General features: G+C 44.9%; 1 protein-coding gene across 4 annotated transcripts; it reads left to right on the plus strand.

Moving 5' to 3' along the window:
• The first annotated feature begins 17812 nt into the window (after positions 1–17812).
• PRRG1 (proline rich and Gla domain 1) lies at positions 17813–89246 on the plus strand. 4 transcript variants are annotated; one of them, XM_029603110.1, is made up of 5 exons: positions 17844–17936; positions 32667–32950; positions 37960–38011; positions 47780–47940; positions 83855–89246. In XM_029603110.1, the coding sequence occupies exons 3-5, from the start codon at positions 38002–38004 to the stop codon at positions 84389–84391; spliced, it is 708 nt and encodes a 235-aa protein (XP_029458970.1). In that variant the 5' UTR covers positions 17844–17936; positions 32667–32950; positions 37960–38001; the 3' UTR covers positions 84392–89246. The 4 variants fall into 4 exon arrangements, with proteins under 4 accessions (XP_029458969.1, XP_029458970.1, XP_029458971.1 ...); XM_029603111.1 differs by lacking the exon at positions 32667–32950 and adding an exon at positions 28554–28689 and having other exon boundaries at positions 17864–17936; XM_029603109.1 differs by lacking the exon at positions 32667–32950 and having other exon boundaries at positions 17813–17936.
• The last annotated feature ends 29993 nt before the right edge of the window (positions 89247–119239 follow it).

Raw genomic sequence — 119239 nt, forward strand, 5'->3', positions numbered from 1 at the left:
AGATGACATGCTGACTGGTCGGGGTCATAGGTGTTGGAACAGAGTAAACCGAAGGGGCTATCAAGTTAAATCAAAGTACCTTCGGGCTGCCCACAGCAACTCTTCCCCACTTCCCTACTCCCTACCTGAGTGAAAGGTTCTGATCGTCCCCTTTCTGTGCAGGTTGCTTAAAGACATAACTTCCACCAGGAGCAAGCTTTAAAAGGATCGGGAGAACATGTAAGGCCCTCTTTGCTACAACTCCGCTGTATCAGCCAGGACCGCTACCGCTGCTGGGACCTATACTACCGACCTGCCTTCCCAGCCTCCACTATTAGGGATCTTCCGGGTGCTTGTGACCTAGACTGGCCACTGTCAGAGACAGGATGCTGGACTTGATGGACCTTGATCTGAACCAGCGTGTTATGTTTTTATGGACCTGCTTACATTGGTGCGGTGTTGTCCACCACTGCAGCCCTGCTTGATCATCCCTTCCTGCCTCCATAGGCCTTCTTTTGCCACTGCTGTTGACCCCCCCAGAGCTGCCTTCTGTGCTGATGCTAGATTGCCTCTGCTCTGGACTGCTGCTGCTTAGCTAATTTTTTCCAAGAAGAGGTAATGGTGCCTGGGAGAACAGGGGAGCAAGAGATGGAGGCTGGAGGAAGGCAAGAGTGGGAGAAGTAGGAAGAAAAGAGCAAGCTGGTGAGAGAGCAGGGCTCATGGAAGGGAGAAGAGGAAGAGGGAGGCTGAAGGGAAAGGAGAAGCTGAGAGCAGAGGGAAGGGGCCTGGGAGCAAGAAAAAATAGGAGGGGGCTTGGTAGGTGCTTTTGGGGGGGGGGTGTATTCCCTAGAGCTGCCCTCTTCTTTCTTTTTGCCCTCACCCCTGTCCTTTTTCTTTTTGCCTCCTGCCTCCTGCCCCCAGACCCAGTCTCTTTCTTCTGGTCTCACCCCTACCCCCACAGAAAAAATGATGAAGGTTCAGCAGCCCAATTATGATACCACATTATACCAAGCCCTTCATTATTTCTCTTGTTGAAGGAGGGGGTTATGTTGGGGCCACTGAACCACTGGTATAGTAATAATCAATTATATTTCATATGTTTTTTGCAAAGAATGAAATGTAAGAGAATGATATTGATTACAATAGTTGGGGGTGGAGTTGAAAACAATTTGCATGTCCCCAACCACAACGAAGTTTTGTTGTCCCTGGTCAGGGTCCCTTGGGCCGAGGTGGGGTTGATGCAACTCGTAGGTAAGGGACCTACGGGTCCCCACTGTCGGCAGGCGGAGTGGGCTGATAGACAGAGGCCACTGGAGCCTCACCTATACCAGCCCTCATTCCCCGCAGGTTGAGCCTTTGGGTGCCGGGACCAGCAGGACTTAGGTGGGCCTCGAAAGAGGAGTTGGTTCAGCCCAAAGACAGCAGGTGAGAGATGGTAGTCTTACTCTGGACGAGGTATTGTCCTGGAAACCCGAGCACCAATAGAACAGAAGCAGACAGGGGGCGCTCGAGCAAGAGCAGGCCGAAGCCTGAATAAACCACATCCAGGGGGTAAGCTGAAGAGGCGTCAAAGAACAGGCTTGAGTCAGGGCTGGCGGCAATCCGAAGGCAGTGGCAAGCAAGGCTGAGGTCTGATCACGGAGATAGTCAATGACATAGTCAGGCGAAGAGAGGTCTGGGTCTGGAGATAGGCAAGAGCGTAGTCAGGCGGAGCAGAGGTCTAGGTCTGGGTCTGGAGATAGGCAAGAGCGTAGTCAGGCGAAGCAGAGGTCTGGGTCTGGAGGTAGGGCAATAATGTAGTCAGGTGAAGCGGGGGTCTGGGTCTGGAGATAATCAATAGCGAAGTCAGACAATGCAGAGGTCCGGGCTTTGGAGAGAGTCAATGGCAAAGTCAGGGCAAAGCAGAATCAAAAGTCCGTGTAGTCAATCTGAGGGATGAAGCAAGGGTAGAAGCAAGGAGATTGGAACCAGGAACAACGAGGAACAGGAACGCAGGAAGTGAGACAAATCTCTGAAGGCAATGAGTACTCGACCAGCAAGGAGACCTGTTGCAAAGGCGATGCTAGGGAGTGGAGCCTGAACTTGTATACTGTAAATAGTATTGACATCATCATCCAGGGCCGTGGCCAGGTTCCTGCCGCGGGTCCCTACTTAAACCTTAGTGGTGCGTGCGCCTAGGGAGGGGCACAGCGCGCGCGGCAGCATCTCTCCGCGGGCCACGCGGAGAGGCCTGACGAGCAAAGGCAGCAGGACCAGGAATGCCAGGAGTCGCGGCAGGGCTGGAGGCACCAGGGCAGGCCCGAGGATGGAGCCGGTAGCCCACTGCCGCCAACGTGGAGGTTACCAGAAGCTGGGTTTGCAGAAGAAAGGTGAGGGGGCCGTGCCGCGGGTCTGCTGCGGACAGCACGCGTAACACTTATATTATATCCAATTTGCTTGATCAGAAAAACTTCCAGCCCTCCCAGCCTACCAGATTTCTAAAAAATTGGTTCCATAACTTTAATGAAAGACAAAAAATGGAATCTATGCTACTCAAAATAGGAGATTTTTCCCCCTAGTTCCAATTTCAAAACTGTAAATTTTAAAGCCAGATTTTATACTATGTCAGCCCTTAATCAATACCAGGAAACTTTGCTATTTTTAAAATGTGGTTTGTAATTTTTCCAAAAATAGGGGTTTGAAATATTTGAGCCTGCACAGTTTAAAAAAAAAAAAAAGTAGCTTTTTTCCTCCTGGTCTATTACCTCACTCTTTGGGTACAAGATATTCTTGTGCTTATCGGAGGAAGTAACTCTAAAGAAAACAGAAATATCTGATTGGTTTATAATTACACCACTGGGGGTGGAGCAGGTTTATGCTCTTTTGTCCCATGGCCTTCATCTAGTTGCTGAGGTCCCACATAGCTGGCCTGATCCTCTGATCTGATTTTAATGACTCTGCTTTCATCTCTGCACACTGTCTTATCGATCGGTATTTGGTAAGGTTCCAGCCATCGTGCAAACACTTCTGTATTGTAATCATCCCACTTATCTATATGCTTTGACTTTCATAAGGCTGGCTTTTCTGGACTTGGGTTCTAGCAGTGATACCAGCAAAAAAAAAAAAAAAAAGACAAGTTTTAAATAACTCACCAAATCAATGAATTTACTCTTTCTCTTTGGTTATATGAGCTTGTCTCGTTCTTTGTTTGCTAATTATTCCCAGGAGGAATTTGACCCCTGGAGCATATTACAGGTCGGCGATAAGGGCTAAACAGGTGACTGGGTCTCTGCTTCTCATTATTTTGCTTTCTTGTTTGCTCATCTGTTTTGATTGGATGTACAGGATCCTAAATTACTGTGGATTTCTTAGTAAGGAAAAGGGAAACACGACGGAGTTACTGTTATAATGCTGCGTTTTGTTTATTTGTTGAGAATAAGCTTGCAGCTTGGACAGGCATTCTTATATAACTTCATGATATGCAGCTGTCTAACTATACATAGATTGAGATTTCTGGAGGGCGTGAGTACCCCTTCACTCACACCCCTCCCTCCTTTTCTCATTCTGAAAATAAAGAACTGATCCAAGTACCCTTAAGCAACACAGATCACTGAGGTATGAAGCATCAGATAGGGATGTGCAGTCATTTTAAAATAACAGGAGAGCATCAGCAATATATGCTATATTGTTTTGTGTCATTTCCCACCCACGCACTAGTAGTAAAGTAAGCGCATTGAAAAAATACGGTGCATGCTGAAATGAACAAATCTACATACTGCAAGCTGTCGAGCTCATGCAGTCCTTTGGCAGCAGACAAAGGAGTTCAGGTTTGGCACTACACTCAAGATCAGTGCCTAGGTGATATGCTCACTGCTTTACAATAGTTGTGTTTCATTCTCATGCAGCCAAGGGACCCATAGCAACTGAAGGTGTGTTGATCTCCAGAAAACAAACAGTAGCATGGATGACCGTCTTGTGAGTAAGGACTGTGAAAATATTTCCAGCTGTGCTGCAAAGCAGGAGTTGTAAAAATGTGCCACAGTAGTCCTCCTGCCCCTCCTGAGAGGGAAAAGAGGCTGAGCAGCTCCATGTCACTGGAGTAGTCATGGTTTCTCCTTGGGACCTCTTCAGTAACTATCTTACACAAATCCTTAAATTTCCTAAAGAAGCGGTCCTGGTGATTACAAAAATGTATTACCTGCCGTCATCCTTAAATGCAGCTTCTAGTGACCAGTTACAAGATGTTTCTTCAAATATTGCTGATATTCTAGAACTCTCTCATGAATCGGATATACAGACAAGAGGAACTTTCAGGCCGATACAGTACAGTGCGCTCCGCTGGAGCACACTGTTAACCCGCGATTGGACGTGCATTTTCGACGCGCTAGCGTTACCCCTTATTAAGTCGATATTAAGTCAGAGGTCCCGAAAGTTACAAAAAGTTTAAAAAAAAAAAATTTTGAAGTCGGCCCGCGGCTCGCGGGTTGAAAACCGGACGCTCAATTTTGCCGGCGTCCGGTTTCCGAACCCGTGGCTGTCAGCGGGTTTGAGAACCGATGCCGGCAAAATTGAGCGTCGGCTGTCAAACCCACTGACAGCCGCCGCTCCTGGCCAAAAAGAGGCGCTAGGGACGCGCTAGTATCCCTAGCGCCTCTTTTAACCTCTTTTTACTGCTGGGCCTAATTTAAATACTGAATCGCGCGCACAGGAGAGTGGCCCGTGCGCACGCCGGGAGAGCGGGCGTTTGCCCGCTCTCCCACGGACTTTACTGTATCGGCCCGTTTGTTAGTAACTTTTGCATTTCCATCAGAAAGAAATTCAGTACTAAGATTCTTCTTTCGAAATCAAGTACAGCTGTTCCATGTTCAGAAGATCTGGATGTATCCAGACATAACAAGAAATGCCCAAGAGTGACAAAAAAAGTTTCTTGCAATGAAAACAGAAGCTGTATCACTTGGTGCTAGATTCTGTTTGAAATATCCATGTAAATGCTTACTCAATTATCAAAACTCGAATTATTTGTTCTTTGAGCCATCTCAATTATGTATATTTTTGGACTCACACTCCTAACTTGCCTCCTGAGGGATGTCTGGCATAAAATATTTGTAGGGAATGTCTAGAAAGCAATTCTTTTAGTAAGATTTTCCTTGATTTTCGCTCTATATTTTTCCTTAGTCTCCCCCTTTTTCCTTAAAATATATGGAAACATTGTTATTGTTTCTACTTAATAATTTGGTATGTTTCTTGTGATATGTAAGTTTTGTAGTAACGGTATCTCATTTTCTGGTACAAGTTGATCCTTGTATTTAAAGGAATATTTAAAGGAAAATTCAAATAAAAATAAAATTAAAAAAAAACAAACATTTGTTACCCTCCCTTCCTATACAATGTGAACATACACAATCAAAGGAGAAGGAAAGAACAGGACAAAACATCATTCTTAGGAGAAGGGGAATAACATAAGTCTTCAGGAAGGGGGAGAAACAAATAAGCACTCAGGGAGTACATTCTTTAGAGATAGGGGCCAGAGGAGAGGGCAATATTCTGTTAAGTAGAACCATCCAAGGAGGGACATGTTGAGGGTAGTCCATTATCATTTAGTTTTGGGAGCACTTTCTTGAAAAGGAAAGTTTTTAGGGCTTTTTTAAAGAATGTTCTTTCTTTCTCAGAGATATCTTACTTCCTTAGGTAGGCTGTTCCATAGTTGTGATCCTGCAGAGAAGAGTGTACATTCTCTGGTTTCTTCAAAGTGGGTGAACTTTGGAGATGGGACATCTAGTAGCATTAGGTTAGATGATCTGAGTAGTTGGGAGGGGGCATGGATTTATATTGTACAGGAGAACCATGGGGAATGTAAATTGTGGATCTAGGAGTGTATGATCATGGCAAGCTTGTATGGTACTCGGTAGGATATAGGAAGCCAGTGTAAAGATTTGAGTACAGAAGAGATGTGATTGCGCAAGAGAGTGCTGGTAAGGAGTCTTGCTGCTGAGTTTTGTATGATCTCTAGTGGATGGGTCGTGTATAAAGGTATACCTGTCAGGAGGGAGTTGCAGTAGTCTATCCTGGAGAATAGTAGAGATTGAAAGACTGACCTGAAGTCAGAGAGTTCAAGAAGAGGCTTAAGGTGATGGAGCAAGTGTAGTTATAGTAGGAGGAGTTGGTAATAGATCTTATGTGATTGCTTATGGAGAGAGAGGGGTCGTTTGTGACTCCCCCATTTCATACCCTTTGGGAGATGGAGATGGAGATGAATCAAAAGAGAACTGGTTGGGAGTGTCAATGACAGGATGGTGTGATAAAATAATGATTTCCGTTTTAGATATGTTGAGAGCTAATTTATTGCTGTGAAGCCATTTTTGGTTGGTTGTAAGACAGTGAGTGAGGAAAGATTCTGTAAGGGCCCATAAGGATAAAGGACAAAATAATTGAATATTGTCTGCATAGATTTTATAGTGAACTCCAAGCTCATTAAGGGTGCGGCCTAATGGAGTTAGGTAGAGGTTAAATAACGCAGCAGACAGAGTAGAGCCTTGGGGCACTCCAGAGCTTAGAGGCATCAAGGAGGAAATAAACAAATCAATTTGGACTTGCTGGGTCCTGTTATTGAGGTTTAAGGAAAATCAGGCCAGCACAGAGCCAGTTATACCAATGGAGCGCAGTCTTGAGAGTAAGATGGAGTGACTGACCATGTCAAATACAGCAGAGATGTCAAGAAGACATAGAAGGAACGCTGACACTTGATCAAACCCCTGTCTCACTGTATCAAAACTGGAAAACAGCAGTAATTCATTGCTGTGGTGCTTCCTGAATGCAAATTGATATTGGTTGAGAATATTATTAGTATCTATGAAATTGCAGAGTTGGTGGAGAACTGCAGTTTCTAATTTTTGGTCATGAAAGATATGGTGGTGTTGCGGAGGTGGCCTGAGGTGGAGTTGCCACTACCTGTGGGGATGCCCCCACAGGTCTCCACCATCAGGAGGCGGAGCAGAACAGGAAGCGGAGGCCAACTGGAGCTATGCCAATACCAGCCCTCGTTCCCCGCAGGTTGAGCCCTTGGGTACCGGGGCCGGCTAGACTTAGGTGGGCCTCTGTGTGGTTGATCCCGTGAAGGATGTTCAAGGCAGGTAGCCAGGAAGAAACGGAGACACGGGGTCCAAAGGAGCTGAGCTCAAGACAGGGCCTGGATCCAAAAGCCCAGACAGGCAGAAGCAGGCTAGAGAACAGGAACAGATTAAGTCCGGGCTTGTAAGTAGGCAAAAGCCTAAGAAAAGCCAAGTCCAAGTAATCAACTGGAGGCAAAGTCAGGTTCAAGCTGGAGTTGGGGCAGGGGACTGGAGACAAGGTCAGGTGCAAGCTGAAGTCAGGGCAGGCGGCTGGAGACAAGGTCAGGTGCAATCTGAAATCAGGGCAGGCGGCTGGAGACAAGGTCAGGTGCAAGCTGAAGTCAGGGCAGGCAGCTGAAGACAAGGTCAGGTGCAAGTAAGGGTCAAAGCCAGGAATCCATCCAAAGCATGATCAGGAACAAGCGAAGGTCAGGAACAGGAAACTGGAACTCGGGAACTGGAACAGGAATGCAGGACTGGAACAGAACAAGCACAGGAGCAGGAACAGGAACACGAAGGAGTAGCAACTAAGCACACGACAGGAAGCGTGCAGACCTGTTGCCAAGGCAAAGACCAGATGGCAGGGCCTGCTTTAAGTAGCAGGGCTCGGTGACATCATCTGGGGCCATGGGAAGGTTTCCCGCCACGGCCCCTTTAAAGTCAGGGAAGGCGCACACGTGTGCGCCTAAGGCAGAGCGACTGGAGATACATGGTGGTGGCGTCTCCCCTCTGCGCACATGGGGAGACCCGACTGGGACCAGAGGAGGTCACAGAGCTGCCGGAGGTACCTGGGAACATGGTAGGCACACGAGTGTGTAGGCGACTGCCTACCGCTGCCAAAGAAGAAAGGCCAGGTCTGGGACCTGGGCATCAGGGGTGAGTAGGGCCGATCGTGGGCCTGCCATAGCCGGGACACATAACAGGTGGAGACTGGGCAGTAATTGGAGATGATGGTAGGATCAGCTGAAGGTTTTGCAATTAAGGGTCGGACTGAAGCTTGTTTTAGAAGGTTAGGGATGCCATATTGTAGTGATGAGTTAATGAACTTGGTGATAAACGGGGCAATATCCAGTTTGATCAGTTTAAGAAGTGAAGTGTGGCACTGGTTAAGGGGATTAGACGGTGGTTTCAGGTTATTGATAATCTTAGTGGTGTCAAATGCTGTAATGTCATCAAAGCGTTCCCAGGTTGGGCCTTCAGTGTTCAAATCATCATCAGATTCTTCAGTATAGGAATTATTAAATGTACTGTTGACAGATGCTGTCTTATTGATAAATGGGAAGCGAATGTCTCCGCAATGTTCATCCCCGGGAGGGTGGGAGGGAGAGTAGAGAGGGCTATGCTGGGGTTACTTAATTTCTTTACGGAGGCATATAATCCTCTGGGATTGTTTTGTGAGGCTGACAGTTTCTTGTAGATATAAGATTTCTTAGCAGAGTTGTTGGCCTCTTGATATGATGCCAGTTTATCATTATGTAGTGTTTTCTTTGTGTGGGTAGGGTCTTTCCGCCATTTTCTCTCATATTTCCTCAGCTTACATGTTTGGGTTTGGAGCGTGGTATTATTCCATTGTGCAGAGTTTGTTCTTTTGGTTGAGAATGGTTTCAAGGGGGCCAGTTTGTCGAGGGTTGATGTAAGGAAAGAGTTCCAATATTCTAAGAACTCTTAAGGTGAGTTCCAGGAATTATTATCCAGAATCCGGGTGAGGTTGGATACAAGTGTTACAGGGTCTAGATGACCTCGTTTCATGGCTGTCCTCATGTATTGAATCTAGTACTGGCAGATGCAGCAAGCACTGAGATCACAAGTGCCTCACTGTTAGATAATTAAATGACTTCGGAATATTTTTCCATGGGTCATAGCAAGACATGAATATATAGGAAAATGTCAGCCACTGTATTTACTTTAAAAGAAACATGACTTGATTAGAGATCTCACTGGTGATCTAAGGATGCAGAAAAAAAGTATTTGGATTGTTTTCAAATCCATATTTTCCTTTGTATGTTGATATTGTCACGCTGGAAAGGATCCAAAAGAATTTGGGTTTAAAACTTGAAGTGCATAAAAAGACAAAAGCATATAAAGAATTGCAGAAATATGAGACAGTTCTCATGGCTCAAGGTTTGTGCAGATTTGAATTGACATCACTATTGTCAAATTATATACAAACCAGGGCACTAGATATTGTGAAAACACATCAGATGCCGTCAGGAACACACAGGACCGTCCGATGGGGGGAGGGTGGATATTGGAGTGACTGTCCCAGGCCTTGCACTTTAAAGGGCCCCACATAGTCATGGTAGCTCTGCTCCTGACATACGCACGTCCTCTTCCTGAACGCTGGGGCAGAACTGGGACCAGCCTTTTCTGTGCCCGGGTCAGATACACAGAATTACACCTCCCTTCCACCCCTGCTTTCACTTACCAGTGTCTGCTCTGACACAGCGCCTTCTCCTTTTGTAGCAAAGGCACAGCTGTCCTTATAGTGATGGCAGCTTCAGCAAAGCACCCCTCTCTCTCCCCCCCCCCCCCCCCCCCCCCCCCCCCCCACTCCCTAACATTCCCCTCTTTCTCTACGGGAGGAATCGTAACAATAGAAGGTCCAGGGGGCACTCCATGAAGTTAACAAGTAGCTCATTTAAAACAAATCAAAGAAAATTATTTTTCACCCAGCACATAGTTAAGCTCTGGAATTCATTGCCAGAGGATTTGGTTACAGCAGTTAGTGTAACTGGGTTTAAAAAAGGTTTGGATAAGTTCCTAGAGGAAAAATCAATAAACTGCTATTACAGTAATTAATAAGCAATAGTAGCTTGTGATTTATCTATTGTTTAAGTACTTGCCAGGTACTTGTGACTTCGATTGGCCACTGTTGGAAACAGGATACTGGGCTTGATGGACCCTTGGTCTGATGCAGTATGGCATATCTTGTGTTCTTATATACCACCACAGTATTAACTCTCAGAGCTCAAACAGCAACAACCCTGCAAGAAAAGTCAACATTGCAAAAATTCCACATGACCCTAAAACGCCAATGCACCCTCTATTGGGAAAACAGAACAAGCTTGACTACTGCAGATCTCTACACAGAACCTACACGCTAGCAGAATACTTCAATTATGTCACACATATAAAACACAGCCAGACCCTCACGAAATACAGAATAAGGGATCACAAACTAGAAAAAGAAATATGAAGATAAAATTTGAATTCTTTGTTCTGCTATCCTCTCCAGTCCCCCCCGTCCCCCCCCCCCCACTTCTGATCCCTGCAAATAGGAGAAGAAGGGGCGGAATTAGGGAGGGTGCTCTGTCTACTCCAAGCTCACATCCACTCTCATCCAATTCCTTGCATGCTGCCTGGCAGGGGAGAGGTTGGAGTAGGAAGCAGAGAGCTGATCCCTGCTGCCTGAGATTTTGGGCACTGGCCAATAGAGTCGTCGGGGCAGAGCCTTGTGTGCTTATGCCCATAGGTAAAGCAGCCTTGCTGATGATAAGAACATAAGAACATGCCATACTGGGTCAGACCAAGGGTCCATCAAGCCCAGCATCCTGTTTCTAACAGTGGCCAATCCAGGCCATAAGAACCTGGCAAGTACCCAAAAACTAAGTCTATCCCATGCTACTGTTGCTAATTATAGCAGTGGCTATTTTCTAAGTCAACTTAATTAATAGCAGGTAAAGGACTTCTCCTCCAAGAAATTATCCAATCCTTTTTTAAACACAGCTACACTAACTGCACTAACCACATCCTCTGGCAACAAATTCCAGAGTTTAATTGTGCGTTGCATGAAAAAACATTTCTCTGATTAGTTTTAAATGTGCTACATGCTAACTTCAAGGAGTGCCCCCTAGTCTTTCTATTATCCGAAAGAGTAAATAACTGATTCACATTAAACATTTTAAACACCTCTATCATATCCCCCCTCAGCCATCTCTTCTCCAAGCTGAACAGACCTAACCTCTTTAGTCTTTCCTCATAGGGGAGATGTTTCATTCCTTTTATCATTTTGGTCGCCCTTCTCTGTACCTTCTCCATCGCAACTATATCTTTTTTGAGATGTGGTGACCAGAATTGTACACAGTATTTAAGGTGTGGTCTCACCATGGAGCGATACAGAGGCATTATGACATTTTCCGTTTTATTCACCATTCCCTTTCTAATAATTCCCAACATTCTGTTTGCTTTTTTGACTGCTGCAGCACACTGAACAGATGATTTCAATGTGTTATCCACTATGACACAGATCTCTTTCTTAGATGGTAGCTCCTAATATGGAACCTAACATTGTGTAATTTTTCCCTATATGCATCACCTTGCACTTATCCACATTAAATTTCATCTGCCATTTGGATGCCCAATTTTCCAGTCTCACAAGGTCTTCCTGCAATTTATCACAATCCCCTTGTGATTTAACTACTCTGAACAACTTTTTATCATCTGCAAATTTGATTACCTCACTTGTCGTATTTCTTTCCAGATCATTTATAAATATATTGAAAAATACGGGTCCCAATACAGATCCCTGAGGCACTCCACTGCCCACTCCCTTCCATTGAGAAAATTATCCATTTAATCCTACTCTCTGTTTCCTGTCTTTTAGCCAGTTTGTAATCCATGAAAAGACATCGCCACCTATCCCACCTGTCCCGTCTCTGCACTAGGGTTCAGGAATTGTGGTGGCCTGCCCAGATATTCTTCAGCTTCTGGAGGGAACACACCCCCACCCTGGCTCATCAACCTCTGGGAGCCACGCTCAGGCAGATTCATCCCAGGCCCCACACACCCCTAGGCTCGGCCCTGGGAACTCAGGGAAAATTGAAGAATTTGAAAAGAGATTTCAATATTGTGAAAAGAGCTGCAGATGTATCTGTGTAGCTGGCAAATAAGATGCGAGAACTGGAAGACTGTCAACTTGAATGTACAAACCCTTAGGATTCCACTAGCCATTTTGGCTCTAGCTAAGTTTAGGCTAGGATTATAGAGAGAGAAAGCAATTTGCAGACCATCCCTGCAGGCACTTCCACAAAGGCTTGTCTGGATTGGTCAGCAGTCTCCTATAAAAGCATGTAGTGCACATGTAAGATGTGGCGTTTTGAGTAGCAGGAGAGTTTTGCAGAGGGCTCCCCACTTGTTTGGGCCCCACAGTTGATATAGGGGAAGTGGCATTTTTGTTGGAGTTTTGAGCTGGGGAAGTTGTTGCAACGGTTCCCCATGCTGGGCCCCCAGCCTGGAACCAGGGGAAGAGCCGTATTCCTGGCACAGCACCCACTATCTGGCAGGAGGTGTCTCTGAGAATGGAAGAGCAGTTCTGAGAGGAACTGTTTGTTTTTTTTTTCTCTAAGAGTTTTATTTGTTTTTGGGAGCCTGCTGCTTCCTAAGGAGGAATTTCACCTCTGCCTTGGAAGGTGCCATGATTCCTTTTGTCCAGCAGAGACCTGACAGAGAAAAGAAAAGTCTTAATGCAGAGAGTTTTGTTCTTATGATTTCGGGGGGAGGAATTCTTTTGCCACCTGAGAAGGAGGAAAGATTTTGGATTCTGAACACTCTTTTTGGACTTTCTACCACTAGAAGCTGAGCTTTACCATCAGAGAAAGCGATAGGAGATCTAAGTTCCCACTAGGAGCCTACTCTCTAACAGTCGGGAGTGCTGGGTCTTTGCCTAGTGCTTGCCATCCTAAGGGACACTGACTCAGCTAGTAGAACTGAGGAAAGAGGTATTTTTGATCCATGTATATATAAGAAGATTAATTGAAGAATTTTTGTTGTGAATTGGACTTCAAGTATTTTTGGTTGCAGTACATTTTTGGTTGAACACTTCACCAGGATGTCTAGCGTCTTCACCCAGAGTCAGAGGTGCCCTAAAGCAAGGACATCAATGGAGTTCAGCTGAGAGAGCAACCAAGGATAGACTGAAAGACTGTGCTCATTAAAAGGGCTTCGCTAACTGCAAATTCTGATTTGACTGTAAGCTGTTCTAATGCCACTATTCATTTAAATTTATTGCACTCTGCCTCGAGACCAACTTTAGGAAAATGCTGGAATATCAGATGTTTGTAAATAAATAAATAAACAATAAATAAATAAATAATGAATAAATAGGAATATCAGATGTTTGTAAATAAATAATGAACCAGCAGCTACAAAACTGTGTCAGTTTTGTAGCTGCTGGTTCAAAATCACCCCAATGCTATAAGGCTCTTAACAGGAAATGCAAAATATGAACTTAATGCACTAGATGTATGAAACTTGAAAAGAAAATTACACTTTCTGTGTACTGCTTCTGAGCTGGTTCATTGTTCTCCCTCTCTCACCTTTTTAAATCCCACCTTTTTTAGGCTGCTTTTAAATCTTAAGTGTGATGGTCTGCCTTCAGCCTCATTAACTCATTTTAAGATTCTGTTGACCTGTATGTTTGTATCAATTAGATTGCAAGCTCTATTGAGCAGGCACTGTCTCTTGTATGTTGGTGTTTATACAACACTGTGTATATTGAGTAGAGCTATAGAAATGTTAAATAGTAGTAGCAGTTGTCCTGTATCAGTCTGAAAATGTAACTTCTACATTCCTGGTTCAGAAACTTTTTTTTGCAATGCCCAAGCACTTGGGAGCAGCCTTACTTGGGAGAATCACAGCTTACCTCATATAGAATGGCACCAGATTTATGCAGCATGCATGGTTATTTTTGACATCAGAACCAATTTGGGTCCGCTGGATCTAGCGTGTGCAGCGATTTATGAATTTCTATTAATTCAACTGATCACTAGGCTGAAGAGGCACTGCAGGGAAGCAGGATAAAGAAAAAAAAAACCAAAACAAAACAAAACAGTGTCTTGGGGATAAAACCTGTAATTAATACAAGGTGAATTCTGCTGTTTGCCTTGTACTTTTGACATAATAGCCACCACTTCCCTTGAAGAAAAGGCAAGGATGGAATGCACAGAGCACAGATGACTTCTTGTTTTTAAATGAGTCACTTGCATGCACCAAGGCTGATGATTTTGAGGGAAAAAATTCCCTGCTTAACCAGACATTTTCACGCCACATCCTGCTCAGCTAGTCAGCTTATGTGTATGCTTGCAGTCTGTAGTGAATCTGCTGGCCGTGAGCCTGGACTAGGATTTCTGCTTTGGGTAGATTTTAGTGACACCGCCAGAACTGGCCATTTACAGTCAATTGCTTGGGCATTTAGTTGCAGTGTTCAAGCCCTCAACATGCCCCTTTCTTAGCTTCTTCCTCCCTAAAATGGATTGACGCGTTTTGTCCTAGTTGTTCTGTCTTTTTGACCAAAGCCATCGGTGATGTCTAGCCCAAGCATGTGAACACTGCCTCTTTTTCCTTCCGTGCCTGGAGTATTAGGACTCTCTCTCTTTCGGTGCTCAGGATATGGCTCTCTTTCTCTTCCTCAATGCCTAGGATATCAGTGCGCTCTCTCTCTCTCTCTTCCTGGCTCAGGAGTACCCAGGGTATCAGGACTCTCCTTCCCTGTCTCAATAGCCAGAGTATCAGGAGTCTTTCCCTATTAGTGCCCAGGGCATCCAAGTTTGCTCTCCGTCTCAGTAGTACCTGGGGTATCAAGGCTGTCTTTATCCTCCCCCTCCCCTCTCCTTAGTGCTTGGGGTAAGAGTAGAACCAGGTGTATCAGGGCTCTCTCCTTCTCCCACTCTCAGTACCTGGAGTATCAGATGTCTCTCCCTCTCCCATTCCCTCTCTGTACTCAGAGTATCAGGACTGTCTCTCTCTGCCCCTACTAGCTCTTAATGCCCATGATATTATGGCTCTCTGTGTCTCTTCTCCCCCCCCCCCCCCCTTCCAATGCCCAGGGTATCAGAGCTCCCCCTGTCTCAGTATTGCCCAGAGTATAAGGTCCCTCTCTCCCCTTCCGGCTCTCGTTGTCCTGGGTATCAGGGCTTTCTCTCTCCCTTTGTTCCAGTGTCAGGGATATCAGGACTTTCCCCTCTCTCTCTCTCCTCTCAGTGCCAGGGGTATCAGGGTTCTCTCCCTCCTTTTCTCAGTGCACCAGGTATCAGGGCTTTCTCTTTCTCCCTGCCCCCTCAGTGCGAGAGGTATCAGGGCTCTCACTCTTTCTGTACTCAGGGTATCACAGTTCTTCCTCTCTCTGTACCCAGGGTATCAGAGCTCTCTCTCTCTTCCTTCCTTCCTTTCTCTGTATCTAGGGTATCAGAGCTCTTTTTTCCCCTGTACCTCCTCTCTACTCAGGGTATCAGGTCTTGTTCTCTCATTACCCAGGATATCCGGGTTCTCCCTCTCTTCCTTCCTCTCTGTTCCTCAGGTATCAGGGCTCTCTATCTTCCTTCCTCTCTCATCACCCAGTGCTTCAAGGCTCTCTCTTCCTTCCTCTCTCTGTACCCAGGGTATCAAGTCTTGCTCTCTTACTACCCAGGGTTCTCTTACTACCCAAGGGTTCTCTTTCTCTTTATTCCCTCCTCTCTATATACCTGGGATATCAGTTTTCTCTCCCTTCCTCTCTCTGTGCCCAGGGTATCAGGGCTCTATCTCTTTTCCTTTATCTTTACCCAAGGATTCAGAGCTGTCTCTCTCTCTCTTTCCCTTCCTAACTCTGTTCCCAGGGTATCAAGGCTTCCTTTCTCCCTATTTTCTCCTCACTCTGTACCAAGGTATCAAGGTTCTCACTCTCTTCCTTCCTCTCTTTATTCCCAGAGTATCAGGGCTCTCTTTATCTTCTCTCTATGTACCCAGACTATCAGGATTATCTCTGTCTTCCTTCCTCTCTATGTACCCTGGATATCAGGGCTCCTCTCCTTATTCCCTCTGCTCTCTGTGCCTGGGGTATCAGGTTTCTTCCCCTCTTCCTCTCACTGTTATTGGGGTAATATCGCTTTCTCTTTTTCTTCCTCTCTCATTACCCAAGGTATCCAATCTATCTTTCTCTCTTCTCTTTCTTCCATTGTCTGTACCCAGGGTATCATTGCTCTCTTCCTCAAAATACCAAGGGTTTCAGTGCTCTCTCTCTCTCCCCTCTGTATATCCGGGGAATCAGGGCTTTCTCTCTTCTTTCCTCTCTCTGTACCTAGGGTATCAGGTCTTGCCCTCTCATTATTCAGGGAATCAGGGTTCTCTCTCTGTTCCTCAGGTATCAGGACTCTCTCGCTTCCTTCCTCTTTCATTACCCAAGACTTCAGGGCTGTCTCTTTCTTCCTTTCTCTTTACCCAGAGTATCAGTGCTCTCACTCTCTCTGTATCCAGGTTATCAGAGTTCTGTTTCCCCCCCCATTTCTTCCTGTTTACCTGGGGTATAAGGGTTCTCTCTCTCTTCCTTTCTCTATGCTTGGGGTATCAGGGCTCTCTTTCTGCCTATTCCCTCTTCTCTCTGTGCCCGGTGTATCAGGATTCGGCCTCCCTTCCTCTCTCTGTTCTCAGGGTATCAAGGCTCTCTCTCTCAGTACCAAATTTCAGTGCTCTCTTTCTTCCATTGTCTGTATCTGGGGTATCAGGTCTCTTTCTCTCTCTCAAAATACCCCAGGTTTCAGCATTCTCTCTCTTTTTCTCACTCTATACCAGGGGTATCAGAGCTCGCTTTCTCCCTACTCCCTCCTCTTTGTTGCCAATGTATCAGGATTCTGCCTCCCCTCCTATTTCTGTTCCTGGAATATCAGGGCTCTCTCTTCCTTCCTCTCTCAATACTCATGGTTTTAACTCTCTTTTTTCCATTCTTTATACCGAGTATCAGTTCTCTCTCTCTCTTCCTCTCTCTGTTCCTGGGGTATCAGGGCTCTCTCTTCCTTCCCCTCAGTACCCAGGGTTTCAGCATTCCCTCTTCCTTCCTTTCTCTACCCAGGGTATCAGAGCTCTCTTTCTCCCTATATCTCCTCTCTCTCTACCCAGGATATCTGGGTTCTTTCCTCAGCTTCTGGGGTATCAGGGCGATGCATCTTCCTTCCTCTCTCATTACCCAAGGCTTCAGGACTCTCTCTCTTCCTTCCTCTTCAGGCCCTGGTGAGGTAAGCTCCACCACAGCCCCGCCGATCTTCCTGCTGTAGTTCCCTGCTTCCGCTGGCCCTGCTGCTATGTGGACCAGATGACACACCTTCACACTGCAGGCGACACACTAATGTGTCGCGACACACAGTTTGGAAAGCTCCGACTTAGGGAATAGCTACTACTATTAATTGCATCAGTAGCATGGGATCTTCTTAGTGTTTGGGTAATTGCCAGGTTCTTGTGGCCTGGTTTGGCCACTGTTGGAAACAGGATGCTGGGCTTGATGGACCCTTGGTCTGACCCGGTATGGCCTGTTCTTATGTTCTCTCTCTGTACCCAAAGTATCAGGTGTCACTCTCTCATTATCAAGATATCAGGATCCTCTCTCCCTTCCTCTCTCTCTCTGTTCCTGGGGTATTAGGGCTCTCTCTCTCTCTCTCTTCCTTCCTCTCTCTGTACCCAGGGTATCAAGTATCGCTTTCTCATTACCCAGGGTATTAGGGTTCTCTCTCTGTACCTAGAGTATCAGGACTCTCTTTCTCTCTATTCCCTCTTCTCTGTGTACCTGGAATATCAGAGTTATCTCTCTCTTCCTTCCTCCCTCTGTGCTTAGGGTATTAGGGCTTTCTCTGAACCCGGAGGGGTATCAGGACTGGCTTGCCTCCCTTCCGCTCTCTGACCCCGGGGTATCAGGGTTTCAGCACGTTCTTTCACCCGGGGTATCGGCACTCTCTCTGGTCTCTCTGTGCCCTGGGTAACGGAGCTCCGCCCTCCCCAAGCTCCGCCCCCTCAGTCGGCGAGGGGCGGCGCGCAGGCGCAGAGAGCCTCGGGGGGCAGGTGGAGTGAGGCTGTGGTGCCGCCGCTGTTCCCGGGTCGGAGGGTGGTAGCCGCAGAGCTGGCGTGAGGGTAAGTAGGAGCTGTGTAGTGGGGGGGGACCACCGTCCGGCTCTGGAGGCTCGAGCAGGCTTCCCCGGAAAGCTTTTCCGTGCCGGGGGACCTGGGGAAGGGTTTGAGTGCAGAATATCTCCCTCCCCCTGCTGCTGCATGCGAAGCTTTCTGTGAATGTAAGGCGGTCCGCGCCCTCTTTTTCCTGTCGAAACCGAGCCGAAAGTTGGACAATGCCTCTCTGGGTGTTTCCCGTTATGAGGAAGTCGGGAGGCGAGCGATCCCCGATCCCAGGGTGTGGGCCGCTGCGCTTTAATTCAGCGACGTGGAAAAGCCCTTTACAGGGACTGAACTGTTCGGTCGGTCCTGAAGTGGGAAACTTGGGAGCAGGCTTCAGCTGCTCTCGTGTGCAAGAAGTGGAGTTGAGCAAAACACAAATATACCGGGAGCCCCCGTCTTACTGCATTAACTTCATGCATTCTTTGCTTCTCGTCCTCTGGTCAGACTAGACGGGGCGAAAGATGACATTTCCAGGAAAAATAAGTGAACTATAAAAGGCATTCTGGCGATTGGGGACGGAAGGGTGGATTTTGATAATACCTTCAGAATTTAAAAAACGAAATTAACTCAAGCGCTGCCTATACCTCACATTTATTTCCTTCATGCTTGGGTCAGATCTGGCTGGGTATTCAGTTTGCAAACCCCCTAAGGGGTTTGTTTCCTTGGGGAAATTTAAATGTCAATAGGGGAACTGGTTTGTGGGTGCATGTGATTTGTCCAGGGAGGGAAGGGAGTAGGAGAGGAGCACATTTAAACAAACAAACAAACAAAAAAAGTAAGTTTCTGGGATGCTATTCTGGGAATTGAGGTTGAAATTACAAAATGTAGCAAGACTCCTGGATTGCTACTGATCCTGTCGTGATCCTCTGCTATAAATATTTCAAAGCATTTGTGAGGCACACAGGGGATCCAGTTTTTGGATCTGGATCTGTAAAGGAAGTATCCTTAGTAAATATGTGAAATGGAATTGCTCAGAAAAATGTGTGCAAACACTGACTGGACTCATGGAAATGGGTGAAGGAACAGTTTTGAATAGTTTGATACTCACGCTTTCATATGTTTTGAGGGTTTGTTTGTTTTTAGAAGTAAAACTTTCAGATGTTTTTGTAACTGTGGTGAAGACTTAATAGCTGGACCCTGACAAAACTGGCATGAAGTTGCACAAGTTTGAAGTTGTAAGCAGTAGCCAGTCTCCATTCCTACATCTTTTCCATGCATTCAGACTTCAGTCATCTTAAAAACATTTTTTTTCTTTCTACAGTGAAGAGCAAATCACATTTCCTGAGCTCATGCTTGGATCTGAAATGGCTGAACAGCATTCAGACAGTAACTCTTAAGGAGTTGCCATGGGAAATTGACATTTCAGTAGTGGAGAAGTTTGTAGGTGGAAACATAGGCGTCACAGTGGGGAAGGCCACCGGGCCATGACCCAATCATGTTTTGGTCGCCAGAATTGCTTGTGTGCAGCAGATTCCTCCAGGCTTCCTGCCTGCTCCACCACACACTTCTCTGCGTGTCTCGGGAGACCAGCGTTGGGCATGCAGAGAAGCATGGGATACAGCTGGCTTGGGGACTGGCTTCCTGAGAAAAAGGAGAGGCTGAGTGGTCCTGAGACTTGATAGGGAAAGAGGAAGATCCTGAGGAAAGGGAGGAGTCCTGAGCTAGTAGGTGGGGGGGTTCCTAAGGCTGTCTGGAGTGGGCTCATCTGAGAGACACTGAAGGCTGGGGAGGGAGTCTGGGAGTTGTTGAGACTGACTGGATATGGGAGGGAGTCAGGGCTGGAGGCAGACTAGCTGGTTGCTGTGCACAGGGGAAAGAGGCAGGTTTGGGGGAAGCAAATTACCATAAAGGGGTGTCTGAGGGGAGGATAGGGAGGTTTATGTTTGAAACACCAAGCTCCTGTGGTTGTGGGTGGTGGGGATGTTATGCAACAGACCCCTCCCCCCACGCACACACATACACCACTCTCCACAAGAATAATAACAAGAGCTCAGCATCTCCAGCATAGCATCCTCCACTCCTTACAGTGATGATGATGATGGGGCTTGGTTAAGTGTAGAAGGAAAAATATTTTTGTTCCTAGTTTTCAAGTTTTGTGCTGCATAGAGAGTCTTCATGAGGTTTCTATTTCAGTTTTTGTCTGTACATTTATAATTTTTGGTCACCTGTTCTGTATTTGGTGTTCTGCAGGTATGACTAAGCTGAGGTATTCTGCTAGCCTGTAGGATCTGTAGCAGTTGTCTTCAGTGGGTTTTCCCAGTAGCGGGCCTATACAGTACAGTGCCTTCCACGGAGCGCACTGTTAACCTTCTATTGGACGTGCGTTTTCCCTTACCCCTTATTCAGTAAGGGGCGGAAAATGCGCGTCCAAGCCCCCGAACCTAATAGCGCCTGCAACATGCAAATGCATGTTGATGGCCCTATTAGGTATTCCCGCACGATTCAGAAAACAAAATGTGCAGCCAAGCCGCACATTTTGCTTTCAGAAATTAGCGCCTACCCAAAGGTAGGCGCCCAAATTCTTCGGGCACCGGGAAAGTGCACAGAAAAGCAGTAAAAACTGCTTTTCTGTGCACCCTCCGACTTAATATCATGGTGATATTAAGTCGGAGGTCCCGAAAGTTTCGAAAAGTAAAAAAAAAAAAATAATTTGAAGTCTGCCCGCGGCTGTTGGGTCGAAAACTGGATGCTCAATTTTGCCGGCGTCCAGTTTCCAAGCCTGTGGCTGTCAGCGGGCTCGAAAACCGACGCTGGCAAAATTGAGCATCTGCTGTCAAACCCGCTGACAGCTGCCGCTTCAGTCCAAAAGGAGGCGCTAGGGACACATTAGTGTCCCTAGCGCCTCCTTTTGCCTGTTTTTACCGCTGAGCCTCATTTGAATAGAGAATCGCGCGCACAGGAGAGCGGGCGTTCGCCCGCTCTCCCGCGGACTTTACTGTATTGGTCCGTAGAAGAGGTGTATTGGTGATATAGGGCCTGGTGGAATATTTGCAGTGCAGCCTTTTCATAGGTAGGGTTGATATGGTAGATATGCTACAGGTGTGCTGAATGTCTGTTTTTTGTTTTTTTTTAACCAGGATTTTGTATTTCATAATGTGCCTGATAGAAAACACCAACTTCCTCAACTGTTTCTTAGATGATACTAGAATCTTTTAGTATGGTGAGGTGTAGGGGAAATATCCTGCTCTGTCCCCATTGTTAGAGAGGGGTGTGCGTATGGATGGCGGAGAGTTTTCTGGGGATACAGAGGATATATTTACAGAGCTGGAGGTGCAGGAGTTATAGTTGGTTTGCCTTGGACATACAATGATGAGATTAATCCTCACTCTTAAGCCAGTGTGCAGTATGTTGGGTGCATTCTCAGTCTCAGAAATTTACTACCAGGCTGCTCTCACAGGCCGATGCAGTACTGGCGTGTCTAAAATGGGCACTCGTTGAGCGCCACCTTTCCTGGGTGCGCGATTTAATATTAAAATGAGCCGCTGCTGTAAAAAGGAGGCGCTAGGGGAGATTGTGCGTCCCTAGTGCCTCCTCGGCATCGGGCGCCCGGGAGAGGTGGCTGTCAGTGCGGGTTAGGAAACGGACATTCAGTACAAGCGCCCGTTTTCTCCCGCTACCGGCACAGCATACATCTGCAATATACCCGGCCTTGACCGTATATATTGTGGGTGTATACTGGGCGCCCAGAAATTTTTTTTTTGTGATTTTTTTTTTTGTTTTGTTTTACATGATTCTGCTTTCTGTAGTTCCTCCTACTTAGTATCACGACAATATTAGTTCGAGGAATCTCAAAAAGCAGGAATTTTTGTTTTATCCAGTGAGCCCTTGAGCCCTGGGCTGGCATAAAATTTGTCAGGTTGCAATGGGTGCATTGGCCATGCGGGAAATTTCTGAATCGCGGGGATTAGCTAATAGCTTCGTCTACGTGTACTTTACGTGTGATGAGCACTATTAGCTACACGCTCGATTGAACGTGCATTTTGGACTTGCTAATCTCTGTATTGCATTGGGGGGTGTTAGGGTCGTGCATTCCAAACACAAGTTAAGCTGGGCGCTGGCCGCAGCGCATGGTATTGCATTGGCCTGTTAATGCTTGCCTTGTGCCAAAAAAAAGGGCTTTCTGAAGCTTGTACATTGTAATATATACTTTACCTGCAACATATGGAGGCGAGCTTGGGAGCTCTTGTTAGTGGGACTCTCTCTGTGTTTTTCTGCCACATTTTCTTGGTCTCTGATTGCGTCTCTTGGCACCTGATGATCTTTCTCTCTGCATACATAGTACAGAAGAGTTGCTCAGTACCAATGCTTCTATTAGTAATGCTTTTGTCATTTTCACCTTTAGCACCAAGCCTCTTATTAATTGGCCTGTGAATGAATAATTTGTATTCTGACTTACATGAAGAATGTACGTAAGAGAGAATAACATTAACTGTGAACACACAGAAATTGGCAGTGGGGTTAGGGGTGGAGCTTGATTGTCCCCGTTCCCCCCCCCCCCCCCCCCCCCCCCCCCCAACCATAAAGGAATTCTGCTGCCCCCTCAGAGGATATGATGGGTCCAGGGAAGGGGGCTCGGCAAGCAGCACTTTTTTTTTTTTTTTTCTTTTTAGAAGTTCAGCCATCGAAATCACTTGAGAGGAAATATTTATAAGATGACTGAATTGTGAAAGATGCACGAATGGAGACTGGCTGGCTACTGTTCACAAATTTTAGATTTGTGTGACTTCAACCCCTTTCTGCGTCTTCATATGGACTCTGGTCAGGATCCCGCCATAAACCTTTCGCCAGAGAAACAAAAACGTCCAAAGGTTTTACTTCTAAAACATAATCCATGAAAGGATGAGTGTACCAAACTATTCAAAACAGCTTTTTTTTTTTTCTTCAAACTCTTACCATGCATCCAGTGCATGCACGCCTCTCTTTCTGTGTAATTCCAGTTAGGTGGGTTTCACACACACACACACACTAAGGATAGTCTTAAACTGGGAGAAGGGAGAATGTGATCTCCCTGCTGAGCAGGGCAGTTCATATTTTCAGGTTGGTTGTCAGTGGGCGTTATCTGTTTTCCTGCTGCCTAGGGGGAAGAGCAAGGGCAAGGGACTAGCATGTTTCTTGTAAGAATGGCGTTGGCAGCCAATGCACGGATCAAAGCAGTGGGCTGTGATTTGGCCGCAGCATCTGTTTTTAAGTATTTTTTTAATATTTTGAATCTGGCTCTGTAATAATAGGACATTGGTTTTAAAGAGGGGGATGGCATTCGTTCATGTTTTCGGGTTGAGCACCGTGCAGGAAATGATAGGAGCTTGTGATTTCTGGGAAGAGCATCTGCTTTAAAGCTCAGTCCTCCCTTTTTAAATTGATTGATTTTCTATTTTATTTTATTTTTTTTTTTAACATGGCGCTTGTAATTGATTGTAGAAGCAGTGCAACAGTTGGACCCGGGCTTCTGATGTCGCCACCAGAACATAGATTTGTATATGGAAGTGCGATGTCATGGCAGGAAGACCCCCTCCTGTGATGATGTCACTGCAGGAATAAAGTCCATCTTTGAAAGCACTGTGAGGTCATGGCAGGAAGATGCCTCCTTAGATGGAAGCGCGGTGAGCTTGGCAGTGGCCTTGTAGAAATTAAAAGCAGAGTTTCCATTATTGCAGTAGTTCTTTACAAAGAGGATATAAAAAATGGCTAGGAGTGTGCCAAAATCAAAGCCTCGTATGTTAAAACACGAAAGGAACTCTGGACAGGAAGCATCTTTGCTATAACATCACTGCGGGATTTGGTGTTTGTGTAACATGGAAATACATCCACTTCTTACAGTGTGGATATCCTTCTGCTGGGCCGGGAAGTGAGAGATGGGAGCTGGCTGCATGGCATTATCTGGTGGTTTTGGGGGTGTTGTCTTGGCTGCTTTCTCTGTTAAGAGACAAAGGTTAGGAGTGTTTGTGGCAACATGTGACAGTGCTTCGCTGTGACTCCTGCGTGGAGGGCAGAGGAATAAAACAGCCCCCTCAGCTCTTTTTTTTTTTTTTCTGTTTCTCTCCCTTGTTTTGCTTCATTGTTATGCATGTTGTCTCGTGGAAGGCTTTGCGAGGAGAGGGGGTAGGGGCCTAGACGAGGCGTTGCGGCTGTTTTTCAGGATTGCGGCGTAAAGCCATTTGGCCTGCCAGCTCCTCGCTTGTGAATGGTCATAGTGCACGGCCTGGTCACCCAGGGCTAGAAATGTGTGTGTGAGAGAATTTCTGAACAAAACCAAAATCTAGGCTTTTAAATTTACTGGAGAAATTGCTGCTTCTCCAAATATTTCCATTCTAGGATTGAGCAGGAGCCAACTTTTCAAAATGATTTGGTGGTACTAAACTCAAGACAAATCGTCCTTTCCCTGGATATATAAGAAAGGAGTTTGCTGGTGCTCAAGCACCCACTGTGCCTACTTACAGAGCTGGCTGCTACGATAGGATTCAGCAGGAGCATTTTTGGATGAAATGAGCAAATAAACCCCACCAAAGTGTCATTTTCACCATTGCTGGCTGTTCACGCTATGTGTGGGGTCCATGCTGGCAGAAGTGGCTCAGATCAAACAGTGCCCCGATTTGAAAATTGTTGATGGTGGCCCTTTCCCTGCACCCAGTTCTCAGCATGGATTTGGGAGGGGGGAGCAGGGTGCATGCAAGTGAGCAACAGCTTGGTGGTTGTAGGAGTTCCATCTCCCCTGCTTCTTAGATTTTTCACTTTTTTTTGGATCAGTTGTTTTCTTTGATTCTTATTCTTGGCTCTCCTTTCCTTTTCAATTTCATATTTTAAGTCTTCTGGTTTCCCACAGTTTAGTGGCATCAGCATAAGTAGTTCCCTGATTTAATTAGAGCTGTAGTAATGGGGGAGTAATTAGCTTTCCAAAGCTTTAAACATGAGAACAGGATGGGACTCGGGCTGGGAAAGGGGATCGTAATGATTTTGCTTATTTGAGCTGCCGGGTGAATTCCCAGACAGTGTTCGCTCATGCCACTACATTACCGCTCCTCCCTTGACCCAGGGCCCTGGTGATTTTCAGGGCTCTTATAAAGTTAGTTTGCAGGTCGGTTGACTGCCTTCTTTGCGTGCTAAAAAATTGGCAATTACTGCTCTACGGCTTCTGTACTTGTAGCCACCCTGAGAGGAGACGTGCCCGGAGCCTGCTTGCCTACGCATGGGTGCCATTTACACGTCTTCCCTGCACCGAAAGCAGGTGCCAGTGACCGTGCTCACTCTGCACCCGAGGCATTGTTCAAAGCCTAAGTTCCTGCGTGTGCTTTTGCTTTGGAAATCGTCACAAAGCCCGTGCGTGAAAAGCAAGCGTGGACTCTCTCCCCGGGCAGGCAGCTTGCTTGTGGCGCCCTGCCTTTCTTCCTAATGACACAAGAGGAGAAAGCTCGGTGCATAAATCTTCCCGCACCGTTTGGGCACCCAGCATGGCATGGCTTTGCTTCGCTTCAAGGTTATCTCTCCCAAATGTCGTGCAATGCTTTGACTTTGTTATACAGCGAGAGCCCTGCCTCAAAGCTTGTGCTCTGTTAATCTATTACACAGTAACGCGGACATGATGGCAAGACCATAATAATGTACTCCCCTGCAAGGAGATAAACGTTGCCAGCCACAGAAGCTTAACTTCATCTTATCCGAGTCAGTTCTTGATTTTTCTCACTTTTGCTCCACCACCCCGAGTAGATGAGCATTAAGCGCATCTGCTTAATCCAGCAGTGTCTCCCCATGTCTTACATATGTGCTTTGTAAGACTCTTAAGCAGCTTTCATGACTAGTGAGACTATTGCCTGACCGTCCAGCCTGCTAGGTCCCTGTGGCCTTCTTGAGTAGGACCACCTTCACCAGCAACGTGCCAGTACCAAAACTTTATGCTTCTGGGAAGTTATAGTCAGCTGATGCTGCAGGCCGTGGGTGTAGCCAGGTTGGTGTCACTTGGTCATAAGAGCGGCCGTGCTGAGTCAGTCCAAGGTTCATGGAGCCCAGCGTCCTGTCTTCAACAGTGGCCAGTCTGAATCACGTGTACCCAGCAGATCCCATAAATCTAATTCCTGTTAATCACTCCGGGGGATAGCAGTGGCTTTCTTTAGTCTACCTGGCTAATAATCGGACCGATACAGAAAGAAGCGCGGGAGAGCCGGCGAGCGCCCGCTCTCCCGATGCGCGCACAGGCCAGTGTCCTGGGCGTGCGGTTCAGTATCGGCCCGCATGCAAATGAGGGCCCACGGTAAAAGGAGGCGCTAGGGACACTAGCGCGTCCCTAGCGCCTCCTTTTTGACAGAAGCAGCGGCTGTCAGCGGGTTTGACAGCCGACACTCAATTTTACCGGCGTCGGTTCTTGAACCCGCTGACAGTCACGGGTTCGGAAAACAGACGCCGGCAAAATTGAGCTTCCGTCTTCCAACCCACGGGCTGCAGGCAGATTTAAACATTTTTTTAAACATTTTTTTTATTTTTGGGGTCTCCAACTTAATATCGCTATGATATTTAGTCGGAGGGTGTACAGAAAAGCAGTTTTTTCTGCTTTTCTGTACACTTTCCTGGTGCCGACCGAAATTAAAATGTGTGGCTTCGCTGCACATTTTGCTTTCTGTATCGCGTGGGAATAACTAATAGGCCCATCAACATGCATTTGCATGTTGCGGGCGCTATTAGTTTCGGGGGGAGGGGGATGGCCGCGCATTTTCGACGCCTATTACCCCTTACTTGTATAAGGGGTAAAAATAGCGCGTCGAAAACGCGCGGGCAAACAGTGCGCTCCACCGGAGCGCATTTTACTGTATCGCCCGAATGTGTTCTGGACTTTTCCTCCATGAACTTATGCAAACTTTTAAACCCCGCTATGCTAGTCGCCTTGACCGTGTCCTCTAGCAACAGTTTCCACAGTTTGATAGTGCGCCGAGTGAAAAAAGTAGTTTTTGTGATTGATTTGGGAGCATCATCTTGTTTTATTATTGTTTGAAAGGGTAAATAATCCTCTGTGTCTGTTCTACCCCACTCATGATTTTATAAACCTCCATCCTATCTTTCCCTTAGATGATTCTTGTCCAGGCTGAATAGCCCTGGCTTGTTTAGCTTTTCTTCATGGGGGAGCTGCTCCATCCTCTTTATCATATTTGTTGCTCTCCTCCGTACCTTTTCTAGTTCCACCCTGTGTGTTAGGATGGGGCGAGCAGAACTGCATGCAGTACTGGAGGTGCCCTTGCAAACTCTGCGCGCAGTAAATAAGTGACTCCTTGTGGTACCCTCCACTAGATCAGCCCCCTCGTCTAACTGAAACGCATCGGTGAGTCCCTCTCTTTTTTTGTAGGGACAATTCTCTGGCATGCTTTAGCAGATAAACTGCAAGCAATCACAGATTGCGCTCCATTTTATGAACAATCCAAAGACATCATTTCAGGAGGTTTTTCCGTAGTAAGAAGGAGCATTTTTATTTCATCATGGAAACCTAACTGTGTATATGTTGTGTTTTATCATTGTATGTTTGTCTGTGGACTTTTGCATTCCATGTTTTAGTATAATCCGCCTAGCACAGTTGGATTTCTGTCCATGAAATATAAAAGTTTATAAATAAGGTGTCCCACCATGGCTCAATACAGAGGCAATAGGATACTTTTTGTTTTGTTCTCCATTCCTTTTTGGATTTGCAGAAGGCATTTGACAAAGACCCCATGAGCATGTCCCTCAGCATGGGTGTGGTGTCCACAGGCACCACCAGCTTAAAAAAGTGTGTACTCTGCACCAGCAACTAGAGAGGCCATCGCTGAGGTCAGGGCAGCTTCAAGTGCCTGGCTTCTGGCGCTCACACCACGGTAACCCAACACCAGCTTGGCCACCTGCCCGGTGCGACTTTCCCCCACCTCCAGTCTTGGGTGGTTTCCCCCTAGTTATGTTGACGCAGGGGCAGGACTCCCTGAAGCTGACATGGGAACCGCATGCAGCAGCCAGCCTGCCGCACTACAAGGGGGAAATGAGAACAGCCTGGTCCGCTGACCCTACTGCTGCTGCTGTAGTGGGAATCGGGGGGGGGGGGGGGGGGAATCTGTGTGACAGGGAGCCAGGAAAGACTGTGGATGGGTGCTGGCTACAGGGGGAGGGGGAAAGGCTGGGCAGGGCTTGGGAGGACCCACAGCGCGGAGTGGGGGGGGGGGGGGGGGAGAGCTGTTTTGGTTGGGTTGGGACCTGCCGTTGCCACTGGAGGGAGGGAGAGAGCAAGCAGTGCAGCAGGAGCTGCTACCGGTGGGAAATGGTTGCAAATTCTTCTCTTTGAGGTGGCTCTTATTTTTATTTTAAACATTGTGCATAGGGGAAGTCATTTTCAAACTGGCTTCTTTCAGCAAAAAAAAAAAAAAAGCTTTACCCACGGAAATTGTGTGACTAGTAACGCTGGTATGTGAGTCCTTTTACGTAAGGGAGGGGTGTTCCAGGGGCTGGAGTGTGTCTGGGACTTGAGCACGTTCTCTTTGATTTTAAAAAGCATGCTCATAAATTCTCTCACCAATATTACGCGCACCAAATGGTAGGCAAAACTGTGTGTGTGTGTGTGTGTGTGCTTTTTTTCAGTCAAATAGTGGCAGCTGATTTTCTGGTGCACCCCCAACATCAACAGTGTCCCTACAACCCTGCTCTTCAGAAAATTAAAAAGTCATGGGATATCTTATTGTAGACTGTTCATTGGTTTACAGACAGGAAGTAGAGGGTAAGTCTAAATGTTAATTTTTCCAAATGGAGAAAGGTCATTAGTGGAATACCCCAGGGATCAGTACTGGGACCTATGCTGTAAATGATCTGCTAGCAGGAACGAGTGAAGTGATCAGATTTGCAGATGACATGAAATTAATCAAAGTTCTTAACCCAGCAGTGGATTGCAAGGAACTACAGAAAGATTTTATGTGCCCAGGAGCCTGAGCATTTGAATGGCAGATGAAATTTAATGTAGAAAAGTGCAAAGTGATGCACATAGGGAAAAATAATCCCAACTACTGGTGCATGATGCTGGGTTCCCTAGTAGGAGTCGCCAGCCAGGAAAAGGACCTTGGAGTCCTTGTGAACATACGTCGAAATGCTCAGCTGAGTGTGTGGTAGCGATGATCAAAAAATGCAAATAAATGTCAGGAAAGATCTGAAAAAGAAATGGAGAATACAATGGAAAATAATCATATTGACTTGGTTGATCCATGGTGCGCTGGCACCTTGAGTAGTACTGTGTGTAGTTCTGGTTGCCCCATCTTAAAAAAGACACAGCAGACAGGTGTGAAAGGAGGGTGACACAAATGATAAAGGGGATAGAACAGCTCCCCTATGAGAGGCTATATAGGTTAAGGCTCTTCAGCTTGGAAAAGAGATGGCTGAGGAAGGGGGCCTCAGACATTTATAAAATCTGGTGTGGGATTGAACAGGTAAGGGTTCTTTACCTGTCTAATAATACTAACAACCAGCAGATTCAAAACGAATAGTATAAAACACTTTTTCACTCAACGTGGAATCTGCTGCCAGAGAACGTGATCATGCCTCATGCAAGCTTTTAATCTTGGCAACTGCTTTAAAAAATTTTTTTCTAACTAATTTCCTCATTCTGTCATAAATCTCCCTTTTTAAAGTTGTATGCTACTGCAGTAGTTTTATTTAATGTGCTCCCTTCAGTGGTTAAAGGCGAATTTGATTGCATTACGATCACCACTGCTTGGCAGCCCCACTACAGTAATCCGTTGTACCAGGTTTTGCGTTCCACTGAGGACTTAGATCTAAAGCATTTCGTTGGTTTTAGGATCAGCTGCTCCATGAAACTGTCCGTTTATGGTATTTAGAAACCTCTCTAACCTGTCCTGTTGAGACTTTGACCCAGTCAGTAGCAGGGAAATAGAACACTCCCATTATTATTGTATTGCCAGTTCCGATTTCTGCTAGCATTTCAACGTTTCTTCAGTTTGGCCAGGTGGACAATACTATGCCCCTGTTGCTATACCTTTACCCATCTGACATGGAATTTCTATCCATAAGGATTCCTCAGTGCATTCTGTTTCTTGCAGGACTTTTGTGTTGCTTGACTCTGTTATCCTTCACATATAGTGCCACCCCTCCACCAGTCTGCCCTGTCATGTTGATATTATTTGTACTCTGGTATCAGTGACCCATTGGTTATCCTTCCACCAGGTCTCTGAGATGCTTATAATGTCCATATCCTCTTATAATGCCTTACAGTCTAACTCACCAGCCTTACTATTCAGGATTCTGGCATTTGCATATAGATTTTAGAAATACAAATAAAGAAAATTTAAACTTGTACTCACAGCCTGCTTATTAGAAGATGATGCAGGCAGTTTGGAGTCATTCATAACTGTGTGCTCTTTGATTTAAATGAAGCTGGGCTCCTTCAGCCTTTACCACATCCTCTCTCTTCCCTGTTTTGCCAGAATCCTTGTAACACACCTCCCTCCAAATCATGCACTTCAGAGCGCCTGTCAACTTTCCCACAGATTCAAGTTTAAAAGCTGCTCTATGCCAGCAGCTTGCTTCCACCCTGGTTAAGATGGAGCCCATCCTGTCAGAATACATTTATTTAGTTAGTTTAAAAATCCATTCTTGACCGCATGCTCCACAGATCACTGCAGTTTACAATAAAACATATAATAAAATGTGAAACATACTTCACGACATTTATTTTATTTATTTATTTAAAATCTTTTCTATACCATCGCTAAGTTATATACCATCGCAATGGTTTACATGTAGGCGCATACGTTAATGTAGGTGAATGCGTACTATAGTACATTCTAACAGGTGCCACAAAAGGTTCAGTTACAATATATCGTTAAAGACAATCAATTGTTTAGTGGAGTGGGTCATGACCAGGTGTACCTGTAAGGTACTGTTCATGGGTAAAATTCATATTCATAGTGTTTCCAATTACGTTTGTTGTGATATAGAGTTCATAGATTATTATAATGCACATTCTTAGAATAGTGCTGTGCGCTGGTGCTCTTCTGCCTATTCCTGTATATTTTCTACTCTCCAGTCTCTATATAAAATGCTTGTTTAAAAAGCCATGTGTTTAAACTTTTCTTAAAGGTTTTGAGATCTCTTTGTAATCTGATCTCTAGGGACATTGTGTTCCAAAGTGTGGGGCCTGCTAAAGATAAGGCTCTTTCTCTCACTTGGGTTAGTCTTGCTCTTTTTACTGAAGGAATGGTTAAGAGTGCTTTATTTGCTGATCGAAGGTTTCTGCGTGGGACATGTACTCGTAATGCTGTGTTTAGCCACTCCGCTTTTTCATCATGTATTGGTTTATGTATGGTACATAGGGCTTTGTATTTTATTCTGTGTTCAATAGGTAGCCAATGTAATTCTGCCAGGGTTTCAGTTATATGGTCCCTCCTCCTTTTTCCGGTTAGTATTCTAGCTGCTGTGTTTTGAAGTATTTCAAGTGGCCTTAATGTTGAATTCAGGAGTCCTAGTAAAAGAGCATTACAGTAGTCAGTGTATGGACATAACTCCATACATAAACTAATATGCTAACGCTCCCCTTCCCCAGTCACTAAAAAATCTAAAGCCCCCCCTTCCGTCATCCACGCATTAGGCTCTGGAGCTCTGCCTGCCTCTGGAGTCCTGCGTGTGGAACAAGGAGCATTTCTGAGAACGCAACCCTGGAGGTCCTGGATTTCAATTTCCTATCTAAGAGCCTAAATTATGCATTTAAAATACGTGAGAAAGAACATTGTCTTCTGAGGTGAAAATATCACTTGCAACATGATTTATATTATATTTACATGCATTCCTGTGGTGCCAGCCCTGCAAAAAAAAAAAAGATTGAAACCTATATGGTATTATGCTTATGGTGATGTGGGCTTGGCTCTGAGAAAGCCATAAGTAAACTGAATTACAATTACAATATAGTAAACCTCTCGTACCAAAATGGCACTAATTGCCAGCATTCAAACAGTAACAAACTTACCTATGAAATGACAATACTGCAAATAGTATACCAGGTCCTAGAATGCCAATGTACCTTCTATAAAGAAAACAAGTTAAGCCAAACTGCTACAGATTCTACACTAGCAGAATTCCTCACCTCAGTCATAGGTGCAGAACTCAGACTCAAATACAGAATAAAAAGACCATAAAGTATAAATAGAAACATACAGACAAAAACTGAACTGGAAACCGCAACAAGTCAGACTCTGTATGAAGTGCACCAATAGAAAAACAGAAACATCACCATTCCTCATGAAACAAACAAAATCAAGAAATGTAATAGTAAAACCATTGTAATAAAAGAGAGATTTCAAAACAGCTGACAAACAGATCATCTAATAATTAAAAAGTCATAAAACTTTCCAAATGCCAATAAAATCTTTAAAAACAGTAGACATAAAAAAATTAAAATTAATAAGGATAAAAATAAATCCCCTGCTTTCCATACTTGGGACCTTTTTGATTTCCAGATGCCATGAGGTTGTTGTGGGTTAACGTGAGAAGAGTAGGGGTTGTTGTACACATGCTCACTCTCACTCACATGCACGCACTCGCTGTCTTTCGTGCTTAAACTCACATACACATACATGCACACTTGCACTCTGCCATGCTTATTCTCTCACACACGCGGCCTCTCTCTCTGCCATGCTCAGTCACACACAAACACAATGCTGTCTTTTTTACTTGTTTTGTCCCATCTCGAAGCACAAGAAGCAGCAGCGGCCGCCTCCTTCGGCCCCACAGCCTGCCAGACTCTTCCCCCTCCTCGCCTCTGGGTGCGCTGCTTCTGCTCTTGAAGGAAGGCCGATGCTGCATCTTCGGGCCAATGGCCTTTGCTGCTCCTGACTGCGGTAGAAAAGAAGATTCTTCTTGCGACCCTGCAGGCCACGCTGCTGTTTCTGCTCCTGAGTGTTGGGTGGAGGAAGGCTGATTCTGCTTCTGTGATCCCGCAGCTGGACAGGGTGGCCCAGTGCATCTTCTTCCCACTGGTGAGCTGTGCTTCCCGCTTCCGATGACTACTCTCACAGCCCCCTTGCCCCACCCCCCCACTGCTCCTGATGGCAGAGGGGAGGGGATCCTGCACAGGCCGCCTCCCTGAGCAGCAGGGTTGGTATTCTTGTTCTGATTTGTCTCCTCCTCCTCCTACAAAGATGGCCCAGAGAGGAGGAGGGGACACCAAGAGCAGGTACAAATCATCATCATCATCTCTCCCCGGCGGCAGAGCTCTTGAGGACCAAGGGCTATATCAGGAGGAAGAAATACAATGTGGCTGAAAATTGCCTGAGAAGAATGGTGGCGCTCCACGGTGGATGACGCCTCTGGCCATGGCCATAGGCTGACTACAGCTCTGTTTCTATGTCATTGGTACCCCCATATACCACAACAGCTGGCTCCTTCCCAGCAGTCGCTAAAATCCCACCTAGGTGATGTGTGGGGTCTGCTACAAAGCAATTCTCATGCCCACCAGCCACCCTGCTATCTGTGTTCCTAATGATTGAATCGCCAATGATAGGGGCCGTCCTAACCCTTCTCTCATGGTGTGAGAGGATAAGGCAGTTTTTCCCCTCCTTTTTTTTTTTTTTCAAGGCCAAGGCAAACCTGCATTATCAAAAATGATGTGTGGCACACCAGCCTCCACAGAGCAGGCACTGCAAACATGGGAAGGATTCATGGCCAAAAAAAAAAGAGCTAGGGAAACACAACTTCCAAGTTTTCAAACAAAGGGAGAGAGGGGGTGGAAACACACTTGACCCGGTCACAGTGGTCCAAGTCCCCCTCTGTACATCTGCAGGAGATGGGATAAGTCGGTGGAGAGCGGGCACCTGTCTCATTACCTTGGCTGCCACATGTGGCTGCCAGAGCTGCTTCACTGCTGCTGACAGTGAGTCACGTCTAGTGCTCAGTGCATAGTCTCCAGCCTGGTGATGAGACAGAGGCTTGAAAGGATTCCAAGGAGATGACTCAGGAGGAGGAAGATGAGGTGCTATGTGCCAAACAAAGCAGGGCTCAGCTATTCAGGTCCCGCATGCTCCCCATGAATTGCCACACTAGGAAGAAGAGGCATGCATGGTTACACGTTCTCAGAAAAGAGCCAGTGCTGGGGGTTTCTTCTAGCTGCAGGGTGCTGGCCTAGATCTGAGCATCACGCACCCGGTGATGTTTTCCAAGGCACACTGGTTAGGAAAGATTGGGGTAAGGCATCAACTGGGTGGGCAGGTTCTAGGTACGGGACTGCTCCCTGCCACACACTCACAGGTCATCTCCTATCTGGTGACTTTCTCCTCTAAAGCAGCAGAGGAGCTGCCAGACTGGAATTGGAACCACTTTACTATGTCCCTAAACATCTCCTCTGCACAGCTCTCTCCATCTACTTCCATTCTGCCAGGTCTGTCCTCCGGAGACTGCACCCGTTCTCTGAGAGCACACATACAGCATCGTTCTAACAGGTACCTGTGCAGAAGACTGGATAGCCGCCTCCTGTCTGCCTCTTAACGTGGAGATGTTTTAAAATTTTTAAAGCTGTTTAAATAGCAAAAATGCTTAATCAAACTAAAAAACTAATTTTAGGTGTTTTTTTATGTTAGTTTTGTCAACGACCTGCGATAGGACTAAATTTAGTCAATTACTAAAACAAGGTTAATGGTACTTTGTGTTAAATCCCTAATTGACTGTTTTGAAACTTTTCTTCCTAATTAGGGGTAACAGTCTATATATTCAAAATTATGATTGGGGAGGGTGGGCAGAAATCAGACACCAGAGATTACTTGTCCAGGAACCAGCTGTCACTGTTTGTTTCTCAGAGAAAGCAAATGAGTCGTACAGACTCAAAATTACTTTCCCAACACACAAATATACACTCAGAATTAAATGTTAGCCCTAAATTTAAATGCAAGATTATGTCAAACTCTCACTAAACATTCCTTTGTGAGATGTTAGCACACTTTACCAACCAGCAGGCATGGCTTGTGCTTACTGTAAGTCCTTTGTCCACTCTGGTTTTTTTTTTTTCTTATTGGTTTTTTTTTTTTTCTTATTGTCTCCCTGCCTCTGCCCTAAAGGGTGGGTTGTTTGCCGTATTGCAATTGTGCCACTCCAAGGCCTAGCATAAAAGCCAAGGTGCCCACTATGTGGCAACTCTGTTTGCACATTTCTGACTTGGGGCCTAACCGCTCATCCCTGCAAAGAATCAACAGAGGAGGAGGAAAATCCTCCATGTTCTGGGATGCAGCATTTTTACTTGGGTGTAGTTGCAGCAACGGAAACGATACTTGACACTTTAAGGAGAACGTTTAAAGAGAAACGCAGCTTGTATTTTTAAATTAATTTTTAAATTACTTATAATATTAAATCATGTATCTGAGGAATTTCAAGTCAAAAGCACTGATGGGGGTGCTTTACAAGCTGTTTTATGTTCTGGGTCACCCAAAAAAAAAAAAAAAAAGCCTTGTGAAATGGAGACGAGTGGAGCAAAGAAGGTGGTGAGCTAGAGGGGGCAGCATCACATGGAGATCATAGATCTCAGCCACAATATTAAACTGTGAAGCCCATGGAACTGTTTTCTGAGGACCTGTTATGCTGGAAACGCCCAAATCTTCTGGACTCTGACACTGCTCACTCACAGGCTGATACAGTACAGTGCACTCCGGTGGAGTGCATTGTTAGCCTGCGTTTGGCCGCGCGTTTTCGATGTGCTATTTTTACCCCTTATACAGTAAGGGGTAATAGCACGTCGAAAGCGTGCGGCCAACCCCCCCGAAACTAATAGCGCTCGCAACATGCAAATGCATGTTGATGGACCTATTAGTTATTCCCGCGCGATAACAGAAAGTAAAATGTGCAGCCAAGCTGCACATTTTACTTTCAGAAATGAATGCCTGCCGGCACCGGGAAAGTGTACAGAAAAGTAGAAAAAACTGCTTTTCTGTACACCCTCCGACTTAATATCATAGTCGGAGGCCCCAAAAATTTTTAAAAAAAATTTTAAATGTGCCTGCGACCCGCGGGTCGGAAGACGGATGCTCAATTATGCCGGCGTCAGTTTTCCGAACCCGTGGCTGTCAGCGGACTCGAGAATAGACGCCGGAAAATATGAGCGACAGCTGTCAATCCCGCTTACAGCCACCGCTCCTGTCAAAAAGGAGGCACTAGGGACGCGCTAGTGGCCCTAGCGCCTCTTTTTACCGCGGGCCCTCATTTAAATACTTGATCGCGCGCCCAGGAGAATGGCCTGAGTGGGTGCTTGCCTCGGAGCGCCGGCTCTCCCGTGGGATTTACTGTATCAGCCTGTCAGTAAGTGGAGGAAACGTGTCACAATTTGAAAATTGAATTTTTAATTAACTGGTCAGAATTCCCCTCTCTTGTAATTAGGACCTAAATATGCATGACCCTAGAGGGGGGGACATGATGGATATTCTGGTACCTCAAAGGTATAAACTGTGCACAGGCAGACACCAGTTTTCAGAGTGAAGGGTACTCTATGGTGTCACGGACCCCTTCTGGGAATCTGATGAAAGCTAAGTAACCCCCACCCCCTTCCAGGAAACCGTACATAAAACACACTCTCACTCACACTCTTTCTGTGCCTGGTTCACAGACCCCTCCCCACCAAAGCCCATCCATGGGTCCCAGTTTAAGAGCCTCCCACTGTACCACAAAGGGTCACAGTATGAAGTTCCAGGTGCTCAGACTCAGGAGCAGTATCGGAAAATATTTTTTCACACGCAGGGTGGTGGATGCATGGAACGGGCGCCCGGGGAAGAGGTGGAGGCAAAGAAAAGTCTTATGATGGGGTGGAGAGGAAGTGAAGGGGAGGCCAGGGATTAGCTGGGGCCTGTGGCATTCCTCCGAGAGCGAGGTGGAGTGAACAGGATGGGCCTAAGGGTCCTGGTCATATTCTATGACCGTGGTAGGAAAAGATTGACAAAGTCTTACCTTCTAGTCTTACAGTATAATAGCTTGAAAAGTGCTGTAACTTTATGCAAGTCCAGTGCTTCCACTTCATTGCTGCCCTTTCAGAAAAGCTTGGGGAAGGGGGGGAGTTTAGATGATATTTATGTAGTGCCTGGTCACTTCTGACCGCACCCCTTTCCCTCTGTCTCGCACTCCACATCTGCCCAGGTGTTTGCTACAGATATGCAGCATGCATAGTTTCTTTTGTGCATGCTTTTGTAAAGATCTTTCTGACATTTGTCTGGATGGCAGGAGCCTTCTGAGTTCTAACAGGATATTTTGGTTTCCTACACTTTGTCATGAGTTGGTGATATGAGATGGATGGTTGTCTACCATTATCGCACTGAGCCCCAGCTAATATCTGCTCACGGGTTCCAAGCCTCCACCGTCTTCCCCTCCCCCCATACCTTGTTTTCTAAAATGTAATAAATTCCGCCAACCTCCCTGCTTGTGTGCCCTTTCTTCCCGAGTTTTGCTGCTGGCATCGGTGATGGCGCAGTGGCTGATGGCTCACTTAGGTATAGCAGTGTTTCCCAGACCTCTCCAGCAGGCACACCTAACCAGTTAGGTTCTCAGCATATCCACAATGAATATGCATGAGATAGATTTACATATATCGGAGACTTCCAGACTATGCAAATCCATCTCATGCATATTCATTGTGGAAATCCTGAACACCAGACTGGCTAGGAGTGCCTCCAGGAGATGGCTGGGAAACCCTGCTAGATAGGATTTGGTTGGCTGTATGAACACGTGACACGTTCACTGCCCGTTGCCAGGCACATTCAGTAAGTGGTGCAGTGTCGCTATGAAAGCAGATTCCTGGCCTTGAGGGGTGGGTTACCCTTCCGGTCCGTGAGTCCCTACAGTTATGCCCTTCCACCCCACTCCACCCCTGCATATTTCACATTTTCTCCTCTGATGCCACTGCAGCAGACCTCAGTAAAGCTCCATAGCCCATAACTCTGTTGCATTCTTTCTTCAGTTCTTGGGTGATCTGTTTCTGTCTGCTGTATTGAAATGGGATCTTTCTTCTTTTGATTTCCAGGTTCATAATACTCCTGTGCTGTGTCTGGGACAGGAGAGAAGAATGGGCAGTGGTAAGTGCGATGCTGAGAAGATGCGTCCTATCTAGAAGTGCATGTTGTGCCCTACAAGTGACCTTTTCATAGCATTGGATTTGCTTCTGTAAGATCATTGCCTGTGTCTGTGTTTTCTCGCCTGCCTTGTGACCTATTTTATAAGTCAAGACATGCAGGAGATGGTGCCTTTTCATGTCTGAAAATCCCCCACATTGAATGCTTCCACCACCTTCCATTTTTAACACATCTAAAAGCCCATGCAAGAACAAGGAGACCCAGGAATTAGGCCTCCGGAGAAGAGGGCGGAGCCAAACAGCTGCGCTTTTGAGGACTGCAGGTGTATTGCTGCTGTCAGAAGCACCTGAGTAAAGTACCTGTCAAAACGTAATTGTGGCATCCAGTCAGTGTAATGGCTGGTGGTAGCAGCATGGTGACCTGGTGCCCCAGGCAGGCGCCTCTGATCCACCCTTTCCAATGGCCCTGTCCTTTCTGTAGACTAGACCGTGAATGACTGCAGCTCTGACATGCCCTCCCACACACCTGTCAAGCCCCGTCCAAATGCCAAATTTGCTGGACAAACTGTCAAAATTAGAATTGATACAGATTTCCTTTCTGACAGGAAGTACTGGACCCATGCCTTTAACCCGTCACTTAGCAGATCCTGTGTATTTCAGAGAGAAAAGCACTGAGAGCCAGGCTGAATTTAAATGTTACGTAACAAGCTATGGTGTGGAACCTTTACCTTTTAACTCGCTGAGGAGTTGTGAATATCCAAATAGAAAACATTGGACCTTTTTAATAACATATGCAGCGTTAGTTGCCCAAGAGCACGAATCCCTGTAGGTGATCGCTGGAGAAAGCAGCTTTCAAGATGCATGCAGGAGGGGGAAATTGCCGCTGCTACTTTTTTACCTGCAGATTTTACATCTGTTCACAAAGAGACAACCGCGTCAGAAAAAAGGACCCGCACAAGCCTGCACCTGCTGTTTTGTGGGGATATTCTTCCCTGTGAAATCGTATGTAAGTCTCCTCTCCCCAGGATCGTTCCCCCCCGTGTAAAACCACAAGTTTACTGGCACTGTGCGTGCAACTCTATGCACAGAGAGGATAAGCGTTACTAGCCCCAGCAGTCTGTGCTTTGCTGCCTCCTTCCTCTCTGCTGGTTTTATTCCCGGGTCGTCTCTTTTTTTTTTTTTTTGGTCCAGCAAGAGAAAGTGTTCCCAACACTTTTGACATATGGCCAAGCTTATTGTGACAGTTGGGCGAGGCATGGACAAAAGCTATAAAGCTTCATCAGGGCAGGGTGTGCAGATTGGGTGCTGTCAGAAATAACATCCAATTTTTATTGTTGAATCCCGTTCTCCATAGGTATCTACAGGTAATGCCCAGAATGCAGCATTTGCTAGTCCCATGTCACACCCCCTCGCTGCCACAGAGCAGAAGCTTTCTTACCAGTATGGGATGGTGTAGTCTGTGTTTTTGAGAGACTAGTATTTGCAATGAAAAGAAATCTGTTATTCGGCGGGTTCTCCTAGGACAAGCAGGATGGTGGTCCTCGCGCATGGTTGACATCATTGGATGGAGCCTGGCACGGAAAATGTATGTTAAAGTTTCTGGAACTTTGACTAGACTTACTGAGGATGCCTGGCATGCCCTATACCGCACGTCCACGCGAGGTCCCTCTTCAGTCTTTTGTTTCTGCAGAGCTTTCACCTCGCGGTTAAGTGAGTTCTTGGCTTTTCATTTTTCGCAGGATATTTTCTTTTTTTTTTTTTTTTTCCGCATTCTGTCGACGACAGATCCTCTCAGTTCCTCTCTCATGTCGACGGTGCGTAAGGGCCTGGAGTGCGGAAGATACAAGATTTGTACAACCTACGATGTTTTCGATAAGGCGTTGAGCGTCTCTGCAACGGGAGTCGGCGCCCGCAAATTGGCATGGCTGCAGGCTTCAAATCTCTGACCGGAGGTACAGGAAAGACTCGCTGGCCTGCCGTGTATGAGAGAGATAGGGTGAGGGATGCGGTAGCCCAGTTACGGGACCACCATGAAACCTTCCAACGATTCTCCGCCAGCACTTCTGACCCAACTTCGTCAGCCGGGGAGGTCAGTGAAACAAGATCAGAGGAAGTCTTTCTGCTGCCAGAGGAAGTGCTGCCCCCTCGCTCCTGTTCACAGTGGGTGAGCTCCCGCAGTTGTCCAGGCAGCAGAGAGCTCCCAAGCCCCAGCCAGCCCCGCAGTCAAATCCTGGGATGGAATTTTGACTGCATTGTAGGGGAGCTTAAGCCTGCCACCTGTACCCAAGACGCTGGATCCCCAGGATGGGGGCAGGCTGTGATTCTTTACAAATCAGTGGCCCAGTATTAATTTGGACCAGTGGGTTCTATATAGTCTTTCAAGGGTACCAACTAAACCTATTGGGTGTCCTGCTAAATTGCCTTCTGTGCCCATTTTGAGGGCCAATAGTGCATCAGGAGGGACTGATAAGGGAGCTCTCCATCCTCTTAATGGCCAGAGCGGTTGAATCTGTCCCACCAAGGCAAAGAGGGCAGAGATTCTACTCTCGGTTCTTCTGATTCCAAAGAGAACAGGAGGACTCCGTCCCATCCTAGTCCTGAGGGCCTTGAACAAGTTTATAAAAAGAGAAAAGTTCAAGATGGTTTCCCTGGGCACCTTGCTTCCCCTCTTACAAAAAGGGGACTGGCTATACTCCCTCAATTCGAAGGACACATACACTCACACTGAGGTCTTCCCAAGTCACAGGAAGTATCTCAGATTTGTGGTGGGGAAACAGCCCTTCCAGTACAGAGTGTTGCTGTTCGGGCTAAAGTCAGCCTCACGTGTCTTCACAAAATGTCTGGCCATGGTAGGGGCACATCTCTGCAGGCTGGGAGTGCATGTTGTACGTTTCAGGCAGGGCCTGCTTCAATTGAAGTCTACCCTAAGGCCTCCCCCTGTGTCTTAGGACCTCAACGTGGTGCTAGCTCAGCTTATGAAAGCCTCTTTTGAGCCACTGTGCACAGGAACAGCGAGCTCCAGGCTTTAGTGACTTATCCACCTTACACTAAATTTTTTATGACAGGGCGGTCTTGCATACTCACCCAAAATTCCTGCCTAAGGTGGTGATGGATTTCCATGTAAACCAGTCAATCATCCTGCCAACATTCTTTCCCAGGCCCCATTCGCACCAAGGTAAGCGAACACTGCACAGTTTGGACTTGCAAGCAAGCCGTAGCCTTTTATCTGGAGCAGAAAGAAGCCCATAATCAGTCCACCCAACTTTTTATTTCTTTCAATAGGAATAGGTTGGGGGTTCCCATTGCCAAACGGACACTATCCAGTTGGCTAGCAGATTGCATCTCTTTCTGTTATGCCCATGAGGGACTGCATCTTAGGGGTCATGTCAAGGCTCATTCTGTCGGAGCCATGGCAATGTTGGTGGCCTAATTGTGAGCGGTTCCCATGGAGGAGATCTGCAAGGCTGCAGCGAAGAGTTCGCTCCATACATTTGCATCCAATTACAGTCTGGCAAGGATGGCCGACGTAACAGTAGGTTTGGCCAATCTGTCCTTAGGAATCTCTTTGAGGTGTAGAACCCAGCTGTCCCTGCCTAAAACCCGTTGTTTGGGTTCAGGCTGTCTCCCCCTCTGTTACCAACAGCACTCGTGGTGTTGTGCCCGTTGGCACCTGGTTGGTGTCTGTTGGTCCCCTTTTGTGTTGGGGAAGCAGCCTGTAGCCATTGATTCACCCATATGTGAGGACCACTATCCTGCTTGTCCTAGGAGAAAGTAGAGTTGCTTATCTGTAACAGGTGTTCTCCGAGGTCAGCAGGATGTTAGTCCTCACAAAACCTGCCTGCCGCTCCATGGAGTTGGGTTTCTCCTTAGATTCTCATTTTTATATAATTCTATGTCATAAGACTGAAGAGGGACCCCGCGTGGATGCGTGGTATAGGGCATGCTGGGCATGCTCAGTGTGCCTAGTCAAAGTTCCAGAAACTGACATAAGTTTTCCGTGCCGAGCTCCATCCGATGTCACCCATGTGTGAGGACTGACATCCTGCTGTCCTAGGAGAACACCTGTTACAGGTAAGCAACTCTTCTTTATAAATTTTTGTAAATAAAAATATATGGATGCAGTTCTGTTTGTCATTAGAAACTTTGTAAAGCTCTTTGGAGTTGGGGGCGGGGATCATAGGGCTAGAAACTACTTTGAGAACATAGCCTGCACCTTTTCCTTTTAAATGCATTGTGGGATCGGAGAAATGCTTCAGAATATAACTTTATTTAATGCTTGCATCCAAAGTTAGTTAACTAGCAAGGCTTTGGAGTCTGACCTTGTGTCGTAATAACTTCTAATGCTTCCCAACGAACACTCAGCAAAGTTAAGAGCTAGCTGTACACTGTAGCTCTAGTGCTGCATATAATCCTACGCAGGCAGATAATATTCCTCCCCTCCACGCTACTGCAATACTAACAAACCAGACCCAAAACAAATCAAAATGTCTTACCCAATTAATCAGCAGAATGTGGGCTAATTAGGCCATTAAACAGTAGTAGACGTGTGTAATCAATAGGATCATGTCACTGTCATAAAAGATGCTTTTTTAATTTCCCCCTAATGAAAAGATTTAAAGCTTCAGAAATGAGTAGCTACTGCAGAACTGCTGATACCATGAAGCTGCCATTAGGAGATAAAACCGAAGTGGTTTGAGGATTCCAGTGCACGGCTTCAGTGGCAAGAGAGCAGAAAGCGAAGGCTTTAGTTTCCCCTCCCTCTCTCTTCACGTAGGTGCTCCGGCCAGCTCTGTCTACGGGATTCTCGCCCGCTGATGCAGTCTGTGGCCTGGGGTAAAGCCGGGGCATCCTAGCGCTGTGGGAGGAGTCTTAGAGGGTCAGGCTGTGGCAATGCTGCCTGCTGGGCTGTGAGATAGCGAGAAGGTGGCAGGGAATGTGCGTACCACATGTCAGTCAGGCAGCTGGGATGTAGGAATTGCAGGCTGGTACAGAGGACTCCTCGGATGAGATTCTCTCCCATTAAGAGCAAGGTAATAATACAATGTGTAACCAAGGAACAAACCTAGAAAACACCGCTGCTAAAGAAGGAGCCTTGGTAGTCCCGAAGGCTTGCATCTTTCCACATCTGATAGCCTTAGAAAGACATCCCCTCTATTGACCGCTTGTTGGGTTCTTCTAAAGCAGGGGTGGGCAATTCCTGTCCTCGAGGGTCACAAACCAGTTGGGTTTTCAGGATATCCCTAATGAATATGCATATGAGAGGTTTGCATGCACTCAGCCTCAGTTGTAAGCAAATCTATTGCATGCATATTCATTAGGAATATCCTGAAACCTCAACTGCTTTGTGGCCCTGAGGCACCAGAATTGCCCACCCCTCTGTTAAAGTACTCTTTTTGTCCTGGCCTGTTGGATTCAGCAGAATGGTAATTTTGTGCATTTCTAGAAATTATTTCACTTGGGAACAGCACACCTGAAACCTAAAATATAGAATACAAATATTTATGATTTGAGTCGCTGTTTGAGATCTCAGAAGCGCACACACAGCAGCATTCGATCAGCCACATGGGTGCTCGCGTCCTCAGGCCTGTATCAAGGGCTTTCCTTTTATGTGCTGTGTGATATACTAGCATCCAGCCAGTACAGAACGGGCAGAATCAATCGGACTGGTCACATGAACCCCAGCAACCTTTGCACTGCTGCTGACCCTGAGAGGGACAAGAAATGTGCCTGCCGAGAGAGGCATCGTTTAAAGCAAGGGGACCTCTAAACCAAAAGAGAGTCTCCAGTGCCTGTTGGACATGTAAGTCCTGATAACCACACAAGAACATGATGGTGATCCATCCTTATCCTGCTGCTGGTATTTTTTTTTTTTATTCAGCGGTGGGGGCACTGCTCTTCTGTTCAGTTAGGGACAAAAAAAAGTCTGTGCAGGGAAGGAATTCATAATCACAGTTCTGGATAAATTAAGGCACTGGTCTCACAGTGATGCTTCCTTGAGAAAAAAAAAAAAACCACGTAGTTAATCACAAAAAAGTGTACATGTTGAATATGAAATATTTCTATAACTATCAAACATGTATCAGCTGGCCTCTTACATTGGGAGACATTTTTAATGTGTGAATTTTAAGCATTTCTAAGGGTTTTTTTCTCCCCCCCAGAAAAGTTTTAGTTTGTGCTCTTTCCTTGAGTATCTCAATGTGAGACCAGAGGCTACACAGTGTTCCATTTTTTTTTTCCCTGATTTATTGTATTTCTTCCCTTTTGGGATTGTGACTCTAGATTTTCTCTACTTGGCTGACTCTCTAGTTTTGCCCAGGCATCTGTGTGCCTTTTTTTTTTTTGTGTTATTGTTTTTGGGTTGAACTTTTTCCTTTTGTGTAGACAGAACAGTGACTCATGCATCCTAAACCTATTCATAGAGTTATAGAGTGTGCGTGGGTGTCCGTTCCTACGCGGCGGTGGGTGGGCGAGTTGGGGGAGGGTGGTGCAGGCGTTTTCTTCCAGTAACACTCGCATCAGCCCAGCAGTGCTGGCCAGAATCCGCAGCCGGTCTTGGCGAGAATGAAGAAAATCTTTAAGGAGCCAGCCTGACGGAAGTGCTGTGCACTACTAGACAGGGCACTCTGGCTCATCTGATAATGTGTTAGAGCTTTCTAGCAACTGAAATGGATTAAAAAAAAAAAATAAAAAAATTCAGGAAATGTTTCATTCCATTTCCTTGAGGTGTTAGCAAAAACACTTTGAATTTGGTTCTCGCCAAAAAAATTATGGGGTAGATTTTAAAAGGGTGCGCGCGGGCGTACGTGTGCGCGTGCTACCTGGCATGCGCACGTGTACGCCCGATTTTATAACTTGTGCGCGCAAGGGGGTGCACAGTTGTGCACCTTGCATGCGCCGAGCCGCGCTGCCTTCCCCCCCCCCCCCCCCCCCCCCCCCCGTTCCCTACCTTCCCCGCCCTTTTTATGACTTCTTGGTTTTGTTTCAAAATTTACTTCAGCCCTGGGGCTGAAGTAGGTTGCGCGTGCCGTCCAACTGCCGGCGCGCGATCCCTGGCATAGCAGCAAATGGCCGCTGTGCCTGGAGCCTCTGACCCCCGCCCCTGCTCCGCCCCGGGTCTACGCGCGTCGCCAGGCCTTCTTATAGCTTCAAAAGAATACAAACTATAAGTCGTAAAGGATCTTATTTATCAACTATCCCATTTGGAAAACTAGGAGTTCATTGAGTCAAGAAACAGACAAGTTGAGGTTTTGGGGAATTCTGCATGCGGTATGCTTTTACCAATAGTGCCTCCAACTGCATGCCTTAAACCTGACCTTTGTATTAATATTTCCATTTGTCTCATTGGAATAGTACATTGACTGCACAAGCAGATTTGTTGCCCAGACCTGCATTCTTTTTGTCTGACTAGAAACACTAAGGCTGAACACTTTGCATGGTCTAACTCCTAAAACTGCTTCTGTGATGCAGAGACTGCTTAAAAGATTTGCTCCTTCCATTGTGGTCCTGGCTGGTATAAAGATGTCTGTGGGTAATGCTGGCTCTTGGGGTTCAAGAGAGCTGTGGAAAGGAGAAAATATACCCTCAAACTCTGCTGTGCAAGGTCAAATATTCAGGCCTAGATCCATCATTGGAGGCTTCATCTGTGTAGTTTCTTGGAACAGTTCCTAAATTGCTTATGATGAGCTGAGGGTAATGTGACTTCTTGCTTTACTGCTTTCATAGAGGTATCTTCGGGGTGTGCATTTTTTTTTTATGGTTACTTCGGGAGTTGGCCTTTCTTGAGTGAGTTGGACTTGAGAGTATATACATGTTCATTTTTGAAAAATATACAACCAGGGTTCCATATTTCCTGTTTATTCAGTGTTTGTTTTTAGTTAGTGGAACAACTGACTAAATCAGTAGGCAACAAGTTTTTTTGATATTTCTTTTTTTTTTTTTTTTTTTAAATGATGGTGCTGTAATTTTTACACTTTTTTTTTTTTTTTTTTTTTAATTCTTGTAACCTGTTTTGAATTACATATTGGAAAGGTGAGCTATAGCCCACACAGATAAAATACTGTTTTATTTTAAGAACAAAATATAACAACTTCATAAGTTCAGTTAGTTTTCAGTGCTCAGGTGTCTTGTAAACATAGGCTGTTCACTTTAGGTTTGAGTTTATTGGGCCTTATTCAGATCTTTATTCCGTTGGCTGTAGGAAAGCATTGCAAGGTGTTGGGAGATGGATAGAACTCCAGTAAAAACAGAGTAAAATGAACATATAATTAGGGACCTGTGTTTTTGGTTTTTATTTTATATTTCCTGGGAATTTCAATGTTACAACAAAAATTGGTGGAAAAAATGACTTGTTCTTTCATTGAAATTTCCAGGTTTTTAAACATTTTTCCTGGGAATGCAGGTCCCAATATCAGCAGCCAGATGTTTCTCCACCTTTTTTTTTTAAGCTTGGAAAAATTTCCCATTTCGAGAGTCTACAGCTTCACAAATTAAAAAATTGCAATTTCAAAAAAGAAAACCTGAAAGTAATCTGAGCTCAAGGCCCATAACCCACAGGAATTTAGGGTCTTGTTCCACGCCCTTCCTGAGCTCAGCTTCCCTTTCTGAAGTTGAGATCTGTGTCGGTGCTTAGAATGAACCAATCAAGGTGTTCCCCTTTCAGGTAACAGTTCAAGGTCTGTTATTGGTTTCCAGGTAACCTTGGTATAACATCTGGCAGCCTGCACGGTCCATGGTCTCAAGGTGATTTCTCTGCAGCTTTTCCCGGTAGTGGAGCCTCAGTCAGAGCAGATGATGGAACAGCAGTAACGGTGGTTAAGAGGTTGAGAAACCACCCTATAGAAAGGCATCAGGCACTAGAAATATTTTTTTTTTTTTTACTGCATTGGATCAGTTAACTGTTTTCCTAATGCATTAACATAATTAAAAAAAAAATAAATCCCTAATCCAGTACTTGGCTTTTGAAGTAATCTTGTAATCCTTTAAATACTCCATCTACAATTCCATTGCAGTTAATAAATCTTCACACTCCTTTTTTTTTCCCCTTCTGTTTTGAAATGTTTTACCTCTGTGGTTATAATTCATTTACAGAGTGTGAGAGATCAGTTCCTTGGTTCTCAGTCCTGCCCTGCAGGATGAGAGAGTCTGTGCACAGATAAGTTCTGGGGTGTTGATCACATCTTGAATAAAGGCCGTGGGACCCGCCAGGATGTGTTAGAGCAGAGCGGAGAGCAGTTTGAATGTGTAATCATGTTCTGCACGTAGCTATGCGTTAGGTTTCATCCAGAGAGCAGCACAGCTTTGGTAATTATGGACTCTGTAAGAGGAGTGAAGTATTACGTTTCCATTATTTTCGAATGTGTTTGGGTCCCTGTAGAACAGGTTTTAATCCTCTCGGGAGCTGGAACGCGTGCCGCATGGTCGGGGGGGGGGAATACAATAGGCAGCATGGATGTGTTTGTTCTGTGGTCGGATCATGGGGGGAGATAGCGTAGCTGGAGTGTCCGATGTCAGCAGTTCTCTTGCTTGCTGGAGTTCAGCCATTCTCTGCAGGACACACACACCGAGCTGTGATCCTGCTCCTGTGTCTGCCTCTCAACACTGTTGAACAACACTGCAAGTTTCTCTTGTGCATATTCAACCTTGCATAGAATAATCCAAAGTGCAAGGCAGTTCCCGAATTTTAACCCTAGCAGCTCATCCTCTCGAGCTAGGCTAAGGGCCGCAGTGTGGCATAAAAGCCATAACTTTCTCTTCCTCTTTGCTGCCGTTTCAGTGTTCCTGACGGAAGATGCGGCAAAAACGATTCTGAAACGCCACCCCAGGGCCAATAGTTTCCTGGAGGAGATCAAGCAAGGGAGCATCGAGCGGGAGTGCCGGGAAGAAATCTGCACCTACGAGGAAGCCAGAGAAGCCTTTGAGAACGATGAAAAGACGGTGAGTTCCACACACAAATGTTATGAGGTCCAGGAAACATGCTAATTAGTAGTATTATTGCAGTGGCTGGAAGTATACCCAGGCACATCAGCTAGTCGCATATGTTTGACCTCTTAGGTCTACTGTCCTAGGAGTAACAGGATGAAAGCAATGTTTGGGGATGCTATGGCATGGCAGATTATGGTTCAGATCCCTTGCCCATTGGGACCAGTTGGCATGCTGTAGTGGCAGTATGTTGTGGGGAGGGACGGAAGAAGGCTGCCATTACCATGGTGGCCCTTGCCAGCCCCCCCCCCCCCCCCCCCCAAAAAAAAGGTGCTGAGGGTGCACCTTGGACAAGACGGCCTTTGGGCCAGGAGGGGGGTTCCCTTGAGCCACTGGGCCATGTTTTCTGAGGAAGCCGGAAAAGGAGGAAAAAAGATGAAAAAAATTAAGCAATCTCTGAATTGTATTCTGGAGATAGTCATTTTTCTTTCTTTTAAATCTATTTCTCCATGATGAGCAAGTATGTCTTGGTACAGGTTTTAAGATAAATTCATTGTCTAGTTTGATTCCAGTTAAATATTTTGTGTTCAGCGTCACAACCAAAACAAGCTTCTTGGAGCCAGCCTTCACTTGTTCCCTTTCAGGTTTTTTCATGTACCTGGTGACCGGACTGGATGCTGACGTGAACGCCACCTGAAAAGAATCTGTTCTGAAATGTGCAGCTCACTCTGTGGGGCTCTGCTTTGGTGTCCCTGACATCAGCACTCTGGGTCACCTAGAAAACAAAAAAAATCTAGAACATCGAAATTAAATTATTTCTTAGTATTCAGATAGGTAGATCCATGACCAGTGGGTTATGCACCTCTACCAGCAGTTCGAGACTGAGCAAAGCTGACATCACGGCATATATACCCCTGACATCAGCCCGCCAGTATTCTCTGTCCCCAGCAGATGGTGGACATACATTTCCTTACTGGGAATTGCATTAAAAGTTTTTTATAGGAGAAAAGAAGAAAAGTTTTATTGCCCCGCTCTCCTGTGGTGATATCTTATGATCCCTCCCTCAGTCAAGTTTCTTGAGGTGATATCTTCAGGTCCTTCCCTCAGATGAGTGCCTTGGTCCCATAGCTGGTTTCTGCCAGCATGACCTTAGCTGATAAAAAAAAAAATATATATAGCTGAAAGGCAAGCAAGTATATGCCCTCTCCCCCTGCAGCTGGAGACAAACTCTGTACTCTGCTGTGACAGACTAAGCTCAAGTAAATAGTAATAAAAAAAAAAGAGGTAAGGGGTAGTTGATTTTAGGGATTTCTCTCCCCTCCGTGCTTGACATGCCGATCCAATATCCGTTCCTGCCTCCAGGGGAACTTGGGGGACTCTGGCAGCCTGGCTGGTCGAGCAGCCTTCTGGCCTAGGCCCCCCTCTCAGGCTTAGATTGCTTGCCACATGGTAGGCCGCAGTGGCGTTCGCGCTCTTTTTCTCCGCGCATAAGGCTGCCCTCTTCAGTTATGTCAGTTGTGCTTATATGTCTGGCTGTGTGTCTAGTTGTGCACCTAGCCTGGATGCTCAGTTGGATGCATAGGGGTGCCTAACTGGGTATTCAATTGTGCACGTAACAGCACCTAGGTGGACACGGTGCTACGTTTTAAGGGCACCTAGGTGGGTGCTCAAGTTCGTCTACCTGATTGGTATGTTAGATACCTAATTTTTGAGTGCCTGTGTTTTTGGGTGCTTAATTATTTTTTAAAAGCGCCTGTTGCTTGCACAGCTGGGTGCACAGTTCTCAAGACGCCTGTGTGGAGCGTACTGATGAATGACCATGGCGCCGATAGCAAAGAAGCCTAAGTGCCTTACCCTTTGTGCTGCTTGCCATATTCAGGCCTCTCAGCCTGGTGTCCCCTCTAACTTGTGTCAGCACTGTTTGGAGGCTCAGGGAGCCTTGTCTCTGTCTGATTTTGCTAAGCCTGGTCCTTCCCAGCATGATGCAGGAATGGAAAAATAGTTGCAGGTGGTTTCACCCGGAATTGGGGCTCCCCTAACTGGTTTGTCAGTGGGGGAAGGTAGGCCAGTGGGTACAAGACAGACACCACCTGGTTTTGGCATGGACCCTTCTGCCTTTTCATGGGTGAAATGTTTTCAAGGGCTGCAATCCTTTCTTCAGGCACAGTGGTTGGCCACGGCCAATCTTAACAGATCAGGATCGCAGGCTGTGGATTCCCGTGCACCTGGTCCTGTGGGTAAGCGTCTGAATATATCTAGACCTGCTGTGGGTCACACTGATAGACTGGGATGGCAAGGATGATGAAGCTGATCCTTACTGCCTGGAGGATGGGGAAATTCCTCCAGGGCTGGAGCTGTATGGAACTATGTTGCGTTCCTTTCATGTAGATAAGTTGCCGGCTCTCATTTCCCAGGCATTGAAGATGCTGGGGGTACCAGGGGCTGATTCCATGACTGAGCCAAAGAAAGATCCCATTTTGATTTATGTGTGTTAAAGCCTCATGTTTGTTCCCGATTATGGAGGCTATTCAAGAATAGATTGATCTTGCATGGGGCGCCCTGGAATCTAATTTTAAAGGGGGACGAACCTTGGAAGGGACTGTATCTCCTGGATCCAGCTGCGAGAGAGCAGTTGTGCTTTCCGAAAGTGGGTGTGCTTTGTGGATCGTCATCGAGTGGATGACTATTACCGTAGAAAGGGGGAGCGGCATTGTAGGTTGCTCAAGGTAGAAGATTTGAGGCCATCCTTAAGCAGGCCTTTGAAGCGATGGCAATGAATTTGCAGATAGCTTCTTGTTGCTCCCTGGGGGCTCGCTCTTGTTTACGTCTCTCTCAGGAAGTTGATGAATCTGGTGTGAATTCCAGGGCAGTGATGAAACCGGCAGCTGCTTTTTTGGCGGCTGCGGGCTGCGACTTGGTCTGCATTTCAGCCAGCAGAGTGGCTTTGGTAATAGCAGTTAGGCGTAAGCTATGGCTCAGGAATTGGTCGTCCAATACAATTTCGAGGTTTAATCTTACGAAATTACCCTTTAAAGGATCACTCTTGTTTGGGAGTGAGCTGGAAAAATGGCCAGTAAGTGAGGTGAGTCCTAGGTTCCTCAGTTGCCAGAGGTTAAGAAGCAGACACTGCACTCCTTCGGCACGAGAGGTCATGCTAGGGGTTTTCAGAGGCTTGCATCCCTATGGAGGAGCGGCTTCCCAGAGGACTTGGTCTTTCGGTAGGTCTCACACTTCATCCCAGGTGATCCAGAAGGGGCACAGGCTCGGGTAGTGGGGCCCCTCGAGCCTCTCAATGAAGGCTTGCCGACCAGTAACAGGAGATAGGTTGCCTCTTTTTTTATTGGAGGTGGGTTGAGATCACTTCAGACTAATGGGTTCTGGAGGTGATAAGAGATGGTTATGCTGTGGAGTTTCTCAGTGTCCCTCAGGATGTCTTCATGGTGTCTCCCTGCAACTCTCTGCAGAAGAGACAAGCAGTGGAGTGCATGTTGTCAAGACTACTCAGCCTGCCTGTAGTTCCAGTGCCCAGGTCTCAAAATATGGGCCGATATTCCACTTATTTCGTTGTGCCCAAGCAGGCGGGCTCTTTTCTTCCCATCCTAGATCTCAAGGGAGTCAACCGTCAATTGTGGGTGACTCATTTTTGCATGGAAACCTTATGCTCAGTGATAATGGCCCTACCGAAGGGGGGAGGGGGATGTGTGGATTAAGTATGGGATTTTGTATGCTTATCTACTCAGGATGTTAAAGAGCCAATGAGGAAAGAGTAAAATCCTTCAAATGGTCAAGATTAGATTTATTTTATTTTTTTTGAGCCAGCAGTTTCCTCCTGTTGCTTTTGGAGTTCCAGCTCGGTCCAAATCAGGACAGGGATATGCCATACTGGGTCCATCAAGCTCAGCATCCTGTTTCCAACAGTGGCCAATCCAAGTCACAAGTACCTGGCAAGAACCCAAATATTAAATAAATCTCAAGCTACTATTGCTTAATAATTAATAGCAGTGCCATAACCACATCCTCTGACAATGAATTCCAGAGCTTAACTATGCGCTGAGTGAGAGAGACTTTCTTCGATTTGTTTTAAATGTGCTACTTGCTAACTTCATGGAGTGCCCCCTAGTCCTTCTGTTATCTGAGAGAGTAAATAACCAATTTACATGAACCTGTTCAAGTCCTTTCATGATTTTGTAGACTTCTGTCATATCCCACCCCCCCCTCAGTAGTCTCCTCCAAACTGAACAGCCCTAACTTCTTTAGCCTTTCCTCATAGGGGAACATTCATTCGCAATCACCTGGAAATTTTTCTCATATTTATATCCAATTCCTTACATTAGTTCCTTTCAGTCATGGGTCCTAAATCCAGGCCACTAGGTGTCCCCGTTGTGCTGTGACTGCCTCCCTCCCTCTGCACCATCCCTATCCTTGGCTGACCCATGCCAGAAATTGAACCCCAAGCAGTGAAACTTTTATGACTGGCAGTTGGGATATAACCTTAGCAGTGTGGGGCAGGAGTAACTAGGCAGACTGCATGGGCCAATGGGTCTTTTTCTGCCATTAGTTACTTTACTAGCCTCTTTCAGCTCCTGCTGTGGCACTAGTTTGAGGCCACATGTTTTCAGCTGAAATGCAGATCTCTGGTAAATAACAGGGCTGACTGGAACATTATGGAAAAGGCTTTAAAGGTGGATGACTCGGGCTGACTGAAATTTAACTGGTGTTGAAATCATTGCAGGGGTGTTCTGTCACGGTCCTCAAGGGGGCCTGGTTTACATGATATCCCTAATGAATATGCTTGGACAGTGAAGCAGATACATCTCGTGCATATTGATTAGGGATATTCTGAAAATCTGCCTGCTTTAGCTCTTGAGGAGCAGAATTGGACACCCTGTGAGTCAGTTACGTTGCTACATTTCTCTGTGGATGTAGTCTATTAGATATTTGTTCTTCTATGGGAGCGCATAATTAAAAAAAAAACCACAACTCTTTATTCTGAGGTAGTTTGCAAGAGAAGCTCTCTTGTTTTCCATTGACAAGCACGTATGAATTAGCTATTGTGAATTGGGTGATGTCATCTGATGGTGCTGACATGGTCCCAGCTCTGAGCTCAGTAAAACTGATAACCAAGTGACCATGTTCTATATAAACAAGCAGGCAGGTATGGGCTCTTATGCTTTCTTCCAGGGGCCGTCTAAATTTGGCCATGAGCAGGTTGTCATAATGCCCATCTACAGGCAACTTACCTTTCAGGGATTCAGAATACATTGGCAGACTGCCTCAGCAGAGTGTCACAACTGCACGAATGGCCCTTGGATCAGAGAGTCGTGAATGACTTGTTCAGTTGCTGGGGAAAGCTGATGATTGACTTTTGTCTCCGTCAACAGGAAGTTCAGAAAGCTCTAACCCATGCATCCAAACAGCTACAGATCAGCTTCTGTTAAACCAGAACATCAGTCTGCTCTGTGCATACGCACTGATTCCCCTAATGGCCAGGACTGTCCAGAAGGTCCTTAGGAATGAGGCAATTTATTCTTATTGCGCTAACCTGGCCAGAGTAAATCTGGTTTCCATCTCTTGCCTATCAGTTCAGTCTCTGATTCCATTGCGGATATCTCCATCTGTCATCACACAGGAAGACTGCAGACTCTGCCATCCCTGGCCCTCATGATGTAGGTGTTGAATATCCAGTAGTCTACTCCTTGCTCCTTCCGAAGGAGGTGGAGGATGTGCTGATTTGGTCTTAAAAAAAAACAAACAAACAAAAAACCATCAACCAGGAGGTGCTAGAGTTTCAAATGGAAGAAGTTCTAGACTTGGTGTGAAACCAGCCAGCTGGATCCTCTTCTCTTGCAGCCCAAGACTGACTTCAGTATCTGTTCTTCCCCCTCATCCTCAGGCCTTAGAACCTCTTCAGTCAAGATTCAGCGCCGCACCATTGCAGCATATCGCCAGCAGGTAGAAGGGACTTTGATCTCTTGCCACCCTCTGGTATCCAAGTTCTTGAAAAGCCTGTGACATTCCAGATCTCCAGCTAATAAACCTCCAGTGCCTAAGGAGCTCAGTGTAGTCCTAGATCAACTCATGAAGCTTCCTTTTGAACCACTTGAGTCTGTGTGGACTTGGAAGTTTCTCACCTAGAAAGTGGCGTTTCTAGTTGCCATCACTTCAGCACAAATAGTAAGTGATGAATTAGCTTCTTAATACCTGCCTGCCTCCCTGGAGAGTTGACTACCTCCAGTAAAGCTTAAGCTCTGGAAGAGACCGAGAGCTCATAAGATAGTGTGCACACATGGGAGCTCCCGCTCAGAGCTGGGTCCACGTGGGTGCTGTCAGATGACATCACCCCATGCGTTACGGCCAATTCATTCTGCTGTCTATGGAGAGCCCTGTTTATAGGTAAGCAAACTTGTTTTCTCTCTTCCTCAGCTCAGATTGCATCAGGTAGCAAACCTCCACTAGGAGTTAGGGATAACATCCAGAAAATGAGCAGTAATGATGCAATAAATGACCCTTTTGAGCTTGTTTACACCTGAGAGGGAGCATTTCAGTGATTTCGGTGTTGATGGTGTCTGTTCTGTGATGCCAGCACGGTTACTGTTTGAACTTGTCTCTGAGTGTCCTTAGGCAACCACTTGAGTGTTAAGGAAAACAAATCTTGTAATGCTCTTTCCTCCCGGTGTTAGAGAGCTCAGTTTATGAACCTAAAGGGCATTTGAAGCAAGAGAGCCCAAGAGGTGTGGCAGCCTCGCTGATCCTCTGTTTAGGTTCCAGGTGTAACCACTGATATTTGTACTGACACCTGAGTATCTTAAATTCCTTCACAGCCCCAGGGGTATTTCTTAAAATAGAGCTCAGGATGAGTGCTCGAGTAACAACACTTTAATCACTGCTCGGCCACAGGAGACATTTGCTGAGGATGGAAGTGCCTCCTGGAATACCCTGCTCCTCTCCTTCTCTTTGATCTGCTGTCCTCTTTATTTTTAACTTTCTTCTCCAGATTTCATTAGAAGTTGCATAATGGTTTCTGAGTGTAGTCTGCAGCTGAAGCCACATGTGTTCGAGTACAGCAGTTGTGAGGATTTATTAGCCCCCTGGGCTTTAATAAAAGGACCTTGATGTTAACTGATAACAGAAATCAATTTGATGGCCCATTATGCTGTATGCTGCACTGGAAGCAGGCCGATATTTCTTAATTTATTGGCAGTGCTTGCATTTTTGTCTGAGGAAGAGGCGTATTAAGGCTGTTAAATATTTATCAGTTTAGGCCGGAGAACCTAAACTGTTGCAGACATAAACGTATTGTCTATAGTGGCTTCTTTTGAAAGCCTAAAACTTTGAAGGGTACCAGAATGATAAAGGGGATGGAATGGCTCCCCTATGAGGAAAGGCTAAAGAGGTTAGGGCTGTTCAACTTGGACAAGATGGTTGAGGGAAGATATAGAGGTCTACAAAATCATGAAAAGACTTGAATGGGTAAATGTGAAGGACTAGGGGAACTCCATGAAGTTAGCAAGTAGCACATTTTAAACAAATCAGAATTTTTTCACTCAATGCACAATTAAGTTCTGGAATTCGTTGCCAGAGAATGTGGTTAAAGCAGCTAGTGTAGCTGGGTTTAAAAAAGAATCCCATAAACTTTAATAGACAATAGCCACAGCTTGTTGCTGCCATTAGTAGCATGGGATCTATTTAATGTTTGGGTACTTGGACTGGCCACTGTTGGAGACAGGATGCTGTGCTTGATGGACCCTTGGTCTGACCCAGTGTGGCATATATTATGTTTTTGTGTTGCTCTAGTCGAAGTTATCAAAACCTACAGAAAGTCCATATTCCTGAAAATATAGCAGAAGCTTCTGAAATGTGGACACTGTTGGGCAAAGCAGAAAGGGGCAGAGAAAGCAATGAAATTCATGTGAGAGTCCTTGTAGAGCTGTTGACCAGAAATATGCAGCAGTGGGTGGAGAAATGAATCGAAATGTTGGTTTCTTGATTTCTTAATAGAATACTGCAATATTTTACTTTTGAGTGTTCAGGTTTTTTCTTTGAATTTTTGTTGTGTGTTCTTGGGTCTAGCATTAGCCCTTGTAGCACTGACATATTGCTTTCTTAAAATTTATTTTGCACTGGAATTATATGTTCACTCTGGTTGGTATCTCCAAATAAGTTTGTTTTGCACATTCCATTATGAGAATGACCCTCACCCTTAGGTCGGGGGTATGATCTCAGTCGCTCAGATTTACTGCTGATGGTCATCTTAATACATGTATTATGCCAAAGAGAGCTGCCTCCATTCGTAGGGTGCAATATACGCAGCCAATATATCCAGATGCACTCGGAAGTTCATTTTAATCAGACTGGTGGCATCCAAGACAACTGGGGACTCTTTCTTTATCTTTTTCACATTTTCCTGTCTCTGATTGCCTTTCTTGGTGCTTGATTATCTTCTGTCTTTCAATATGTACACAGAATAGTTAACTTGGTACTGACACTCCAGGGATGATCTGGGAAATTATAGACTAGTGAGCCAGATGTTGGTGCTAAGGAAAATGATAGAAACTATTGTTAAAAACAAAATTAATGGCCAATATAGATAGACCTGACTTAATGGGAAAGGGTCAAAATGGGTATTGCAAAAGGGGAAGTCTTGTCTCACCAGTCTATTTAGAATTTTTTGAAGCTGCAAAGAAACATCTGGATGAAGGTTAGCGAGTTGATGTATAGTGCATCTGAATTTTCAGAAGGCATTTGGCAAATTGTTTTTGTATTTTTTTTTTTTTTTTGCTAATGTGTTGTAATTGTAATCCCCTTAGATTGATTTACTTACTACAGGCAGACTATAGCATTTTGAAAATGAATAGTCTCTCGTGAGAGACTCCTCAGGAAATTAAAGGTCATGAGAAAGGAGGCAGTGTCTTACTGTGGCTTCGTAATGGGTTAAAAAGCAGGAAGCAAAGTAGGATTAAATGAGCAGTTTTCCCAATGGAAAAAGGCAAATAGAGTGCCCCAGTGATCTGTACAGGGAGCAGTGCTGCTTAACATACCCATAAAAGATCTGGAAAAGGGAGCAGTGAAGGAGGTGATCAGATTTTCAGATGACGCGAAAATATTCAGTTGTTAAAACACGAGCAGGTTCTGAGGAACTGTAGAAGGACCTCGAGAGTGGGATCTGGATGGAAGATGAAAATTTAATGTGGACGAGTACAAAGATGTAAATAGGGAAAAATAATCCCAGCTATAGGTGCACCAATGCTGGGCTCTGTATCTGGCTTCATTATCCAGCACAAGGACCTTGGAGTTTGTAGACAATGTGTTGAAATCCTAAACTCAGTGTGTGGCACAGTCAGAAAAGCAAACAATGTTAGGAATGATCCGAAAAGGAAGGGAGAATAAAATGGAAAATATTGCCTCTGTATTGATCATGATGCAACTGCACCTTGAGTATGGTGTACAGTTCTGGTCGTCCCATCTAAAAAAAAAAAAAAAAGACAGTGAAACTAGAAAAGGTTCAGAAGAAGATAACCCAAATTTTAAAGGGGATAGAATTGTTTCCTTATGAAGAAAAGCTAAACAGGTTAGGGCTTTTCAGCTCAGAGAGATGATGGAGGTTTGATATAAAATCATGAGTGGGGTGAAACAGGTAAACAGGGAACGGTTATGTCCTTTCAAATAGGATTAGGGGACACTCTATGAAACTAACACGTTGCAGATTTAAAATAAATAGTGAGTTCTTTATCACTCAGCGCACAATCAATCTATGGAACCTGTTGCCAGAGGACGTGGACAAGGCATGCAGCATAGCTGGGTTTAAAAAAAAAAAGGATTTTGATGAGTTCCTGGAGGAAATGTCCATAAACTATAATTAGTCAGATAGATTTGGGAAAGCCGTCACCACCCCTGGGAGTGAGCAACAAGAAACTAAATCTACTTTTTGAGATGTTAAGTACTTCCTAATGACCCGTACTGGCCGATGGGCTCGATGGACCTTTGGCCTGATCCTGCATGGTGCATCTTTTTTTAGCAATCCCATTCTTGTCTTTCTCCTCATATCACACAATCTTGTTTTCTAGCATCAAGTTGGACTGGGAATGTCCCAGGTGATCACAACTTCTTCATTCTCTACACTTCTGTCAGGATCACGATCTCCGTGTTTCTCTGGTGCAGCAATTGATATGGTTTCTAGTGGATGAGCTGTACCACCTCCTTATGCATCTCTGTATTCAGGCTGCCTGACGTCACGTTGTGCTTGGTGACGAGATGTGTAGCCATCTCCAGTTCTGTACTGTACAACCTGCTTTTGTTGTTCTGCTGTGTTTTGGGGGTTTTTTCCTATGCTTTCCATAAATCATTTTGTTCGTAGTTCACGATCCTGTGCTGCGATTATCAATCTGTCATCTTTAGGTTTACATTAACCTCTTTGTAGCCATTTCTGTGTCAGGTTTTGATTGATGTCTGGTTGCTTGAAGCAACTTTGCATTTCCTGCTGCCCATCCCTTCCAATCATGGCATACCCCAGGGCTCCTCGCTATCCCCCACACTGTTTAATATTTATCTGCTACTCCTATGCCAGCTCCTAGAAAGTCTCAACCTAATTCACTTTATATATGCTGACGATGTGCAGATCCTAATCCCTATCACTGATCTCACCTCCAGCACCTTGAACTTCTGGAACAACTGCCTTCTCTCCATCAATAGTCTACTCTCAAGTCTCAATCTGGTTCTTAACACCTCCAAAACAGAACTACTAGTCATCTCTCCTAATGACAACAACCCCCTCATCAGCAGCCCATTCTCACCATTAGTAAACCAGGTGAGAGACCTCTGAGCTACTTTTGACACCAGAATGAACTTCAAAAAGTTCATTAACACCACCACTAAGGAATGTTTCCATAAACTACATGTTCTAAAACAGCTAAGACCTCTCCTACACTTCCAGGATTACCGTTCAGTCCTACAAGCCATACTGTTTTCAAAGATTGACTATTGCAACGTGCTTCTCCTCGGCCTTCCGTCCTTCTCAACCAAACCACTACAGATGCTTCAAAATGCCGCAGCCAGGATCCTTACAAACACTCATCGTAAGGACCACATCACACCAATACTTAAAAACTTACACTGGTTACTAGGGATGTGCAGAGGGACGCCATATGTTGCATTCGTGATTTGGATTCGTCGGGGAGCAGTTACGTTGCATTCGGCTGTATGGCGCCCCGATGCGATAATACGGCAATTTCTATTCGTGTCCCAGCTAAAATTAAAATTAACTACAACCCCCCACCCTCCTGCCCCCCCCCCCCCCAAGACTTACCAAAACACCCTGGTGGTCCAGCGGGGAGTCCGGAACCATCCCCTGCACTCTCACACCCTCGGTACCAGTTTTCATCATGGCGCCGATAGCCTTTGTCACAGGGGCTACCGGTGCTATTGGTCAGCCCGTGTCACATGGTCATCGGCGCCATCTTGTGCTCCTACCATGTGACAGGGGCTGACCAATGGCACCGGTAGCCCCTGTGACATAATATGGGCAAAGGCTATCGGCGCCATTTTGAGTACTGGCATCGGACGACCGGAGTGCAGGACGTCGCTCCGGGACCACCGTTGGACCCCCAGGGACTTTTGGCCAGCTTGGGGGGGCCTCCTGACCCCCACAAGACTTGCCAAAAGTCCAGCGGGGGTCCGGGAGCGACCTCCTGCATGCCGGCCGGCCGATGCTAGTACTCAAAATGGCGTCGATCGCCTTTGCCCTCACTATGTCACAGGTACCGTCGATCGGCCCCTGTGACATAGTGAGGGCAAAGGCGATCTGCTGCCAGTATTCAAAATGGCGCCGATCGCCTTTGCCCTCACTATGTCACAGGGGCCGACCGTCAGTACCTGTGACATAGTGAGGGCAAAGGCGATCGGCGCCATTTTGAGTACTGGCATCGGACGGCCGGCGTGCAGGAGGTCGCTCCTGGACCCCCGCTGGACTTTTGGCAAGTCTTGTGGGGGTCAGGAGGCCCCCCCAAGCTGGCCAAAAGTCCCTGGGGGTCCAACGGGGGTCCCGGAGCGACCTCCTGCACGCCGGCCGTCCGATGCCAGTACTCAAAATGGCGCTGATAGCCTTTGCCCATACTATGTCACAGGGGCTACCGGTGCCATTGGTCAGCCCCTGTCACATGGTAGGAGCACAAGATGGCGCCGATGACCATGTGACAAGGGCTGACCAATAGCACCAGTAGCCCCTGTGACAAAGGCTATCGGTGCCATGATGAAACCGGCAGCGAGGGTGTGAGTGCAGGGATGGCTTCCGGAACCCCCGCTGGACCACCAGGGAGTTTTGGTAAGTCTTGGGGGGGTTCAGGAGGGTGGGGGGTTTGTTTAAATTTTTATTTAGACGGCCGTATAATTCGGGGAAGATTCGTGTATTCGTGGGGAATCGTGATACGTTTCGCTTCCCCACGAATACTACGAATAGTGTAATATACGTTGCGGATCGCCAATACGGCGAAAATGAATGCACACCCCTACTGGTTACCCATCAACTATAGAATACTGTTCAAGACCCTGTCCATCATCCACAAAACCATCTATCATCAATCCACACTCCAACTCAAAATACCACTCGAACTCCACGCTTCCACAAGACCGATCAGATCGGCATACAAAGGATCTCTCCAGGCTCCCCCTAATAAATCCACTAGTCACACCTCTATTCAGAAACGAGCCTTGTCCACTGCTGGACCATATCAATGGAATCTACTTCCCCCAGAACTTCGCCAGTAACAATGCCCTTTCTCCTTCAGAAAGAAACTGAAAACTTGGCTGTTCACTCAAGCCTTCCCTGATGGGTCACTCCACAACTAACGAAGACACACCCCCCTTATTTTTTCACAGTTCCTCCCCCCCCCCCCTTTTCTACCGGATCATTCCTGCCCCAGTTCGATTTTTACATATTAGGCCATCGTCTAAACTAGTATCATATGTTGCTTGTTACGTACTTTACACTTTTTAGAGTTATGTTAAACTAATCTCTTTCGCTCTTAATTCTCCAGTACTGTAAATCCCTGTTCATTGTAACTTTCTTCTATTTAATTGGTTACCCCTGGTTACGCTGTAAACTGTTACGATAAGACCTTCGTCTTGAGCATCGGTATATTAAAAGAATTTAAATAAATAAATGTATGCATTGGCAACTTGTTTTTCATTGTTTGCTAGTCTTGAGTTGTTTTGCAAATTCTGTTGCTTCCTTCCCCTCATGTGCTAGTGGATTCTCGCTCATTCTGTCTTCAGAGCTCTTGTCCAAGTTTAAGGATAGAGGTTGATTTTGGCTGTTTTCTTTCGTATGTCAGGACTTATTAGCTCGCTTTCCGAAGGAAAAAGCTTATGTGGTCCTGAGCATGTGCCCTTAACATTCCGTGTCTGGGGGGGGGGGAATGCCAGGTCTCCGGCAACAGTGGGCGATTTCTTTTCAGATCCAACCCGTATGGGCACACAAGCCCCACCCAGAACCAATGGAACCTGCACCCTGGACTTCTTAAGCGTTTGGGTCTGATGGCGTGCAGCAGGCCTGCGATGATAGCTCTGTGTGTGCAGTCCATTTCTTGTTGTGTTCTCCGCATCCGACTGGCTGATGCACTTTATCACATTCGGGTAAGCACACGATTTTTGTGTGCTAAAATTACTTCCATTGTAGAAAAGAACTTTTTCTTTTTAGCGCTGATTTTCTTTCTTTCTTTTTTTTTTTTTTTTAACCCTTGAGGTGAAGTGAAGTTTTAACTTCCATTTACTTCAGTAGGAAGAGACATAAAAAGGGGTTGAAAGAGAACAAGTGTGAAGCTTTGTGAACAGTAGCACCAATCGTTAGGCTTTCAGCCCTGTGCTAATTGACTTCCTTTCTATCTGTTACCATGTGTCCAATATATGCGCACAGATTATTTTATGGGAAGTAAATGGAAGTTAAAAAAAAAAAAAAATTAGCTGCCTGGGTTGCTACGCTTGCTAAGCCATCACTGCCTCCATCCACCCTCTAAAGAAACCCGTACACTAGCCTGCCCCTCCCCAGTACGGCCTCCCCTCCCTCAGTCTGAAAGTGCTGCCCACAGCTGAACTGCCGCTGTTTCTGCAATGGCTGAGGGGGAAGTAAGAAGGAAGCATGCTACAGGACAGTTAAGCATAGGGGGGTCCTGGAGGATGCTGAGGTGGGAGACAGGGTGAGTGGGGGGTTCACTGGGGTAGTTAGTGGGGGGGGGGGGGAGATGTTAGTGGGAGCAGTGCATGAGGCCTCCTTTTTTTAATTCAGTGGTTATAAATGTGAGTTCAACTTAATTTTCACCTCTAATCATTGAATTTAAAACACAAGAAATGTTAATTTTAAAGTTACCTTTACTTCTGTTTTTATTTTTTATTTTTTTTACTTTATTACATCGGAAGTAAAGATTTTCCATGGGACTGTAAGTGTGAAAAGATCCTGAGTCTTACCATGGTCTTATTACGTCTGCCCCCTAGTGCTGTGTGAGCATTGCAGTTTACATGTTTGATTTACACAAGGATAGCGTGCAAGGCCTGCTCTGTCTCTCCTGATGGATTACCGTATATAAAACAGGCTGCCAACCCGAGAAGAGGGCCTTCCCAATAATGGTGCTTTTGTTTGGGTGATTGAGGTTTTATTGGTAGGAAAATGTTCCAAAGGCTTTGTCTGTCTTTTTTTTATTTTTTTTGTTAGGGAGAGGAAAAGCCCAGAGGTAAGTTGTGAGGGGATAACAATAGTAGTATTACTAGCGGGGGTTGGAGGACACTTTTTAAAACTTGGGCAGCAGCCAAAAATTTTCAGTAGCTGAGGGGGAAAACATGCTTTCCTCCCTCTGACATCATGGCTCTTGATATTTTTCAGCTGTTTTATAAGCTCTGACAATAGATCATGAGCGCCTAAAGACAGGCGGGAAACAAGAAACACGAGAAAAATGCAGACAGCATAGATGTGTCCAGCAGAGCCCATGGTGAAACTGCACTCCTAAACAGACTAGAGGAAATGTACCCTTGGGTAGTCAGCACCACAGGATGCGCAAGAAGTAAATTATCACCCTTCCAAATTAGAACTAACAAAGATTTTAGCTTCCAGGCCTGGACAGTGCAGCCTGAATTAATGGTCCACAACCAACCTGAAAGGGACATGAGTGCTGGGATAATTGAATAGGTTAATAGATGGTCAGTTAAGGACCAGTTGATCCTCCCCCAGTTGCCCATTCCTACACTTTGTCAAAGGTTGTCTCCCATCTGGCAGCCAAACAAACAAGCTTGGCTGCCTGCAGGGGATTGCTGCTTCTCCTTTTTTTGTTCTTAACTGAGAAATGTAGCCAGGTGATATATGTGCCTGAGCTTGAGATCCAAAATGGAGAAGGTAACAGACCCAGAATCCTCTGCTATCTTAGCCTTTCTTGACTATATGAACTTCAAATGCCTTACTGAGCCTGTCCTGCAGGAATTCCAAGGTCACCTGAACAGCAGTTGAAGCTGGCGACACATTGTCATGCCTAATTATAGGGTCACAAAAGCAGAAGGCAACAGTTGGAGCTTGAGGCTATACTGACACTATAGAGGCACCATTTTCAGGGGCATTTGTAAACACAACCTAAGATATAATTGCCCTGACCAACAAGATTCTAACAGAACAAAGAGTGATGGTAAATGGGCCCCACCTTGGAGAAATAAGATTATCCCTAAACTAACTTGATTATCATGCTGTTGACATGACAACCTATGTAAATTATTCTCTGGGTAGTCACGCACTTCTAGAATTTCTAACCTAGTACTATATTGTTTAAAAGAAGAATCAGCTCATGTATACAATGAGATGCTGGTGGTCTGTTAGAAAAATGGCATCAGCATCTCTCAAGAATACTTATATTGATCAATAAAAAAAAATTATACTTTCTACAAAATCTGAGTGTTCTTGTATCCCTGGATACAAGAACAGCGTCATAATGGTCTAGTGCTTAATGCAGGTCAGTCTGCTGTCCCCTCTAGGAAACTCGCCGCCTCTCCCCGAGTATATTTCAGAATATGCCCAAGCCCCACCACTGCGCCATGCTGGTTGACCTCACTTTTTTTTTTCTTGGAAATTAGACACAGCTATACAACTTTGTGCAAGTTGTTTTATTTTTTTTCAACTCACTTTTTTCTCCCTCTGCTATTTTGGGTAGATGAACACACAAATTTCCATACCTAGTCCCAGACCCAGGTCATCCATGGAAGGGGGGGTACATTGGGACGGCTTCCCCAGGTTCTGTGGCCTGATATGCAACGCCAGGAGTAAGTGGGGTTGCAGCCACCGCCTCTTTTTTCCAAGGCAGCTATGGAGCGGCTAAAAAAAAAAAAATAGAGCTGGTCTGTGCAGGACCAAAGAATTCTTCCTCCCACGCTGCGGGCCACTGAGGGAGGTTAGATGCAACGCTACCTGCCCCTCACCCTGCCTTTGACCCCTCAGCTCATTAAATCTTGGGGGGAGAGGGGCGATTGGGTGCAATGCCCATTTGTTTCATGGGCGTGGGACATCAGGCTGCCAGGCCCACTAGGGGTTTATTTTTTTTTTAATATTTTGGGTTGCTGCTTAACAGGCTATATTTGAATATAACTTTTGTCCCTACTCTTAGGGACAGCCAGACTTAATCAGATAATTTATTTGACTAACTCTGAATATCGAAGTTAGCTGAATAAATTATTCGGCTAAGTGAATATTGCCCTGGAATGCCTCCAATACATGCAAACCAATTTTATCCAGCTATTTGGCCAAAATATTCAAACCTCTAGGTTTATCCAGGTAACTCAATTTATCTGGATAAAGAACATAAGAAATTGCCATGCTGGGTCAGACCAAGGGTCCATCAAGCCCAGCATCCTGTTTTCAACAGAGGCCAATCTAGGTTACAAGAACCTGGCAACCCAAACACTAAGAAGATTCCATGCTACTGATGCAATTAATAGCAGTGGCTATTCCCTAAGTAAACTTGATTAATAGCCGTTAATGGACTTCTCCTCCAAGAACTTATCCAAACCTTTTTTGAACCCAGCTACACTAACTGCACTAACCACATTCTCTGGCAACAAATTCCAGGGCTTTATTGTGTGTTGAGTGAAAAAGAATTTTCTCCAATTAGACTTAAATGTGCTACTTGCTAACTTCATGGAATGCCCCCTAGTCCTTCTATTATTCGAAAGTGTAAATAACCGATTCACATCTACTCGTTCAAGACCTCTCATGATCTTAAAGCCCTCTATCATATCCCCCCTCAGCCGTCTCTTCTCAAAGCTGAACAGCCCTAACCTCTTCAGCCTTTCCTCATAGGGGAACTGTTCCATCCCCTTTATCATTTTCGTTGCCCTTCTCTCTACCTTCATCATCGCAACTATATCTTTTTTGAGATGCGACCCTTTTGAATATTGATCTGTTACTACCGTATGTTCTCTTCCACCAGTTTTTTGCCATGTGACTGAGAAGTATGATACATTGCTTCTTTTAAAATAAGCAGTCTGTTTTTGAGAGCTGTATATTCCAAAAGCATGAATCTTCATTTATTTAAAAATATTTTTTTCCCTGCTTTTATACAGTTGAAGGTGGACTACAAATTAAAACATTCACAATGAAAGCTATGTAAACAAAAAAACTCCCACGAACAATACAAAAAAATAGTGCTCCTGGAGAGAGAATACAACCATTAACCAATGAGTTTGGGCCGATTCTACATGACAAAAGTCTGCTGTTTGCAGAAGGGCCTGCAGTTTGTTGGCCTTGCCTGCAGCTCCCTCTGGTGGTTCCCAAAGTAAGAGCAGCTCCTATTAGGTAACCTTTGAAGCGAGAGCCTGACGTAATCTCTGGAAACTCTTGGCTGCTGGGTATGAGAGTATAAATATTATAAACTGAAGCACACGAGGTACAGAGGGAGCTGGAACACGGAGCCCTGGACTGACGCAGCATATGTAAGGTAGACAGCAGGTAGAAATGGAAACGTGCATGCCCCAGATGAGAGATGGGTCTCTCTGGAAACAAAACGTGTGGAGAGCCCAGATAGGGCTAGTTAGACAGATATTTCTCTCTCAAAACAGTTCTTATTCATCTCCTAATAGCACCACCTCTTGGATGTTGTGTTCAGAGCGTGATCATTTTATGACCAGATCCAGGCATATCTGGTCTAAATAAAATAAATAAATAAATATCTAATGGGCAGCACTGGAGCAGGTGAGGCACAGTCTGCTTTCACCGCAGATGCACTTCAGGTTCTGGTCACAATATTTCTATGTCTGGAGGTTTGACTCCTTCCAAATGCAGCACAGATCCCTTCTGCCAGTTCAGCAGTGACTGCTTCTTTCTCCTGACCTCTTGGTGGCAGCTTGGATCGCTTGCAGCAATATCCTGCGGGAGAAGGTCAGGCTTCACCTTGTGGGAGAATATCAACAGGCATCAGCAATGGCGTATGATTTATTTACGCTGTCTGCTTGTCCTGTTCATTCCAAAGCTCATCTTGTGCGTCCAGTGGGGATGGGGGAGCAAGCTCCGTAAATAGGCCTAATTTTCAGTATCCAAACCTTGTAATTTTAACCTCTCGGACTGCTTTTCTGCCTTGATCTATTTAGACAAAAGGCCGAGAGTCCAGAGAGTGTCGTAAGCATGGCTTCAAAAACCAGACAGAAATGGATTTCCAGGATTCTCCTCCTGCAGCTGTCCCTAGTGTTACCCTAAATATCAGCCATGCTAATGCTAGATATTTTTTAGAGCCCCTGCAGATCCATTTTCTCACCTCTCTTGTGCCTGTGAAGCAGGGATTTGGTGATTGATCCTGAGTTCATTTCTCATACAGCAGGATAAGGGACCAGAAAAATATGCAGCTTTTTAAGAAGTTTTAAAATAACTTATTGTTTGTGTCAATATCACTTTTTTTTGTGTGTACATTGCTTCAAGTTGTATAAATAGAGGCCAGAGATAAATTTGAATAACTAGCAAGAGGCAAGTGGTTTATCCATATTTCAAGGGTTTTCACCTCATTCTTCTCTTCAGCCAGTGCCCCTATAATGTCCTCTCTCTGTGGCCACCCACAGCTCAGGTCGTCTTCCGCCCCTTGGATTACCTGCTGCGTATTCTGCATGAATTTGGTTGCATGCATGGACAGCTCTTCCTTCCAGGTGCTGGGTTAACGGCAGCCAGTCCTAAATCCTCTTTCTTCGCTGCTGCTGACAATTTCATGATCTAGCTCCACTACATACATTCCTGCTTCCCCCAGTCTTAACTTTCTATTTTTTATTTTTATTTTTTTACTTCTATTCTTGACCTTATGTGTCCCCCTTTCTCTTTTGTGCTAATTGGATTTTATTGGTATTCGCTTTTTTGAGGGGAAGGGACTAGGTATATGCTTTTGAAGCCAGGCACTCCAGGTACTCATGCAACCTTGTTGAATTTGCAGCCTCAATTTGCTATGCCTGGTTGTCATTTTGTATACAGATTTTCCTACAGAGGTGCAATGTTCTCATTCTGTCATCAGAACTTGCCTTGCAAATTAACTCCTTCATGTTCTTCAAAGTGTTGGTGGACAGCTTTGACTTAGTCCCATATGCAGGCTCGGTGCTACCTGGTTCACAAACCATGCAATTGCCCAGGGCGGCACACCTGGTGGGACACTGGGAGCAGGAAGAGGCCCATGTTGCTGCCGCTGGACCCAATCCTGCTAGCAGCAAAAGTGGAGGCCCCTGGTATCAGCCAGTGGGATCGGGTCCACCGGCGGCAGAAGAAGCAGGAGGCCCATGTACTGCTGGAGGGACCCGATCCCGTCAGTGGCTGAAAATGCAGGAGGCCTGTGGTGCCACCGGTGGACCCGATCCCACCTGCGGCAAAGAATTGGAAGCACATGGTGCCGGCTGGTGGGATCGGGTCCACTGAGCGGCAGAAGAAGCAGGAGCCCCTGTGGCCGGCCGGTTGGATCGGATCCACTGGTAGCAGAAGAAGCAGGAGGCCCGCGGTGCTGCTAGTGGACCCAATCCCACCAGCGGCAGAAGAAGCAGAAGGCCATCAGAAGAAGAAGCCCATCCAGCAATTCTTCCACATGTGCTGGCCCCGCAGAATTCAACACTCGCGGTGCTAGCACTTCCTGTATGAGAGAAGTGCTAGTACCGCGAGTGTTAAACTAACTCGGGGCCAGCACATGAAGGTGAGCTGCAGAACATCTGCTCTCCACAAAGAGGAAGGTACAGGCTGGCAGCAGTGGAGGAGGAATGACCAATGGACCCTGACTGCCTGGTCTGCATGTGTGTGTGTGAGTAAACTGGAGACTGCCTGTGATGGGTGGATGTGTGTGTGTGAATGGGAGGCTGCCTGTGATGGGTGGATGTGTGTGTGTGTGTGAATGGGAGGCTGCCTGTGATGGGTGGATGTGTGTGTGTGTGAATGGGAGGCTGCCTGTGATGGGTGGATGTGTGTATGTGTGTGAATGGGAGGCTGCCTGTGATGGGTGGATGTGTGTGTGTGAATGGGAGGCTGCCTGTGATGGGTGGATGTGTGTGTGTGTGTGTGAATGGGAGGCTGCCTGTGATGGGTGGATGTGTGTGTGTGTGTGAATGGGAGGCTGCCTGTGATGGGTGGATGTGTGTGTGTGTGTGAATGGGAGGCTGCCTGTGATGGGTGGATGTGTGTGTGTGTGTGAATGGGAGGCTGCCTGTGATGGGTGGATGTGTGTGTGTGTGTGTGTGTGAATGGGAGGCTGCCTGTGATGGGTGGATGTGTGTGTGTGGGTGGCCTCTCTCTGTGTGAATGGGAGGCTGCCTGTGATGGGGGTGTGTGTGTGAGTGAATGGGAGGCTGCCTGTGATGGGGGTGTGTGTGTGAGTGAATGGGAGGCTGCCTGTGATGGGGATGTGTGTGTGAGTGAATGGGAGGCTGCCTGTGATGGGGGTGTGTGTGTGTGAATGGGAGGCTGCCTGTGATGGGGGTGTGTGTGTGTGAATGGGAGGCTGCCTGTGATGGGTGTGTGTGTGTGTGTGAATGGGAGGCTGCCTGTGATGGGTGTGTGTGTGTGTGTGAATGGGAGGCTGCCTGTGATTGGTGGATGTGTGTGTGTGTGTGTGTGAATGGGAGGCTGCCTGTGATGGATGGAGGCGTGTATTTTATTTATTTCTTTGTTGAGTTTTATATACCATCATTTGGTGAAGCCATCACAACAGTTTACAAGATTCAAAAGGTATTTTCTTAACAATTGTGAATTAAGGTATAACAGGATACATATTATAAATGAAAAGTTAATCTTTTTTATAGTGCAGAAAAAAATCATTTTTGAGTGAGAAGGGTTTGTTTGGTGCTGGTTGGTGACAAGTTATTTCGTGGATTCGGTTGGTAGTTCTGTTGGGTGTTTGGAAGTTGTGATGTTTGATTGTCAATGTAGACTTCGTAAAACAGCCACGTTTTTAGATCTTTTTTTGAAAGTTTTGGGGTTAGGTTGGGTTCTTAAATCTTTTGGGAGGGAGTTCCATATTTTTGGGCAGGCGATGGAAAATGCTCTTTCTCTGGTTGTTGTCAATTGAGCATCTCTGATGGGGGGGACTGTTAAGCGGCCTGTGTTGTTTGAGCGTAAGTTTCTTTGGGGATTCTGGGGGGGGTTATGTTTAAACCAATTTTACCTTGATGTTCATTGTTTAGTAATTTGTGTATGATGGTCATGGATTTGTGTTCAATTCGGGCTTTAATTGGAAGCCAGTGTAGTGACATCAGAATAGGCGTTATGTGGTCATTCTTCTTTATTCCTGTCAGAATTCTGGCTGCTGAGTTTTGCAAAATTTGGAGAGGCTTGAGGTTGGAAGATGGTATTCCAATCAGTAGGGAGTTGCAGTAGTCGATGGTTGAGAATATGAGTAGCTATAGTACAGTTCTGAAGTCATAAGTGTTAAGAAATGGTTTCAGACGTCTTAGAGTTAGTAGTTTGTGATATCCTTCTTTGATTTTGTTTGATATATGGTTCTTGAACAGAAGTTCTTTGTCAATAATTCCTAGGTTTCTGGTGTGGGTCAGCATAGAGGAAGTGGGTGATTCCACTATCTTTTAGTAGTTGGCAAATGGGAAGAAGGTATACGTTAAATAGAGTGGCCGATAACGCTGATCCTTGGGGAACTCCAGTGTTGAGGCTAATCCTTTTGGATGGGTTGTTGTTAATTGATACTTGGTAGGATCTGTCGGATAGATAGGATGAGAACCATTGTAAGGTGGTGTCAGTTAAACCGATTTCAGTCAACCGTTCTAGGAGTATATTGTGGTTTACTGTGTCAAAGGCAGCTGAGAGGTCAAGGAGAATGAGTAGGTATTTTTTGCCTTTGTCTAATCCTCTTAGTATCGTGTCATTCAAAGACAGTAGGAGAGTTTCTGTGCTTAGGTTCTTTCTGAATCCGTATTGGATTGGTGATAGGATGTTGTTTCAAGATAATCATCAAGTTGGGAGTGTACGACTTTTTCGATGATCTTGGCTATGAAAGATAGGTTTGAAATAGGGCGGTAGTTTGCAAGGATTTCAGGATCCAAGTTCTTTTTGTAGTATTGGTTTGATTACTGCAGATTTAAGGCATTTGGGGTAATTACCTTCAGTCAGGGATAAATTGACGATCTTGGTGATAGTTTTAGATATGGTGGGTTCGATTGTTTTGAGGGTTGATATGGGGATGCTGTCTAGGGGGTGGTTGGCAGGATTCATTTTTTTGATAATAGATTGAATTTCAAGGGTGGAGGCGGTGTCAAAGTTTTTCCATGTTGAGGTTACCTTAGTGTTCAGTCTGATGTTTTGACTGTTGTTGCTTAAGTTGGTTTGTATTAGGTTTGATATTTTCTTGTTGAAGAATTCTGCAAAGTCATTACTTCTGTGTTTGGTGCATGTAGTTTCTTGGGTGGTTTTAGTGAGGTTTTGTACTATTGAGAATAACATTCTGGGGTTGTGATGAAATTTGGTGATTTTGTTAGAGAAGAATTCTTTTTTTTTGCATTGTTGATGGTGTTTTTATATTGTGCTATATGGCTCCGATATATATTTAGTGTGGTTGCAGTTTTGTTCTTTCTCCATTCTTTTTCTTTTTTCCGGAGTATACATTTGGCTGCTCTGATGTTATCATTAATACCATTGGTTGATGAGTTTTGCTTGCTTTTTTGTCTTTGTAACAGTGGGGTTGATGCTGTCGGCTACTTTTTTTGTGATGTTTAGCCATGATGTTGTTGCATCTTCGGAGTTTGATAGATTTATGTTGATTAGTTCAGTTTGAATAGTTTTCTGTAGACATTCAGTGTTGAATGGAGGACGGTATGATATTTTATTTGGAGTGTTTTGAGGTGATTTGAGGTTGAAGTTGATAGATAAATTGGCTTGGATTAGGTGGTGATCAGACCAAGGTATATCTGTGGTGTGGATTGATTTTGTTTGCCAATCTTCAGTGTTGATGAATATGAGGTCGATGGTGTGACCTGCTTTATGAACTGGAGTTTCAATTACTTGTTTTAGATGTAGTGTTAGGGCATCAATGATGGTTTGGCAGGTTTTTGAGTGGGTGAGTGAGTCAAAAAGTGTATGTTGAAGTCACCTAGGATGATGGGTTTGTTGAGTGATATGTTATTCATGATCTATTCAATTAGTGGGGAGCAGTTTTTGTCGAGTGATCCTGGTGGACAGTAGACGAGGCAGACTTGTAGTTTTGGTGAATCAAATAATGCAACTTCAAATGGTGCTGATATGTTTGTTGGACGAAGTGTCAACTGTAGGTTTTTTTTGGAGATTAGCATTAAACAGCCTCCTTTTTTTTTTTTTTTTCTGGGAATTGAGAAGGTGTTATATTCTTGGTTGATTAGTTGGTTAATTAGTACGGAATCAGTGTTTTTGAGCCAGGTTTCAGTTATTGCAATGAAATCTGGTTTAGTGTCTGAGTAGGTTGTTGAATAGAGGAATTTTCTTTATTATTGATCGAGGGTTGATGAGTATGAAGGAGAGTACCATATAATTTGAGTAATGGATATATGTGTTGTTTTTGATGTTTGGTTGTTTTTGTTTGTTTTGAGGATAAGAAGGTGTGTGCTTCATTTGTGCTGAGTGGTTTTTTGAGAGTGTGGGTTTTTTGTTTTGAGTTGGGAGTTCATTTGTCATGTTCAAATTTTTTGTTTGAAGTATGTTCAAATTTTCTGTTTGAAGTATGTGTGTGTGTGAATGGGAGGCTGTCTGTGATGGGTGGGGTGTGTGTGAATGGAGGCTGTCTGTGATGGGTGGGGTGTGTGTGAATGGAGGCTGTCTGTGATGGGTGGGGTGTGTGTGAATGGAGGCTGTCTGTGATGGGTGGGGTGTGTGTGTGTGAATGGGTGGGGTGTGTGTGTGTGAATGCGAGGCCGTCTGTGATGGGTGGGGTGTGTGTGTGTGAATGCGAGGCCGTCTGTGATGGGTGGGGTGTGTGTGTGAATGCGAGGCCGCCTGTGATGGGTGGGGTGTGTGAATGCGAGGCTGCCTGTGATGGGTGTGTGTGTGTGTGTGTGTGTGAATGTGAGGCTGCCTGTGATGGGTGTGTGTGTGTGTGAATGCGAGGCTGCCTGTGATGGATGGGGTGTGTGTGTGTGAATGCGAGGCTGCCTGTGATGGATGGGGGTGTGTGGGTGTGTGTGAATGCGAGGCTGCCTGTGATGGATGGGGGTGTGTGGGTGTGTGTGAATGTGAGGCTGCCTGTGATGGATGGGGGTGTGTGTGAATGTGAGGCTGCCTGTGATGGATGGGGGTGTGTGTGAATGCGAGGCTGCCTGTGATGGATGGGGGTGTGTGTGAATGTGAGGCTGCCTGTGATGAATGGGTGTGTGTGTGTGTGTGAATGCGAGGCTGCCTGTGATGGGTGGGTGTGTGTGTGTGTGTGAATGGGAGGCTGCCTGGGATGGATGGGTGTGTGTGTGTGTGTGTGTGTGTGTGTGTGATTGGGAGGCTGCCTGGGATGGATATGTGTACGCACATGCATGCATGGGATCTTTCCTGGGATGGGCAGGGAGTGTGTTTGAGAATGGGAGCCTGCCTGGGATTTGAGTAGATGTGAATGGGAGGCTGCCTGGGGTATTTAGGTGTAAAGGGGAGTTTGTTTGGGTTGTGTGTGTGTCAGAGAATGGGTGCTGCAGGTGGATTCCAACCTGTCAGCAGCTGAAATGAAGATGAGGGCCTGACGCTGCTGGTAGATCCTGAACAAAGAAGAGCTGGAGACACTTGCGGGTTTGTCTGAGAGGGGAGTGTATGTGTGTATGAGCTTGTGTGTGTGTATTTAAGGAAGAGAGGTGAACGTTTGTGCATCCCAATCCCACTAATCCACGACAATCTCAGGATAACTGGAAATAGGTTTCTTAGCGCACACACAAGTGAATCCAAAACCAGTGGGTTATGCACTTCTACCAGCAGATGGAGAAGGAGCAAAACTGACATCACAATATACATACCCTTGCAGTGACGACAGCCAACCAGTATGCTCCGTCTCCAGCATACTGCTTTAAGTTTTAGTAGGAGAAAAGAAGGAAATTTAATTTGCCCTGCTCTCCTATCGTGATACCATATGGTCCCTCCCTCAGTCGAGAATTCCTGAGGAGATATCATTGGATCCCTCCCTTAGATGAGTGCCTTGGTCCAGTAGCTGGTTTTTGGCTGGCTTGGACATAACAGTTTAAAAATAAATAAATAAAACAACTGAAAGGCTGCAGGTGCAGGAAGCCAAGCATGACAGTAAAGGTATATGCCCTCTCCCCTTGCAGCTGGAGACCGATTCTGTTCTCAGCTGGGATGGGCTGAGCTCAGGTAAAGAATAAAAAAAAAAAAAAAATTATATTCAGAGTGTGAGTTTTTGTAGAGGTTCCTCCTTCAGTCTCTGTGTTTGGTGCGTCGATCTGACATTTGTTCCCGCCTTTGGGGGATGTGGGCAGCCTGGCGGGTTGAGTGGCCTTTTTGGCTAGGCCCTGCTCTCAGGCATTTTTTCCTTGTTCGATGCATAGTAAGCTGCGGCGGCATTTTGCGCATTTTTTCTGCGCATTAGGCTATCCTCTTCAGTTCCATCGGATTATGCGTGTGCATCCAGCTGTGCACCTAGTTGGATGCTTGCTTGGGCACCTGGCTGGACGTCCAGTTGATTAGGGGAATCCATCTGTTCGCCCATTCACATACGCTTATCTGGGTGCTCAAGCGGTACGACCTCGCAGAAGCCCAGTTTTTATGTGCCCATCAAGGTACCTTCGGCACCTTACAGAGGAGCAGCTTTTCAGAGGACTCAACCTTTGGGTAGATCTCAGTTCTTTCGTCCCAGGCATCCCAGATGGAGTGCAGGTCAGATAGTGCAGCACCCCGAGCTTCCCCATGAAGATGTACCAACCCTCCTCTGGGATCAGGAGATAGGTTGCCTCTCTCTTTATCGAAGGTGGGTCAAGATCACAATAGACCAATATATTATGGAGGTGTTATGAGATGGCTATGCTGTAGAGTTTTGCAGTGTTCCTCAGGACATGTTCATGGTATCTCCCTATAACACTCCACAGTCAGACCTGGGCAAGGGGCGGCCCGCGGGCTGAATCCGGCCTGCCTACGGTCTGTGACCGGCCCGCCCACTGCTGAGAGCAGACGGGGAATGAGGCACTGCTGCCTTCCCTTGCAGAGGGAAGGCAGCAGTTCATTCTCCGCTCCCTCGCTCCCCGATTGGCCGGCCAATTGGGGAGCGAGGGAGCGGAGAATGAACTGCTGCCGGCCAATCAGGGAGCGAAGAATGAACTGGTTTTTTTTTTTTACAGCGTCCGGTGGGGGGGAGGGAGTGACTCAAGCGAAGGCACGCTGCCCGATTGGCCGGTGCTGGGCAAGGCTTGCCCAGCACCGGCCAATCGGACAGCGTGCCTTCGCTCAAGTTTCTTTCCTACATATGTCACAGTTCCGCCTTTCGTGGTCTTTTTTCAGGGGTCCCCAACCACCGGTCCGCGGTGCGCGCTCCCAGTCTCTCCCGCTGCCGTTGCCGCTGGGCTGTCAGCACGTTCAAGCCCAGTGGTAACGGCAGCGGTGTTAGAAGACGACGTAGCCACGGGTGGGCAGGTGCCCACCCAACTTAGACCCAGGCCCACCCAACTGGCACCGGAACTGCAAGGCTGTCGCGGGATCCCATCCCCGCGACAGCGAACAAGAGAATCCACGCCTCGCGCGTCATCACGGCACACATGGGGAAGCGCTGCTGCGGCCGTATGGCCAACTGGTCTTCCTGTTGAGGGGGGGGGGGAGCGGAAGGGCCGCGTGCAGCTTCCGCTTCCTCCCACCCAATGCAGGAAGATCAGCTGGCCTCTCCTGCTGCCACCCGTTCTCCAGCTATCTTCGGGCCCGCCGAACTTCCTGTTTGGGGGTGGGGAGCGGAAGCGCCGCGCACAGCTTCCGCTTTCTCCCCCAAAACAGGAAGATCAGCTGGCCTCTCCTGCTGCCACCGGCCTCCTGCTATCTTCGGGCGTCGGGCCCTATGGCCCGCCGATCTTCCTGCTTGGGGGGAGGGAGGAAGCGGACGTTGTGCGCTGTGCTTCCGCTCCCCCCCCCCCCCCCGACAGGAAGTTCGGCGGGCCATACCGCCCGACGCCCGAAGATAGCAGGAGTCCGGTGGCAGCAGGAGAGACAGCTGATCTTCCTGCTTTGGGGGGAGGAAGCGGAAGCTGTGCACGTGCTTGAATGTGTATGTGTGGATGAGAATGGGAGTGTGTGTGGGTGAAAACTGGAGCCTGGGTGTGTATGTGGGTGAATGGGAGCTTGAATGTGTGTATGTGTGGGTGAGAATGAGAGCCTGGGTTTGTGTGTGTGGGTGAGAATGGAAGCTTGAATATGTGGATAAGAATGGGTGCTTGAATGTGTGTATGTGTGGGTGAGAATAGGACCTTAAATGTGTATATGTATGGATGAGAATGGGAGCTTGAATATGTGTGGGTGAGACTGGGAGCATGGGTTTGTGGGTGAGAATGGGAGTCTGGGTTTATGTGTGTGGGTGAGAATGGGTGCCTGGATGTGCGTCTGTGTGTGCATAAGAATATAAGCCTGGGGAGGGGTGAGAAAGTGAGAACTTGTATGTGTGTCTGCAGAGAATGTGAGCTTGGGGGGGGAGAGCATATGAGGGTGAGAGTGTGAGTGTGTGAGAGGGAGTCTGTGAGAGAAAGTGTGTGTATGTGGAAGGGAAGAAGACAGTAATAGAAGAAAGACACTGAAAAGGAATTAGGAAATGAGCTATAAGGGAAAAAATGGGAAAAAGAGACCAGGACCAACTGATTAGAAACATACAAAGATCAGACAACAAAGGTAAAAATATATATCTATATTTTGAGATGTTAGCAATTTAAATATAAGCAACACAACCGCGCTCTCAAAATTTATGGACAGGTAGGAGCCGTGTATAAAATCGTAATAATAAGAAGGCTAAAGTACCACAAATCACCCTGAATTATGTTTGTATCATTATGTAAACCTCATACTTAGGCGTAGATGTGAATGCTATGCTGCATAATTTGGCATTATTTATCAGTAAAAAAAACAACTAGTAGACCTGCATGCCTACAGCCCACCCATGTTAACCTTGTGCCCACCCAAAAAATCAATTCTGGCTACACCACTGATGTGAAGAGAGTGAGCATGAGAGTGAGAAACCTGGGTGTGTGTGAGACACAGCATGGGAGGGAGAAGCCTGTATATCTGAAAGAGAACTTGGGAGTGGGAAGCCTGTGTGTGTGTGTGTATGCATGAGTGAGATCAGGTGACTGGTGTGTGTGTGTGTGTGTGAGAGAGAGAAAGAAAGTGATTATGGGAATGAGAAGCCTGTGCATGTGGAGAGAACAAGCATGGGAGTGAGAGACTGGTGAGTGAGTGTGTGTGTGAGAGAGAGAGACAGAGAAAGTGATTGAGAGTGAGAAGCCCATATATGTAAGTAGAACATGGGAGTGGGAAGCCTGTGTGTATGTGTGTATGGCATGAGAGAAACTGTTCAGGAAGGTGACTGGTGTGTGTGTGCCAAAGACTGTTTGGGAGATGATTGGTGTGTGAGAGACAGAAACTGGTCATGGGGGCATGACTGGTATGGTGTGTGTGTGAGAGACATGGGCACTAAGGAAGAGGACCATAAGTATAGAACTTAGCTTTTACTGCTGCTTCTGGTGTGTGCCACGGCCTGCAGGGAAGGGGAGTGGGAGAGCTGCTGGAGGGGGTAAGTAAAGGTGGCTTTAAGTTTATTTTTCTTGACTGCCATTTTAATTGTGTGATGTCTGCTTTTTTGAAATATTTTATTGGTGTTTGGAGAATGTTTAATAGTTTTTATGAGTTTTTAATTGTTGGATGTTATTCTGTTCATAGCTGTTTTTGAAACATTTATTCTGCTTATTAGTATAGTTTTACAATTATTTCTGTGTGGGGATCTATAGCTGTTTGCTAGTTCTGTTTTCCTAATAAGAGGTGTATTGGTTTTTAGGGCCTGATTTAATATTTGTAGTGTTGCCTTTTCATAGATAGGGTTGCTCCTGTTTGAGTGTATTCCATAATACAGGTGTAACTGTGTGCGGATTAGTTTATGTGCATTACTACAGATCCTGGGAGTATGTTAGGTCGGTTCTGTGTCTGTTACAGAGATATTTTACTAGCATGTAAGCGTTTGTATCGGTCTTATTTGTTGTGTTTTCTCAGAGGACATGCATTGGTGGTGAACTGCTGTCTTTTCATAAGTAGGGCTATTGAGAACTGAGTTAATTATATTAGTCTGGCCCTCTAAAACCATCCCAATTTCTCATGCGGCCCCATGGGAAAATTAATTGCCCACCCCTGGTCTAAGTGGTTTACATGGGTTTGGGGGAGGGATGGTGTCAGTTTTTAAAGTTTGTATCATTGAAGGGAGCTGGGCGGTTTTTTTTTTTTGATGGGGGGGGGGGGGGGGAAGGGGGCAGCACAGTAATTCACACAGGGCAGCAAGAAAGCTAGCACTGGCCCTGCCCCCATATGCTCTTCTGGTTTGTCTATCTCTTTGCCCCAGCCTCACTCTTCAGCTGTCTGTGCTTTATTCATTCTTTACTTGTATCAATGTGATGCCTGCATGAGGACTCTGATGATCTTTTCAGCTGTTTGTGCTGCATTAATGTATTCCTGTGACACTTGCACGGGGCTCTAAGGATCTGCTCCTCAGCTATTTTGGCTGTTGTCATGCTTCACGTGTCGCTGGCAAGGATACGTGGGAGTCTTGAGTATAGCAGTGTCTTACAGTGCATGAAACTCAGCAGACAGAATTCCTCCGGGATGAAGTAAAAATCAGAATAGAAACAGGGGGGGGGGGGGGGGCCTTGCTGATGACGATGGGAGTAGCTATTAGTTGAATTATAATTTGCTGGTTCAGCTACTTTGGCAGTTTCACTGCAGATCAAAAGCAGCAGGAGGAAGCTGCTGGATCCAGCCTTTGGGGAGAGGTTAGTGGGAGGTACACATGCAACGTTCTCATTTTTTAGAGTTCAAAATGGAAAATCGAGTTGCCTTGAGAGAGCTTCTTGTGAAACATGGCCCATGTCTGAGGAAACATTGTCTTGATGTTGCTCTGAAATGAGGGACTTTTATTTAGATATTATATTATATTTTATATACATATACATATATATATATATATATATATATATATATATATATATATATATATATATATATATATATATATATATATATTTATTTATTTATTTTATTTTTTTGCTTGGAGGAGCTTATATATACAATATGAGGGATCACATATATTGATATTTACATAGTTTGAAGACTATCTATGGCTTTGTTTTGAAAAATACATGGGCCTCTTTTGAGGACATTAAATTGTATGTTTTAGTAATTCCCTATTACTTGGCCTACCTCAGACCACAGTCCATCCTCTACAGATTCTACAAAATGCCACAGCCCGAGTCTTAACAGGTGCGTAACAAATTCGATCACATTAAATACAGATCCCAGTACACAATTTCTGACAGTCATTCACAACTCTTTATATAACAAAAACACCACATGGTTAAATGCGTCCTTACATCTTTACATACCCAATAGAACATTAAGATCAGCAAACAAAGGCCTCCTACAAATACCCACCATTTAAGGGCGCTCACCTGAGTGAAGTCAGGGAGAGAGCTATTTCCATTGTGGGTCCCAAACTCTGGAACACCATGCCAGTCGAGACTTGAACCAGATATTAAAACCTTTTAAAAAGACTTTAAAAACCATGGCTTTTCAGCATTGCTTTTGCACAGTCAGAGACAGGTTAACAGGATAGCATCATATTAATCTTGATATTCAGCTTCGTATTCCTGCAGATAGGAAAAGACAGCAGGACAACATTATAATAGTTAGGTCTATTTAGAGTTGTATTTAGAGTATGATTTTAATGTAGTTTGCTTGATTATTGGTTATTTTATACCTGTATTTTTAAACCATTGTGAACCACCAAGATTGTTTTACCAGATTGACAGTATACAAATAAAATAATGTATAAAGGCACATTTTTCACTTTAATTACATATCTTGAATCTGCAAGGTTACTGGCACTAATTGAGATGTTTGTTATAGCACAATGTTTTGAGAGATTTGATGCTAAGACTTTTTTTTTTTTTGAGTAATTTGACTGGGTTAGCGACACTTTCTTTTATTACATTTGTGTACACGTTTCCCAGACATACTGCTTCCTACAAGTATTTATAAGGAGCAGCAGCTCCAGCGCCTTGTACTTAATAAACTGATGATAGCAGTAAAGCCGCTGTGGCTTAGCATGGGAGCTGCTACGCGCTGTGGTTATAAATTGGACCAGGCCAGCTATCAAGGAACACAAATTCTTTGGCTCATCAGCAGAAGCTCCTTCTAAATATTGAAATGCAGCTTGACGCCTACTTTGCCCATGATTGCCTGCAGGCTGACAGAGCAGTGTCCTTCCTGGCCCTAACAGAATATACAAATGAGACTCAGCTTGTGTTTTTCAGTCTTGTTCACTGGGGCTTGAGCTGCTTTGATGGAATCTGGTTTGCAGGATTTAAATTGGATGTTTCCGATAGACTAGGGACTAGGGGGGCACTCCATGAAGTTAGCAAGTAGCTCATTTAAAACAAATCGGAGAAAATTCTTTTTCACTCAACACAATTAAGCTCTGGAATTCATTGCCAGAGGATGTGGTTATGGCAGGTAGTGTAACTGGGTTTAAAAAAAGTTTGGATAAGTTCCTAGAGCAGAAGACCATAAACTGCTATTAATCAGTAAGGCTTAGTAGCTGGGGATCTATTTATTTAATGTTTGGGTACTTGTAACTTGGTTGGCCTCTGTTGGACACAGGATACTGGGCTTGACTGACCCTTGGTCTGACCCAGAATGGCATCTTATGTTCATCTTCCGTGCTATGCAACTACAATGCTATGTTCTTCCGGGTCCCAACAGAAGAGGCACATGAGCATCATCCAAGGGTCAGGTCAAATGAATCAGTGCCCAGCCTTCCAGAGTTATAGTACAGGTATGTATGTGCGGGGGCACTGGTGGGAGGAGGGAGTTTGAGCAGTCTATTGGAAACATCCAAGTTTGAATCCTGCAAACCAGAAAGGACTGAAAGGTAATATGATAGAGGTCTACAAAATTGTGAAAGGACTTGAACAAGTTAATGTAAATCGGTTATTTACTCTCTTAAATAATAGACTAGGGGCACTCCATGAAGTTAGGAAGTAACTCATTTAAAACCAAAGAAAATTCTTTCATTCAGTGCATAGTTAAACTCTGGAATTCATTGCCAGAGGATATGGTTACAGCAGTTAGTGTAACTGGGTTTAAAAAAGGTTTGGATAACACTTTGAAATTGTCTGTTCAGTGTGCTGCGGCAGTCAAAAAAGCAAACAATGGGGCTCATTTATCAAAGTACTATATGGCATTTTCGCATGCGTTAAGGCGTTTTTCGCATGCAAAAAGCACCTTTAACGCATGCGAAAACACCATAACACATGGTGCGATGCAAAATAGGAAAAGGGGAGGAGTTTGGGGCGGGAAGCCACATCGCACAGTTTTAACGTGGATTTTAACTACACCTTTTTCATTTGCATTTAAGCTGTGCGATATGGCTTTATCGCACTTTGCGATATTTTCGCAAATAGCATTTTCAGTATTTTAAGCTGCTAGGGGGAGAGGGAGGGAGAGAAAGAGCACCTAGCTTTAAGGCCCTCATACTAGGTAGGTATTTATACCTCTATAGGAGGCCCATCTAGCTACTCGAGGTGAGGTCTAGGTATTAGTGTAGGGGTTAGGGGCCACTTTGACATGCAGAGTGTGACGTACGAACAGAACAGTGCTCTCTTGTGAAGATTTGATGACCTTCGGAGTGAGGAAACTCACCCAAAGATGAGATTTGTGCAATGTTCTCTCAACCTAGTTTAATGTTACCCAGATAGAGAGTAACCCTTTGAAAATCTACCCCTTAGTCTCTTGCAGGATCTTTATCCTGTTGGACTCTATGCCATCCCGGACATAAAGCATCACACCGCCACCAAGTTGCTCCTGTCTGCCATTGTGATAGTGCTGTACTGGGGTACAAATTATATTTCATTGGTTTTCATCTTTCCACCATGTCTCTGAGTTGCTAATTAAGTCTTTCATTCACTGCTGTACACTCTTAACTCTCCCATCTTTCTTCTTAGACTTCTGGCATTAGCATGCAAACATTTCAAAGTGTGTTTTTTGTTTTTATTAACATTCTGCTTTTCACTTGACAGGGATAAATTGCAATCATTTAGCTCAGGTGAGTCTTTAGTTATAGGCACTTGGACTACTTTTCTTATTATTGGAACCTCTCTGTTGGGATGCCCTAACTCTAATGCTTCATTAGTATCCTTATACCTTCCTCTGAACCATGTGCTGCTTGAGCAACTGTCTGTTTTTAAAGTAGAACAATCTTCTTTTTAAAGGTTAGCACCAAGCAGCCTCGTTCCACACTGGTTAAGGTGGAGCCCATTCCTTCAGAAAAGACTTTCCCCTTGCCCAAAAGATTCCCCAGTTCCTTACAAAACTGAATCCCTCTTCCTTGCACCATCGTCTCATCCACGCATTGAGACTCCAGAGCTCTGCCTGCCTCTGGGGACCTGCGTGTAGAACAAGGAGCATTTCAGAGAGGTACTAGATTTCAGCTTTCTATCTAAGAGCCTAAATTTGGCTTCCAGAACCTCCCTCCCACATTTTCCTATGTTGTTGGTGCCCACATGTACCACGACTGCCGGCTCCTCCCCAGCACTGTCTAAAATCCTATCTAGGGGCCGCGTGAGGTCTGCCACCTTCGCACCAGGTAGGCATGTTACCAGGCGATCCTCACGCCCACCAGCCACCCAGCTGTCTCGATTCCTAATAATCGAATCACCAACTATGACCCAACCCTTCCCTCCTGGGCAAGTAGCCCTGTGAGGCACATCCTCAGTGCAAGAGGACAATGCATTACCTGGAGAGCAGGTCCTTGCTACAAGGTCATTTCCTGCCCCCCAGGTTGATGCTCCCCGACCAGGAGACCTTCCTCCTCCAGGGCAACACCAGGGCTGCCAGACTGGAGTTGGGACTTGGTTACTATGTCCCTGAAGGTCTCATCTATATATCTGTCTATCTGCCTCAGCTATTCCAGGTCTGCAATTCTAGCCTCCAGAGACCGGACTCGTTCTCTGAGAGACAGGGGCACTTTGCACCAGGTGCACACATACAACCTGTCACCAGCAGATAAGAAGTTATACATGTGATACTTGATGCAAGAGACTGGAAGGCCCCCCTCTTGGTGCTGGACTGCTGCCTTCATCTTAATTTTGTTCAGTTCCTAGTTAAGTTTAGGTTGCTATGGGAGTAGGGATGCATACAATTTGAGTACTTTAGTGAATACACTAATAAATGTATTTATCTGGTCGTGACTTAGAAGGGGATGATTTAAACCCTTGATAAGGCCTGAGCAATCCTGTGTTTAAAAGGCTGATTTTTTTTTTTTTAGTGAAAGTATCTCTTACCTATAAATCAAAGGATGAGCTGTGGGTGGGAGGGAGGGAAATCAAAACACCCAAACTCCCTGCTTTTGCCTGCCTTCTGACTAGCTATTTAATACAGATACACAAACACACTAAAGAATATGCCTCAATAGTTCACTTCTCCCCAAAATGTTTTAAGTTCTAAAATTTCCCAAAATAGTGCTTACTGATTTTCTTCAGTCACCAGCAAGGTGATCCTCTCCTCTCAGTGCTCCCACAAGATCTAATATGATGCTATCAATCAGCTCACAAAAAAATGTACTTAGCTCAATCTGCAAACAGAACAAATTAATTCACTTGCTTTCACTATTTTTTTCTGGTGCCAACTAGTATTTTTTGCTTATCCTGAAAATTAATTACCTGAAATATCTACTATGGTATTAATTAATCTCCTCCTGAAGCTTTTTACATTCTTACTGAACACTTAAGGGATGCTTGCATGTCCTGCAGCTTATGTAAAATAAATACTAACTGATAAAAAGGAAAAGATTTCACAGAGGATTAGAGAGTAGCGAAAAGGTGAGTTCTGAGACGAAGTATTGTAAAACATGTAATGGGCCGGGAAGACGGGGGCTCATCATGTCTGAGATTTCGGCCAATTTCTCGTAATTGCTTGAATTTGTTATGTTAGGTGGTTATTCTGATGAAACAAGTTTGGGGGGTGGGGGGGGGGGTGGATTCAGGCCTTCTGGCTGCACTGGTACACGTTGGAGAGTCTGTTGGGGGAGGAGCGTCACACCGTAAGTTACACCTGTGAAGCATCAGACTATGTTCTCGGTCCTTATCATGGCACTACAAAACCTTGGTTCTAGCTTGTTAGAAGTGAGCGGGGGAAGGGTACTGTTACCATCCAATAATGCCAAATTGAACAAGTTCTAGCACTGATTTCTTTTTTTTTGTCTGCTTGCTTTAGAGGGAGTTCTGGAGAGAATACTCAAAAGGACTTCAGGGAGACAGCACCGCCGGCAACAGCTGGTACCCATTCTATCTCGCCTTTCCACTGATTGTGGGCCTCTTTGTTGTCCTCGTGGTCGTACTGGTGGTCTGTAAGTGTGTGTACAGGAAGAAAGCCCGCACTCAGTCCGTGTACATGCGAAACGGACCACAGGAGGCCATGGGGGAGGCAGGCCTGGCAGCGGACAGCAGCGCTTACCCCCACCAGCAGTCTAGTACGCTTCACTCCCCCATGGAAGAGTTGTACGACAGCATTGGGATGCCAGTGGGGTTCATCGGTTATGGGGACACGCGTTCAGACTCTGTGTCCACGCGTCTGTCCAACTGTGACCCTCCCCCATCCTACGAGGAAGCCACGGGAGAGGTGGGTGTCAGAGACCGTGAAACGACAGAGCACCACCTGGATCCTCCTCCCCATTACGAAGAAATTGGGAGCTCCAGCACCCCCACTACCATTGTCATAGTGCCTCCTGTGACCGCCACCACCACCAAGTGAAGCGAAAGATGATGCATCCACTCCTCTTTCCTGTCTTCAGTAGAAGTAACCGGTGGCTGAATCGAGCAGCACTTTATCACTACTCACTTTTTTAAAATTCTTTATTTTTTAATGGCCTTTTTAAAGTGGACCAGTTTTAATCTGGCCCCCCAGGTTGCCTTCCTGAGATAGCCATATAAAAGGAGAGAAGCCGTTTCAGTCCTAACAAGCCCCTGTTTAACACACAGGGCACAATATGCAGCAGGCCAGGAGGTCACGCTGTAAGACTTGGGTTGTATTTTGTGTTCTTTACAAATGCCTCTCTTTTTTTTTTTTCTTTTCTATTGCTGGTTTTTTGGGTTTTTTTTAGCTGATACATGTTAACCTACTAGGTGTTTTTCCATCACATTACTGCATTAGCTGAAACAAGCAGTCAGCCTTCACATCACTTTCAGCTCTTAAGGGTTTTGACTGGCGACCGTTTCAGTGGGTGGTAGTTCTAAAAAGAATGTGCATTCACGGAAAAACACTTAGTTGCAGTAGGCAAGTAACAGCAGAAGTGAAATATTGCTTTGGAGCTGTAGATGGTGCAAGTCAGATACCGAAGGAGCAGAGGAACCCGTGCTGCAGGGCCCAGGGCATTCATACTACAGCACACAGACAGTGCAGTCCCCTAAAGGGCTGCAGCCATCCACACACCACCCCTCGTCAGTAACCCGTGAATGCCTCCACTTAAATTGACGGGGGTGTCCTGTTGGTAATATGGGGGCCTCCTGCAGAGTATTGCAGAGGGAGGTCTGGCAGGTGTCCGAATCCCTCCTAGGGGAAGTCTGTAACTTTTTAGTGGCCTGCCGTTTACTTGTGCTGTTCTGAAGGAGAATACTTGTAGAATAAATGGAAAAATGTGGAAGCGTTAACAAAAATAAAATTGCCTCTAAAAGGTAAATGTTTCATTAAGAGAATGAGAACCCATCTTTGTAACCATTAGTGACTGGTAAAGCAAAGGTAGACCTTGTTTTATTTTGAGCCATCTGACTTTGTAAAACCTTTGAAAGGGTGCGTGTGGCCATATCTGGGCTAGAAAACTCAGAAAGACACTAGACCGAGGGGGGGGGGGGGGGGTGTGCTAAAATGACATTTTTAAGCTGTTTACATCTGTCGAGAACAAGAGTTATGTCAATGCTCCTGAAGCTGCAGGGACTTAACTCCAGCCGAGCCCAGTTGGTGTAATGATTTCCCTGCCGACTGGAGTGCCCTGTTCGCCAAGCTGATGAGTTTCTCCTAAATCTGATCATGGGCGCCCTGTTCTTCAGAGTGGCGATCCTCCACGCGGGTGGTATGCGAAAGGATCTCGAGGACTGGTGGGAGCAGGGGCTGCTGTCTGCCCCCGTGTGTATCATCCTCCTTTGTTTGCTGAGCACAATGCCTTGCATTCATCCCAGACCCAGGGAAAGTCACGCAGAGAGCGGTGTTACGGCAGACGACTACCGGAGACCTTGGTGTAAGGGGACGACGACGCTGCGTCTCGGGAGCACAGTAGTTTTACCTGCCTGTTGCCTGCCTGCATGCTTGGCTTTGTGATGGAAAGGACTTCGGCACAGGCCCTGGGTGGCTAAACATGGACTTGACTCGGCACACGGGAGTGTGCGGCTCGCTTTGGGAAGCCCTTTTTTTTTTTTTTTAATAAACTCTCCCCCAGTTGATCCTTTCTGCACCCAGCTCTCTGAGTTAGCCCCGCAGCGAGGGGCCCAGGCCTCCTTGCTCCCCTTTATGTCACAGCAGCACTGCTGCGTGTCCGGTGCTCTCTTCTCCTGCAGCTTTAGAAATAAGTGGTGCTGCTTTAGACAGGTTCCCTAGTGTGTCCCGCTCTTCTTTCCAGAGTACGAGGTTGCAGAGATTCTCTGCTTGTTGGTGCTACTTCCCTTTTTCCTGCCCTTTTGTCGCTGGATTGCATCGAATATCCCAGCTGGCGGCAGCTTTTTCATTTTAACATGGGAAGCTATAGTCTAACTAAACTACTACTACTTCTGCTACTTTACCTTTCTATAGCACTGCACCACGTATGCAGAGCTGTGTAGTAAGATGAGCATTTTCTATTTTTTTTTTTTTAATTTCTATTTTTTAAAATAAATTTGCATTAATGCTGCCTTTTTTAGCTGTTTATAAAGAAAAAAGGTTTATTTTTGCAGAGTATATTTGATGTTCTGGTATAGTTTCTTTTTAATGAATAGCAGCTAAAAGTTCTTTGTTCTGAAAATGTTTTGTAGATTTCAGCCTCACCTCCCCCCTAATTGAGGTATTCGGATCTGGTCCTATTCTCAATTCCTGTCCTTTTTGGGTAAGAGAGTCTATTTTCTGGTTTGAATATTAACAGCTTGATGCGATACAGGCGCGCTGAAAACGTGTATTCAAACTGGGCGCACTTTTTTTTAACCCGTGCACAATCATCTCTGCTGGGCGCTCGCTCGCAATAGGAAAATGAGCTGCCGCACTAAAAAGGACGCACTAGGGCTAAATGGTGCGTCCCTAATGCATCCATGGCATCGGGTGCCCAGAAGTGGCTGCACGCGGATTAGGGAAATGATGCTCAATTTTGAGCATGGGTTTTTTTGGGTTTTTTTTAACTTATGCACAGCCATGAGTTAATAAAATGATTGCTCACTAATGGAGCGTCTATTTCCTAACCCGACTGCCGGCAAAATACATTTAAAAAAAAATAAATTTTTTTTCATTACTCTTTTTCGGTTCCTCAGCCTTAATATTGCCACAATATGAAGTCGAAGGAACTACAGCAAGGCAGCATTTTCTGCTTTTCGGTTAAGTCTTGAGGAGCCCCCAAAAGTTAAGGCAAGCTCCAGGGCTGGTGTTAAGTTTTGAGGGTTAACAGTGAATAGCCTCCTCAGCATGGCATTTACATGTGATGAGCACTGTTACCTACGCATGTTTGGTCCAGAACGCGTGTCCAGCAACGGGTTAAACTGTGCTCTGGCCTGAGCGCACGGTATTGCAACGGCCTGTAAGAGAATTAAAGCAGCAGTTCATCAGAAACGGTGGTGGGTGCTGGCAAGGGATTATGCTAAAAGAAACATTTCTAAGAGGGTTTGGTGTTACTACTAAGCAGTATTACATTTTTTGAGAGCTGGGCATGGAATAGGAAGCTTTTATAGATTTTTTTTTTTTTTTTTTATTACTTGCCCAGTCCTTGTCCACTCTGGATCTTCTGCAGTGGGGGTTAGGATTAATAAGGTTTGTTTCTCTGAGGAGTAGGGTTGCAATGTCACTGAAGTTTGGTAACTGTGGTGGGGATGGGGTTTAAGTGACTTACCACAAGCTCTTCGTGGGCAAGAGAATGAAACTGGGGTCTCCAGTGTTATATCTGTGGCCTTTAATTACTATAACACTGCAAACCCCTTCCCCCAGCCTTCCTTGTGCGAGGCACATTCCCCTTCCCCCAGCCTTCCTTGTGCGAGACATGCTCTAACTGCACCCAGAAGACGCCTGGGTGGAAATGAGCAGCCATTTGGGATACATTTCAGGTTTTCTGATGGATTTTTGTATTAATATGCATAAAAAGGAAGGTAAGAGTCGTGTAGATGTCCTAACACAATCCCTATTTGCACAGATTCTACCACTGTCCATGTTGCGATAAACTGCCCAAGAATAGATTGATGCTTGGAACAGTCCACCACTCCCAATATAACAGGAATTGCAAAAGGACAGCCATTGCTAGCACCTTTCAGAGTTAAAGTGCTTAACAAGTGCAAACAGTAATTAGTAATTAATTACTGGGGAAGGGCTCTGGAAGAGAGGAGCTGGGAGGTTCCCCTGCTGGAGACTTTTTCAGTCTGTGGCTTGCTCACCCTGTCCTGGGGCCCCTCGCAGCCACTTGCGGTTTTTGGATATCCATGATACCTGGGCATGAGATAAACATGTATATGCATGGAGACTTGTGCAGATTCAGTGTGGATATCCTGAAAATGCAACACGTTGTGGGGTCACTAAAATGGAGGTGGGGAAGCTGTCTAAAATATTCAGAGGGGGATGACTTTCCGCCCAAGTGCATAAAAGGCTGGAAAGGGGTCAGGCTGTAGCAGGTTTGGTTTGGGAATTATTATAGAAATGGCTCATTTTGCCCCTTCCCACTCATGCCAGTCTGTGTTTTTTTCCCTTCCCACTGGGAGATGTTCTGTCAAGCTGTGGCCCTGTACAGAAATGAGCTGTATTATAGAATGGAAGATCATTTTGTTAATTAAAAAATAAATTTTAGCTTTGAAGAGCCATCACCTTGATACTGTACTTGAGACTGCTTTCATTCCCAGTGCATGGCAACGGCTTTTGCCTGCTTCCAACATGAAAGCAGTTCTGCAAGGATTTGGCTTACATAAAATGATTAAAGCATTGTTCCTGTGTTTTTCAGATGGATTTTGGTATGCTGAATAAAATTTATTTTTAAAAATGAGAGAATGAGTGTGTGCATGTGCCTCGAGGTCCTGCACGTCCCTTAACATGCTGCCACTACTAATGTGCAGGTCTAATGTCAGAATGTGCAGCGGCAGTGAGAGAACGTGCAGAGGGATGCTTCTGTCTGATTTCTGCTTCTCTTCCGCTGGGATAATATCTGAGGGTTGACATTTTTGGCCATGCAAAACTATATACGTTTTGTGAATTTATGTATTTATAAAAAAAACTCTATCCTGCACCAGACAAAGTTCAAGGCGGATCACGTAGATATGTAACAAAGTGTCAAATTCTGTATCAAGGCAAGTGGAACCCCTCCTTGCTGGGTGACTATTGTTGGACTCTCATCCGCGAAACGTCGGACAGTAATTACAAACGAAAATCTGTGGCAAAACATTTTTTAGTTTTGTTTTCTGGTGCCAGCATTGCCATTATAGCTTATGCCGCTACAGGCACATAACAATGCATATTTGTGTTCAGCTTGTTAAAATCTACTTGTTTCACTGAAGGTTGTGGAGGAAACAAAATGTTCCCAAAAATTTGTTTACCAGTGTGGATATAAGCCTCAACTTCTAAAGAACTGCAATCTGCAAAAAAAAGAAAAAAAATCTATGGTAAAAAGTGCTCCAATTGTGAAGGCTGACTGGAATAGGAAGAATGTTAGGAATTATTAGGCAGGGAATGGTGAATAAAATGGAAAATGTCATAATGCCTCTGTATCGCTCCATGGTGAGACCACACCTTGAATACTGTGTACACTTCTGGTCGCCGTATCTCAAAAAAGAAATAGATGTGATGGAGAAGGGCAACCAAAATGATAAAGGGGATGGAACAGCTCCCCTATGAGGAAAGGATAAAGAGGTTAGGACTTTTCAGTTTGCAGAAGAGATGGCTGAGGGGAGAATATGATAGAGGTCTTTAAAATCATGAGAGCTCTAGAACAGGTAAATGTGAATTGGTTATTTACTCTTTCAGGTAATAGAAGTGCTAGGGGGCACTCCATGAAGTTAGCAAGTAGCACATTTAAAACTAATCAGAGAAAATTCTTTTTCACTTAATGCACAATTAAACTCTGGAATTTGTTGCCAGAGGATGTGGTTAGGGCAGTTAGTGTAGCAGGGTTTAAAAAAGATTTTGATAAGTTCTTGGAGAAGTCCATTACCTGCTATTAATCAAGTTGACTTAGAAAATAGCCACTGCTATTATTAGCATCAGTAGCATGGAATAGACTTAGTTTTTGGGTACTTGCCAGGTTCTTATAGCCTGGATTGGCCACTATTGGAAACAGGATGCTGGGCTTGATGGACCCTTGGTCTGACTCTGTATGGCATGTTCTTATGTTTTCAAGAACTTACTAAAGGCCTTCGTACAGATAGCTGGCTGTGATTGCTCTGGGAAGGCCGTTCCAAAAAATTGAACCAGCCACAGAAAAAGCTTTTTCCCGAGTGACAGGTGTGCTGCTTTCAAGGGCAGGATATCCAAACATCTGGATAGGGAGGTCTGCAAAGTTTGCAGTGAGGTATAAATCCAAAGAATAGCGCCCATCCTTGGACATTCCTTCCTTCTGGAAGTTGGGTATTTGTATGCCATCTTTCTATTTAATCCTCTAGGCCACAGCCAGCCAGTAAAGTGCTCTGAGAATTGGTGTGAAATGTGCTGTCTTATCTATAACTGTTAGGACACGGGCGGTGGCATTCTGGCTGAACAGCATTGTTCTCAAAACTGAAGCTTGTGCACCTAAGAATAGGGAGCTGCAGTAATCCAGGCATTGTAAGAGTGCCTGCAATTTCTCCCTTCCTTGTTGAGCTAAGGATACAGTCCAAGCAGTAACTGGATCTGAACAAAGATTTACTGTGCAGTGGGAATGCCTTAATAGAAGTAATGCAGCATGCAGGGCAGAGCTTGACCGCTATCACCTCTGAAAGGGCCATATGCGAGAAACCTGTTTTTCTGTATTGAACAAGACAAGGGGACACTGAAATCTGAGAAATAGTGCAGTGTGTGAGAGACTAACTGTTCTATTACTTGTACCATAGATCAGTACTTCCCAACCTTTTCAAGCCCAAGGCACATCAGCTTCCATGGTGCTTGCCAGGTACTTGTAACCTGGATTGGCCACTGTTGGAAGCAGGATGCTGGGCTTGATGGACCCTCAATCTGACTCAGTATGACAACTTCTTATGTTTTAATGAGCAGGCAGTGCGGGCATAGACAGGACTCATGTTTAAAGGAGCGCATGTATTAAAAGCCCCACCCGTCTCTCTTCCAAATTTTAAAAGAAAGGGGGAGAGGGGGGTGTGCACATGAACCCATCACAATGGACCATTGCCCTCTTTATAGAAGTGCAGGAGCAAGGAGGAGTCTGTGTGTGTCGCAGGCAGCTGGCTCGGTTAGTTACCTTGACTGCTCCAAGTGCCTGCCAGTTCTTCACTGCTGCTGCTCCCACTTCTTAGTATGAATCATATCCGATGCCCCCCATCTCATTCATCTGGGGATAAGACAGAGGCTGGAAGACTGAAACTGGGAGACTCGGGGGGTGCTGTGTGCTGCTGAAAGCAGGGCCCAGCTATCCATGCACTGCATGCTGCCACGCTCCAAGGCTCGCGGTGTGGCTAGGAAGAAGAGGCGTGCATGGTTACACGGGCTCAGAAAGGAGCTCATTGCTGGTGTCTTGTGTTGCTGTGAGCAGTGACTGATTTAGGATTTTACTGGCCCTAGACACTGATAGTGTTGTCATGCTCTACCCCCTCCCCCAGTAAGGTCAGACAACACAGTGGGTCTAAGACACAGCCCCAGGAATCAGAGGTAGAATCCATGGCAAAAATCTGAACATTTTGAAGTACATCATAAACTTTGCTTGAGTCTGCATAATTTATTTTTCTTGAGTGAGAAAAAGGCATCTCAAGTGAGATGAGGAGGGTGAGAGGAGCAAGGATGGAGAGAGGAAGGGAGGAGGATGAGGGATGGGGAGTGGAGGAGAGAGGACCAACTATAGGGAAAATGGGAGAGGGGTAGGAATCAGGACTCTGTGATAGGAGAGGGAGAGAAGTTTTGGGATTGAGGAAGGGGGAGGAAGGCGTCAGTTGTGTCAAAGGGCAAGTTCCAGGACCTGTGAAGAAAGGAGAGGTAGGACGGATTGGAGGGTCTTGGATCTGGGAGATAGAATCCAAGATCATAAGCGAGAGGATGTGAATTGTGGTAATGGTGGTGTGGAGAGGTGGGCAGTGGAGGGAGTGAGGAGGAAGCAGGTGTCATTACTGTACTCTGGTCCTGCTCTCCCTTGCATCCCCTAACTTCTCACCCAATATGGCATATACGGCCAACACCAGTCTGTTCTCTCTCTCATTCAAAGTCAGGCCTCAAGGCGCACCAGGGAGTCACTGCACACTGGTTGGGAAACACTGCTATTCATAATCATTTCTGTATCTCCCAGAATGAATTTCTAGTCAAATGATGACAAAGCTTAAAACTGATCAGGCGTGCCACAGAAAAATCACCACTGCCTGACACTCAGATCCAGGCCAGCACCAGCTCTGCTCCTCTCAGCGCCTCACAGCCAAGCCTGCATTTGTCAGTAGGCACTCTAGGCCTGTGCCTATCGACAGTGATGGGATGCCAAAATTGTTTCACCTGAAAATGTTTTCTAGGGAGTATTATACTTTAATCTTTTTTCTTTCTTGTTCGTTCATTTATTTATTTATTTATTTATTTATTTCCATTTGCTCTTTTTTTTTTCTCCTTTCTGTCTGTAGTATCCTCTTGGTTTGTTAAATTTAAAACAAGATAGTAATCCGCAGAGTAGGTAAAATTTCTCGAGGTGTTCTTCAGAGTGCGTGTGAGTGGTGAGGAACGGTGCTGCAATCGTGTCCGGTGACCGGGAGTGCATGCATCAGTGCCGTCTGTTCTCCTGTTCCCAGGCAGAGGACTCTCGTCTGCCTGGGGCCACTGCCAGGGATACACAGAGGTAGCCCACGGGCTGTGGAGCTCTTTGGAGTCCTGTTTGCTGGCCTGTTTGATGCATCGCCCTGCTGCATCTGAACTGTGACTTGGCTGATTTTAAATGAAGGTGAGCTGTCTTTCAGAAGATGTTTCCAGGTTTTTCTAAAACACGTATACAGGTACTCCGATTCCTATATCAAACTAGTTCAGGGTTTTGCTTGAGAAGTTTCTGTTCGGTAGTGAATGAGGTGGTTTTAAATAATACCTATGGTCTCCCCTCCCCTCCTCCTGCTAAAGTACAAGGCTCATACACCAAAAAGGTTTCAGGTTTAGGGTGAGCTAAACTGTCACCATGAAAATAAATTCTGAAGAGGGGAGATGAGAGAGCAGGAAGTATCCTGGAGAGAGGAGTAAGAAACCAGAATTCCTTTCACCCTCGAGGAACAGGACCCTGGGTGAGGGGCTGCATTGCTTTGGTTGCAGTCATACTTTACAACAGTAATTCTGCTATTGTTTCTCCACTTACTGCATGTAGGCTTGTTTTGAAAGACTGTAATTCCTTTTACTTCTAAATTTAACATTTATTAACTGTTCCCTTTTATGGAGAAGCATAATAAAAGGAAATATTTTACACAGCTTAGACGTGGTTAAATTGTGCCTGAAATTCTTTCTATAATTTGTAGCCCCTGCAACTGAAAGTGTTAAAACGCCATACTGCTATCCCTGAGAATGTAACTGTATCTCTTGTTCTCTCTTATCTCTGACTTGCCACTTACAGTGGGATGATATTCTCACTAAACTCCCCGCTATGATTAAGGGGTGGGCAGTAAATCCTGTCTGTGTTTTTTGTTTTGGGTTTTTTTATTCTCCTATTCCTGAAACCTTTTTTTTCCATGAAAGGAAGCATTTCTAAAAAACGGATCAGGCCACTAAATGTAGTACGAAGGCTTGTAAAACAGAGGAAGAATCTGCAAGTTTGCCTTTAATATCCACAGAACGAGAGCCTTCTAGTTAAGTGGGTTATGAGTCCATTGGCCACTTGTTCCTTGACGTGGCCAGTAGAGACTTATTATAAGAAATTGGTAGAGAGGGTTCCTCCTTCACTCCCCACCTTGCTGTATTCTCTTCTTACCCCTTCTCCTCCCCCCACCCCCATCTATCTCTCACGTTCCTCTACAACTCCCTCTGCCTGCTGCAGCACTTCCTTTGTCCTTCTGGCCAAACAGAGAGCTGCCTGACAGGCCCTGATGAGGTCAAAGACCCTGCCTCTGCTGCAGCTTCAAGCAGGGCCAAAGGCGAGGTGTGTGTGTGTGTGTATGTGTGTGTGTGTAAACTGAAAAATGACAGCTCTGGAAAGTGGCAGAGACACAAAGTGTTCCATGGAATAGGAAGCCTTGGATATGGCACTGAGAAAGGAAGATTGAGATTGGATATGGAAAACTCACTCATCTGTGGTTTCTATGGGGATGTCACAGTTGCAAGATTGTATTGTATGAAACAATTCAAATTTCTTATGTTGGTGGAAGAGTCTTGTTTATAGGTGGAGGGATGTTGCCCTGTCAGGTTGAAGTTTGGGAAGAGAGTTTGGTTGCATATTAAGCAGATTATAGTTGTCGGTATTCCATTTTGTCCACAGTGGAGGGGGAGTGGCCTAGTGTTTATTTGTTTACTAGATTTATAAATCACTTATCAACCATTCCTAAGCCATGAACAAGTTTTACATTCATAATCATATAAAATGCATTATATTAAACCAGTGGTTCCCACACCTGTCCTGGGGGACCCCATCTATATTCATTGTGGATATCCTGAAAACCTGAATGGCTGGGGTCCCCCAGGACAGGTGTGGGAACCACTGCATTAAATAAATACTAAAACCAGCATAAAAACCAACAAAATAATAGAAAAGAGAATATTACTTAAAACAGTAAATTAAAGAAAGCAAATGAATATAAACATGCCCTGACATGGAAAACTGCATTAACAGAACTGTAAAAATCTCGCTTTAGTACTGCATCGATAATGCTAGGTAAAATCTTTACTGGCCCATGATGAACCTGCAATAATATAATGTAAACACCTGTTTGATAAACTTTCCTGGCAAAATAAAAGCAACTAGTCTTCATTAAAAGATTAAAAGCCTGTTTAGAGACCACGAGACCCAATGAGCAGGTAGGCAGCAGCCATACCATGCTCCCGGCTCCCCCCCCCAGTACTGATGCAGTTTTTGGGCATAAACTGCCCAACATGGCGACCAAAAGTGAACCGGGGCTGACCCAAAAGAAAATAGATTTCTTTTTTCCAAGCGGCGATATAGAGATGGCGGCTAAGCCGCAAAGAAAAGAAAAAATATCGGGCTGGCAAGCCGAAAACAAAATGGCCGCCGGACCTCCGAACCCCAGCGCGCTGGCAGAAAAACAGGACCTAGTCGGAGAAGTCTCACAAGTGGTTGTGTAGGCTTTGGAACCAAGATTCCTGGACTTAGCTCAACAAATCAATGCCGGCAATGAAACGCTGCAGGAAATAAACACCCAAGTCGCAGATACCCAACAACGAGTTGCAGATGTGGAAACAGAGACGCAGCATTTGCTCCAAAAACAAGAAAAACTGGTGAAAAAAGTTGCAACCCTCGAAGAAAAAGTGGAAGACTTAGAGATCAGATTGAGAAGGAACAATCTGAGGTTTGTGGGTATCCCTGAGTCTGTACCGGAGAGGGAATTGGCTAAAGCTCTGGAAACATGGCTGATAGCAGCATTGGGCTGGCAGAGCTGGACGGCAGCATGACTGTGGAAAGAGCGCACAGATTGGGGACAAAACAGCTGGAGGCCACAAAGCCAAGGGTGGTGATAGCTCACTTCCTAAATTTTTGTCATAAAACAGCCATAATGCAAGCATATCAGAGGGGCATAGAAAATTGATATTTCAAGATTACTCAGCAGCTGTATTGACTAAACGTAGTGAATTCTCTCCTATTTGTGCAGATTTATTTAACAGGAAAATGAAATTCACCCTTCCATATCCAGCCGGGCTCCGTATAGAGTACAAAGGGGCCTGGCAGAGTTTCGATTCAGTGGAGACGGTGAAACAGTTTATAACTGAAATGGTGGACCTAGGGTGAAAATGGGACTAAGGTACAATCAGGAAAAATATTCACTACGGATGCAAGATACCACTTCATCTCGCATTACGAAAATAGTTGTTGCACAATGTTGCACAATGTGGTTAACATAAAGTTAAAGTTGGTTAAGATTTTGTGAACCATGGGTTCTGGCGGGGGAGCCGGTGGGAAAAATTCAGGTGGTCTCACCCCTCCTTTTTATGGAGGATATACGAGTTGAAGAAGGGGTGTGTTGCAGGAGGGGGGAGGGAGGGAGGGGACGGGCAAAGGGTTAGCACGGAACCACCTATTTGGCGAAGATATACAATAATGAGGAAAAATTAATACTTTCAGTCCACAAAGGAGAGACAGACCAGGAGGAAACAGTTTCTAGAATTAAAAGAGGGGGTGATCCAAATGGGAGCCCAATTTTTTTTTAAAGTTTCCCTGTAAATATCTCAGAAAATTTCATGATATATCTCATACTTTCTTTCAACCACAGCAGTTAAAAAATTTTTTGAATGATAGAATCAATGCTTTGCCAGAGGATGTCTCAGAAGTAGCTCCTGTGTAAACCTCATTTAAGGGTAAAATTGTTCAATATAATGTAATATTATCCGTCTCCAACCTAATGCTTTCTGATTGTTTGAGGTGGTAAATGGTAGTATTAATTTCCTAACATAAGAAGTCTCCTGTGAGGATCTCCCTGGTTTATTGAGGGCTAAATAATAGTGAGACAGTAGTACTTTATTTCTTATTATGTTAAGTGGTTGATATAACTGAACTGTATGTCACTAATTTTCTTTGAATGTTTACAAATTTTGTAACATTTGAAAAATTTAATAAAGAGAAAATTAAAAAAAAGAAAAGATATACAATAATGAGTATGTTCATAACCATGCTTACTGAACAAAGGGATAAGAAGCAGTTAGAAAGGGTAACACCCCTAGGCTGGGAGGGGTGCGTCCCACAGTTAATAATTGCCAGAGTTGTCCGTAGGACACAATCCACCCAGGCAAAGGGGAATGGCTGAACTAAGATGCATCTCATGGAATGTGGCTGACCTAGGCTCCCCAGTAAAAAGGGCTAAATTGCAAACACTAAGACGACATAAAGCAAAAATCGCGTTTCTGCGAGAGACACACTTAATGGCAGTCGAGAGCCAAAAATTAGCAAGAGACAGGGTGGGGAAAGTGTTTTACTCACCGGCACTACACAGGAAAGCGGGGTTTGCCATATTGATGGGACAGCACACTGTCTTTGAAGAGGCCCACTCAATCGCAGATGAGGAGGGGAGATATATTGTGGTAACAGGGAAATAATTTGGCACTCAGGTCGCCTTGTGCAGTGTATATACACCAAATGCTTACAAACATAGCTTCATCACTACATTAATACAAACACTCACTCTACACAAACGGGGACTATTAATCATGGCAGGGGATTTTAATCAAGTGATGGATCCCGAGCTAGATAGATTGAACCCAGGACCCAATCCGAAATTTAACATGCACAAGGGACTACTTTATTTATGTCAGCAATTGCAACTAGTAGACCCATGGAGGATCTTACTCCCAGAATTAAGGGATTACACACACATCGCTATGGCTCATATTTCAATGTCCCGCATTGATTATATACTAGTCTCCCCACACTGTTTTAACAAGATTGGGACAGCGGAGATAGGACCAGAGGAGTTTTCAGACCATGCCATGATGTGGAGGCTAGATTGGGAGGGCCAAAACAGCCTCAATCTCGATGGCGCATCTTTCTGAGGATAAAGAATTCAGATCATACCTCCAGGAAAAATGGAAGGAATATACACAACATAATTCTCAGCACCAAGATAATCCCACATTATTCTGGGAGGCAGGTAAAGCGACGATGAGAGGGGAAATAACAGCGTATGTAATAAGACAAAAGAAACTAGCCAACTTGCAACTTATAGAATTAGGGAAAGAAGTACAGAAAGCAAAAAAAAGATTGATAACGCAGCCAACCGGGAAAACTAAGCAGGAATATAAAGACCTCCTGTACACATTAAACTGCTACATTGACCGAAGAACACAACAGGACATTTTATACCATTCACATAAATTATATAGGTTCGGCAACAAAATGGGTAAACTTTTAGCAAACCAGGTTTGAGCCCTAAAAGGGAACTGCATTTATTGTAGCTCTTAAAGATCAAAAGGGGGTAAGACACACATCAGGCCCCCAAATATATGAACGTTTTCGGAAATTCTATGAAAACTTGTATGATAGGGACCCTCAGCCTCAAGCATCCATAGCAGAAAACCGCTTCTTTAGTAACTTCTCCTTGCCCAGACTAACTGAGGAACAGTTGCAGTCTTTAAACAAACCCATAACAACAAAGGAAATCTGGGAAGGTATTGAGTCCAGCCAGTCACATAAAGCACCAGGTCCAGACAGTCTAAATGCAGATTTTTATAAGTTTTTGAAGGCAGAAGTGGGGGAGCCATTAAGAACCTACTTTACAGCAGCTTCTCAGGGTGGGTTCACTAGAGAAGCCACTATAGCCTATATTACTGTTCTCCCAAAAAGTGGCAAAGACTTGCTAAGCCCAGCCTCCTACAGACCAATATCCTTATTAAACTATGACCTGAAACTATTTGCTCGGATATTGGCCACAAGAATTAGCTTGGTACTACCGAACCTAATTTCTGACAGCCAAAGAGGGTTTGTGAAAGGTAGGAAGGCAAGTAGGCATTTACTTAGTCTGTGGGTGGCCATGTCGCATTGTAAATCCCATCATATCCCTGCACTAGCTGTGGGATTTGTTGCAAAGAAAGCATTTGATCGTGTGGCTTGGGATTATCTGTTTTCAGTGCTGCAGAAATATGGATTTCAAGGGAGTGTCCTGCATAATATTTCCTTACTTTACCAACATCCCCGTTCCATTATTGTAGCGAATGGTCTGATGTCTGCTCCATTTGAGCTCCACAGAGGTGTAAGACAGGGGTGCCCCTTATCCTCACTGCTCTATATCCTATCCCTCGACCCCCTTTTAAGAACTATAAATTTAGACCCTATAATTTCCTTAAGCAAGGTATTGGAATTACAATCACACTTTGGGCAATTCTCTGGTTTAAAAATTAACAGAGACAAATCGGAGGCTTTAGATGTTAATGGATCAGTACCCAAGAGCTGGCTGGGGGTGTTCCCATTAAGATGGGTAACTACGGAAATGAAGTACTTGGGCATTCGCATACCAGTAGATATTGGAAATCTTTATGATGTTAACTTTACCCGTTACTTAGCAAGATGAAGCAAAAACTGAAAGATTGGGTGAATCTACCACTATCTCTTTCAGGGAGGATATAATTATTTAAAATGATCGAACTCCCAAAATGGCTCTATGTTATGCAAATGTTGCCAGTCTGGATCCACAGACCCCAGATTTTAGAATTACAAACAGCACTGGGGGGGGGGGGAGGAGCTTTCTATGGTGCAATAAAAAAGCAAGAATTAGATTAGCAACACCGATGAGGCCATTACAGGAAGGAGGCCTTGCATGTCCTAACATTCATTTGTATAATGTTGCTAATCTTATGTGTCATATCAAGGACTGGATAGGGACCACAAGTACATTTACACCGAAGGACTTATTACAAGAGCGGTGCAAACCATATGACATTGGTATCCTCCTGGTAACGCCGAGGTCGGCACTACCCCCGCAAGCTTGAGATTTTCCATACATCGTGGCATGTCGTACAGCGTGGAAGCGATTATGCTCGCAGCTACCCATCTCATGGAGGACACTGACATTTGCAACCATTGCGGGGCATCCATCCTTCTCTCCCGGTTGGGAAACTTCGGTGTTTAACATCTGGAAAGAAGCGGGTCTTACCCATATACATCAACTACTGGTCCCAGCTGTGGGTGAACTCTATTCCTTCACGGCGTTGCAAACAAAATATGGGATATCGCATAAAAACCTTTTTTGCCTACCTTCTGATACACCATTTTATTCATAAGTGGGCAGGGGACACCTTCGCAGTCCACAACCAAGTCAAACTAAAAATGTTTTTCACTCTCCAAAAGTCGCGTGTAACCTGCTCCTCTATGCTGAAACGGTTACTTCCCATGGAAACCTAGCACCGAATGCCTCAGCTGGCAAACAACTGGAATCGGGATTTGGGCTGTCAGATCTCTCCATTACAATTGGTAGGTTGCCTCAAGGCAATAGCTGGAAGTATGGAAAATGTGCAACTAAGAGAGACCCAATTTAAACTTTTGCACAGAATATACATCGCTCCAACTAAAGCATATAAATTGTGATTAACAGTATCGGCAAGCTGCCTGAAATGTGGACAGATATGAGCCATAAATTTTGGCACTGTAAGGCAATCAGACAGTTCTGGCTTAAAGTAATGGGATACCTTGAACACATCTTGGAGCAGACCATACCAATGGACCTGAAGTTGTGTCTTTTGCATCTTATTAAGGAAACAGTGCCCGGGGTCTTTTCTCAGGCACAGCTCAAAGCATTCCTGCTGGCAAAACAAACAATCCTAACACAGTGGCTGGTCAAGGACTATTCGTCGATTACTCTGTGGAGATTGAAACTTCACAAACTGGTAATCCATGAGCAATTAACAGCTAAGACCTTGCCATCAGCTAAGAAATATGATCTATTTCTTAACATCTGGCAATCGTACTTAATGTCCCTCAATGCACGAGCAAGAAGCAAAATTCTAGACACAACCACATAAGGATATGGGACTTTAAAAAAGAACTGCACATTCTAATGAAACTCACGAGCCACAGCAGTTTGGTCGTCCATACCTGAACTCAAAACATAGCATGGTAGCACAAACAAGAACGCTCACCACCATGGAACACTCACAAAAACCAGACAGCAACAGAAGCTCCAGGTTCAAATTCCCAGTGACACTCTTGGTGATCTTGGGCAAATCACTTTGTCTCGGGTACCCAGGTAGATCACAAGCTCTTTTGGGGCAGGGACTTGTCCTATCTGAATACTTCTCACCATTGTACAGCAATGCATACATTCAGTAGAGCTATAAAAGGGAGGTGCCTGGACACTTTTTTTTTTTCTGGTGACTTTTGGGTTTTCTTTCCATGTCATTGTTTTATTTTAAATAAAAAGAAATGACAAATGAAAAAAAAAATTAAAGTTAAAATGAATAAACTGTTAGACCCCCATCAGGGGATAAAAAAATCTCCTCTGGGCCTCCCCTTCAATCCCACCCCCAGCCCTCTGAACCTTTTTCCCATGGTTTAGTTTCTTGAGGGGGTTATTCTGAATGGAAGATATTAGCCATGGTGCCCGCCTCGGTCTACTGGCATCGCTTCTGGACACAGCAGCGAGTGGAGCTTGTTCCTGCCCCCTGCAGAAATCTGATAACTTTTCAAATGAGTGCATGTCCCTAATACAAAGGTCAAGTGTTATTATCGCACTGATAGGTTTGGGCTTTCTGGTCTTTAGAGTGAAGGACTGTATCTCAGCGAGTATAAATTAACCAGTCGGTCGCTAATTGCAGCTGGATCATCAAAGAGTCTATAGGTCAGCAAATGGGTCAGTGGAGTTTTGGAAGGTGGTGGAAGATTTTTAACTACCAAATGAGGAGGAATCATTTGTGGAAACCTCTCCTAGTTATTAGATACTTATATTGCTTTTATTATTCTTAGTTATGTTTTAGAACCATGCATTGTTCTCAATAGTGTTTTATGATATTTATTGATTGTCTTATGTTGTTTATTTTTATTATTGTAAACCGATGAGATGGATTTCTGATACTTCGGTATATAAAATGTAGTAAACTATAAACTATAAAAATCACAAACATCCTGTTCAGTCTGCCTAACAGAGAGCTCTCTGTTCTGCTATTTTTTCTGTGAAAGATCGTACATTTTGTGTCAATCTCCTGTTGATTTTGGTGTAGTGCTATTTTGATACAGTGTCACATCTCCTTTCTTGTATTATAGATTACTTTGAATATTTCTCTCTCCTGCAGGCTTAAAACAATCCATTAAATTGTACAAACTCTTATTTTATACTGTGCAAAGCATCAATAAAAACTTAAGATACAAACCCCCCCAAAACCGGACTAGAATGCCGAAAAAAACCTCAGTAGTGTGACGGTAATTAAAATCATTTTCAGCCACGATCCTTCTGCCTGCAGTATCTGGTTTATACCACCAGGTGTCTTCCTTGCATTTCTCATTTCTTCACCACAAATGTTTTTAACAGTATTGTTGTAGAGTGGAACATAATTATGCAGCGCACTTCCCTTCATTGAGGGGTAATAGCTAATGCCTTCATTAGGATGAGATTGGCATGAGAGGGCGCTAACGTATGCACATTTAGGACAATGCAATACTCTGCACTGTGCAGTGCATGGCTCAATGCCCGATTGGATATGTGTCCATAAATCTTGCTGCAAAATGGGATTAGCATGTCCAAAACGCACATTCAATAGCGCAGATAGTTAATAGCACTCATCACATGTAAAGGCATGTTCATGAGGCTATTATCTATTCCCCCGATGTAAAAAAAAAAAAAATGTGCGTCCGATGTGCACATTTTTACTCCCCAAAATTAACGCCTGTCCCGAGAAAATGCTGCTTTTCTGTACTTCCTCCAACTTAATATTGTGGTGACACTAAGTCGGAGGAACTAAAAAATTAGAAATGACCCCCCAAAAACATTTTTGAAAAAGTGCTGGCGATCAGGTTAGGAAAAGGGACGCTCAATTAACGAGCATCCATTTTCCTAACCTGTGGCTCTGCTCTAAAACTGAGCATCCATTTTCCTAACTGGCTGACAGCCACCTCTCCGGGACCACTGCTCCCAAGGAGGCGCTAGGGGCACGCAGTTTCCCCTAGTGCCTCCTTTTTACCGTGGCACCCGACTTAAATATTAAATTGGGCGCCCGGGAGAGGTGGATCGGTGCATGTTAAGGGAGCAGGCGCTCAATCATGAGTGCCTGTGTAATGCACGTCGATATTGCATGGGTCTGATTGTTGTATGCATAACTCCTTGCTGTATTGTCAGCAAAGTTTGCACACTCTAATCTGTACCCTCTGCCAAGCACACCTTATTCCATTGACTTCAGAAACAGCACAGGAGACAGCATTAGCCTCACATCAACACTGGGTTTCCAAATTCCTGAATAAAAGCTAGTTATGCAGGCTGTAGATATTCAGGTGAAAAAAATGCCAGGGCTTCATGTCTATTAAATAGCACAAGTGAAATACAAGAGCCCTGGACTATTTCATGCACTATAGGCCACTGCAGGACACCACAGTAGTTCTGATTATGGAGAACATACACTATAAACCAGCCTTTATTTACAGCTCTGGAAGAGCACGGTCTGTCTCACTGAGCTGAGAATCCCAGGGCACGTCATCTAGCCTTCTGAATTATGCAGCAAATCATATTCGGCTCATGCCTCTTCTCTTCCTTTTCTCTCTGTGCAAACTCTTCCCTCTGCGCTATATTTACTGGAATGGAGAAAATAGGATCAAAACATGATTTTCTCCATTTCTAAAGCAACATTCCAAATGCACTCCTCACCATAAAATAAAAAATATTGTTTTAAATTGTCAGTGTGGGTGTGATTTTTCCATATAATTCTCATTGTATTTATTCAGAAATTCTTATATTCCACCTTAAGCAGCCCATTCATGGAAGGCAGCTTACATAAAAACATATACAATTAAAATCAATGGGCAAACTGCATATTCTCCTAGGACAAGCAGGATGGTAGTCCTCAGGAATCCCACCCACCACCCCACGGAGTTGGGTTCTCCTTCCGGTTTGTTTTATTTTTTTCGTTTGTATTTTTTTATCTTTGTTACGAGACTGAAGGGGAACCTCGCGTGGACGTGCAGATAGCAGCAGGCTGGGCATGCTCGAGGTTGCTGGTAAAAGCTTCTAGAAACGTTGGCAAAAGTTTTCCGTGCCGGGCTCCATCGGATGATGTCACCCATATGTGAAGACTAACATCCTGCTGTCCTAGGAGAACACCTGTTTCAGGTAAGCAACTGCACTTAACACATAGACAAGCCCAAGAATCTTAGAATATTACACATTTAGGGCCGGATTTTAAAAGCCCTGCGCGCATAAATCCGGCCGGATTTACATGCGCAGGGCACTCGAGCGCCGGCACTCGAGTGCCCATTGATGTAACATCATCATCACATAATCTTATCATGTAGTGTAGGTTAGTTACATCTACTAGTTATTACTTGCGCATCAAGTTATTACATACTGCAAGTTATTTCCTACTGCAAAGATATTTCCTATTTTGCATAGGCCGCCGGTGCGCGCATAGCCCCGGGACGCGTGTAAGTCCCGGGGCTTCGTAAAAGGGGCGGGAGGGGGCATGTCCGGGGGTCAGGGGCGGTTCGGGGCGGGTCTGCGGGCATGGCGCCGGCCCGGGGGCATGGCCGAGGCCTCCGGACCAGCCCCTGGGTCGGGTGATGGCGCATCAGCAGCCTGCTGGCACGCGCAGATTTACATCTGCCTCGGGTAGGCGTAAATCTGCCGACAAAGGTGTGTGTGTGTGTGTGGGGGGGGTTTAGATAGGGCCAGGGGGGTGGGTTAGGTAGGGGAAGGGAGGCGAAAGGAAAGTTCCCTCCGAGGCCGCTCCGATTTCGGAGCGGCCTCGGAGGGAACAGGCAGCGCGTGCCAGGCTCGGCGCGCGCAGGTTGCACAAATGTGCACCCGCTTGCGCGCGCCGACCCCGGCTTTTATAAGATACGCACGGCTACGCGCGTATCTTATAAAATCCAGCGTACTTTTGTTCACGTGCGCACTGTTTTTGAAAATGTACCCCTTATTTATTTAAAATTGCTAATAAGCCGCTTATACAAAGCTCTAAGCAGCATACAAAATAAAATATACATAATTCTGTATAAAAGTCCTAAACATAAAACCAATGCATGAACATACATAAAAAAATAATATAAAAGGATCAATAAAATGGCAAAGCAACTTGCACTTTTCTTCACCAATATTTCAAGTACACCTCAAATATGCCGCATAAAACAATTGTGCTTTCAGCTTTTTTTTTAAAAAGTCCATGATCTCTTACAATGTAGGTCCCCTAACAGTGAAGGCTCCATGGTGACTCTCTTGAAGATGTGCTTCCTTGACAAGGGGGCCCAATGAGCATTTAATTGACAAATTAAATGACCGCGAGAGGGGACATACTCACCAAGTAGATTGGCTAAGCTGGAGGGCCCATCTCCCCTAATGGCCTTAAAGATGAGGGTGAGCTCCTTAAACTTTGCTCACTGTCTTATGAGTAACCAGTGTAGCCTCTCAAGCAGCAGGGTTAAGTGATCTTTCGGAGATCTTTCCAAAACAGAGCTCGGAGTCTGTACCAGGGAAGACCAACATAAAGGGAGTCACAATACTCTAAAAAAAAGTTAGCACAAAATCCTGAGCAATTGTCCAAAAGTTATCTTTGTAAGAATATATTTGAAATGTCTTAACAATTTAAAGTTGAAAAAAAACCCCATTTCAATGTTGCCTATATCTATGGGTTTAAGGATAAAACTGTTTTGCCTCTCAAGTTTAATTTTGAAGAGTATAATCAAATTTCCATAAAATATTAAATTAAAATAATACAATTATTCAGGAAATGACAAAGCAGCTGTAAACAGATATTAAATAATACTGATGACAGCATGAATGCCAGGGGAACACCAGATCTAAGTACACCAAGAGGATTTTTGCTGCCTTACTCTGATTTGCTGTTCCCGGTAAGATAAAAATGAACTAAACCAAAGGGCAATGTCTCCACCTACCCCTAACCTACCCAATCTCTCAAGCAATATAGAATGACTTTGATGTCAAAAGCGGTAGCGGTATCAAGTACATAAGTATTGCGACAGACAAAAGGTCCATCAAACTCAGTATCCGTTTTCCAACAGTGGCCAATCCAAATCACAAGTACATGGCAGTGTCCTAAGGGATTGATAGATTCCATGCTGCAGGGGATTTCTACAAGCCCACTTTAATAATAGTTTATGCACTTTTCCTTCAGGAACTTGTCCAAACCTTTTTTAAATGCAGTCATTTAGCCTTCCTTCCACATTTTCTAATGTGTGGAATACATCTGCTCTGGGCTTTGAAGATAGTATTTTTTTTTTTTTAAATGTCCTTGCCTGATATAAACTCTTAACTTTTAATAGCTGCTTCTTTAATTTTTTTCCTAACCATTTTCCTCATTTTATCAAAGTCACACTTTTGAAAGTTAAATGTTGCCACAGTAGGTTTCTTTCGTGTCCTCTTTCTAGTTATTAAGTCAAATTTGATTATGTTGTGATTACTATTGCCATGTGGCTCCAAAACTGTTACTTCTCCCACCAAATCCTGTGATTCCTCTAAGGATAACAGTTTCCCCTTTTGTTGGTTCTTGTATCAGCTGCTCCATGAAGCAGTCATTTATTTCATCTAGGAACTTTACTTCTCTAGCATGTCCTGATGTAACATTCACCCAATCAGTACTGGGATAATTTAAATCACCCATTATTACTGTGCTGTGATTTTGTTAGCTTCCCTAATTTCTTTTAGTATTTCATTGTCTGTTCATTCTGGCCAGGTAAGGATGGCAATACACCCCCATTACTATTTTATTCCCTTTTTCACCTGGAATTTCCATCCATAAATATTCAGCATTGTATTTTGTTTCCTACAGCACTTCTAAACTGATTGACTCAATGCCCTCTTTAATATATAGTGCCACCCCTCTACCAATTTGATCTATCCTATCATTTCGATATAATTTGTACCCTAGTATCACAGTTTCCCATTGGTTATCCTCCTTCCACCAGAGCTCTGAGATGCCAATTATATCTACCTCTTCATTCTGCTATTACTGCTTCTTTGTGGTCTAATTCATGAAAATCTGTTGTTGATTATTATAACAATATACAACCAAAGAGAGGAAACAATTCATTTGTTATCAAACTATCCTTGTACTTTATTTAAACCAAGAGAACAACGTCATCAGAACTTAGTGCAGGTATTTTTAATCCACTGCCTCTCGCCACGCAATGGGCAACAAACAGTATCAGCCGTTTATTCAGGCTTCTGTGTGTCGATTATTATAATCCATCTTTTTATTAAAACCAAGAAAATTACAAAGAACCAGAGCTTAGTATATGTTTTTCCTATAATAATAATGTTTCACTATTGTATCCGGTATGGAACCTGCACTGACAGGAATTCAGTACTTTTTGATCCTGAAGAAAATCATTAAAGCTATGTGAGCCAACTTTTTCCAACCATTTCCCGATCGTGGAAAAGTTTCACACTGGAAAACTGAACAACAGGGAGGCTGCCTCTTTGAAAAACTGCACGTTTCAATATGACAGGAAGTCAGGAACAAACCCTTCTGATAGGAAAAGATGCATAATCTTTGTTAGTACTTCAAGAAATGTGGATTTCCAAGGAGTGTGCGAGCAGAGTGAGGATTTCTGTCCACTCATGCTTTCAATGTCTGTTCTTGAAATGTATCCCAAACCATGGAGACATTGCAGGTTTCCAAATGAGGGCACTGCGGTTCCACATAGCCAGCTGGACTTTAAAGCTATTTGACTTTTGTTGAACAAAAATCAGCATAACCTTGACAATCAAAGTCAGACTCAGCAGAAAAGGTTGTGGGAGATTCAGAAAGTCTATTAACGATATAAAAAAAACCAAACCAGTGGACAGTTTAAAGAGACTTGTAGTTACGTTGAGTAGTAATTTTTCATAGTGCCCTCAAACAGTACTGTATAATTGGACCTGGGCAGATATAACAATTATCCCTTACCATAGCCCACTCATCACTAAACACACCAGACCTGACTATGAATAATATCATCTTTGTTTATGCAAACCATATCTCTTCAACTGTCTTAACACAGTGGTTTTCAACCTTTTTCCCATCATTTATTTATTTATTTATTTATTTATTTATTTAATGTGTTTTGTATACCGTCATTTGGTTTCACCATCAGAATGGTTTACAGAAACATACAACAGATTGTAACATACAACAGATTGTAACATCATCATCACATAATCTCATCATGTAGCGTAGGTTAGTTACATCTACTAGTTATTACTTGCACATCAAGTTATTACATACTGCAAGTTATTTCCTACTGCAAAGATATTTCCTACACACTGTTGTTACTTAGCTAGGGATGTATCCTTTTTTTGTTGTTGGGTTGCGTGTTTGATTTGTATGCTGGATGACTGAGTGAATTTGAGTAGGCTCTAGTGAAGAGCCAGGTTTTTAAGTCTTTTTTGAACATTTTCATGCTTGGTTGAGTTCTTATTCCACAGTGTCCCATTGGTTATCCCATGAGACACCTGACAGACCATGTTCACATGTGTGTGTCACACTGCTCATTATAATTCATGGTGGAAATAAAAAATGAAGGTCCAGTATTATTTTTATTGTTAAGAATGACACAAGGGCAAGATAAGTATCCTTCTGCAAAGAAATTGCTTAAATAGTAAACATTCCATACAAAACAGCACCAATTTCCAGCACTCAAACAGTAACCACCTTACCTAAGAAAAGGCAACACTGAAATATTACACCAGGCCTTAAGACACCAATACATCTCCTAATAGGAAAATAGACCAAGCTAGGCTGATACAGAGCCCTACACAGAAATTACATGGCAGCAGAAAATCTCACCTGAATCACATGTGCAGACCCTCACCTAACAAAGAATAAAGAGACCATAAAGCATAACTAGAAACAGGCAGACAAAAACTGAACTGGAAACCGCAACACATCAGAGAGACTGTATGCAGTGTAAGAAAGGAAAAATAAACTTCATCAGTCCTCAAAACAAATCAAGAAATATAAAATCAATAGCAGTAAAATTATTAGGAAGGGAATGGTGAATAAAACGGAAAATGTCATAATGCCTCTGTAGCGCTCCATGGTGAGACCGCACCTTGAATACTGTGTACAATTCTGGTCACTGCATCTCAAAAAAAGATATAATTATATCTTTTTTTGATGAAGTTTATTTTTCCTTTCTTACACTTCATACAGTCTCTCTGATGTGTTGCGGTTTCCAGTTCAGTTTTTGTCTGCCTGTTTCTAGTTATGCTTTATGACTGTGGTTAGTGAAGTTAGTGTAGCTGGGTTTAAAAAAGGTTTGGATAAGTTCTTGGAAGAGAAGTCCATTTACTGCTGTTAATCAAGTTTACTTAGGGAATAGCCACTGCTATTAATTCCATCAGTAGCATGGGATCTTCTTAGTGTTTGGGTATTTGCCAGGTTCTTGTGGCCTGGTTTGGCCTCTGTTGGAATCAGGATGCTGGGCTTGATGGACCCTTGGTCTGACCCAGCATGGCAATTTCTTATGTTCTTAAAAACCATACTAACTAAAAGAACAGATTTCAAAAGAGCTGATGAATGGAATATCCAATAATTAAAAATTCATAGCAAAAATTTCTAGATATCAATAAAATATATCAAAATAGCAGACACAAAGCCCCAATAATAAAAATTAAGGATAAAAAAATGCTTTGCTCTGCATACCTGAGAACATTTATCTCCGGGTGCCCTGAGATTGTTTTGAATTTGCAGGAGGAGGTATGGTTTGCTTGCAACTTTCTCCTCTCTATGTCACACACAAGTGCTCTCGCTCACACTGGTTCTCAATCACACATATAAACACATGCTTTTTTTCTCTCTCTTATATAGGCTCTTAATCGCACATTTACACACATGCTGTCTGTCTTTTCACACTTACACTCACACAGGCTTTCAATCACACACTTACATACATGCTATCTCTTTCTCTCACACACATTGACTCTCATTCACACACTCACACACAGGCTCTCAATCACATATTCACATGCTCTCTCATCTAGGCTTCCTATGCATTTTTCATACAGAATGCATCTTTGGGTGTCTGCAGGAAGCCATTCACATTGCAGTGACCCCTGTCATCCAACGTTTGCATCTGAGGCAATGGAGAGCAAAGTGTCTTGCCCAAGGCCCTAAGGAGCATCAGTGGAAGCAGGATTTGGACCTTATTATCACTGGCTCCGACCCCTAAGCTGATCAAATGTGAACATTAGTGTTGTGTCATTTGAATTTTTGAGAAACCCAACTGGACAAGAGAAAAGAGATGGAGGGCCAGCAGAGCCACTCCACATGTGACTGTAAAGGACGGTTTTCTTTCACATTGCATATACACAGGGCCGGTGCAAGGGTATTGGGCATCCTAGCCGACCCTTGCGCTGCTGCCGCTGCTTTCCCCCCCACCGGTCACACCTCCTCCCCGATCAGGCCCCCCCCCATTTCGGCGCCGACTGTGTGCTTCACAGGGCGCCGAGCCGTAAGGGGGGTGATCCTGCTTGTGGCACCACGTGGCTGCTCTTCGGCGCCCCCTACGGCTCGGCGCCCTAGGCAACCGCCGAAGTTCGCCTCATGGACGCGCCGGCCCTGAATATACATTAATTGATCCAGTCAGCTGAGATGGTTGAGTTAGCTGTGAAAAGCTGATCACTTCCATGGTGCACTCTCCATGAGTACTGTAGAGGTACCTTTAAGCCATTACTAACATTTAGGGTCATTTCCCATAGACACAGAATGGGAGAAAAGCCATGCTGCTGGCTCAGGCCTCTAGTGCTTTCTTCCAGCCTGGTGTGGGTTTGGTCTCTGTAATCGTGAGGCAGCACTGTCTGCGGCTGCATTTATATTGCAGTCTTGCAGAGAAATAAAATCAAATGCACATTTTGAATAACCTTAAGGTTTATTTGGACACAGGACACAGAGGGCAAAATATTCAGCCATGGGGAGTCCTACAGTTATTTGGCTTAAGTAATCTGGATAACTTTGATCCACCCTGGAATGCCTCTGGCCCACCCTGACTTGTCTGGCTAGATTTTAGCCAGCTAACAACATAGCCAGATAAGTCAGGGGCGGTCAGATGGGAGAGAATTTCAAAATCTCAGGGTTTGTCCAGTTAACTCAGAGCTTAAGCCAAACAAACCCCTATGAGTAAGGACCTTGAAGTCTTCAGTTTTTAAGCTCTGGGCAGAGTCACGAGTATAGTACAAACAGGCAAAAGACTCTCGCTTTGTAGCCTGCTTTTTAGTGTATATTGTGCTACAGCTTTTGAACAGGAAAACTGCCAAATGAAATGATAATTTCACTGACTGAGAGAGAAATTATAATTTCCTGCTGCTGCTGCTGCTGCAAACCTTGGCCTTCTTTCCACACCCTGAGGGAATCCACAAGTGTGACATGCCTAGCACGTGCTTTAAGAGCCTTTCTTGTGGGTGCTGTACCTAAAGATTTTGGTCCTCAGTCTGCGTCACCCAAGAGGACCAATAACCGCGAAGAGCGATGAAGTATTTTCTTCCGAGGGATTTTTTTTTTTATTCAGTGTATGTGGTGTGAAAGGCCCACGCATGCAGCCTGATGGGGCTCCCAAGTCTCAGGCTGATTGCCAGCGCTGTCGAAGATGCATTTCTGAAAATAGCACCTCTCTCATTAACAGACAGGGATGCAATATGCGTCATCTGAGTTAGTATTTACCGAGTGAGAAACACCAGGGCAGTCTTGGCCTGTTTCTGGAGATAAAGAACAGGGCTGGATAAGCCAGCGGTGCGCAGTCACACAAAACCCAACTCTTCCACTTTGCCTTGGGACCTGCTTTCTTGAGATAAGAGGCCACCACCCATCAATGTGGTTAAGAAAGGGGTGGACCCTATCACCCATGAATATGGCCCCAGTTCTTCTCAGCCGGTTTAAGAATGGAAGGAGAGCCAAGCCACGTTCTCCTGGCTCTGCTCGTGTCAGGACCCCCCCCCCCCCCCAAGGTACAACGGGAAGAAGTGGCAGGGAGAATGAATTTTAGAATCTGTTTTTGTTATCTTGCCCTCTCTAATGTGGCCTCCCGCTGCATTCTTCCGAGTGCATTGAAGCTGTTGCGATGTTATTGACATTGTGATGATAATAGAAAACCATCACTGCTGTCAGCAGTAGGAGTTTGAGGATAATTAAATCTCAGATCTGATTCCTCCCTACCACACGTTGTTCATTCAGGAGCTAAATATTCGTGTCAAGGTACGTCAGCCACTAGCCTCAGCCTTTCTGAAGGATTAAAAATCTCCCCTGTTCTTTAATGCTGGCTTTACGTCCCTGCATGGAGGAAATGACTCGATGTAACTAGATGGATCACAGAGGTCTTGTAAAATGCAGATTGGCTCACAAGAATCACCATTTATGCTAAAATGGCTTTAAAATCCGGAAAATAACTTCAAGAAGAAGGATGCTGGGAGTGTGGGTCCTATCGCCTGTAACTGTCCATCTCTTTTCACATATTTATTTTTATTTATTTACTTCCAGTCAGGATTTTGGATTTCTGTAGTCTATGTATAGAGTTCCATCAGGACTTTCTGCTGCCTGATGCACAAAGGCGTTGCTAGGTTACCTAAAATATCTGAAGCACAGACCATTAATCCCTCTCCTCCCCCCCCCCCCCAAGATTTGAATAATAAGCAGCGTTCCCTGCCCCTCCCCCCCCACTCCACAGAAAAATCCTGTAAAAACACATAATTGGACATCACACTTAAATACTACATTTCAAATGATTTTTGTTCTATGTTCCCATGCAGCTGGTATTAGGATGTCATCCTATATATAACCTAGGGCAGGGAAACCACCTTCATAGTTCCATCCCGGCACAGGTCCCATGGATCTTTCCACAACGTCCTCTTACCGAAACCCGTCCATGCGGAGACAGGACACCCATACTCATAAAGCAGGAGGCATCACTGCAAATATTTTGCACTGTTACTGCATGCATATCAGGGTGTCCCGAGACTAAAAGACCTTCCAGGCAAAAAAGGAAAACCCTGGCCAGTTTCAACCATCTTCTAGTAAATCCACCCCTCAAATTATTCAAGAGCATAAAAAACAATACAAATTCTATACGGGAGTGAAGTCTGGGGTCTATGAAGGATAGCACAGGATCCTAAGCTCTACAATATCCTGCAGAGTGGGACTAGGACATTTCCCCTCGCCACTCACCATAAAAAATAAAAAATACTCAAATTGTGGTGTCAGCAACATAAACTCCCTCCATTACCAGGAACATTGTATAATACAAAATCCTGCAAAAAAATGTACTCAGAACCTATAGAAAACCTGCCATACCATTACACCCTTTCTGCCAGACTCAAATAATAACAATCCTGCTTATGAAAAGGCAACACTGCAAATATTGCACCAGGCCCTAAAACATTAATACACCTAATATAGATCCCTACACAGAAACCACACGCTAGCAGATACCTCACCATGGTCACGCATTCAGAACACAGACAGACCCTCACCAAATACAGAATAGTGAGACCATAAATTATAAACAGAAACTTACAGACAAAATCTGAACTGGGAGCCACAACAAGCCAGACTCTGCATGCAGTACCGCAGGCTTCAAAGCAGTTTACAGCATTACAAGCATAAAACCTAGTAAACACAAATACATAAAACAATAATACAAAAATAAAATGTAATAAAATACATCACAGAGATGAACACAATAAAATAAATGAAATATAAAAAATAGCATTAAAGTGTGCTAGATTTCTATTTATTTATTTAAAAAATATATAGACCTCCTAGACAAGGTTCAAAGCAGTTTACAACATTACAAGCATAAAACCTGGTAAATTCCATTCTGACACTAAAGCAGTCTCCTACCATTCTTGAAGGTACTGTATTTGTACAGGGTAATTATGTCTGTCTGTCCCACCCCCCCCCCCCAACCTTCCCAGGGCATTCAGCAAGCTCACAGCAATTGTTTGCAACATGCTACAGTATAGACAATGCTGATAAGAGAGGAGTCTGTCACCCAAGGCATCTTTCAGATCCCTGGGGCTGCCATTCCATCATTATTATTTATTTATTTTATTCTGCAGGGTGGGCGGGGCCATGTTTCTGGATGCCCATGATAATATGGGCACCAGGCTTGGCCCCTCCTGAGTTATCTGGCTATGTAGCTGGGTCCCTGGATGCTCTGGGGTTTTGAATCAGGCAAAAGCTGTTTTTGTGTCCTGATTGGTTATGCCCCAGTGCATCAAGGGAAATAGGTCCCAAGGGGCTGGTTTAGGGGCTGGTAACTGAGGTGTTGCCTGCCTTTTTTCCATCCAGCGTGGCTCTTTGCATCCTTCTCTCCCACCCTTTAGTGGATTTTGTGGGGTTGTCGCAGTTCCGGGGGGGGGGGGGGGCAGATTTACCCAAGCCATTGTTGAAGGATCGGCCAGGTGGCTGGATGTGATTACACTGAGTACCCTGAGTAATTGCATGTGATTGGGTTCAGTCACATGGTGGGGACTCCTTGCTGGCCTGTGGTAGGGGTCCCATGAGCGGTGGTTTGCTGCTGACATTTACAGGCCGGGTGACCTGAGGAGCGGTACATCCTGCTGGTGTGAGGCGGATGTACATCGGTGTTGTTGTATATGACAGTTGAGGGTCCAGTGAATTATTGCTGTGTTAATAAAGCTGCGCTCTTTGCTAATTCCAGTCTGTTTTTGTGGTGTGTTTTTTATTTGCTGCGAGTATTATTGTGAAAGAACATAAGAAATTGCCATACTGGGTCAGACCAAGGGTCCATCAAGCCCAGCATCCTGTTTCCAACAGTGGCCAATCCAGGCCATAAGAACCTGGCAAGTATCTGAAAACTAAGTCTATTCCATGTTACCGTTGCTAGTAATAGCAGTGGCTATTTTCTAAGTCAACTTAATTAATAGCAGATGATGGACTTCTCCTCCAAGAACTTATCCAATCCTTTTTTAAACACAGCTATACTAACTGCACTAACCACATCCTCTGGCAACAAATTCCAGAGTTTAATTGTGCACTGAGTAAAAAAGAATTTTCTCCGATTAGTTTTAAATGTGCCCCATGCTAACTTCATAATGTGCCCCTAGTCCTTCTATTATCTGAAAGAGTAAATAACCAATTCACATTTACCCGTTCTAGACCTCTCATGATTTTAAACACCTCTATCATATCCCCCCTCAGCCGTCTCTTCTCCAAGTTGAAAAGTCCTAACCTCTTTAGCCTTTCCTCATAGGGAAGCTGTTCCATCCCCTTTATCATTTTGGTTGCCCTTCTCTGTACCTTCTCCATCGCAACTATATCTTTTTTGAGATGTGGCGACCAGAATTGTACACAGTATTCAAGGTGTGGTCTCACCATGGAGCGATACAGAGGTGCCAGTAAGAGGAAGGCCTAGAGTCCTGGTCTCCCAGATTATCACCATTTGTATAGATTGCCTAAAGGAAGTATCTGAATTAATCGTAAGTTTCATGTCTCAGGAGCAGGAGTACCAGGGTGGGTTCTAATGTCACAAATCGAAGTTCTATGGCCAGAAGGGAGAAGGCACTCTCTCTCTCTCTGTCTCCTACCAGAAAGACACCCAGGAGGCGTTTGGCCTCTGCCATGAACTGTTCCATCTGAAGCCTCTCCAACAGCATGGGCCCCTGACTGAGATGGCAACAAGACGAATGAAGATTCCTCAGACGCTTAAGCAATCCACCTCCCACCTCTTTAGTACCGAGGTGCAGCGGTGGGCACAGCAGGTCCCCCAAACCAGAACCACTTCCCACTTGCTTCCATTCCTCCCTTGGGAAAACGTGGAAGGCGGAGGCTGCTGCCGGACCTGAGCCAGTCCTTTTTTTTTTTTTATTTAGAAGATTACCATCGAGGGATCCCTTCCTGAGTCCGGAAATCATTGATCTGAACAAACGCCAGACTCGCTGCCTGAGGATCACTGCGTGGATCCAGTACCAGCCCAGGGAGATCCAAGTTCAGGAGCAGTCCAACAGCCTATTTGTCCCATCCTGAGTTTGCTTGATGTCTCATTAGAAGAAATGCGGCCTCACAGGCTGGGTCTGTTTCTTTTTCAGTGGTTGCACATATGAAACCCTAACATTGCATCACCTTGACTACCTATGGTCATGCGTTTGCCTTAAAGAGAATCATTCTCAAAAGGAATTGTGTGTATAAAACCTCATTTGGTGCATATAAATTGGCTTTTGAAAATTCACCTGGGTCAGCGCATCGTAACTTAATTATGCGTGCATTTTTACGTGCACACGCAAAAGGCATCTGGGGGGGGGGGGGGGGGGAGGACGTTACACCGGCTCGGGAGCTGCTGAAAACTTTGTGCATGGGGATCAACGCGCGTACCGGGGGGGACACCCGGGAATTGTCAAACCGGACTTATTTGTGCTAAAGACTGGGGCTACTTTGTAAAACTACCCTGAAAATGGGTAAATGTGATCTATACAGCGGTTTCTAATGCTCTGGACAGTTTTGCATTTTGGATGGTTTGATTTAGCAGAGCTGGAAGGGACTGAAAGCGATTCAGCTTAAGAACCGAGAACTTTCCAGAGCCTGCAAAACATTCAGTGTCATATCCAGAACCCGTTTCCATTCTTCATTGTACCATCATACTTTCAAGTGGATCTTGCAAGGAATTAATCCATTTAATAAATGTACTAAACAGCATACATTGGGATGAGCTGGATTAAATGTATCAGTAAGGCCAGTATATGGAGCCAGATGTATATGTCATTTCATTACTGAAATTCGAAAGACATTATCTAATGGGGACTTTGTAAATAATGGACTCTAGATCTGCCAAGTAAAAACTCAGCTTGATCATCATGAATGAAATCAATCAGAATTATCTCTGACCCATCTGTCAGTATTAAGACCAGTGCTATTGGTCTGTTACAGATCTCTTCCATTTCAGATCTGAGAGGTCACTGTGAATTGAGGCTTTGCATAGAAACAATCCACTTTCTCAGCTGTCACACAGTCTATAGCTATATGTATTTATAATATTCAGCATTAATTCTGGGTTGTGACTGACTCACCCCTAATCAGTAATATTCCATCTCTTTTCTTCCATTGCTACCCACCAGGACATCACTGTCCCTCCTCTATTCCCATGTTTTATAGTCTGCCTGTAGACCTAGATATTAATTTCTTACCTCTTTAATGTCATAAACATTATGGGACTTATTTACATTTTGCGTTGATGGGAAAAAAGCTTAGTAAATGCGGCCCCATATATTCTTGTAGGGCCTGATTTTTATAAGCAATTCCATTTATAAAATGCTCCTCTGGAGCAGAAGCAACTTGTGTGTGCTGGCCAACTGATTGCACGCGCTTCCCTGGCACAGCATCAAATGGCCGCTGTACTGGCGCCTCCAGCCGCATCTCTCCCTGCCCCCCAGACTACCCCCTTTTCAGGTCCCAGCACTTAATCGCATACTGGGGTTTATGTGCATGGCCGGGTCCATTTGAAAATGGGCCCAGCATGCTTAAGGCCTGGTCATGCGCATAAACCCTGGGATTTATGCGCGCCGGGGTTTAAAAAATTACCCTTAAGTCAGCTTGTTTAATAGTAGTTTATGGACTTCTTCTCTAGGAACTTATCCAAACCTTTTTTAAACCCAGCTACAATAACTGCATTAACCACATCCTCTGGCAATGAATTCCAGAGCTTAATTGTGCATTGAGTGAAAAAGAATTTTGTCCAATTTGTTTTAAATGTGTTACTTGCTAACTTCATGGAGTGCCCCCTAGTCTTTGTATTATGGGAAAGAGTAAATAACTGATTCACATTTCCCGTTCTAGTCCTCTCATGATTTTATAGACCTCAATCATTTCCCCCCTCAGCCGTCTCTTCTCCAAGCTGAACAGCCCTAACCTCTTTAGTCTTTCCTCATAGAGGAGCCGTTCCATCCCCTTTATCATTTTTGTCACTCTTTTCTGTACCTTCTCCAGTGCATCAATATCTTTTTTGAGATGTGGTGACCAGAAATGCACACAGTACTCAAGTTGTGGTCTCACCATGGAGCGATACAGAGGTTTGTGATATTCTCTGTTTTATTCATCAATCATTTCCTAATAATTCCTAACATTCTGTTTGCTTTTTTGACTGCTGCCACATACTGAGCCGAGGATTTACAAGTATTGTCCATGAAGACACCCAGATCCTGGATGATAACTGCTAATACTGTAGGAAACCTAACATTGTGTAATTACAATGTGGATTCCTTTTCCCTATATGCAATACTTTGCACTTGTCCGTATTAAATTTCATCTGCCATTTGGATGCCCAGTCTTGCAAGGTCCTCCTGCAATGTATTTATTTATTTATTTATAGTTTTTATATACCGATGTTCCTGTATAATATACATATCGCACTGGTTTACAAGGAACTGAAACTGTCGCCTCTGGGGCGGAAATACATTGGAACAAATTGAAATACAGAACTTACAGAGAAATAAAAGGACTACATTCCAAGTACAACTCAAAAACATATGTACAGTGGGATAGCTGATCTTTTGTTGGACAGTTATGTGAATATTGCTATTGGAACGGAACGACGATTATGATGAACACTATATGACGAAGATAAAGCTTTTGTAATTTCACATATATAACCTTGTATTTTGGTATATTGACTTAAAAAATTTCCTGCAATCACTATGTTTGGAGATGGTTTTAACATGTTTTTAGGTGTGTGTGAATGTGTTTGAATGTGATAGTGAGTATTTTATTGTCTAGATAGAGTGAGTATTTAATAAAGTTTGCACATTATTCTAGTGATTAGTGCAGCAGACTTGGACTATCTGGTTTGCTTTTCTACTAGCTGAGAAGCCTGGAAGGCATTTAATTTTTGTGTAACCATCAAAAAGTGTTCCCAAACTGACTCCTCTGATGATTGAGTCTCCCAGCAGAAGCAGCTTTCTTTTATGACATTTGATACTGTTGCAGGGCTTCTGGGTGCACTGGGTGACCACTTTTAGAAATCACTTCAATAGCTTTTGCTGAGGTTTCTTCATTCTCCAATGCAGAAAAAGCATTATGTAGGGGTAACATTGGGGAGAGTGGGTGACTCCATCACAGGCCTTATTCTGCCAGAGCCCACTATTATCTGGTTGTTCCTGGGTTTTTGAATCCTGGATGTCTGACATCTCTTTGGGAGTGGGGGCTGATACACAGGATGCTGTAAAGTTGGGGAAGGTGGGTGTCTGTTTGTCACATGACTTGTTCTACCAGAGCCCACTTTGTAAACCATTTTTTCCTGGGTTTCTGTGATATGGGTGTGAGGTAATGAATGGTTCAAGGAAGAGAAGAGAAGTTTAATTGAAACCTAGACACTTCCTTCCCTAGATGAGTGAGCTCCATTTTAATTGCAGACAGCTGGAGGCAAAAGGGGCAACCTTTGATTCTCCAAATGATAGACCTTGGGACATAAGCTTCACAAATGTTGCATTAAATGAAAGACATTTTGTAAAATTTTTTTTTTTTTAC

The sequence above is a fragment of the Rhinatrema bivittatum genome, chromosome 5 (genome assembly GCF_901001135.1).
Source record: "Rhinatrema bivittatum chromosome 5, aRhiBiv1.1, whole genome shotgun sequence".
NCBI classification, from domain to species: domain Eukaryota; kingdom Metazoa; phylum Chordata; class Amphibia; order Gymnophiona; family Rhinatrematidae; genus Rhinatrema; species Rhinatrema bivittatum.

Bases quoted from the DNA above. Each gene is read 5' to 3' on its own strand.
- PRRG1 (XM_029603109.1), top strand. The intron at 47,941-83,854 runs GTGAGTTCCACA...TGCTTGCTTTAG, and splicing joins TTGAGAACGATGAAAAGACG to AGGGAGTTCTGGAGAGAATA.